The sequence below is a fragment of the Grus americana genome, chromosome 5 (assembly GCF_028858705.1).
Source record: "Grus americana isolate bGruAme1 chromosome 5, bGruAme1.mat, whole genome shotgun sequence".
In the NCBI taxonomy this organism is placed as follows: Eukaryota; Metazoa; Chordata; class Aves; order Gruiformes; family Gruidae; genus Grus; species Grus americana.
In genome coordinates, this window is record NC_072856.1 from 40,473,979 (window position 1) to 40,595,874 (window position 121,896).

At 37.4% G+C, this 121,896-nt stretch overlaps 2 protein-coding genes across 4 annotated transcripts; both read left to right on the plus strand.

The window, feature by feature from the left end:
* Nucleotides 1-27,711: 27,711 nt before the first annotated feature.
* G2E3 (G2/M-phase specific E3 ubiquitin protein ligase) lies at nucleotides 27,712-50,783 on the plus strand. Of its 2 annotated transcripts, none has more exons than XM_054827978.1 (16): nucleotides 27,712-27,809; nucleotides 30,553-30,613; nucleotides 31,629-31,726; nucleotides 33,735-33,836; nucleotides 34,406-34,530; nucleotides 36,000-36,165; nucleotides 36,872-36,978; nucleotides 38,014-38,130; nucleotides 39,459-39,583; nucleotides 39,683-39,815; nucleotides 40,495-40,629; nucleotides 41,708-42,018; nucleotides 42,681-42,862; nucleotides 43,028-43,200; nucleotides 45,486-45,685; nucleotides 46,257-50,783. In XM_054827978.1, exons 2-16 carry the CDS (start codon nucleotides 30,577-30,579, stop codon nucleotides 46,487-46,489), a joined length of 2,244 nt encoding a protein of 747 aa, XP_054683953.1. In that variant the 5' UTR covers nucleotides 27,712-27,809; nucleotides 30,553-30,576; the 3' UTR covers nucleotides 46,490-50,783. The 2 variants fall into 2 exon arrangements, with proteins under 2 accessions (XP_054683953.1, XP_054683952.1); XM_054827977.1 differs by having other exon boundaries at nucleotides 27,764-27,809; nucleotides 30,557-30,613; nucleotides 46,257-50,777.
* Nucleotides 50,784-51,544: 761 nt separating this feature from the next.
* SCFD1 (sec1 family domain containing 1) lies at nucleotides 51,545-103,472 on the plus strand. 2 transcript variants are annotated; one of them, XM_054827052.1, is made up of 25 exons: nucleotides 51,545-51,656; nucleotides 56,020-56,090; nucleotides 56,910-56,998; nucleotides 58,016-58,106; nucleotides 58,941-59,063; nucleotides 60,271-60,358; nucleotides 64,476-64,565; nucleotides 65,722-65,777; nucleotides 66,759-66,844; nucleotides 68,435-68,534; nucleotides 71,708-71,847; nucleotides 72,272-72,362; nucleotides 72,715-72,788; nucleotides 74,057-74,138; nucleotides 81,331-81,427; nucleotides 85,261-85,331; nucleotides 85,950-86,029; nucleotides 86,593-86,655; nucleotides 87,679-87,754; nucleotides 89,708-89,761; nucleotides 94,412-94,464; nucleotides 97,097-97,130; nucleotides 98,398-98,463; nucleotides 102,220-102,288; nucleotides 103,259-103,472. In XM_054827052.1, the coding sequence occupies exons 1-25, from the start codon at nucleotides 51,626-51,628 to the stop codon at nucleotides 103,280-103,282; spliced, it is 1,899 nt and encodes a 632-aa protein (XP_054683027.1). In that variant the 5' UTR covers nucleotides 51,545-51,625; the 3' UTR covers nucleotides 103,283-103,472. The 2 variants fall into 2 exon arrangements, with proteins under 2 accessions (XP_054683027.1, XP_054683028.1); XM_054827053.1 differs by lacking the exons at nucleotides 87,679-87,754; nucleotides 89,708-89,761; nucleotides 94,412-94,464; ... (2 more) ...; nucleotides 102,220-102,288; nucleotides 103,259-103,472 and adding an exon at nucleotides 87,245-87,481.
* Nucleotides 103,473-121,896: the final 18,424 nt, after the last annotated feature.

The following is a 121,896-nucleotide window of genomic DNA, read 5'->3' on the forward strand; positions in this document are numbered from 1 at the left end:
AGCACTACTGTATTAGAATTTCTTTTATTCCTTACAGAAAAGAAAGCATGATCACTGCTTCATTTGCAGTAAGACATTTTTATTTCTTTCATCATCTTGATGATTTTCAGAACTGATATTGATGGCAATTCAGCTAGAAATTAAACTCTCATTGGGAAGTCCCCCAGTGGCTTCACGAGTTAACACTCATTAGAAGTGGTGTACAGATCAAAATCAGGAGCAATACACCACCGAATAGAGCCTGTTCTGGCTGAAAAACTCATGATATTTAATAATAATGCTGAGGTTTATTTTTCTCAAATAAACACTAATCATACAGAAGTGAAATTCACTCACAATTTTGCAGAAGTTGCCCATTTACTTTCAACATCTGCTATAGTCCCCTTTAAATGATATACAACATGGCCAAACATGTGACCTATAGATAGCAAAAAGGCAACCCACTCCTTTGGCATAATTATACTGTACAAGAAATATACATTTAAGATAACTACTAGGTTTTTCTCTTTCCAGCCTATCAAACATAAGTTTAGTCATGCCAGAGAAGGTATAATGCTATAATTGCCTGTATGAATCTTGGTAGCAGTTAGACAATGTGCTGCAAAAGTGAAGGTGCACGGTACATACCCCTGCAGATCTGCTGCTGTGATTAACCTGAAAAATTTTGTGTGAGAAAGAAAGTAACTAAGAGAAATGTGTTTTCTTCAGATAATTATTAACTTCTTTTGATACTGACATCAACAGAACTGACAAGATCTCTTTGAAAGTCAAGATTACCTTTCTGGAAGTTTTGCATTCTTTGTTATTAAAAGAAAAAATACCTACATTGACATTTTAAGCTTTTCCCAAGTTTCATATTAAAAAAGCAAAGAAGTTGATGGAAGATCCTTTGAAGGCCAAAGGGAACAGATCTCATGCAAGAGCGACTATAATTTTTTCCACACAATATATCCTTTTTTTTTTTGCCAGTTAGTAACTATAACTACATATAGTTATGATAATAGCTAGTAATTTCCCTGAATTAGTTCCATGTGTGAACTATCCATATCCATTCTCCCCACCTTTTATTATGTTGTGAAAGACTTCTTCTGGACTGGTACAAGACTGGTCAGGTTTTCCACTCAGAACATAATCTGTGTGTTCAAAGCCAACATGATAATCTCCCTGAGAAGTCAGCACATGGGAACTATCATTTGAAGACCTGTATTTTGCCACCATCTGGCCAAACAACGTTGGTTAAGTCACTTGAAGTCTTAGTTCTTTGAATTTCTCATTTGTAAAGTGAAGATATTATCGACCAATATTTGCAACTTGCTTTGTTGTTCTGTTGTAGGTTTAAAGTCATTCTTGTCTTTACTGTACCTTAAAACCATGTTCTGACTTTGTTTCCTCCAAATTTACATATCTAACCCTCAACCAACCTCAAACTGCATCCCTTGTTTTGTGTGAACAGTGCAGGCATAGTACAGAAGAGAAGAGACTCCAAACAGTGGATGTGAATGCCCTTTAAAACATGCTTTTCCATTGCAGATATTTGCAAATGAAACCCTGTGATGCAGCATTTAATTCCCACGAGAAGTACTATTCTCATTATATCTTCTGTCTGTATACAAGCTTCTGCTGTGTTACTTGTATTGCCATTTTTAGCAGGGACTCAGAAGAGAGAAAGGATAGAGACTCAAACAGAATTACTAAACTGTAACACAAAGATAATGAACTCTAATGCAACAGGACAGCAAATTAAAAGACTGGGAAGTTGTTAGCCCATGTAAAAATAGAAAGAAAAAGAGCTTTATTCCATACTTTTGAAACATTCTTCAAAGCTCAGAGAGCCTACTAAACGAAGCAGTCCAGCTAATCTGCCTAGAGCTCCTCGGTTCAGCTCTCTTTACAAAAGAAATCCAACGAGACATTTTTAAGAGCAATTATTTTTTTATGAAAAGGAAATAACTAAGACCTAGAAAGGCACATTAGGGGCTAGAAGACACACCAATCAGGAAATGGTTTAAGATCCCCATTCAGCTCAATTTGTTTTAAAGTATTTCAAACCCCCTGAATACAGCAAATTCTGCAAATAGCCAAGTGGCTCGAGACATAGTGCATATTGCCAAACAGATTTAAATGCAAAACCAAGACTCTTGTTTCCCAAAGCTGTGGAGGGTGATTATAACACTGTCTAGTCTTAAGGCAAAGCTAGTCTCTGCTGGTTTTATGTATTTCCCTACCAGAGTCCTAATGTTCCCCTTCTGTGCAAATATACCTACAGAAGAACAAACCCATACAGAAATTTGATAGTTCCAGAAATGGCATGGATTTGGTAAAATCGTGCCTTGGTTCACAACATTATCAAGCACAAGCATTCAGGCATCATAAAACACTCCCTGTCCTTTGGTTTGGGACCAAAATTACAATAATTTAAAAATATGCATTTAATAATACATTTTAGAATTTTAGTTACTTTTCATTTTTAAAACATTTGTGAAAATCTAAATCATATGTTAATCTTTTCTGAGAAACATGAAGTCTAGGAATTTATATTTTTATTAAAACAAATCCACAGATTCCCCTCTATCCAAGTAATTTTAGCAGCTGAAACATACAGAAATGCACGACGTATCACAAGACCATGACAAAATTGGAAAGATGACAATGTTGGGTCCATGGGCTGCAGTTCAGTTTTATTGCTCCAGAAGTTTATGAGTACTGTCTTGTGAAAGCGTACAAACCTATTGTAATCCTGACCTTTTCAAGTAACTGGCATTCCACAAATGTTCTGACACTTCCAATTTATGGGATTGGGTGAATTTTCTTTTTTTCTGGGGGGGAAAAAAAAAAGCCATCTGCATGTCTTAGTCTGAGAATTGAAAGAAATGAAGGCAATATTTCCAGATTTCTGTGGAAAAAAAGCACTACCACTCAGGAAATCAGATATTCAGCTGTGTCTGCAGGTTATAGAAAGCTACGACATAATCTTTCAGGAGAATGAGACTTGCAAAGTCCTTTGCAAGGCTTGCAAGACAGAATAATTCAGAATATTTCTAACAAGACTATTGATTGCAAAAGCACATTTTCTTTCCACTTACCCACATTTCTGATTTTCAAGGCCTGCACAATAATGATGAACTATATGGAGCCAAAAAAACAGTAAAAGCTGCATTCAGAATCCCTGATATCTGATCAAAGACAAGCTATTTGAGAAATTTCATAGCAACCACTACTATTTGAAGGATAAATTAAAACCATCTACTGAGAGATAATATGTGAAATAATGTCTGTTAAATAAAAATTATTAAATGGGCATTAAAACAGAATATTAATATAGTGAAATGGCAAAGACCAGATTTTTTCCTAAGACACATGGAAACAATTTCAGAAATTTTCAGCAAAGCAGCACTGTGTCAGACACGCAGTGAAAGCAGTTTTCCACATTTCAGCACAAGTTGCACTGTACAATGCAAAGAAAAGCTGAAGTGTATTAATAAACATGTAACTAGAAGACAAAGCTGTTGTATGACCGTGGTCATGAAGAAAAAGATTCTTTCTTGGATCTCATAAAAATGTACAAGACAAAAGGGGGGTTTTTTTTCAGATGATGTATTTGTGATATTGGAAACAAATTAACTAAAGTTGCCAGGGGAGGGGAACCTCAATCCATCCCACTCCTACCAGTTTGGTGCCAGTGCCAGCAATAGATGCCCAGAGCTGGGAGAAGGATCACAGGTCAGCAGGAGAGCACTGAAGTGCAGCACAAAGGAATTCCAGCCACTCCAGCCAGTCAGTCAGCTTCATCGGGGCCCAACTGAAATGCCTCTACGCCAACACACGTAGCATGGGGAATAAACAAGGGGAGTTGGAGATGTGCGCACGCCTGCAAGGCTATGATCTCATTGGCATCACGGAGACGTGGTGGGATGGAAACACTATGACTGGAGTGTTGGAATGGAAGGATACAGGCTCTTTAGGAAGGACAGGCAGGGGAGATGAAGTGGGGTTGTTGCCATCTATGTCAATGACCAGCTGGACTGCATGGACCTCCGCCTGGGGATGGATGAGGAGATGACTGAGACCTTATGGGTCAGGATTAAAGGGAGGGCAGGGACAGGGGACATTATAGTGGGGGGTCTGCTACAGGCCACTTGACCAGGGAAACTAAGCAGATGAGGCCCTCTGTAGACAGATAAGAACAGCCCCACATTCACAAGTCCTCACGGGGACCTCAACCACCCCAATTTCTGTTGGAGGGACAACACACCAGGGCATAAGAAATTCAGGAGGTTCCTGGAATGTGTTGATGAACACTTCATTCTCCAAATAATAGAGGAGCCAACAAAGAGAGGTGCCATGCTGGACTTTGTTCTCACCAACGAGGAGGGGCTGATGGAGAATGTGAAGCTCAAGGGCAGCCTTGGCTGCCATGACCATGAAATGGTGGAGTTCAAGATCCTTAGGGCAACAAGGAGGGTTCACAGCAAGCTCACTACCCTGGACTTCAGGAGAGCAGACTTTGGCCTCTTCAGGGACCTGCTTGGTAGAGTACCATGGGACAAAGCCCTGAAAGGAAGAGAGCCCAAGAAAGCTGGTGAGTATTCAAGGGTCACCTCCTCCAAGCTCCAGAGCGATGCATCCCAACAAAGAGGAAGTCAGGCAAAAATGCCAGGAGGCCTGCATGGAGGAACAAGGAACTCCTGGACAAACTCAAAGGCAAAGAGGAAGACTACAGAGGGTGGAAGCAAGAGCAGGTAGCCTGGGAGGAACACAGAGAAACTGTCTGAGCAGCCAGGGATCAGGCTGGGAAAGCTAAAGCCCTGACAGAATTATATCTGGCCAGGGACATCAAGGGCAACAAGAAAAGCTTCTACAGGTACTCAGTGATAAAAGGCAGACTAGGGAAAATGTGGGCCATCTCCTGAAGGAAACAAGAGATCTGGTTACCTGAGATGTGAAGGCGGCTGAGGTACTCAATGACTTTTTGGCCTAAGTCTTCACCAGCAAGTGCTCTAGCCACACCACCCGAGTCGCAGAACGCAAAAGCAGGTATTGGGAGAGACACCACCTGGAATACTGTGTCCAGCTCTGGGATCCTCAGTACAAGATGAACAGCGACCTGTTGGAGCGAGTCCAGAGGAGGGCCACGAAGATGATCAGAGGACTGGAGCACCTCTGCTGTGAAGACAGGCTGAGAGAGTTGGGGTTGTTCAGCCTGGAGAAGAGAAGGCTCCGAGGAGACTTTTTAGAGCAGCCTTCCAGTACCCTGGAGAGGGACTGTTGACAAGGGCATGTAGTGATAGGACAAGGGGTAGTGACTTTAAACTGGAGGGTAGATTTAGGTTAGATATCAGGAATTACTGTGAGGGTGGTGAGGCACTGGAACAGGTTGCCCAGAGAAGCTGTGGATGCCCCATCCCTGGAAGTGTTCAAGGCCAGGTTGGATGGGGCTTTGAGCAACCTGATCTAGTGAAGGGTGTCCCTGCCCATGGCTGGAACTAGATGATCTTTGAGGTCCATTCCAACGCAAACAATTCTATGATATGATTCTATGATTAAAGAAGGATTAGGAATGATGGTGACCTGGTGGAAAAAAGTATGAATTATGCCTCTCTTTTGTGTAGGTGCATGTTGCAAATTCACAGTGGCATATTTCAAGAATACTACCCATCCTTCAGACTGTGAGACAAAAGTTTCCAAATGGAAAACCCGAAGGTGGGTTTTCATTATCTGAACAAAAGGTGGAAAAAAACCCCAAACCCTTAACTAACTTAATGACATCAGAAGGTTATGATATATCATAGGTATAATACTGAATACCCTGTGAAGCACCTGTATTACATATATGATCTCATAACCATTCAGACTAAGTAAAAGCTGACAATGATTGAATTCTCTGTCATGTGCCTGGAATATCAGTGTGTACCACAATAAAGCAAAACTATTTAAGAAGTGTTGTAGAATAAGAGCTTTAAGTAAGTGTACACAATTCCTCCCAACAGAAGTGCTGCTATTAAAGAGAATAAACCTTCCACTCCAATAGGTAGAACACAGTTGCAAGACACTGGTGTGAAAACAGAACTACAGCAAGAATGACAATTGCATGTAGAAGAAATGTTGTGACTTCAGCCTTTCAAAGTCACAGTTAAGTGATTCATCCCATGGTCATGATAGCTATTCTTGCAGATCAGCCTGGTCACACTCATTCCTGAGAATCAGTCCTGCAAAAAGCACCAAAGCTAAAGAAAACTAAGGCTAATGCAGTTTTCCAGTTCTTTTGGGATACTCAGAATGCTACTGCCTCTGTTTCTTCACTGACAAATTCTTACCTAATCACTAATAGTGAAAGTCATTGCACACACAGCAAACAAATGCTACAACAGAAGCCTGGCTGAATTAATTGTTTGGATGATAACGCCCTGGGATTCATTATTTAAACCCAATGAACAAATGTCCAGTGAGACACAGAACCACTTTGGCTAAAAATTTGTCTGTTTCCTGGAGTGTGCTACTAAGTGATTTTATTGGGTATTTGTTGCTATTTTTATTTGGCATTATGTTTTGTTTTCATTTGCATTAAATGGTAAGCAAAATGAAACCTCAACTTCAATGTTCAATTAGTTTTATTGAAGCATTAAAATAATTGACTGTTTCATGGAATCTAGCTTGATTTGAGCCAGATTTTGTATCCTTTTTGTCATTATCTTTTCCTATCCTTCAAAGAATGTTTCAAGAAAAATGTTTATAAAAACCTCTTTTTGTTCTGCTAACCCTGCAAACTAAACATGTTCCATTTATTTTTAAATTAAGTGAAAATTAGCCAGGTGTGATAGATAAGCTTTCTATACACAGGTCTAAATATTGACAAAAGGAGACGTGTCACTGGAAAAATCATCAGTCTAGCAATTATCACGTTAGCATGTTAAGTGGAAAAAGATGTGAAACTTCTAAATGTGTCAATACAGATTATTTCATTTCCACCAGCTATCAGCTATACTGTGAACATCAGTGCCTTAATGTATACTCAGCAGCAGGTTGGCTTTTGCAAGCAAATACCTTAACATGGCATCCAGAATTGTCAGATTTGTGCTGCAATCATGTATATCCCCTTCAGTAACGGGCTGCCAAGCAACTATTAGACATTTATAGAAGGCCAGACAGTAGAGGGATAGAGCCAGAGGACAGGGACAGGAAGAAGCCATCAGCAGGGATTGTCTTTCTCACAGACCGGGCAGTGACTTTCAGGTCCAAACTTGAGTGGACAGGGAACAGAGGAGAAGGAGCTGGTCACCACTTCCCCAGAGAGGAAGTAGCAGCAGAAAGCAAAACATGCTAAACCCCTTTTTAATAGTAGGTCCAGAAACCAGCTGTGATTTCAACAGCTGGTTCTGCCAGAGTAAATCCAACCTCCTTCAGTGTAGTCCTGATCCTTTTACCATTGCCTGCCCAAAACTCAAACAGGATTAGTAGCCTAAAAAGAAAGCCTTTTCCTCACTTTCTTCCAACCTCTGCTACTCATTTCAGTTCCCTACATATTAATAATTTCTCAGATAAGGAATGTATTTTACAGTTTCATCATCTAGTCAATGTCACAGTACTTGCAGGTCAGTTTAACCTTTTCTACTGCTGCTGTCCATCAAAGCATTGTTCAAGAAGTTAAATTAAGGTGCCTTCATTAATGAGTAGCAGACAAAGTGAAGAAGACAGAATAATGGTCCGTGTAGTTGAACAGGGTTCATTTAAAACATATCTTTTTCTTTACAATATAAATAATTTAATTCATTCCAAGAGCCCTGAGTGGACTAGTGCCTACTCCAGGTTTGAAGTTGAAACTCTTTCTGTGGTGAATAATAGCACTGGCAATTTTGCGGCAGCTTATGAGAGCCAGAATCATAGGGTAATAGCTCTCAGGATACATTGTTTTGGAGGGGGAAATTACAGAAAGTTCTCACCCCAGTGTAACTTAACAGCATGAGATTAATACCCTTGAGACCAAATAAACTTTCTTTCAAGGATCTCCTATAATCTAAGATTTTTAAATACAATTTTAAAAAAAAATTACTTCTAAAAAGTCAGTATTACATGATGTGTGCTCCAAACATGAGACATATTGATACATATCAAATTAATTCTTACCAAAAATAAGGTTAGCAGCATGGACAATGCCTTGAACAAAGCCTGGGGACATCTATAGAGAGAATCCCACCAATTTCGGTGACTTTGGATCAGACCATTACTGGATGACTGCAGGCCACATTGTGCAATTTGTATGGGCAGTTTTGTTAAGAGCTACAGTACACCTCTGATGTATTCTGGCTAAAGTATGTCCCACCTTTGCAGACTTTTCTAGCAGGCACTGTAGAAGGCATGTGGGCAAGATAGAATTTGTGATGCAGCTTGATCACAGAAATCCAGTTACTGAGGTGCTGAACTTGTTTATAAGAGCATTCGCTGTACCGTGGTCTAATAGACCTCTCTAGGTGAAGATGAACAAAATCTTCTTAATTTTATTTGCATTGATTTTTCCTTAGAAACATCTTTATTTAATATTTTAAGCCTCTTTTGCCTCAGAAGTGCATTGTGCAGGCTGCTGGTGGGATAGTGCAAACATTATGCAGAGCTTGAAACTACTTTTCCACAGAAACAAGTCTGCATATGGTATTTTTTAATAAGTACTGGTAGATTATTAAGGTGTATTACTTTCCCATCTATTTCCTTCAAGAATTTTACTATTCTTTGACTTCTCGGCAAGAACTCCCAAGCACATAAAACAGTGACAAAAAGATGACATTCAGATAAATAACACAATTTTTATGTAAAATGTCTCTATGAACAAATAGTTTTTTCTTATTTTTCATTGCAAATAGTTTGCACGATATTAAATTGAAGATATTTCTGTTATCCCATTCATCCCTTTTTCAATGTTCTCAGGACTCCGGGGCTTGCAATCTCCCGAAACAAATAAGAAGTATTTCAAGATAAAATTTCAACAGCTAACGAGAGATATTTTAAGATTTCCTTTATGTCTTTTTTTTTTACTCTCCCTTGGTGCTCAGCATCATGCAAGATTTGGCCCCAAGTCATGGAGATTTTAGGCAATAGTTTCCCCATGCTTAAATTTTAAAAGTAGTTGCCATAGCAACTGCCAGACACAGCATATGGTGTGTCTGTTACCTCCAAGATAACAGAGCAATTTCTAAAGAATTTTCTTTACAATATGTTACGAACCTTTGTACTTTTTACAATTTTTCAGAGTGCAGTATAAGGTACTGTTGTTCCCTGACATTCTCTTCAAGTTGAATGCTCATTTTGTAACTCTCTCTTTCATATTAGGCAAATATTTCCCTCTCTTCCTTGTCTTTTTATTCTCCCAATATTCGGGAAAACATGAAAGAATAAAGTGGGGAAAGGGAGACAGCTATCAAGTTTTATCTAAAGATTTTACTTAGTTTTGCTACAATGTTACCTTTCCTTCACTATGACAATCCAAAAGACAAAAATACAAAAAAAAGACAGAAATCGAATTAAAAATTCTTTAATATATAGATGCTGGGCAGGCAGACATTTTGCAGACCTATACGCAGCCTTCAACCCTTTGACTCCCATATTTGCCTGGCTTCTCATCTCCAGTGAAGAATTAATACCTGTGCAGAGTGGCCTCAAAGAAGAGGAACTCAGACACACACGTGTCACCTCTTGTTTGGTAGGTAGTACATTCTCCTTGAATAGCAAAGACTTAGGTCGCAGCTCCTTTTCCAAAATGGCTTGGCTCTATGGTGAGTAGCTGCTGAAAAGAAATCCCCTAGGACAGCTCGCGGGTGGGATGATGCTGCCTGCCTTCCTCTGCGCACCCGAGAAGATCCCACTGTCCAGCAGAGCTCCCCACATTTAAGCATTTCAACGCTTGCCTTGCTTTGTAGGATCACACGCAGATTCGGGAAATAAGGGAAATAGGCCTTTATTCCTCTTTCTGCCCCTTTGTGTTTGTATAGGCTGAGACAGGATTAAAAGAATAGTTACTAGGATACATAATAATGTTCTGCTCTGTAATTCTCTGTCCCCTGAGTCCTTCGTTCTGACAACTTTCTGCAGTTAAGGCACCTTCTGCATAAGTCTTCTAAAAAATTAAAAAATAAAACTCCACCAAAACAGGATGTATGAGTGCACATTTAATTCTCCCCCTGAGGAGAAGCCAAGAAAGAGAATGAACCACTCATTATACACTTAGCTTAATGCACAACTACAAGGTGCTGACACTACCCTGATGAAGACAGAAGATAGTGTAACAGAAAAAAATATTTTAAAGGGAACTTTGCATGTTTGGTTTGGGGGTTTTTTTGTTTGTTGTTTGTTTATTTACTCATTTACCATAGTTACTTCTCAGGGAAGCAGGAATCATTCTCTAATTGGACTTGCATGTGATTACCTTCAAGAAATACTTGGCCGAATGTTTTGCAAAGAAATGTTTATATTTAATTAACAAGTTGTGTGGTTCATTGCAGCAATTTATCCTCTTTTGCTGCCTGGGCAAGGGGAGAAAGAGACCAAAGAGCACAGCAGCACGTACTATTTCTGGGCAAGTGTAGTTTTCAGTAAAGGCTGAATGACTGTGCTGTGGGAAAAACAGGAGAAATTTTTGCTGCTAAAAGAGACTAGTGACAGCATTTTTTTTCCTAGTAATAGCAGTTGAAGTTAGCTAATAACCATAGTTACAGGAAAAGCAATGGTAATAACTTCAGGGTTTAGCTGCTAAATGACATACAACAGAAAGAGAAGGAGGGCCATGTGTGAGTTCCACCTCATCTTAGTGATGCATTATCCATTTATTAGCCTGGAGCATTTAGGAGAAGAGAATTACTTATGGTGTCCTGACTGGTTGAAGAATGGTGAGAAAATATGATAAATATGTTAATTTAAGAAAAATACATTACAATTATTGTATATAATGTAGAAGTTGTGATGAAATGAAAATTCTATAATGTAGGAAGGTATAATTGTAGTATACCATGTCTCGTTTTTATTTATGCTGTAGATAATATCATAGTACGTAGGTAGATCATGAGTTAAGGTCACTTCAGTACCCATGAATGCAATGTTTCTCTTAAATTGTAATTTCATGGGTTCTTATGGCTTAGTTTTCCTTGCCAGGTCATGGATGGCGTTATCTGTTGCATTGGACATATGCTTGACATTAGGGTCTTCACAAGTCCCTAAAGGGATCTCTCTCCTAGTTAGTCACTTCCTTGTTCTGAAACAACCTCTTTCCACTTAATCCTGAATTTTTCTGGTTCTGCTTTTAGCAATTAACCACAGTCTCCATGGGCCAGGCCACAATGACGAGGCCAGATGGTGTACAAGAAGGAGCTGAAAGAAGTGGGTTTGTTCACTCTTAGGAAGAACAAGCAAAGGGGAGATCTTACTGATCTTATTGCTGTCTTCAACTACCTACTAGGAGGGGATGGAGGAACAGAGCCAAACTCCTTTTAGGGTGCACAATGGTAGGATAAGAGGTGAGGGACACAAATTGCAACATGGGAAATTCCAATTAGATGTTAGGAAAAATATTTTCGCCGTAGTCAAACAGTGGAACAGGTTTCCCAGAGAAGTTGTGGCATCACCACCACTCCAAACTCAAACAGGCAAGGTACTGAGCAACCCGTTTAAGTAGGTCTTGCTTTGAATGGGGCCAGATGACCTCAAAAGGTCTCTTCCAGCCTAAATTATGTGGTGATTCTGTGATTCTATTCAACTCCGGTTCAGGAGAGCTCAGCAGGCAGCGTTTGTCATTGAAGAAACTACTCTAATTGAAAATCTGAGTATGCCTGAGAGAATAGGTCCCTTTTATAAGTGAAAGGGTGTGATTTATCCAAAAGTAGTTTGTGCCACAGAGGGAGATGTTGGTATTGTCCTCTTTTGGATGTATTTTTGCTATATTGGCATAGAGCATGTTGAATTTAGCAGAGTTATTCCTGATGAAAATATAAGTAGCACAGAATCAACTCCTAAACATGAATGCACCATAAATAAAATAACTGATAAGTTTCCTTTCGGTATGGCTTATTCTATTTCAGGAAACATAGAATCCAATAAGTTATATTCAAAGCTCCTCTATAATTAAGTGTAGGTGAAGTATATCGCTACAGTGTATTAGTGACTCCATGTAAACATATTTTCCTCCTGAATAGTTATAAACAGGCACACCATAACCTCATTTTTAGCTTTTTTCCACATTATAAATTCGCTTTTTTCTTTGCAAAATGTCACTTTCTTTCCAGCAGGTTAATCCCAGGAGGTCTGGTAACTACAATTACTCCATTTAAATATTCCACATATCTGTCAAGACTCAAAAGAATTCTGTAGTGTCAGTTTAAATATAAATATATATAATTCTAGTTAATAATCATCACTTCAAGTCTGTTATGAAAACTATATTACTCATTCAGAGTGTATCTGATGTTGTGTACGTATGCAGCATTTGTTGCAGCATTTTCATTGATTTATTGCTTAAAAACCCAACCACACTAACTGCAATACATCAATGATCTCATCCAGAAAACAATGCTCTTCAAAGGTGAACTTGTCTATTAAGTTTTTATTCTAATTACTGAAGGCAAAAGCACCAGAAATTTCCTACCTTTTTATACAGAGAAAGCTGCAAAATGTATACAATACTGTAAAAGCAAATGCTAGCAAAACCTATTTGTTGCTTTCTTCTCTATATTATTTCCATCTAAAGAAAAACCTTACATTTACCTGTGACCGGAACTTTATTTTTTTCTTGGTAGGGGGTAGGAAGGTTTGGGGGAGTTGACAATTTTCTTCCACCTTATAAATAGCCTGAAACTCTACACAGTTAAAAGACAAGCTTCTTAATGACTCAGAAACTAGAATTGTGATGTTGATCAAAAATAGATCACATTTTATTTTCCTTAAGTTTCCTCTGGTGCTCATCAGGTCTTTATTTACTTAGGCTGCTAGAATAGTCTTTGCAATATAGGTAAAAATGTAACTGGTTTTACAATGAAAGTTTTAAAGTAGCAGAACGAATATCCTTATGCCCAGCAAACGCAACTAATACCGATGAATAGTATTTCAAAGCTTTTAATCTCCATGACAACCCACCTCAGATTCTTCAATAAAATGCCACTTCACATGCACACAAACATACTCATTTATGCACACCTACCATGTGCTCATAAATATCACCAGTGCCGTGCATCTTAAAACCATATATAATACCATTGATGTCTTTCTCTTGGAAAACTAATCAGCTGGCACTCCAGCTAAAAACTTAAATTTGTATCCTTCTGCTTATATTAACTGTTGAATAAACAAAAGGCAAAGAGATAAATACAAAATATGGCTCAAATATGTAAGGACGTACCTCGAGTTTTGGCAAGCATCAGGAGAAATACCTGATATAAATAAATCGGAAGAATTACTTCAGACCTACACAACAGAATCACAAATTGCATAGCAGATTTATTCACAGTACTTTTTCTGTCTCAGAAAGGAAATAGTTGACTTAAATATTACAAGCAGAGCACTCACTAAGCTGTGTGAGTAAGGATCTAATTGTTGAGATGAATCACATACTGATGTAAATGTGGCTCACACCTAATACTGGAAAAATCACGACAAATGTTTAAAAAAACTGTCCCAAGACCAAAGTTCAATTTAAGCCACTCCAGGAAACGGGACATTACAGAGATCTGCCCACATAAAGGGAACAGACACCCGCTGCCATTTGTCCAGCTTGCAATACTGCATTCACAGAATTCACTAATTACGCTCCGTTATCTTGCCTGTTCCGTGTTTTTAGGACCGGTTCCCTGGACCACCCACGCTGCCACAGCTGTAACATACCTGCTGGGGGGATGCACCGCATCGGTGCAGAATGCAGTATTGTCACAAATGAAAGAAAAAACGTATGCTCAGGCCTGGCAGCGGGCCTGCCAAACTTCTTTCACATGCTTGACCTGAATGGATCATCATACCTGCAACTCATATCCTCCTCCAGCCCGTGGCTTCAAAAGGCAGCACGGCCCCCACCCCCAAGCCTCCGCTCCAGCAAATCTTGTGAGCATTTCTAAATAACCTGTTTTAACAGTCTCTCATCCCTAACACCCCTACCCAATCGCAATAGACTTTCTTAGGATTAAGTGCACGTTTCAAGTACAATTTGTAGCTGTGAAGCTGCTCTGCAAGGTAATAGCTGATGAACTGAGCAGATCTCTTTTTCCTGCCCTCTCCCAGGGCGTGTCAAAGGGTAGCCTGGCCATCAGGATCAATTTTGGGAAAGCACTTTTCTCCACACACACACACACACAAAAAGAAAAGTCAGAAGCAGCTTTAAGCTGTGGCATCCCAGGCCATCCCTCACTTTCTCACGAGTCTGCTCATCACAAGACCTTTAATCCCAATTAGTATGGTCAGTGCACAGCAGATGACATAACACTCCTGTGAATCTCACTGCCAGCCTGGAAGCACAGGTGAGAAACTCAGCAGAGAGAACTCTGAAATACCACCAGGACAGACATGAACAGAAATTCTCAGCATTCTCCTTCTTGTCCTGTTCCTTTCTACCATCCCCGCACTGTCCTGTAGTGCAGGACAAGCTATCCATGCATGTATAGAGGAACAAAGGCCACTTCAGGTATCTGTATTTGCATGGTATGTCACAGGACCTTAACGGCTTAGGAAGGGCCCGAGGGCATGTTGAAGACCTTCAGCGTGCATATGAACGGCTCGGCCCTTAGAAGAGTCTCCGAAGGCACTAGGGATGCAGGCTAGTTGGCTCGTATACTTTGCTAAAAGACACATAAGACACATAAGGGAATTGTGTTTCAGAAGAAGTGAGGGGGCGGGGGGGGGGGGCATTTTGCAGTCTTGGAGTGACCAACGCTGCACTATCTGGCTGGTCTGCAGGCATTCTCCAGCAATAATCTATCAGGTGTGTTAACGCTGCCTATTCGTTGAAGATTAGCTGTGAACTCTGTAATAAAAGTGCCAATTTCAATAGCAGCACTAACTTTTGCTGTTGCCTTAGGTGTCCAGCCAAAATAAAAAAGCTTCCTGCGGTGCAAGCACATCCCCCATAATGTATCAATGGTAATAACGCTGTCTGTGCCAAAAGTCTCCAGTGTGGCCACCCCCCCTTCCTATGACTCTATCAATAGTGAAGACATATTGTGCATTCTAAAATGGCGTTGCATTTTACTATAAAACAAAGGTAACGTGCTTAAGTTTTGTGGATAAATGCCAAATTAAGTTTATTTTCAAACTTCAGTACATAAAGTCTGCAGTCCATTTCACTGCAAGCCAACAAAATGAGTCTGTCAAGATGAATTCCTCAAAATTTCTTGCTCTGGTCTGTAACTTCTTCATATAATACTTTCCCTGCTTGAGAAACTTCAGTGTGAATTCTTACTGAGACAGAAACTCATCTGCTGTTTAATTAGACATTTATGCTCCTTCTAAATCTGGCAAGAGGACAGAAAGTCTAAAAGGCCAAAATTGAATTCTTTCCCTAAAGAAAACTTAAAATCTTTTCTCATAGTAAAAAGGTTCCAAGGTGACAGAGGCATATAGAAGAGTTTACAAGGCAAAATGAAACCTTCCTGCAAGAATTACCTCGAGATGCTTCCTCTTCTAACCTGTCTTCATCAATGGCCAGTTGCAGCACTTCTAAGTTTTCATTATCCTCCCGCCATTAAAATGACCACCTAAGTTACCAAAAGACAATGTGTAATATATATAATCTCCTTTAATGCATGTTGAATGCTACATGCAGCCTCAAATACTAATGCTTGGTTGTGCTATCTGTGTAGACCGACATCTAAATTTCGTACCTAGAGCTTCCCTGAAATGCTTTGTTTTGTAAGCTGGTGTTGATGGTGACAAAAAGAGCTCAGCTACACTATTTAGGTACTCACTGCTCAAACACAACAAAAGGTAGGATTTACCTTTTATCAGCATTTCTAAGATGCAGAGAGCCCAAGGTTTGCCTGTCCACCTCTACAGGATGAATCATGGCAGAACATAAACCTGTAGAGATTAACTTTATTGTTTTCTCACTATTTCTTTAAGGCACTGTTAAAATCAAATTAAAAAGACAGTGAGGTGGACTTTTCATGGTGCCCAGATATAGTTCAGAGTAGATTAAGAAAGTCACAAGTTCAGAGATACTAATGATTTTTTTTTGCACTATAGCTACCACATTGGTAACAATTTCATTTTAACTAAAGAACCCTGTGAGCAGGTAGCAAAAAACTTTCATTGCCACCTGTGTTTCTAATGGAAATCTAATATAGGGACGACAGGTTTTACATGGAATTAGCAGAGCTTTTGAGCTGTCAAGACCCAATGCAGGTTATTAGAAGATCTAGCCACGCAAGTCATAGTAAGAATAAGCACCTTCTTCCTACTGAATGAGTTTAAGCGTTAAACCAATGCTTCACTTTAAAAAAAAAAAATTGTTTATATGTTCATTTTACGACGACTGCAACGTGCAGTTAATTCTCAAGTCAAAAATACTGTTTGTCTAGGACCCTAATGACAATTACAGGGCCTACAATTAAATAAACAAAAGCTACTTTACCATCTCTCAGTCTCTTGTCCCTGTAAAAATTACATACTGTTCTTCTATAGAAATGTGTCTTTTCTTCTGTTTAGTTTATTACCTACAGAGGAAAAGTTTTAGGTATCTTTTTATGTCTTGTAGCTGTAGTCTCTAAACTATATGTAATTGCTTTCAATGAAAAAAGAAAACTATAATGGGAATAGCTTTATTGTCATATTTTTACTAGTGGGTGTGAGAAGTGATTTAACTTACAGGTACTGATTATTTAATTGTATTGATATAGAGCATACAGCCTACCATGACTAGTGAATCATTCAGACTGACAAGAGGAGGTGTAAAAACTCTTCTTGCTTCTATTCTGCCACATCCTTCCAGTTTTACAAAGGAAAAAGCTTTATTCATAGGTGGGGGTTAGTAAGCCATTAAAGTTCTTGATAACAGCTATGAATGCATAAAGCAAACACGTCAAATCTGTGCGGTATGATTCTGAAATTAATTGGATAGTGAAACAAACTATTCCAAGAGATGACTATATCATCAGATACACAATATAGCTGACTCTGAGCCTACATATGGTTTAAAAATAATTTTTGTAAACTTTACAAAATTAAGCTTATATATAAATTGCTTATTTTAATGTGTTCTGTTTCATTTGTTAGTGTATGACCTTTATTCAACACAATTGTTGCATAAACCCATTTACTTGTTTAGACGTGAAAAGACACCACAAACTATTAAAGCCTTAGCTACATCATTATGTATGAAAGTAATTGTACTGTGTATTTTTAAACCTATGGCCCTGCAGCAGTAGTTGATTAAAAGAACATGAATTTAGTCTGCAAAATAATTGTGCTTTGGACAATACTTGACCAAAAATAATTAGCAGAATTTAGATAAATTCTCGGTCTGGCTTTCGGCAACCTGAATAGAAAGACCTACCTATGGATAGGCTTGAATATAACTGTTTGAATTCTACGGTAATATAATACAGGAATAATAGAGCTCAGATTTTAGATATACAACAAAGCACAGGCTTTTGGCTCAAAAAAGTCTGTTTTTCTTTTCTTCCTCATCAGTTTTGTTTATGTTTTTCACTAAACACAAGGTGATGAAAACCAAGCAAGCAAGGGATTCACAGAAATCAATTTCTTTTCGGTATCACTTTTCATGAGGATAATTAAAAATAAGATGCAAGTAATCTACTTTCTTTAAATAGTTATAATTTTGTACAGTTACAGCCAACAATAGGATTTAAAGTTGTCCTTTTCTTATTGTTTTTCCCATAGTATTTAAATAATATATAACTTTCTGTTTGTGCGGGTTTTTTTTCACTATGTAGTATACATATCCAAAATGGTTATCTTTTTTTTTTTGGTATCATAAATAATTCCTTTATTAGTATAAATAAATATTCTAAGAAGCTGGGTAAAAGTAATATCCTGAAAGCATTAATTAATTTGCCTAGTAACAGAAACATTAAGTGTAAGATGAGATTTTTCTTTTTATTACTTTTTTTCTTGTTATTAACAGAAGAAACAAAATACAGTAAGAGCTGTGTTAGAAGAGATCCAACACTGGTGAAAGAGTTCTGAACTAGTGATTATATTCCCTAAATAGTGAAAGAGTTCCTTTTAAGTACTGCCACGTGCTTGTTTTGCCAGAAATGAAGTTGTTTTCTTCAACAAATTACTAAAAATCTGCCTGGTACTTGTAGTCCAAGAAGAGCAATGTTGCTGAAGGGAAATCTTTTCTCCCTTTTTTGTTTTGTACAAAAGACAACCACAATGGGTCTGCCTGCGGGGCCAAAATCTCAGAAAAAGAAGAAGTCGAGAACAGCTGTATATTCTGCACATCTCCACAAGTGACATGTTAGTAGTGGCCCATGGGAAGAAAGCTGGCACATCTCTTTGGTGAAAACAATTTCTGCTTTATGGAATGAAAATGAATGACATTTTTGGCCGGCTAGCTATCTTCAGGTAAGGAAGCTAGACTATTCTACGTAATGCATCATGAAAAGCATTATCACAGTTTCACTCGGATGACACTTGAAATGAAAATAATCCTGGTCTAAGGCGAATCTTGCAGATCCTGACAGAAGAATCGTTGTGCTGATAAATTTAGCACGGCTTACTTTAACAACTTCATGACTGCTGATGATTTCCAAGATGCTGTTCAGAACAGTGCATAACAGTATTTTTATTTAAACATTAACTAAAAACTATAAGTATGGCAATATACCCTATTTATCAATTTATAATTAATAAAAAGGATGAAACCACTAGAATTGAACTTACCCTTTGAAATGACAGGATTGAAGGGAATCATAAGAACAACTTAGAGACCTGAATAGGGAATGTGAGCATTGATACGGGATGCTGTAAGTTTGATACAGAATTCTATTAAAATATTTTTATTCGGCATCAAATTGTAAAAAAATATTTTTAGATGAGGTGAAAAATCATAGAATAGTAAAGCTTAAAGAACAGATAATGCAATTATAACAAGATACAGGTGAGCTACTTAAATTATCATATTCCACTTAACAACTCAGTGATCATAATCATTTTGCTGCTCTATTATATCCAAAGCTATGAAGAATAAATTAGAAAATCATTGACTCCATCTAGTGGTGATTTTCTGTAATTTGCACTTGCAACTCTGCTTCAGTAGGGAACTCTATTCCGAGCTTTGACTCTAATTTGGTACGCTTCAAGAAACAACAACAGATAACAACAGCAATCCACTCGATTGATATGTGAAACGCTTTTAGACTTTTTATAGTATTGAAGTAAGTCAGTTTCAAAACCTATGCTTAAGCATTTAAATTTTAATCTTAGGAAAATGAATTGGTAGTAATGCCCATATCTCTTCCAAGAATGGTGCTCAAAATGTCTTGCGAAGAAAGTCAACATCATTTTTCATATACTTGAGATGGTGGGGAATGAGACAATTTGGGCCAGTGCCGGAATGTAGAAAAGAACCCGAGCCTCCCCAGCCGCTCGGAACAGGGTTCCCCCGCAGAGCACCAGGATGAGGAAGGCAGAATCTTTCTCCTTGGATGTTTTGGCTCAGATTAACAGCAAACTGGTGGTGACTGGCACTCCATGATGGCATATGAAATGAAATGGTATTTTTTCATTTCATAACTTAGAGGAGGGAGCCATATCACTGCAGCCACCACCTTAGCTATTACAAGTAAGCACATTTGCAGCCTGCTGAGACGATAGAAAACTCATTAGACTTCAGAACTTCATCTGCTTACACAGTCCCCACTAGTGTACAACTGAATCACAGTGGCAGCATGGCACGAAGAAGTCTACACTGCCACTCCCCAACGATCTACCTTATTCTATAGGAGAAAAAAAAGCAATGTCAAGTCCCCAGGGCAATAACTGTCATTTTTCAAAAGCATTCAATCCAGGTGAAGGAATTTTGGATATTCTTGTTTATGTAACAACCAAAATGTAAGTCTGCTTGTGAAGTTTGAGAGGCTTGGAAAGCAGCATGCACCAGACTGCTGCATGTTCATTGAGGGTCAATGAAAAGAAAATTAAATCCATAGTGATCAGAATCAAAGGAACTAGAGACAAAAGTGATTTTAACATTGTGAAGGTTTGGGGCTTTGGGGGAGTGCAGACATCAAACAAGGTTAATTTATATTTCTATTTTTACAACAATACTGTTCAAGCAGTGTGGTGGACCTCAGGAAGGAGGCCCAGTATTTGTCTCCAGCGTTTCCATGACAGGGCAACAAAAATGTCCCAAATACCATTCTATTCTATGTAAAGTTAAATACATACCACTTCCCAATTAATAATTTGGAAAGCTATCAATAAATTGTGAACTGGTCCATAGCTATGACAAAAACATCGATTACTGATAGAAATAAACACCATTCCATAAGCAGGATGATTGGGGTTCAACTCTACGTCGAACCGACTGTCACTACATGTCAGTCATAGGCTGCCACAACACCCAGGACACTGAGCGAAGGATTAGCACTGTAGTGAACTGTGCTTTCAGAGCTAAAATTTGAATGTTGAAAGCACTCACTGGTGAAATTATCCAAAGATTATTTTGAGTGAGTAAACTTGACAAACAGAGTGCTCCTCCAAAAGCAGCATAAACAGAACATGTCAATAAAGAAGCTCACTTACCCTCTGCTGGTTTTAATCAGCCACAGTTGATTCACAGAATTTGTACAGCCAAGCCCTCTCCCACTTAAACCTATCTTCCTTTGACAAGAGTACTAATGAAAATTCACTGGATTGAAGGAATTCTTAGCTACTAGCACTCATTCTCCCAAGACATTACATGTGTTCAGTACGCTGCTTCCAGGACAAAGTAGTGTTATACACGCTGTCCTTGTCAACACCTGCAGATGAACAGAGCATCTTTAAATAATCCGCTAGACAACTGAGAGTGACCCAGTAGCTAAACAGTTAAAAAGTGCTGGAATTTCAGAGGATACTTGTCTCTCAGGCATGATTATCAAAATAAAAAATAGAGGAAAAGCTATTTTCCAAGTTTCAAGTGATGGAGCTAGGGGATGACTTCAGGTCTTCATATATGAGCCAACTGCAGCCTAGCAAGAGATCAGTCATTTAAGATACATTACATCCTCTACAGCATCTAACTAATAATTTGGTAGGAGTAGTTTCATATGAGTAAGAGTTCACTGCTCTTCTGACTGTTCATAAAGAAGGTGTAGATCAACACAATGAATGCAGAACTTGAAACAAATACAGCACTATATTTTTCATGGTGAGTGATGCAGCAAACGGAGTTGTAAGAAACACAGCTTTATTATTGTATTATACAGACCAATGCCAGGTACTGGCACTTTTCTATTTGCCTTTTATATTATATCCCAGAGCTAGGCCCACTGCACAGTTCTAATACTGTGGTATGATAGCTGTATACTAGAACCTTCTTCTTCTATTGCACACATACCTTAGAGAAAGAAAAAATACCTAAACAGAAGAACAGACTTTTTAATAGGAATAATTTTCCCTGCTTCTAGTTTAAAAACTACCAATTTTATAATAAAATTCTTTATTTGTAACTATTTGCATATTTGAAAAGAATAAAGGCTGTACTCCCTTGATAGTGATCCAATAAAAGAATGTATTCAAGGAACTAAATAATCTCCTGCTATTTTTAATCTTTTGTCTAGCCAATTTTCAGATCTTGGGCACTTTGCAGAATGTGAGAAGTCTGGATAATCATGGATTGTGGTAGTGAGTTTCAGCTCTAAATTTCTGCAGTGAGATAGCACTTATGAGGCAACACCTCAACCAAACTTCTTTGTGTTCTCCAAAGAAGGTCTTCCTCGGTAGAATGGGAAGATAGTAAATTAAAGACAGAATGCTTACGTAAGGGTAGCACAGCTGAATTCAGGTGCAGAATATATCATAATCATTAAAACAATCAAGATTTCAGGTTGTCTAGCCATTTCAGAGCTGAGAATTTAACCTCATCTCAGTGCTTGAGAAAAAATAATAAAGAGGTTTAAGATCAAATTTCCTTTCTCTGTAAATACAAAAGAAATCATCAGTAACAAATACAAAAATCAAGACTCATTTGTCACCAGCGAATAATGCTTCATTGGCTGGTGTTAGCTCATCTGCTATTTTCCTTATATCTATCCATGAACTTCATGAGAGCACTGCATTGACCCTTCCCTCCCAGGCTCTTTATTGCGGCAAACAAAACGTGGGTACGAAACATGGATATCGTAACCCCCTGATACCTTCCTGCTTTTTACTTAAGCGAAGTACAGTCAGCAGAGAGTTCACGGAGGCCATCACCATTTTTCTTCTGCTTTTGTCAGACTCCAGAACTAATCTTTCACGGTGAAATTCCTGTATTAGCATCTAAATCTTTTGAAAAGAGATTTAGTGTTACAAACCAACAAAATTGCAACAGGCATTCTGGATCTTGGAGCTGGGATCTTCATTCATATGTAATTCAAAGGCATTTGTGCAGCACAGGACAATTACGTACTCCCTCAGGGTGCACCACAGGTTTCACGTGGGAGTGGAGCTGTGTTTCTGTCTTGTCTGGGTCTGATGAAAACAAAGGGCTTGCAGGGTGCACTGAAGGATGATCTATTATTGTCTGAGAAGCCAAAATTAGCATCTTAATTGTCACAGTTAAACCCAAAGGTCTTTAAAAAACATGTATTTAAAAAAACAAAAACACACACACAAAAAAAAACCCCAACCAACTTACTTTTGTCAGGGCAGCTTCTTTCCTGGTGTGTGAAGCTTTGTCCCTGTATCTGTAAAAAAATTATCAGGGTCTTATCCATCTTAGTTGTGAATGATGTTCAGAGCATCAGTATCAAAGGAAAAGAAAATATGATTGACTGGATATTAGGTGAAAGGAATTTAAAGTCAAGTCTAAATGACAGTCAACCCTCAATGACAATTCAGGGATGTGTTCTCTTTGTTTCCAAAATCTGTGGCTCTTTCTGACATCCTTATTAAAGATCAGCAAAACAATAACAAGTCCTATTTTATTAAGAAAGAAACACTAGTACACATCACCTCTCCAGTACAGTTCTCCATGAGCTTTTAGCAGAAGTAACATGCTAAGGAAGGAACAGACAGAAACCTTCAAATAAAAATGCCATCACCTGATATACACTTTTGGTTGATTTTGAAATGCTTGAGAAATTTCTGTTTCTGCATCCACCGACTGCTCCCTCATCTGAGTTTTCTTGGTAACCTGTTTCACTCTGCACTGACATGGACTTGGTAGTTATTACTTGGTAAGTAAGCTGACTACAGTTTATCTGATTGTAGTACTTTGGTTCAAGAGATTTCAGTGAAGTTTGCTTACTTCTGCTTATTTAGCAAAACGTTAAGATTTCCACAGTAAACTAAACAGAAAATACAAGCCCTTAAAGGACCAACACCTGCCCACCTTTAAAATAAGTGTTTTATTTAAATGCTCAACAGAAATGTTTTATATTCTACTTAACCTTTATAGATAAGATTCTTGCCTGAGGTGGGTTAGGAATTTCACAAGCTTAAGACCTATCTCCCAAATTATGTAAAATATTTGTATGCTAAAATGAACATCTCAAGAAATCTTAAACTGTTTTAAAGATATAAGAAATACAGAAAGACTTTGACCTTCAGAGAAGAAAGTGGCAGTAGAATACCAAAACATTTTCCCTGCTCCCCATTTTCCTTAAAGCTACCTACTGTACAAAAATGATACAATTTTCTTATGGAATTGTTTGAAGTCTCTAAAGCAAAAGTATTTTTCTTCACAAAAACGAAATCAGAGTGCTGAAGAAGCCATGTAAGACCTGGCAGTGTTCTCCTGTCCTCTAGAAAACAGGATGTATCTTACCCTTTGAAGATATTGTGCCTGGTTGTTTGCATCTTAATCAAATCCTTCACAAGGTGTCATCAGCTTCACCCACAATCTGCAATTAATGACTCTACAAAATGCTTTCTGTAAGGCAAGTATTAACTGACATTTAAATCTAACTTTCAAACATAAAACAAAACGTAAACCATTCAAGCGAAACAGCACGTTTACACCTACAGGCTAGAGTTTGTTCATTTGGATTGGGAGATGATAAGTTGAAGTTTTTCTGCCTCCTATTTACAGGATGAAAAAGGAAAAACTTTCTAAGGTTTTTAATAAACCTAAAAATCTCAGTTGCAAGCAAGTAAAAACCCCCAAAACCAGATACATAAACTACAACTGGTCATCACGTGCAGAAAGGTAATTTTAAGTGCTTTCTCAGCTTCAGGAAGGGTAACAGATACAATGCATGTAATCACTTTCACCTCAATATCACGGTTGTTCCCCCAGGGTTCATCTGCCCGACGCAATTGCCGTGCCCTTGGCAGAGTGCTGATCGTGGATCACAGTGTTCAGATGCATCAAAAGAGAAGCACCATTTAAACTTTTAGCTCAGGAAGGAAAAATTATAAGCAATTTAGCTTATGTCCTGTCTGAAAGGCCAAGGAGCGGAACAGAGTGGTATTGCATTTGTATAGACACATTAAGCTCCTGACCCCGAATGAACACAGCAATGCAAGCAGCAGATGAGCCCTGCGGGGTGAAGCCACAGCGTCTCACAGCAGGAGAAATATCACCCCTAACTACTGCTGCTCACATACCTGCTTATTATCTGAGCAACCCAGTACCAGGAGACCTGAAATTTCTGAGGAAATTCCTGCTGCCAAGAGGTGGTATGTTTGAGTTCAAAAAACACCGAGAACAGTCAGAAGTGGTTTCAGGTCAAAACATTCAAACAAGGACCAGAAAAGATAATAGGGGAGAACTAGGAAAAAACCCCTTGTGTTTTGTGGTAAATAGTGAGCTAGTACTTTTCAAAGGGCTATGTGAAAACAAAGGAACCAAGAGAGCCCATGATTAAAAAAATTAAAAAAGAGATAAGTTGGCCACCTTTCTCCTAAAAACAATTAAAGAATAAGGACCTGGTTAGTTATTATTTTAATGTTGTTATTAATATATAATGCAAATTGAGTATATAATGCTGCCATCATGGGTAGGTCTTAAAAACTTGACAAGCTATGCCATGACTTAACATCTCCATATGTGATTTGGAGTCCTAGACAGCCTACCATACTACAGATGTTTAGAGGAGGATGCTATTGCTTGTCCGAGTTTTTCATAAATATAGAAAAATGTGTGAAGCTGTCTCATTAAAAAAAAAAAAAAATCCATAAAGAACACACAGATACATTCAAATGTTAATTCTTCCTTTGGAGCTTTTTGTCCCTTCTGAGTAGGACTACCTGAATGACTCACAAAGACTGAAAGAAAACAAAAATGTTTAGGCTTTTTCTAACTGATAATTAAAAAAAAAAACCAAACAACAAACCAACAACAAAACAACAAACTAATAGAACAGCTGACCCAAAATGGAATATTCTGTATTTGGAAATTATCAGCATACAGCAAAGGAAGTAATGGTATATATTACAAAAGATGGAGGTATTATAATAATAAAAATGTCCTTTATTCAGTAGACCATTACTTGGGACATTTATCCAGCATGTGGCAGACTGGGGTTTAACCCCTGACTCTCTAAAGACAACATTAAAGCTCATCATTCCCATTGGCAGTGTGACACTTCCTTTTATATATTATAGTCAGCAAGTCAGAGAGGGTACAGACAAGAATGATACTCTACAGTTCTTGAAAATGCAGATGCAAATCCACGTCAGAGGATGGACTCTATTCTGGGTTCTTCATATGGCAGGTAGGTGCTCAGTTGTTGGATAAAATGGGACATCCACCATACTGAGGCACATTTAGGAAAACCAATGTAATTTGTTAAAAATAACCTTTTTTTTTTTTACACACCAGTAATTATCTATAATTGTCTATCTCTGCCTTTTGCCCTGTTTTACATCCAGAGATGCCCTCCTTTTTCAGAAGTACACATTGTAAGGATACGTGGAAGAATCATTTTTTTCTGAGGATATCTGATTAACAGCTGTTTAACATACAAGACTTGGACCACAGACAGGAGAAGTAAATAAGTCCCAGATACGCAAACCCAGGAGCTAACAGGGACAATACCAAAGACTAGAAATCTCAGGCTACTGATGGGCCATTGAAGGAACCACTCAAAGTCTTGAAGAAATTCAGTTGGAACTTTCTAACTGATGAGGGGGAAGGAAGATTATTACAAGTTTCTCAGGAAAGAACAAATTCATTATGGGATTTTTTTAGGGCATTTGTATGATAGTGCAAAATGCATTATGAGATTTTTAGGGAAATGTCAAAGATGGGGAAAGGGTACACGGAGGATGAACAAGCACAGGAAAACAGAGAGGCAGTGGGACAACAAGGGCCAGTTGCGTGAAAACAAGCTGCTGGTCAGCACACTTACCTAGCCAAGTCCTAACCACGTTCGTGGGTAAGCTCTCTGTTCTGTCTGTGTGCTGACAGCGAACTTCAAGCCAGGGTAGCTAGTGAACAGGGTAAGAGGTGTGGGACCTACCTACTGGAGAGAGCCAGGGTCTGGGTGTCAGGCACTGCAGAGATTTGTTTGACAGTCAAATTTTGAGGGGAATATAGGTCTGGACCAGGTATTGGAGAGACCCACCTGGGCAGAGGGGGGATGAGGTGGGAGATCTACTACCGGTCATGTCTGGTGGGTGGGTGTTGTACCTGCTCAGCATTCCCACCGGCTGGACCTTGGGCAGAGGGACTGCAGTGGACAGGGAAAGAGCACGCCTAGGTACCAAAGCCCACTGGATTCAGGTTCCTTTTGACAACAGCCTGCCATTACAGCAGCATTCAGATGGCAAAACTTCAGCCTAAACATCAAATACAGAACTTTAGTTGAGAAACTGTTTTATTGCAGCAAGTATCATTGCGTCCAAGTGGGTTTCCCATCAGCTATGGGAAAAAAAAAAAACCAAACAGGTCAGCACTGCAGCTTTACAGTGGGATAGCTTAGGCACCCTGAGAACAAGCTGCAAAAGAGAGTAATTTAAAATAAAATAAAATAGATTTATCAGGGAAAAAAGCCTTATTTTTTCCTTAGGTAAGTACTCCAAAAGAGGCTTTCTGGAAGAGACTGCCTGGTTTTACCGACTTTGCAAGGGCTGAGGGTAAACTGATTCTGCAGAGACTCTGCACTTCCTCAGGACAGAGGTTACTGATGAGGACAGGCCAGGTTGCCTCACGCTACCCCCCCCCCCCCCCCCCCCCGCCCACAGCCGTTTGTAGGGTTTTGCTTCAGCGCGGCGGCGGCGCCCCTCTCCCCGGCGTCCGCAGAAGCAAGGCAGTCCCGTAAAACACCAACACCGGGAGCGCCGCCCCACCACTGCCGTGGACCCCGGCGCCGCACGGCTCCCGGGGGCCACCCCCTCACAGCTCCCGGAGCCCCCGCCCCCACAGATCCCGCCCGCAGAGCCCGGCGCCAGAGCACCGCCCAGGGGCCGGCTGCCCAGCTGCAGGCGGAGCGCCGGGAACGGCCGCGGGCGCCGGCCCTTCCAGTCAAGTACCGATCTCCATGATCGCACGTCTCCTCCCGCTGAGCCGGCGTGCCCGGCGAAGGTGGCCGAGCGCCGATGCAACGGATGGCGGGCGCGGCGGTGGGCGGAGCGGGGGGCTGGCTCCTCGCTTCCGGAAGGGCGGCGGATGTTTGGGTTTGAATTGTCTGTCAGTTAGCGCGGGCGGCTTACCGGCGGGGCGGCCGCCGGAGTGCGTTGTTGGCGGGGCTGCCTTCGGGGTGAGTAACGCCTTAAGTGGGCTGAGGCTTTGTCCTGCTGTCTCTAGCCTCGGGTTTGGCTGAGCATGTGGGTGTAGGGAGCCGAGTGCCGCCTTAGAAAGGGCGAGGAGACGCGCGTGGGGCGTTGAGTCGCCAAAGGGGCAGTTCAAGCTGCCGTGGCGGGGGAGCCCCCCGCTTCTCCGTGAGGCGAGCCGAGCGGCGGAGCAACGTGCAACAGCTTCCCAGCCCGTGCTCTGGGCAGCAAGCTCCCGCCGCTTGTCTGGAGGCAGAAGACAGCGGAATAACTAATCTAAGAGGAAATCTTCCCTCTTCTGGCAGGCAGACTAGCGGGAGGCGAGCAGCGTCCCGGGGAGACCGGCCCAGTGCGGCCGCGGGAGGGAGGCGGGTCGGGGGCGCGCCTCTTGCCACAAGCACTGCCGTGGCCGCCGTGCCTTCCCATCGGGTTTCGCGGTTGAACCCCGGTCAGACTCGGACAGTTCAGCGATGACCTGAATCTTAATAAGTTGGAGTTCCTCGAAACGTGGCGGGAGTTCTGCTCCCACCCGGGTGGTGGGTGCTGAGGGATGAGTTCGCTCAGGGCATGGCATCGTGTTATAAACTGCGAGATGAGCTGGAGACCCTGTCATACGTAAATTCAGGACACCCAGCACGAACGGACGGGATCTGGGAGGGTTCCGTGAAGCCTTTGTTCCTATGCTAGAGAATACGTGTACCTGAATCCTTGCCTCTTGAAGTCGTGGTTCTTGGGGTTTGGGGGTTTTTTCCCATCCTTTAGTTTAAAAAAAAAAAAAAAGAAACAAAAACCAAACTTCGTTTAAAACCACCTTATGTTCTGGACCAGTAAAGAGTTATAGAACTTAGTAAAACCTAAGCACCATTCTGGGAATTTTTTTATTTTTTAGCCCATTTAGGCAAAGTAGATACATTTTACTTACACTTCGGTTTTTATAAACACTGGGCGATAATGTGTTCCTGTCTTGCAAATAGACTGATAAGGAATTGCTTTGTTCCTCTGTAGAAAGCCCTGTAGCATTTATGCATGGAGCCTCAATGGTTGTTCTCGCATTTCTTTTAACTTGCAAATTTGAATTCCGGGGTTCACTTCGCTGAAAGAGTTTGAGAAAAGTGGGGGGGGGGGGAGGGGGGAAGGATAGCGACTTTTTTCCTGCTTTGCTGGAGCCAGGGAAAGGTAGGAAGGTGCTTGTTTCCAGGCGTATATATGCTTTCTCCACCTGGTAGGGCTTTTTACAACACACGGAGGTGAAAATCTGGTCTTGTGTGGTCATATATAGATTGTTTTTGTTGTATTACCCTAGTAGATTGAGGGCTGTGAAATTGTCAGTGCCCGTTCTTGGGCAATCCGGAGGAGAAGCGGAGTGTGTGAGCTGGGTGCTTGTCTGCTGCCCCCTCCCCGCACCCGTACCTGGGAGTATCTTCTGTAAGTTAGAAAGAGGGAAGTGTGTTTCTGGGAAAACTGGAACCAATTATTTCATCTGACTGTCGGTGCAGCGTGTGGTCTTCAGAGCCTCTTGACTTCATTTGGTTGTGGCATTGTTTATTTTATGCTTGTTTTCCTTTTAGATCGTTTTCTGGCAAAGGTCTTTTTGTGTACAACCACTCCGGTTCCCTTTAACAAAGTACAATGGCGTAGAGCAGTTGCCTTTTGCCCGAGACTTCTGCCTACCTTTTTTTTCTTAGTACAACTCCTTTCCTAAAACTCCAGGAAAATGGCAGCAGTACTTTAATTGCAATAGTATGAATTAGCCTAAAGTTTGTTCCTGAAGCCTGTACCTGGCAGTCATCTGTAAATACCAAAACTCCCATAGCTCGGAGTTGGTCAGGCTTCTGGTTTGGACGTTGGATTTGTTATGGCTGCCTCCTTGCTCACTTCGCGTGTGTGAAGGAAGTCGTCCGCCTACCTGTGAGGTCAAGCATGGATCTGCAGGCAATCGCCCCGTTTTGTTTTGCAAAACTTACCTAATGCTTTCTTCAGCTTCCTAAGAGAAGGCAAGTCAAAGATCTACAGATAGGTTTCTCAAAGGGCTCTGCTTTGCACTAGAGAAACAATAATCATGTTAGTGCTGCGGTGAAGAAACGTTTTGTGGGTTTTGGTGGGTTTTTTTATTTTTTTATTTTTTCCAAGGTGGCCTAGGATGCATGGCATGGCATGCAGTAAAGGCTAGCTCCCAGTAATGTTAATGTATCTTGGGGGCGTGTGATGTTTGAAGGAAATGTGGGTTAGGTCAGTGTTTCCAAATAAATTACTCTCCACTTCAGAGTGTAAAATACTTCTAAAAGGTGTAAATTCCCCCCGTATGAACGTCAATGTTTTGGATTCCTCACCATTTTTATTATTTTTTTATCTTAGGTCAGGATTTCTTTGTCTAGGCCAGGATCCTGGATTTTCTCTAAACAATGGGGAGTATCTTCATAGTTACGTCACTATCCTACCTGGTGAATTTATTTCTTTCAAGTTCCTCATGTTAATACAATCTTTACTTGAGCAGGAGTCACCACCACTTCCTTGGTTGTCCTTGGATCATTGGTCTGGGAATATTTTTTCTGAACACTTGCATCCTGCTTTCCAAACCCCTATCTCTCACAATAATAGCGGAATTATAATATCCCATTTTTAATTTTCTGAGTTTGGGTGGTTTTTTCACTTTAAAATGTCAAAGTTGTATGTAATGGTCATTGTTAATGCACTAGATGTATTTAACAACTCATTTCTTTTTCATGACAGACAGCCAGAAGAACTCTCATTAGGATGAGTAAAAACAATAACTTTGACATTCAAAGTCCATGTAAGTAAGATTTTTATTAAATAGTTATAGATATCTTTAATCTGCATATATAATACCAATTATAACTTGCTTTCTTTGGGCTGAAAGAACAGGTGGATTTTCAATAATCAAATTGTGTTGGAGCCACTTGTCTCAGGGAATGAAAAAGAAATAACTTATAAACTTGTTTGGATTTGTTTGCTGTAATTGGAATATTTAAAAATAGTCTTTTCTGCAGATGTTTTAAGAAAGTAACCTTGGGAATTCAGCTGCCAAATCACACACAGCTGTGTGAGATGTATCACTCAAGACTTTCTTAGGCTGAAGCAGTACCTCTATTCTCATCACTAGTATGACTGTTCTTGATCCATTGAGAATTGAAGGGAAGATATTAAATGTCTGTGGAAGTATGTTAGTGGGCTAGGAACTGCAGAAATGGGGAAATCCTCAAGGTTTTAGTTGACTCCAATGTTGTCTTGAATCCTTGAATGTTTTAAAACTAGCATATGTTTTAAAAGCACTGGTAGCATGTGACTTGATACAGTTGGGATACCATTTGTATGCTTTTCATAAAGGTTATCACATAGATATACAAAGAAACAGTTAAGTTGCTTCATAGATTCTAATATGGTGATGTCTTTATGTACAATACTAAAAACAATTAAATTGCATATTTCACACTTATCTGGACATTATTGGCCATTTGGTAATTATCTTTGGGTGTTTTGGGAAGAACATTTCATTTGGGAGCACCCTCGACTTGTGAATTTAGCTTGGATGATAGCCCTTTCCTGCGTCAGCAGGCAGGTGGAACTGCTGAAGTATTTTCTTTTTAGGAACTAGAGGAGGAACAAATAGTACCTTCTTCTGTATTTACTATGGAATTCAACATTGAGAGAAGGGTATCTACTGTCCTTTATCCAGTAATCTACTTCAAGATGTATGTGATTAAAAGAGATGAAAGTACTGCTCTACAGCTGATCCATAGTAATTCCAGTACATTCACTGTGATTATAAACATGATTCTGTATTTTAGTCTGTGTTCTCTGTGGACGAACCGATGACTGCCCTGAAAAGTATGGAGAAAAAAGGACCTATGTGGAATACAATCTGACTGTTCATTATTACTGTTTGGTAAGTATTTGGTATTGATCTTGGAGCTTGTCAGTTTTAACTGGGGGAAAGTAAACGCAACAAGTATTAAATAGTAACAACCTGTCCAAACAGTTGTAACAGTTTTGTTGTTGTAAAGCTTGAACTGTCCGCTTTAACTTGTAGCCTTGAAGGCTTGTACTTGTCAGGTGCAGCAGGTGAAATAGATAAATCCCAACAGGCCTTTATTCAAAGCTAAATTCTGTTCATGATTCATTTAAATGAATTAGTTAATTTTCACAACCTATATACGAAGGTACATGTTAAGAGAAAGGGAACAGATTGCACCTACATATTCACTTCTATAAGAGAAGTGCAGTTTCAAAATTCGGAATGTGAAAATTCCACCCCTTGTGGAAAAAGTAGATAAAAGTTGTCTTTTTTTCTCATTTCACATTAGTTCTTTGGTGGTGAGTTATTCCCTGACATTACATAGGACATTGTAACACTTAATTACTAATCTGAAAAGTAGGACTGTTTTTTATATAACCTAATGTTCATATATAGCCACAGTATCACTATTTAGTAAAAGCTTATAATTTGAACCAAGCTATGGATATAAACTACAGTTGAGTATCTTTTGTTATCACACTTGGCATTTTCCAAGGTTCATACTCTTAAAGGTATACTTAAAGTACCTTTCAAACTCTTAAATTTTTGCAGATCTTTAAAATAATACAACTAATTAAAAAAAAATCAAGGTTTTTTGTTTGTTAATAAATACAGTTTGAATTTTTTCCCCAAGTTTAAAAAAAAAGTCTCAAGAATATCAGGAACAATTTGGGATATGTGTGTGTGTTTTCTCAACCGGTTCTTTAAAGATTGTATTGATTGCAGATGGCTTAATAGGTTGGATATTGAATCCTTTAAAGATAAGGCATTGGAGGTTTTCTGAAGTTACATAAAGATAGAAATTTTTTTTCTTAAATTTTAAGCAGCTAGAATCAAATTTAAGTCTGTGTGTGATAATTCTGTCTCATGCATAAGGCCATATGAAATGATAGGAAAAAGTCCTTTCCTGATGGAGGAAAACAGCTAGAAAAGGGCATGCTTGCAACACTGAGCCTTATGATTTATAAGATATTTTACTGTCATGAGCTTCCTGCAGTCATCTTTTAGGTTTTGGTCTCTGCTTCTTTTCAAAAACAAACAAACAAAACCCCATGATTTTACTTAAATATAGTGAATATGATATAAGAAAAGAGTTCTTCTAAAAAGATGCCAGTTAGTGGTGCAGTTTCCTTTTTTTTTTTTTGTGAAATGTCTCATATTTGGAAAAAAGAATGTTCCTAATTGGTTTTGGTATAAAACTTCACATTTATTTGACTAAAATATTGATAAAACTGTAGTTAGAAAATAGTACTGTGTTGAAATTATAAAATGAGAACTATAAAATGAGATTGTAAAGAACATGGGACGCATCAAGTTGTGAAACTAGTTATTTGAAGTTTGTGATGTAACTGCCTTACTAAGTAACTTTAAATTATCATCAGGATCTTCTGACTTGCCTAGTTACTGGATTCTGGTTTTATTTAATTCTTCTCTAAAGTGAATTACTTTTCCTCTTAGGTTGCACTTCAGTACAGATACTTCCCACTGTGCTTCATTATCTCCACAGCACAATTGTCATTCATATTAAATAAACTAATTTTACTTCCTCTGAAGCTTTATATGCTGAAAGTAATTGTTTGACAATTATCTGAATAGTCCGTATACTTCAAAAAGGAAGGTAAAATACACCATCTTGTGCTCTACAGTATTACATAAGACTTTGATATTACGAAATATTTATTTTCATGTTACCAGTTACTATTCCCTATTGTGTCATATCAGACAAAAATATGTAGTTGTTTTGGATCAGGTTTTTAATCATTAAAATGTTTGCACACAAGCTTTGTTAGACTAAACTTCTTTCTTGACAAATGCAGTGTAGGTAACTTTAAATCTTTAGGTAGTTGAATATTGTAAAATACTTAATTTGTTTTCATAGTTGATGTCAAGTGGCATTTGGCAGAGAGGAGAAGAAGATGAAGGTGTAGATGGATTCTTAATTGCGGATATTAGAAAAGAAGTAAACAGAGCTGCAAAACTGGTAAGAATGAAGTCTCTGGTACTTACAAGGAAAAAAAGTAACTTTTAAGTGCACTTAGTATCACCTGTGGGGTTTGTATTGTTCTCTTTCTCTAATGGGCAGTGTGCTGAGCCCATTCAAGCATCTGAATTTTACATTTAACAAGTATATTAGGTTTGTGGAAGCCACAAGAGACAATAAAATTGGCAGAAGTTTGCCAATATTTTTATTTCCTTGGTATGTTGCAGATAAATGACGAAGAGCATAATACCTCATGACATTATGCTGAGTCTCAAGCTGACGTTTTATAATTTTATAGATGCAACTAAACTATAGGTACTGGTAAAATAACTTGTATTTTGGCTTATGTGTCACAAGTCAACATGCATATAGAACAATACATACTCAAAGTCTTGAAATAACTATATTTCTTTATTCTTTGAAATAGAGCTAAAACTGTCACAGTTACAATCTATTGGCCAATATTCTTTCTTACACACTTCATAATTTTTCTGTTGGTTTAATTCCTCTAATTTTACTTGGACTTTAGATGTTAATATTCTGTTATTTCTAAAACCAATTATTCCTAGAAATGTAATATCTGTAAGAAAAAGGGTGCTTCAATAGGATGTGTGGATCCCAAATGCAAACGAAGTTACCATTTTCCTTGTGGGATACAAAAGGAATGTATTTTCCAGTTCATGGAAGACTTCAGGTAAGTTCTGGGGTTTTGTTGCTTTTTCATTTTCAATTCATTATATTTATACAGCTATCTCTTGTGCCTTTGTTGAAATGGCAATGGTTTGGCTGTCTATCTTGCTCATCGGTCAAAACACACTATGCCGTTCCATTGTGTTTCAAAGCACAAGACTTCTAGATTTGCTTATTAGAGATGGACTGCAGAAGAAATTGGTTTAATATCAAATGTTTAAAAAACATTTTATTTTCTTTTACTATCATCTGTCCAGCACCTTGGCTGTAGTCAAAACACTCTTGAGTGCATTTGATAATGGCTTTATTCTGCCTGTTGTGAGCAGAGTTTGTAGGTTGAGTGGATTGAAGTCTGGCAGGCACTTTAACATCTTAAATAAATTACTCCTATTAAGTCAAGCATGTATAAAAACACTGCATTTTCAGAAAGGTTTCTTCTAGAGCTGTGTTTCTTGACAGTCTTATTTATTTGAAAATGTGCTAAATTATAAAACTTATCATGCTACCTAGACTCTGCAGAATCAATGTGCAAACTCAAAATTGCTCCTTTATTATAGTAATGTTGAAATATAGGAAGAATTTGAGGTTCTGTGGACAGGAATAGCGTTATTTGGACCTAAAGAAGTTTTGAGAGAAAGGGGGTATATGGTCTCTGTAATGTACAGATCATCGGTTGGCAACACTCTTCCTTACTGTTGTTCTATTGACTTGCTCTGTTAGATACATAATTTGTTTATGTGTGTGTCATGGTTTAACCCTGATAGGCAAAAGAGCACCACACAGCCGCTTGCTCACTACCCCCAGCGGGATGGGGAGAGAATCGGAAGGGTTAAAGTGAGAAAACTCGTGGGTTGAGATAAAGACAGTTTAATAGGCAAAGCAACAGCTACATGTGCAAGCAAAGCAAAACAAGAAATTAATTCACCACTTCCCATTAGCAGGCAGATGTTTAGCTGTGTCCAGGAAAGCAGGGCTTCATCATGCGTAAAAGTTGCTTGTGAAGACAAATGCCATCATGCCAAACTTCTCCCCTTCCCCCTTCTTTCCCCCATTTTTATTGCTGAGTTTGACATTATGGTACGGAATATCCCTTTGGTCAGGTGGGGTCAGTTGTCCTGGCTGTGTCCCCTCCCAACTCCTTGTGCACCCCCAGCCCTACTCGCTGCTGGGGCAGTGTGAGAAACAGAAAAGGCCTTGACTCTATGTAAGCACTACTCAGCAATAACAAAAACATCCTTGTATTATCAAGGCTGTTTTCAGCACAAATCCAAACCACAGCACCATACAAGCTACTATGAAGAAAATTAACTATCCCAGCCAAAACCAGTACGTGTCTGCCTTTTTAGCTTGTTGCACAGGATTTATTCATGATAAACAGATATAATAGAGGATTCATTTTGCTATCTCCAAATTTTATGGGGAAGTTTCTTAAAATGTTGTTTTGATAAAGGAACCTTAAATTATTATTTTTAGATCTTACTGTTGGGAGCATAAGCCAGTCCAAAAGTTTCCAGATAAAGAATGTAGAGGAACTTCACAGTGTACAATATGCCTGGATTTGGTTGAACAGCTTCCAATGTACACTGTATTGAAAAGTCCTTGCTGTAAAAACGCTTGGTTTCATCGAGAATGCTTGCAGGTAACACAGGTTCTCCCTTTCTTTTCTGTTTGCATCCACAGAGATCACATTTCTGTTGTGTTTAAAAATAACAGAACAGTTGCTTACAATTGTGTAAAATTGCTTAGGGTTAATATAACCAGTGCCTATGGAAATACACTGGGTTTGAAGGACAATGCTATAAAATTGTATTTTGGAGACTAGTGTCTGACAAGAAGGATTTCTTTTTTTACGCTGTTAATCTCTCCCCCTATCCCCCATGTTACTGCATGTGTGATACCTCATGCCTTTAGTTATTTTTAGGAACTGAAGTCCAGCCTAGGTAGTTGCCTTCTTGCAAGTCATTATGTGCAGAATCGAAATGCTAAAAAGTTGTTGATCCATCATCAGTTCTCTTTGCCTAAGTCCAGAGCTGGAAACAGTTATAAGGGGTGTTTTTGTAAACTCATTCTAGATCTGGACAGATTGATTGAAAAGGATTGTGCTTTTGTTTATGAACCTTATTCTGGTATGTGAGCTCTTGTCCTTTAAAGGAAGAGAAAATGCTTGCCACTTGCTTCATTGTCAAGTGACATCATGATTTATGTCAGCTTCAACATCCATGTCAGGACAGTATCCATGCATTTAATGGTTATAGATATTAAGGCATTATTTAGTGGCATCCTAAGGATGGTAGTAATTCAATAATTGGTTTGGTTTTTTCTTGTGTTTCTTTTTCTTGACACAGTATCAAGCTTTGAGTGCTGGGATATTTTTCTTTAGGTGCACAGTATGTAATAACAAGGATAAATTTCAGAAAGAAATGTTGAGAATGGGCATACACATTCCAGAAAAGTAAGTTTGTAAATAATCTTCTATTAAAACTTTGATAGTGTGTTAAAATATTTTTTATTTATTCTATAGAACTGTATTAATATGTGAAACCTCAGTTCTACCTTCAATAGTAGAATTGTTTGGTTTGATAAGGAGTAGCCTGTTTCCTTTTACTTATGCATAAAAATTGTCAAAGGCCAAATTAGTCATCTCAAACATAAAGCAGGAAGCTCTGAAAAGTAATTTTTAATGCCATGATTCAACCAGGGACCTATTTAAAAGATCAACACACTTTAAATACAATAATTTCACATCAACGTAGAGGCTGCAGAGAAGTGTATTTTCTGTACCCAAGTTTTTAAATTATCTGAATTTCCATCCAGACAGTATTGTAATTGACTGATTACTCAGCCATACAGTTTCCATCTTCTCCCAAGGGATTGATTGCTAAGGATGTTTAGTATAACTGCTTCTAAAATTCTGAGCTGTTTTTCATAAGTTTCCACCATTCGATGGGGCTTAAAATAAGACAGAAAGTTATCAGGATGATGTTACTTTGTTAGAACTATTGTTCTTTAATAACTATTAGTCTCTTCAGAGACTACCGTTAATTCCCTCCAGAGACAGAAGCTTAAGACTTTGGAGTGGAAAAAGAGTCAAAATACTTGATGAACTTTGCCATACTGGCCTGGAAAATTCTGAGTTAGTTTTTATGAGACCATTTTCAGTGGTAACTTGAGTAGACTGCCAAAACAAATATCCATGTCTGCTGTGAAAGAGAAGGCGGAATAATATGAAACAGAGCAAACATGCACTGTAATCATGCAAAAAATAACTACTTTGATTAAAGTAACTGTACACAAGAAGTCTGTGTATTTTATAGTATTTTTGATCCTAGGCTTTTTTCTTCTCCCTCTCAGTTGTTAAGCTGTTGCCTAGAACATTACATGACTGAAAAATCTTCATGTGGTTATTACATCTTTTCCAAAGCCATACTAACCCATTTAAACAATCAGAAATGCAGCTGTAATAACAGATCTTCTGCCTTGTTTATAGGGATGCATCTTGGGAACTTGAAGAGAATGCATATCAAGACCTACTGCAATGTTATCAACACTGTGACATTAAAAGATGTCTCTGCAAGAAAGGAAGAGATTATAATGAACCTGATAGGTATGATGCTTTTGCAGGAAGGTATAACCTAGGATGGAGTAGTTCTTTGGTGGTTTTTTTTATTTAAATGCTTTAACACTTTCCAGCATCAGTTTTTAATGTCAGGACAAGGCACCATGTCCAAATAAAATTGGGTTTTTACTCCTTATAATCCTAATGTTTCAATAGTATTTTTATCTAATTTAATCAGGTTAGAAAAACGAAGAAAACCAAACCAATCAATTATTAGTTATCTTGTCTTTGTTATCATTTGATACAGAGCTGAAGTAGAATTTCTACATCCATATAACATGTAGAATAGCATGTGCCTAAACTAGTGTTGTGTATCTTTCATTCAAAGCTTAATTCAACAATTTAATAATTGTTAGAGTACTTAATACTTTTACAAGAAATCAAGTACTAGACTTAGCTGAAAATTAACTAGCTGTGTAAAATCAATCTAAAATCAATCTAGCTGCAAGCTATCCATCTGCATGCAAATGGCAGCTAGAATATTGCTGATGACTGAAGAGGCTTGACTGATCATGTAAAAGGCTTTATTCTGCTCTACCACTTGCTTGATTTTTAACAAGTTCATTTTCTGCATTCTTTCTTGTTTTATTTGTGTGCTTCTGAACTGTATATCTTCTGCTGGCATGAGTATACTCAAAGCTGTCAGAGCCTCTACTTTGAAGACTTGTTTCTGTAGGACTGTGGTAGGTTACTCCCTGTAGACATTAACTTTGCTTTGTACAGATTTGACCAAACATTGCTTGGTTCATTCATGGTATGCGTGCACCTTGGAATTTACTTTGCCTTTAAGGGTTGTACCTCAGGCTTCCAATATTTGAACTAATACCAGTCACATTGTTCCATTGTTTAAGTAAAGTTGAAGAAATCTAGACAAAAACCTAACAGATACTTGAAACACTGTCATTAATGAAGAGTCTTACTCAGAATGCCTAAGGATAATCAGATATGCTCCTTCAAAAATTTACCATTTGGAAAAGCTGAATGCTGGATAACCGTAAAATACAGAGGATGTTGCTGACTAGCAACGTGAGGAAAAAATACTGGCTGCAAGCTATTGACTTCAAGGCAGGGGAGCGTACTAACTCATAGCTTCTTTCAATACGAGGTGCTGGAACATGGATGGCTTTGTCTTTTTTTTTCTTGTTGCAGCCAGGAATTGTGAGTGAAGAAAGTTCCGCTTGATTATATACAGTCCTACCAGATTGATAAAATTACGCTTTGTTAGTTTAGTGTCTGGATTACATTTACTGTTGAATATTCTCTGTTTTAACTAGCCTCATTCTTCTAATTCTAAATACAAAAGTCTTTGATTTTAGTAAATGGGAAATAAAGCGTTGTCAGTGTTGTGGTTCCCGTGGAACTCATCTGGCCTGTTCATCTATGAAGTCATGGGAGCAAAACTGGGAGTGCGTGGAATGCCAGAGTATCTTTGCAAAATCAGGTAAAGCTACAAATGTGACAATGACTACTTAAAATTATAAATTTCAATACTATTTTACAGCTAGAAAATTCACTAAATTGATATAATTTAATCATACAGGGAACTACAGCAAACAGAAAAAGCGTTCTTTGGCTACACCTGAAAAGACAGATGGGACAACTTGTTTGCTGGAAGAGCCATCTCCAAAGTGTCCTCGGCAGTCACCTGGATCTCAACGCAATTTTCTTCTCCAGTGTGTAATTTTCTGTTTTCAAGCAGAAACTGATTATAACATAAAATAGTATTTAAACATGAGGAGATGATGGCTTATTCTGTAGGAGAAACTTCTTGCACTAAATTGCAAATTGAATAAAATTGGTGTGAAATTTAGTGACTGAAGGTTTCTGAGTAAGCCATGAACTCTGTAAATTTGCTATAGTTACATTTGGTGGCACGTAAACCAGTTTTTAGTTTGATAAAATTAGATCCTTGTAAAAGGAATCTTAACAATTTAGACGTAACTTTGAATGTATAAATGGCAAAACTTAGAGCTAAGGTTGCTTATCAGTATTTTTTCTATGTTAAGTGTGCTAAAAATCTAGCTTACAGAGATGTTTATATGTATAATGGTTTCCTCTGTAATAAAAACTTTCCAAGTCTGTAGAAAGTAATATTTCTAGTTCTTACTTATTGTGTCAGTCAGAACTTCCATCTCATGTATGGGATGCAACCAAAAATGGATCCTAAAACCACCATATAATAAAATATTGAATTATTTTTAAAATTGTAGTTCAGGTACTGATGGACTTAATGGAAGTGAACATACAAATGACCTTCGGTTATGAAATAGGGGGAAATTATATTGCTACCTTCAAATAAGGGTTTATGCATTCTTCAATTGTATCTCTTAACATACGGTTTTGTCTTTATAGATCACCAAAGATGATGTGCCAGAACAGCTTGTCACCCTGCTCACACCTAGAACACCAGCTCACACCAGCATCCAACAGAGTGACGATGTCCTTATCTCCACTGATGTCAAACAGGAACTGGTCCCTGAGGAAAAAGTATTTTCTTCTATTTTTCTTACATTGAAGAATAATCTAGCACATGCCTTTATACCATATTTTCTACAGAACATGGTGGGGCTATTTGTGTGTGTGTATATATAGTCAATGAAAAAATGGAATTAGTGCACTGAAGAGCTGAAGTTGTAACTTGATAAAGGCTTCTGCTGTTTCTAAATGCTAGAGTGGGGTAAGGAGAAAAGAATTATACCTATTGAGAACTTTTAGGTTAGGTAGAGAGGGGATCAAAACCCAAACCCACATATTTGTCCTTACTGAAGCATGGCTAGCCGTTCTTTAGAAAAGGGGGCATAAAAAAAATCCTAATTACTTTCTTCAAATCAGACATGTCCTGAATTTTCAGTGTTTTTGCATTTGTACCATAAGAATAGTTTGTGCTTACGCCCAAATCAGTGGTAAAATAACATGTTTTACTATAGAATATTCTATTTAGGGATACAAAATTCTTGGTCTTGTGAGTACTTAATTTATGAATTCTATCTGTAATATGTGCTAAAAATTCTGATGAGGGAATTAGTTACTTCTAGTAGGTAGGGTATTCAAAATAGTTTTGATTGCAAGTTAAAAAACAGAGGTCCTATTTTTTAAATAACTGCAGCATTTCTCCCTACTCAACATTTTTTATTATAATGACAAAGATTAAATATTAGTGAATAGTTGAGTGTATTCTAATGTGGTCACGAAACATCTCTAACACAAACATGGTGAGCTCTTCAATTTCTCACTTGTTTCACGTTCAAATGTAGAATGATGGTGTGAGAATTGTTTGGCACTATATTGGTGTAATTAAATTAAGAAAATAACTATTAATTTTATGCCAAGGTAATTATTTCTACCTCCTTTTTTCTAGTTCTTAGAAGTACTTTAAAATTTGCCACTACAGAATTAAAATTTGAAGAATCTACACTAAATATTGTACTGATATAATTTAGACAATACCTAAATGTACCAAAGTGTTTAAAGAGGTATTTTTCTTTATAGATATTAGGATGTTTCCTGTATAACTTTTGCTAATTATGACTCATAGATTTTGTCTGAAAATACAATTTTCTTGTAGGCAATTAAGAAAGCAACAAAGAGAAGTTTCTAATATACTGAATGAGTTAAAGCTACAAGTTAATACAAAAACTACAAGGCTTAACATCAATGCAGAAAATATTTGGAATAGTGCTTTAAAAGGATTTAGACAGCGCAAATTCAGTCCTACAAACACCATTGAAATAAAGTTCACAAACTGCAAAAATAGATCAAAGACAGATACTTCTGCTGCATCAAAACACCATTTCTTCCAATTATTAATGCTTCACCTTCAGAATTCATCACTGTTTGAAGGCTCTTCTGCAAAGAACTTGTCCCTTGATTTTCAAGGTAATTAAATGCTTTGTACAAAAATATATTAAGAACTGTGTAACTTGAAAGGTTTTTATATCTTCAGCCACTGTGATTGTCCATTCACAATTATAGTCCTGATGGATGGAAATTGGTTTTGAATTTTTTTGCTTTTCAATTCTAAAGGAGGGTGGCTTGCAGATTTGTAATAACAAAAAAAATTAGTTTAGTTGGAAAAGTTGATGACAACCAAGGAAAAAAAAAACAGCATAGAGTTAGACTTGGAACTCTTTGTTCTCTAGAAGTTAATTTCTTTCTTCCTGACTCACTTTCTCTATTACTTATTTTCCTTTCCTCAAATTTCTAGAACATTATCTCTGATAGCATGCTCCTTAAAGACCCAAAGTTAGCTTCTTTGAGTTCTTATGCTTCAGAATTAAATGTACATTGGGTACAAAGTGGAAGAGAAAGTTACATCTCCTTGCAAACCTTGATGGTGGCTGAAGAGTTGGAGTAAAAGAATATGGTACTCCTATGTAAAAATACCGGTGGTATTGTTTCAAATAGCAGGAGATTGCAAACCTCATTTGTTGCATCTCCTAAAGTAAGAAGGAATTGTATTATGAGATTTTTCTATTAAAAATTGAGGATCACAAATTATTTTAATGCATATATAGTAAATATCTTTTTTTCATTTGCAGCTGTAAGAGAGAATCTTTATTTTGAAGCTGGTAAAATGATTGCAGTTTCCCTGGTTCATGGTGGTCCATCTCCTGGTTTCTTTTCCAAAACACTGTTTGATTGTCTTGTCTATGGTCCAGAGAATGTGAAGCCAGCTTTGGAAGATGTTGCTGATGTTGATGTAGCACAAACAATAAAAATGGTAAATAAAACTAAACTTACTGGCAAATTCTTGTTTAAGACTTGATTTGGAGATAAAGAAGGGCTTATTGAATATAACTTTAGTTCAAATGAAAAAGCTTATTTTTATATACATATACACACATATGCATGTAGTAAACAAATTCCTAACTTTTATCTTATACAGATAAAATACGCAAATAGTCTGTCCAGTCTACAGTCTACAATACACGACTGTTACGAATTCCTTGCTGCTGCTGGATGTTTAAGACCTATAACAGCTTTGTGTGATAAGAATATGCTGGTGAATGACATATTGACCCATCATGTAATCAAGAGAATTATTTCACCCTTAGAAAGGTTTGTTTCAAGTTTTCAAAATTTCTGAATTTTTTTCCTCACTGAAATACTAAATAATACGTTGCTAAAACTAACTTTCACATGTTCTTACTTATTCTCCATTTAAACCAATGAAATCTACTGTAATTTTCAGTGGATTAAGTAGCAACTGTTGACTAGTTAGTTAAACTGCATGACTGAAATTATTTCTCTACATATCCACGCTGTTTCACTTCTCCTTGGTCATGTTCCTTTTTCAGCCTTATGAAGAGGGCAGATTCACAGCTGTAAACTACAGCATGACAAAAGATCTTTGCACTACAAAATTTCTTATGTTCATTTTTAATTCAGAATTCCTCAGATTTAGAATCTTTAAATTTTAAAGTGTTAAACATATGTTTAGAATTTAAATGAGTTTTTTAGAGTTCTAATTAGGGAGTTTGTGTGTGCCATTAGGAGGGTGATAATGTGCACAAGTGTAAGTTGGCCTACTTGGAATGTAAGCATTGCATTGGTGTTTCCATGAGGTAGTGATGACTTCAAATAGCTGGGAAAGTTGCAGCTGTTGACTATTTTTTGATTGGTCTCTGACCTTACTTCCAATTTGCATTCTTCATCTGCTCAGTAAAAAGGCAATGGATGCTAATTTTTCCAACAAGTATAGTTGGATTTATACTTAACACATTTATGGTGTTATCTTTGACAAATTTGAATCAACTGAATCTCCAAGAGCTATGAAAACCTAATTTTGAGTGTGAGGATTTTTTTTTTTTTAACAAAGTTGAGAGTAACTAGTCTTTCAGTCAAGACCCTCTGTGGTGTATTTGACCAATCTATATCATATGTTAAAACTAGTCAGTTAAAAAGTCAAAGGTAATAAGTAACCTGTCTGTTTATGGGAAAATGTGGGTTTGTACATTTTTGGAGATGGGTTTAAAATGTGCAAAAGTGAGTAGAGCAAGAATTTGCTTGTCGATACTGAGGAGTGAGAGTAAGTAAAGAGTTAATCGCTTTGTTAATGTTCTACACCACTGACTGTACACTTTCAACATGTTCTGAAATTTACCAAGTTAGCCTATTGATATCTAGGAAATGATGAGTAAACAACTTAAATCAGAATTAAAATTTTATTTAACATGGTGGTTAAATTGTAAAGCCAGTTGCTTGAAATAGCATGTACTGTTCTTACCCAGTACACAGTAACTACTGATTTTTTTTCAACCTGCAGAGCTGATTTTTAAAATAAACAAAAAAACCCCTTAAATCACAGAATCAGATTGCTGTGTAGGTTGGAAGGGACTTCTGGAAGTCATCTTGTCCACCACCCCTGCTCACACCAGGCCACCTAGAACCAGTTGCCCAGGACAATGTCTAGACAGCTTTTGAATATCTCGATGGCCAGAGACTCTACAACCTCTGCGGGCAACCTGTGCCAGTTCTCGGTCACCCTCACAGCAAAAAAGTGTTTCCTGATGTTCAGAGGGAACCTCCTGTGTTTCATTGTCTCTGGGCACCCCTGAAAAGAGCTGGGCTCCTGCTTCTTTACACACTCCCTTCAGATACTTCTATACTATACATTGAGATTCTACCTGAGCTTTCTCTTCTCCAGGCTGAACAGTCCCAGCTCTCTCAGCCTTTCCTCATAGGGTTGTGCTCCAGTGCCTTCATCATCCTAGTGGCCCTCTGCTGGGCTCCCTCCAGTATGTCCATATCTTTCTTGTACTGGGGAGTCCAGAACTGGACACAGGACTCCAAGTGTGGCTTTACCAGTGCTGAGCAGAGGGAAAGGATCGTCTCCCTTGACTTGCTGGCACCACCATTCCTAATGCAGCCCAGGATGCTGTTATCTGCATTTGCCACAGGGAGAAACAATAGTTTGTAAACATATGCAGACTATCTTTTAAGACACCTCATGTTGCCTAAGGACAAGGAATTTAAACTGTTTTTTAAAGGGATATTTGTAAGAAAAAAATTCAGTATGTTCTCACATAAAAATTAAAAGTAAACCATGCTTGTATGGTCAAGTACCAGGAAATAAAGTTAACTTCTGTATATTACTGGTATTTCTTTCACCTGCCCAAAAAGCTCCACGAGATAGTTAAAATGAGAATTAAATGCCTTTTTCAAGATTCAAATAAAATGGGACTACTATGTACACCTTATTGACAAGACTTTGGAGACTGCAGATAGGGAAACTTTATTATGTCCAATTTTAACAGCTTTATACAATGCAACATACAGGTAGTTACCTACTGGCTTCCTGATGCTTGCTTTTTCTTTTTCTTTCTTCTTTTCCCCCCTTGTAGCTTTAGGCAAGGTTTGAAGACTCTTGGTGTGTTAGAGAAAATGCAAATGCATCCAGATGCATTCTCTAGTATCTTGTGCCACAAACCTGAAAGACTTTCAGCAGAAACTATTTGCGATCTCTTTACAATCCACTCGTCATCAGGTGTAAATAAAGTTGAAGGTGCTGATTTTTGGATAGGTTATTTGCAAGATGTGGAAAGTAAGTAATTTTTTTTGTTTCCCCTTTTCAGGGTATTTAACTGTTGGTATACATATAGAGCTTGGATTTTAGAGTTCAGTGGGGTAAATGAATGAAGGTTTTAAAGTCACCGTCAGTTCCTTCTTCCCCTTCTTTCTTACTAATTACAGTTTCTGAAATTGTAATGAGAGGCAAAAGTATCTGAAAGATTGGCACTAGGACTGTGATTTTTAAAAAACGGAACACCAAAAACAACACAAAAAAACAACCTGAGTGGTACAGAAAAATCCTTTACTTCTGTCTCTCCAGCTTTGCTGTGAACTTATTAGATGGTGTGTGTCTCAAAGATAGAAAACAGTGGTTTCTTCTTGCAGAAGAGGTTTTTTTCTATTCATTTAAGATTTTTCAGAACTAACCCAACTGGGTTTTTCTTGCTAAAATTTTTCTTATTTGGCCATATACTTACATATTCATTGAGCATATTGATCTAGGGTTTCCTGATTTCAGTGTTTCTTTCCTCTTAACACGAGGGATGACAGTTCATGGGTAATAGGCAATAAAGATACAACCTAATTCTGTTTTTTTTTTTTAGGTGGTGAGTCTGTAGTGACATTGGAGGATATTCTGCTCTTCGTAACAGGCTCTTTTTCTATACCGCCTATTGGTTTTGATCCCGAACCAACTATTAAATTTCTGCATATAAGGTATCCTGTTGCAAACAGGCTCCTTAATTGCTTAGAGCTCCCTATAACGAAGACATATGAGCAGTTTAAAAATAAAATGGAGTTCACCATCAGAAACACACTAAGAGTCGAAAGAGAATAAATATTTTTGCTACTAAAGTGGATGTCAGAAACTTCAATTTTCTACAGGAATGTCTGCTTGCAAGTCGCTACTGTATTTTTGGACACCATGCTCCTGGCCTTTTCCCACTTCTCCCCCAAAGATATGCTAAAAGTAGTAATCTTGTAAGATGGAAAACAATTTTCAAATGAAAATATACTTCATCTGTTGAATCATCGTCCTGTTTGAAGTTGGCTTTAAGAGTCAGCAGTCTCTTGCAGAAGTACTTTAAATGTCTACTTGTGCTGTAGACAGGTATGAAATGTTACCAAACTCTGTAACATTCTAGCTATTTCCCACAGGTAAGTATGTTGATTGTATTACACACGTCAGTAACTTATTTATCAAAGTCAAATCAGGTACATTTTGAAGATAACTGCTGTAGAGCTTTGTCTCAAGTAAAACTGTGATGCAGTTCTTCAGTTGTTCCATGTATGTTTTTTCAGTAATTGTTTTCATATTGATGATTCCATTTATGTTTTGATGATTCATACAAACCTATGAAAGTTAAGAAACTTGGAGTTTTAAGGTCATTGTGGTTAGTGCATTAAAATATAATTAAGGTCTGGAGAAAACCTAGGCAATAGAATAAGGCACAAGAACAAAATCTGGTCAAACTTGAGTTTCTGTTAAAATCTTTGACATTTGCACACGTTTCTGCGTTCTACTGTTATACATTAGTTTTTAGTTATACATACAGCCAAAATAGTAAAAACTAGAAGTAAATCTTGAATATGCAACAATAAGTGGTCTTTCAAAATGAAATATAAGGGTTAGACTTAATGTTGTTGAGTATGGAAGTATAAGAATCTGTTGCTCGTTAGAACACGTTCCTTTGTTTCCCATGGAAGTCAGTATTTTCCTAGGAATATGCACTAAAACTGTTTGTTAAACTAAAGGCAGTTTACCATCAAGCTTGTTAGTGTCTGGCGCTTCTCTAGCTTTTAGTCCAAGCTCTTCCTGTTCAGTTGTAGGTGCATTCTGAGCAACATCAACTGTATGAAATATATTTCAATTCTGCAGTATTTGTACAAATATCATGAAGCCATAAAAGATAAGTAGTGATATTCCTACATGGTAACACTTTAATATTACTGATACTAAAACTATGAAACTAAAAGAACATTTAAGTACATTTTTTTATAAATGTATGCAGGTCTCTCTTGAAATTACGATTTCACCCCTAATCAGTTTAACCACCTATACCATGTCCCAAACATAGGTTGTGCTATACATGTATGTAGATAGATATCTGTATATATCTATCCACATTCTTCAAAATACTGCAAAGTAATCAGACACTTTTTTTGTTAACATAGCTTGTTTTTAATTGAAAATACAAGCAGGATTCCTTTTGAATGCCTTGGCAAGAAAGAAAGTACATCCACAGTAAATTTTAAATGGATAGGTGCTTCTAAAAAAATAATAATCCAAACTAATGTGGTTTCAGGTTCTGGTTTATGGTTCATTGCACATACAATTAACAAATTGTATTACTAAATACTAATTACACAGCAGTGTATTGCAATTCAAGAACTGTGGAAGTGGCAGTCAAGACTCAATAAATTTGAGACCATGCTATAAAGGGTTGGACAAAGAGGGATGGGTATTTAAGTTATACAGTCCATTTAACAATAGGCAGGTATTTTGAAACCTTTCTTAAACTACTACAGCTTCTCTTTCTTTCTTGATCTTGGGAGGGGTGTTAATTTTTTTTATACAGACTTATTTCTATCACTGGGTAACAAGTGTGCATGCCACTTTTTTTTTTTTATTTCAAAGTCTAAGTAAATTATTGCAAAGCTAAATCAGGCATTTCTCACTACTTTCAAATAGCTAAAACAATCTAATCTCATCAAAGCAGTGGTTTTCTGGTTCTGAGCCAAAAGCATATTAAAGTCACCTTCAAAATAAATGTGTGAGCTCTTGGAGAATGTCATTTGGCTTGTTTATATGCCAAGCATTTTCTCATTCTCTTCTGGGTTTTTTTTTTTTTTCCTCCAATAATATTCCATGTTTGTTTTCTTTGCAGAATTTTTGAATGTCATACGGCCAATAACTTTATATTCTTACCCTTCAGAATGGTCTGTTACCATTATAAGGAAGGTGGTTTGTTGCAAATTAATTTGCATAATATGGATTCATGTTATAAGTTCATATTTTTAAAATATAGCAATGAGTCTCCTGCAGATAGAGTATTATACTTTGAAAATGAGTGGTGTACTCAGTGCAGTATTCCTTCTTCTTGCATAGAGAGAAATGTCGTCTGTAATATTTTATTTTTCTGTATGGGAAGTACAGAACTTATAGAAGTAGCAAGCAGAGTGTGGATAATTTTAAGGGACAATTCTTGGGCTTCTGGTATCTGCAGTGGCAAGGGAAATGGTTTAGAACTTGGAACTAAATAAACTGCATCTTAAAACCTTCAATGGAGAAAGAAGTAATAAGGTAATATGAATATAAGGCTTCAGAAAGTATTTGAGATAAAAATAGGGTTCACACCTTTTATTGCTTATTAGTTTTGAATCCAGCAGTTGATAGGTTTTATATTAAGGTAGAACTAACTTATTTAGCTGTAAGAGAAATCTCATGTTAACTTTAAAACTCTCTGCTATACAATGCTATATCAAAACATGGAATTTGTAAAATCTTCTAGTTTCTAATATTGCTCGAAAAGGTTTTTCTTACACAGAACTTGTTCCCATTTTCTAATACTGATGCGTACACATTCAGGACAAGTTGTCTTTCCTTTGTCAGTTTGATCAGCTCTATCTAGACATTCTAATCCTTGATATATTCAAGTTGTATTCCTAAATGCTACTATGGAGAGGAACTTCCTTTCTTCTGCTTATTTTCAGCATTAGACCAATCTTAAATTTACTCTAAGTGTTCATTAAAATTCCATTGAATAAGCTGACTTCCAATCCATCAAAACACAGAAAGGTCTCTTTTGTCTGGAAACCCGAAGAGCAATTTCTGTAGCTGTAATGACCATCAGGTTTTTAAATGCTATAGCGGGTCACTGAAGTGCAATATTATTGGGAAGTTTTCATTTTAAATAAACTTTAACCTGAGGCACATCTGGAAATTAGGGAAGTTGCTTACTTTCAGTATTTCTGTAACACAAGGAGAATAATTGCATATACAGTAGCTGTTGTGTATTAAATTTATTTTTATAGAAGTTACATCTTTTGTAAGATTTGTCAGGGCCACAAGAGAACTATTGCAGTCCTCTTTGACTGTGTTTGGCCAAAGACCTTCACCCTGCAGTTTCTACATCAAACCCTAAACTTCCATTGGAATTAGCAGATCAAATAAGCTATTTATTTTCTAGAGTGATAATTTTCTAGTAAACAATAATAGATTAGTATTAGTGGTTTTAGTATGGTCTCCTTAATAAAGCACATATAATTTAAAAAAAAAAAAACAAACAACCAAAAAAACCCCTCAAGTATTTTACATCTATGTTTGAAAAAACAAGAGATAAGAAATTTCTGTGACTTGCTTTCACCCAGGAGAAGGATGGTTACTAGAAAAAGCTGTTAGCATTTTTTATTGGTTTATGAGAAGAAATTGGTATCAGTTTATACTTAAGGTCTAAATCATCATGTGCTGCAGCTTTGACTTTTTTCATTAAGATGTTCAGTCTTGAGCTTGGAAGACTTGAGGACTTTGAGGTTTTTTTTATATTTAAAATGTAGAGCAGAGTTTTAGTCACTAATTCACACTCACATTCTGCATATGCATTTTGAAAATAGTATCAAAAAATTCTTATTCAAATAGAAGGAAATGCAACTCTGGAGGCTACAAAATATGCTTTTAAGGTTTATCTTGATTCTGTATTATATGGTAAAGCATTTTAAAGCTCAAGCTTTACTGTTTGGGGTTTTTTTTACTTCAGGACAGGAATTGCTAGTTGGATAAAATAAAAATTAAAATGCAAAAGCTTTTGAAATATCAAATCATATGTATACCGAAAATCATCATCAAAATGTTAATGTTTGTAAAAAAAACCCAATGCAACTGTCTGATTTTGTATCACATAAACAATGATGTTCTTAAATGTATGGTAATTAGAATAATATGCAAGAAAATATAATTTTGTAAATACTTTTAGCTCTAACTTGAACTGCAGGATCAGTGTCTGAAATGGTGCATCTTCAAGCAACATTGTACTTGACAGGTGTAGCATCAGTGTTGAAATAATCAATAATTGTGGGAAATAACTGTCATGTATATGTTTAAAGTGCAATAAAGGGTTAAATTTCTGTTGGAATACATATGTAACTTTCTCCAGCGGTGTTATTTTGGTGATTTAATGGGGTTTAGCTCTATAAGTGTTAGCACTGATTTCTGTAGTTCCATTTGTGTACCTATATGGCACCTTTATATTAATCTATAGCATGTTTACCCAGCTACCTTTGTGCCCAAGACCGAGTTAAGGTGAGCGGGGGTGTTCCCACTGCAGGATTGCTGTAGGGGCACAGCTCTGAGCACAGCGATGACCAAAGGAAGGCTGCCTGCTGGTCTATGCTACCTGAGGTAGAGACAAGCAAACTTTAAGTATTTTCCTTTTCAATAACTCGCTAAAATTTGATTATTTTATTTGTAGCCAGCTGCCTGTTCTTGAAACACCAGTCCTTTTCATGTAGTTCATCTAAGCACCTCAGAGCTGCCCTGGTTGCTATTTTCCAGGGCACATTTCAGTTATCTCCTTGAAAATTCAGAGGGAGAGTAGAGCAAAAACTTAAGGCGACTTTTTGCTCGGAAAAAAAAAATATGTGGAAAGGAGCACCACCCCCTTGTCTGAGAGGTCTCACCCTCTTATTTTGTTCTCAGCTGGGGAAAAGCACAGACGTACATTTTAGATCTTAATTGCAGCTCCCTCAGGAACGGGGGCTTGGTCTAGCGCCGCCGGGGCGCGGAGAGTGGAGAGCTGTGCCTCGGGGGCGGGGCCGGGGGCCGCCCAGCCGGCGGGAGCCCTGCACCTGGCAGCGCCCGGGGAGGGGCGGCCGGGACGCGCCTCACGTCGCCGTACGGGCCGCCACGTCGTCCGGCGGCTGCGTACGCGGCGGTGGGCGGGGCGCCGCGCCGCGGCCGGGCTGGCTGGTCAGGAAAATGGCGGCCGGTATCCGGGAGAAGCAGACAGGTGAGCGGCTTCCTGCGGGCTCCGTCGCGCGGCCCGGGGGAGGGAGCGAGCAAGATCGGCCTCGCGCTGCAGCCCAGGGCTCCTGCCTGCCTCCCTCCGCGCTTTCCCTCGGCGGGGCCCCGGGGCGGGATGTGGGCGTCTCCGCGCCGCCTCGCCTCTGCTGGCGGATTCGCGCCCTCTCACCCGGCTTGGGTCTCCCGGCAACGGGACAGAGGCCTTGTCCCTCGTCGCACCCCGGCGGCCGCTGCAGCGGCGAGCACGGTGGAGCGGGGCTCGGGGGCCTCTGGCCGCAGCTCCTGCTAAGGGGGCCCGGCCGCGCCGTGGGTGCGCCCTGCCCGGGCGGCCGTGGGACCAGGCCCAAGGGACGTGGCCGCAGGTGCCGTCGTGGTGTGGAAATCGCCCCCGGGGAGGGGCTTGCGCGGGCCCGGGACGGGACTGGTGCCTTCTTCCCGTGGCCGCGGGGAGTGGGTTGTGCTCTCCCTCCCTTTCAGCTCCCTTTCTGTCTGTGGCAAAGGTCTAATGGGAAATACCGTTTAATGGTGCAACAAATAAAGTTTCTGTTGTGATGCTCCTGTTAAGACAATGAGGCCTTGAAGTGTGTACGGATCCTCAAAAAATTGAGAATGCAAGATTAACAGCGACAATTAATTATGCAGGAGGTTTTCTGTGTGTAAAGGGTTAGTTATTCAGCCCCTTCTTACACGTTACTACAAGTTCATAATTGACTCTTTCTTCTCTGTCTTGATGCTGCTTTGTGGAGTCTTGAGCCACCCATTTGGACATACTCCTAAAGCATAGCACATGTCGACTCCATAGTCCTCTCCTTCCCTTGCTTGCCAAAGTTTTGGTCAGTAGTTTGAGCTGTAATCTTGTCACCTTCTCCTTGACAGGAGCAGTATCCTTCTGGTGGCGTAGAGGATTCTGGTTACATTTATTTAACATGAAATGTCTAAAATCATCTGACTAAAAATCTCGGTCTGAGTTTCTGTGTGGACCTTAAATATTTTACTTGTATTCTCTATCATCTTTTTGTACCAGAAGTCTACTTTCTGTAACCTCATTCCTGTGGCCATCTACCACTAATAGCGCTATTTGATGTTCCTTTGCAATCTATTACTTTTCTTTGCTGCCTTTCTGATAAAGCCCACTGTCTTTGAGCCCTTATTCCATACAGCTTTATTCTTTTCTGTTCTGCTTCACCTTGTTACTTGATTATTTCAGTCAACCCTTACCACTGAACCCACGTTGTCTTCCATTGGGAAGGTTATTTGCAAGGAAGTAGATTGAACATCTAAAAGATACTCAGAAAAAGGAAAAGTTTCGTTATCATTTAGTGTTTGTGCACCATCTGTTGTGACCTTTATCCTGGTTCATAACTACTCAAAGCATATAATTGTGCAAGCAGAGTGAAAACCTGATCCTTGCCCCAGAGAGTATTCAGCCTAACCGTAAATGAAGTGGCAGTATAAATACAAAAAAGAAACACAGAGACTTGCTGAATGTTTGTCACGATTGTCACAGCACATCACTAATCTGATTGCTATATTCCTTATTAGAGAGCTTATGCCAAGTTTTAATTTGAATGGTAAACTCTACAAAGCAGCTGCTTCAGATCCAGTTAGTACCAAAATATATAACCATGCAGCTTTATACAGAAATGCTCAGATGGCTGAAATGTATGGAAGGTGTCACTGGCAGTGAGGGAGTGAAGGCTCCAGGACCAGTATGTAATCAGCTTTCAGGATTGCTCCATGGTGTTAAAAAAGAAAAAAAAGTATTAAGCAAGTGGAAGGCTAGATTCCAGGGAGACCCAGCACTCGCTGCTAGCTTGCTTCCTCCCATGGTCAAGTTTCACCGCTGGTAATGTGGTTTGAAAGGGCCATACACAGGAGGAGGAGGAGGCAGGGACAGACTGCGAAGGAGGACTTCAGAAACATTGTCTGGGCATGGATGGATGGTGTTAGGAAAGCCAAAGTTCAACTGGAATTGGGACTTGCAGTGAATGTCAAGAGCAATGAGAAGAGCTTCTGCTGCGATGTTAGTAGTGAAAATATGAATAACAAAAAATGTTGAATCATTGCTAAATGCAGCCGGTCATTTAGTGGTGGTGGACACAGATAAGGCTGAGGTAGCCAGTGCCGCCTTTGCCTCAGTCTTCACCAATAAATTCTCCTGGGCCTTTGTGCCACTTTGGAGCCAATCATGGAGTGTATCCTCTTTGAAAATATTTCTCATTGTGTGAAAGAGAAGGCAAGCATGACTTTATGTATGGTAAATTATGCCTGACCAGCCTGATTGCCTTCAGTGATAAAATGACTGGGTTTGTAGGCAGCAGGAGGGCATTTACCTTGACTTCATCAAGGCTTTTGACATTGAGTTCTTGTATGCAAGTTAGGATGTTATGCGCTGGAGGAATGGACAACTTGCTAAGTAAAGAAATGGTTGGACGGTCAGGCTCAGAGGGTTGTGATTAATCAGACATACTGTACCTTGAGGCAGGTAACAACTGGAGCACCACATGGGTCTATCCTGTTTAAAATCTCTATCAGTGACCTGGAGGAAGTGTCAGAGTGCACACTGATGTGTGCAGGTGACAGCAAACTAGAGGAATCGGTTAATGTACTTGAGGGCAGAGCTGCCACTCAGAGCGACCTAGATGGGCAAGAGGAGTGGGCCAATGGGGACCTTATGAAATTCAACAATGACAAATGTAAATTCCTGCACCTGGAAGGGAAGAACCCCTTGCAACATACAGGTGACAGTGCAGGGGACTGGCAGACTGCAGAGCAGCTCTGCCGAAAAGGCTCGCGAGGGCTCTTTGTAGACAGCGAGCTGAACATCAGCCCAGTGTGTCCCCGTATAGCAGCATCCTGGGCCGTATTCACAGGAGAACAGCCAGCAGATCAAGAGGAGTGATTATCCCCCTGCCCCCCCCCCCCAGCCCCAGGAGACCACATATAGATACCATGTCCAGTTTGTGGCTACCAGTACAGGAAAGGTGTTCATCAGTTGAAAGTAGTTCAGCAAAGGACTACCAAGATGGTCAGGGGCTGGAGTACTTACCTGGTGAGGTGAGGCTGCAGGACTGGGGCTTGTTCAGCCTGGAGAAAAGGTGGCTTCAGGGGAGGACCTAACAGCAGCTCCCCGGTACCTATGGGGAGGGCATTGAGAAGATGGAGCTAGGCTCCTTGGGGCGGTGTATGGCAGGAGGGTGAGGAACAACAGGTGTAAATTGAAACAAGATGTTTAAACTGGAGATAAGGAAAAACTTTTTCACCACAAGGACAGTCAGTGCCACAGGTTGTGCAGGGTGGTTGTTGCATCTCTGTCCCTGGAGGTTTTCGAGACTTGACTGGGTAAATCCCTGAGCAGCCTGTCCTGGCCTCACAGCTGACCCTGCTTGAGCAGGAGATTGGGCTGGAGATTTCCTGAGGTCTTTTCCAGCCTGAGCTGTCCTGTGGTACTGGAAGCTCCAGGGGAACTGCACTGAGTATGCTCACAAGCCTTATTCAGCCAAAGAGTTAGAAGTTAACCATTTCTACTGTTCTCCATATATGAGCAAAGTGGTGTACATTACCCTGATCTCTGAAAGCTTTTCCTCTTCAAAGCTTCGTGATGATTTTGTTTATGAGTTTGAAGAGAACTAACTTATATTGATGCAAATAGTCTTTTGCTTCTGGTCAAAGATGGGAGAACAGCACATAGTGTATCATTTAATTAGATAAAGGAGGAAGGACTCCTTACTTAATAGGTTTATAAATTAGAGGTAGGTGAAGGAATCTTATTTGGTTTCTGTGTTGAATGGGAAGTTAAATGAAAGCTCATTCCTGTTTCAAAGAGTTTTCCTGATGCAAATTAGGGGTATTTTTGTACCCCTTAAAGCAGCAATTTCTTCCTATGAGTTCTCAAAACGTTTCAAAAATGTATATCAGTTTTAGTCAGGTGAAAAGGTATTTTTGACTTGTGTGTATACCATTGTTTTTGTGGGGTAGGAAAAGCAGATCAGGGGACTAAAGCAAGCTAGTTCCTACTGCACCAGAATGCACCTTCAGGAAGATACTGAAATTATTTTTAAGGCAAACTGTGACAGAATACAGCCAGTATAACTAAGGAGAGAGATTCTTTATGTTTTGGAACTTGATTCTTTTCCTTTTGCAGTGTCTTCCAGAGCCCATAAATTCTAGCTGACATGTGCCACTTGTCAGTCAAAGCTGCATAAAAATAATGAAAACGTGACTTGTTGCATTTATATTTTATGTTGGTTTTCCTTTCAAATGAGATGTGTAATAAAATTCTGGTAATGTGTTTAATCTCTGTTGCTGAAGTGTAAAGAGAGTAAAGATCATTCTGCTTTATTTTCCAGTGGCTTTGAAACGTATGCTGAATTTCAATGTTCCTCCTGTTAAAAACAGCACAGGAGAACCAGTATGGAAGGTAAGAACTATTTGAACAGGAGAATTTTGTTCAGAAAAAGTTCAGGTTTTCAAGTTTTAACTGCCTCAAGTCTCTTCTCTGTGTTCTTAACTTGTACAAAATAATTTTTCCTGTGTGTTATGAATATATAGAATTGAATATCAGAATTGCTGAGAAAAATACATATTTGAGATATTGGCTGCTTGAAGACCCAATGACTGATTCTTTAGGCAGTATTTTAATGAGCAACTGAGGAGGGTGTTTTTGAAATATACTTAGGTCTCATTGATACCTGTTGGCAGAAACTTACATGATACCTTACAGGTGAACTCAGTCAGAAAGAAGCCCATAGAAGCCTTAAATTTAGGACAAGCTGAGCTCGAGCTATAAAAAAGTATGTAATTTGTGAGAAGTTTTTGCTATTACAAAGCATATATTCTGTTCCTTCATCCATTCTGTTGTCTTTATTTTTGCTAGTTCCTTTTTTTCCTCTCTGCTTCTCCTTTTGTTTCCTCCTAAATGCAACCAGAGAAATTCTGCACTTACAATAACAGGTTTCTGACAGCAGATTCCTGTTTGACAATTTTTAGGAGATGGAAGTGATGAATTTTTTTCCCTTTATCATTATGTTTCTTTTAATTCTTTTTTTTTTTTTTTTTGTATTAGTAAGCACAAAGATAACTCCATGACAAATTAATGATGTATTATAAATCGGTAAAAGTTTAGCACTTTTCACTTAGGACAGTAGGTCCTTAAACCTGAATTCCTTTATCCCCTGCATCCTGTATTCTGCTGTATCCACTTTTTACAGCACTTTGTAAAAATATGTATCTATTTCAGGTTCTGATTTATGACAGATTTGGCCAAGATATAATCTCACCTTTGCTGTCAGTGAAAGAACTGAGAGATATGGGGATCACTTTGCATCTGTAAGTAACAAATCTCAGCTTTTTTTTTTTTTTTTTGCTAAAAAGAACTTTCTTTAATATTCCCCCAAAATCACAAACAAAACATTGAAAATCATTTGATGAATAACTACTAAAATAAAGATTATACCCTGACTTGTTTCTAAAATCAGGTAGGGAGTGGAAAGGCCATTGCAAACACTGTTCAGTAGGATTTCTTACTAAGTAGAGGAGGCCTTTGTTCAAAAATATGAATTATCCAGTAGGTGTCTTGGGGAATCTGCCTGTATAATTCCCTCTGTATTCATATATCTTATAATTATTTTGGCACAGACTGTTTCATGGGACTGTGCATATTCTCTGCTAGTCTTTTTGCACATCGATTTTAATTGTCTCTTGTCAAAGAAATGGAATCTTTTAAGTATTATTTTAAGAGATTTCCCATCTCTCTTTCTCCAGAGAACATTTATTTAGTTCATTGTCATTCCTTAGCTGTGATAGTAGTCACAGAGGATCTTTGAAAATACTTTTTTTTTTTTCCTGAAAGTTTATTAACTTTTACTAAGTGAAGGCTAGAAATGGAAACACGGTTTAACATGTTGACATACCAGCAGAAATGTGAGAGAAACGTGTAAGCACCTTGCCTGTCTTTGTTTTAGTGAGCAGGAAAGGCAAGTTTAATAGTATGAGATATTCAGGTCTTTTGTTATCACGTCAACAATTAATACTTGGTATATGAACTTTGTGGATGCAGTATTTTACCTTCCTCTGAATGGACTAATCTGTTTTTGAAGATTTGCGAAGCCTTTTCTCAAGCTTTGAATAAACTTCGGAGACCTCTAATAATATATTCAGCCAAAATTATACAAACACAAATTTGTTTTTTTTTTCATGTTTTGTTCTTGCTAAAATCTAGCTAAATATAAGGAGAAATTATAAGAAATTAAATGTGTCTATATAAATAAATAATTTATTTAACTTTTATAATTTTCACAAATCAGAGCAGGAATACATTAGACATGTATTTTTTCTTCCTTTCAGGCTTTTGCATTCAGATCGGGATGCTATTCCAGACGTTCCAGCTGTTTACTTTGTAATGCCAACGGAAGAAAATATTGACAGAATGTGCCAGGTAACTTGCATGCTTAATGTTTCAAATGAGTGGACACAACAGAGTGTGTGAAGTAATCCTGCACTCACCAGAGTGCGACCATTCTATATCTAGTTCTTGTGTGTGTCTGAACACCTTTGCTTGCATTTTTTATATATTAGTACATATTTGTCATAAAAATATTACTCAAAATTTTTACATCCAAAACTTCAATTTTCCAGCAAGTAGAAAGGTAAATATGTTTTCTGTGTCTCAGAGTGATAGTTTTGGGAGCAAAAAGACAAGAGGCAGTGGGTGCAACTCAAAATATAGATAATTCCATTTAAACGTAAGCAAAAGCTATTTTAATGAGGGCGGCTGAATGCTGGAACAGATTGCCTGCAGAGTTTGTGGAGTCTCCATCCTTGGAGATCTTCAAAACTCGGCTGGACACAATCCTGAGCTACCTGCTCTATTTGACTATGCTTTGAGCAGAGAGGGGGTGGGACTAGGCTAACCACAGTTTTTTATATTCTTTGGGAAGAACTGATGGAAGATTGACATCTTCACCAAAGGAAGGAAGAAGAGCAAAGGGTGTTTTTGGTCAGTGGTAAGGTGTGGAGTAGTAGTTGCTGTCTGGTAGCTTAAATTTAATTTCCTGGTTTTTGCAGTTCTGTGTTAGGATGGTTATATCTTGTTATGTAGTCAAAACATTGTGTACAGGGCTCTATGAACAGACAGCTAAGCACTTCCGAAAATTTAGTTTGACTGTGCATAATTGGAACATCAGATAGTAAAAGTAAGAATGTTTTTTAATTGATCAGAAATATATTAGTACTTATTCAGGAAAAAGGTTGTGGTTTTCTTTCCTTTTAGGATCTTCGAAACCAGCTTTATGAATCTTATTATTTAAACTTTATTTCTGCCATTTCGAGAAGTAAACTGGAAGATATTGCAAATGCTGCCATAGGTGCTAATGCAGTAACTCAAGTGGCTAAGGTAAGAAAGTCCCCCAGTCTCTACTGTTGACACCATTACAGGTGTTATTGCATTCTTATGTGGCCACTTCAGTGCCATACACAGCTTTTCTGACTGAATCATGAACAAAATACATGTTTAGCTAGATTCAAAGTCAGGCATAGATTTGCTGGAGGGGAAAAAAGGGAATCTACAGTCATCTCAGTAGTTCAGCTTAGTACTACAGCTTCATCAAAAGTTCAAGTGCTGCAAGACCTTTGTGCTAAACGATGAGAGGGGAAATAGAGTGTGTTCAGAGTATTCCTAACCTCATCAGCTCAATGAGTGCATCCAGTGCATATATAAAGGGCTGGGGGTTTTAGCTCCTAAATACATGAAAAGTGCAGTATGAGTGCAGTTGTCATTTTAAATAGGCAGTATACTGTAGAGGTGAATGTTTCATACATACACACTGTTATTCGTACACTCCTATACCTTTATGATTTAAAGGCAGGTGTCGGGTATGGACCCTCCTATTTTTGTTGAATGCCTGTACCAAAACCTGCAAATTATTAACTGATTATTTTCACGTATATATTTAAATATACTCACTTTTTCTCACTCCTGTTAAGGAGTACTACTGGTGTGAGAGAAAGAAATGTTGTGAAATGAAAACTACTAGTATTGTTTAAGCCTTAGGTCTTCAGCAGGAGTAAATTGGTGTAGCGCTCATTGTGAACTAACTTTCTTAAATCTGTTTTTCTGTTGTGATGTCCCATTAACAGTTTATGCTATAGAAAGGTTTAATTTTTTTCCTGAATGTACAGGTATGTTACAGAAAAATTAGAATTTGTGAGCCATAATCTCTCATTGTGTAGATACTGCCCTCTTCTGCCTTAGAGCTCAGCACTGTTTATGTTGCAGTCCTTCATATTAATAAAAAATAAACCTATAATATCATAATGTCCTCCCTATGTGTTTTTTCAGTGATTATTTACTACTAAAAATTTGTCTGCAGAAGTAGTTGAAGTTGGACTGTTTTCTTTTACCGCTTTTCAGGTGCTCTAACGTTTTTATTATCCCTCGGTCCTTACACGGGCTTTTTAATTCATGCATTATGTCTTGCATTTCTTTCTTTTAATAGGTATTTCTGTAAAAGGTTCAAAAAGAGATAGCAATAAATCACTGATAGTTGGGGTTTTTTATGCTTCACTCTGGACTGTTCTGACCATTATTCCTTGATTTCTAGGTGTTCGATCAATATCTTAATTTTATTACTTTAGAAGATGACATGTTCGTATTGTGTAACCAAAACAAAGAGCTTGTTTCGTATCGTGGTAAGTAAAAGTTGTATAAAAATTATACTGGAATGTCTAAAGTTGAAATTTACTTTTGAAGTTGTAGCTAATACCAAGCAATAATTTTATTTTGCTTTGATCTGCTTAGAATTCAGGATAATCTGTTAGAAGTGTAGTTTAAAGTCATGAAGGAAGCAGTTCTTAGATATTAATTTCAAGATCCTTACAACATGGTTATTGTAATATAGAAAATAATGATGTATTTTTAAATAACAAATTTAGTAAAGCAAAATTGCAGGATAGACATATGGATAATAGGGGATTTTATACATGGAATAATATAGGAAAAAATTTGTATTGTTTATGCATGTAGATAGACACTGTGGGTGTCTGCTGTGTTTAGGCACCACTACTTAGTCATAATCCCTTCTGCAGTTCTTAAGGAGTTTAGTATTTTGTTTCTCTGTGGTCAGTTGGAAAGTTACTCTAAGGAATACAAAGCCAGAAAGATGACTTTAACTGAGTTTCTTGTATCTTCCAGACAGTGACCAGTTGGTACCTGCTTGTCTTATTCAAGATGTTAAAACACGTGGGGGTGTGCAAGGGGAAATGGTTAGGATCAGGGGCTGGAGTAGCACAGGGAAGCATCTGGGAAAGTGCATTCTAGAAAATAAGAAATGCTGATGGCTTCTGCAAGCATGTGAGCCAAGCACGTCAGCTTCTTCATAGTCTCAGAGTTGCAAGTGAAGTCAGCCTCGTGGAACTCTTTTTTTTTTTTTTTTTTTCTTTTCTTGGGACTTCTGTCGGACCTGTTTTGGAACCTAGCAGGAAAACCAATTAGCTACCTTAGGTCAGTTACCTCTACAATTACAATGCTGTGGCAGCTCAAGTCAATATATATACTAGCTGTCATAATTGTCCACATGGTTTTCCTCCCTCTGATCTGATTTTTGTGCTCCCCTGACTCATTCAATATGCTAAATCAACAGAGAGCTATCACTCTACCTCTCCTGCCCCTCATACTCAAATGGCTAGCTATTACAGGGTGAGTTGTCTTGCTGCCCCTGCTGTAGTTTCCCTCATCTTCTCCTCCTTTTACATCAGAACCAGTAATTTTGGAGCTGCAGAGTGTTTGTTCGGTTGACTCATTCCATAGAAAATATCAGCTTATTTATGTGATCTACAAATCCAATGCAAGGGAAGCAGCAGAACTGTGTAAGTCAGAGGCAAGATAGCCCTTTTTTAGCAGCAGCTCTTCATTACTTTAGTGTAGTCACACTGTCTGCACACAGTGTCACACAGTTAATTCCTGATTTATTTGGATGCACAGAATACTCACTAGCGACCGGGTAGAGATGAGAAATCTCCGTATGCCTAACATTTAGGAGTGAGATTTTTCTCCTCTCTTGCCCGATTTTCAAAGTCAGTACCTTTCTTTAAAACTGAATCCATAATACTGAGTTCTGTCTCACACTGGGGTTTGATTCCATTTACAGAATGAAGGGCGTTTTTCTTTGAAAAGCAGACTCTTTTTTTTTTACTAAATCCTGTGGTAAGAGTTTTAGTAATAATTGTTTTGTGATGTGTTTGTGTGTATGTAAAGATACTGGACTGGCTCTTATGATTCCTGCTAGCTAACAAGGAATTTGAATTAAAATGACTGAAAATGCTTTGCACCCATCAGTTTCTATGTGGTTTGTTTTCTTCTCTTGAGCCACTGAAATTTGCCACACAACACGTGGTTTCACACTATGTTTAAACCAGTCTAGAAGTGGGCTGTTTCCAAAAGCTGATTGAACAGAAATCTAATCTCCCATCGAGAGTGATTAGTTTTCCATTAGAGCATTGAGCTGATCCATCTTGCTACGTGAGGTCTAGCTCTGACGCAGGCAGTAGGAGTGCGGGGGCGAAGTAGTAGTGGGTTGGGGTTTTTTGCCTTTGGAGAGTAACCCTAGCAGCAAACTGCCAGTTTGTGTATAGTTTCATAATCTACATAAGTCAATGTAAATCTGACAGTGATGAAAGACGGCTGCTGTTCTTGCAGCAGCACTGCCATGTATGGCCATGCATGTATCTGAATGGGTGAGCTAAGAACAATTATAACAAAAAAGGTCAATTTTCAGTTTCCTGATTTCCTGGCTGTACAACTATATTTATAGCGAGGTAATGTCATGACAAATAAGCATGATAGCATTCTTTACTTATGTGAAAGGCTCTCACAGACAGAAAGGAAATAATACATTCTCTCTGTCCACGTAGTAATGGACAAGAAGTGATGAGCTTAAATTGTAACAAAAAAATTTCTGGTCAGATATTAGGAGCACTTTCTAACATTAAAGATAGTGAAATATTAGAATAGATTACCTGTAAAATTTATGACCTTTTCATGACTGGGAAGCTCTGGGAATTGGTTTAAACCCAGAAATAACATGGGTTTAACTCATCTTTGGGCAAGAGGACTGACTAGATAATCCTTCAGGCTCCCTGTGGTTCTGTTTTTCTATGACTGTGTAGAAGGAAGAGTACTTGGGTAATATTGGTATAAAGTCAATGTTCCTGGCATCCTGTTTGATCCTATTTGAATGCTTCTTTACCAAATCTCAATCAATTTTGTAAAACAACAAGAATAAGTAGGAGACCTAAGCTTACTTTCCTGCAATAGATGCACCCCATAAGCTTGTTAGAGTGGAGAGAGAGAAATATATAGAAAACATGATAGAACATTTTACTGAAAGATTATTAATGGAATTTCTCAAAGGTTGACCTAAGGAGAGTAATATTGAGTATTTGTGTTGATTGCTATGGTACAAAAAAAAGGAATGTGCTCATAAACGTTCATGTTACACAAAAATAGAAGGCACTGACAGTATATGGATTACTGGAACATCATAAATGAGTACCGTAAACATAATAATAAGGAGGGAATTAAATTTTAAAATTGAGAAAGTCAAGGGAGTAAAAATAAGATTATTTCCCCCCTGTAAATTGGGAGACCATTAGTTGGAGATAACTACAGAATGATAGCCCCAGTTAATTTCAAAGCTTTGTCATTCCAGAAAAATACAGATATTTGGAACAGTCGGTCTTTCTTGCTGCTGATACTTCAGAAACTTGAACTCTGAATAAAAAAAATGCTGAGGGAAGCACTTCTATTGCTGCTGTCATCCTTGCAGCCTAGTAGAAAGTTTGACTTAGTAAGTATAGCTGCTGACAGAAATGGCTAAAATAATCCATCTCTCTAAAGTTCTTAGAGGGCAAAAGCTGGGGCAAAAAAAGCACCTTTAAAGGTAGGGAATTATTATGGCCATGCATAAATTTGGGATGGAAGGGTTATTAATCTTCAGAGCTCTGAAGTTTATTTTTGAAGAAAGAGTATAAGACAGGTAATTATGTGAGAAATTTTTAAAGGTAAAATAAAACAGAGGAGGATGGGATCTATGGCATGAGTCCTGAGATAGTGCTTGACTTGAGACCTGTGATAAGATTAGGTTTGATTTTCCTGTTGGCTATTATATTCTTGTCAGTGTTAATTACTTAATAGAAATGTTGCTACACATCTCTTGTTCTGACCTAAATATGTGAGGGAAATCTTTCTATTTGTAGTGTGAAATGGTTTAGAACTTGGGTATTATCCCTAACCTAGACACTGACAGTAAATTTATTTAAAAAAAAAAAAAGAAGAGGAAAAAAGGAATCTCCATTACAAGAGGTGGGATTTAGAATTTTTAAATATAGATAGCTGTGTACTGTAATTCTCTTTAAATTACACAAGTAATTCTTGAGAATTTTATATCTGAAAAATGGTTTTCAGGTTCTGTTCCATACCATGTGGTTTTCTAGGAGGTTTTTAATAATTCAATACTAACACAATCCAGAAGTTACATTCTACTTTGTCAGAGGTCATCCGAAAAGATTGTGTAGTGTTTGACCTTATACAGTGAGCAGTAATTAGGTTTTCTCAATTTTTTCCTCAAAAAAAGAAAAAAGGGGGCAGGGGGAACTAATGGATATGCTAAGCGACGCATTTCACGATTTTCTCTCTTATGCAGCAAAAGCTGTTGGCTATTAACAGCCATTAGGTAAGAAGAGGATGGCTTTCTCAGTATTGAAGTGGCATTAACTTCTTTATTCTTAACTCTTTTCCACACTGTTTTAGCCATTAACCGACCAGATATAACGGACACAGAAATGGAAACTATAATGGACACTATTGTCGATAGTCTCTTCTGTTTTTTTGTTACGCTTGGTAAGTTTTCAAATTCTAGCATATTTTCCATGTTTTCCTTTTAGAAAAGATCCATATTCAATGAGATACCTAGAAGTTTAGTGATTTCATATAACAAATTAAAGGCAAAATTAGATCTGTGACAGAAATCTTAGCAGTTCATGGGGTGGGTTAATGATATTGCTCAAATTATTGCTATGCATCACTGCAAAAGACAATAAAGGCTGTCCTGCATGGGAGTTAAGTCTTACTCTTCATATCAATGGGAGAAGAATACTGAAATGCAAAGGTTTGGATTCACTGTTTTCACAAAATCCTAGTTTGCAGTGAAGATCAATGGTGCTTTGAATTTGGATTTGTAGCTCTCAAAAAAAATCCCTCACTCAAACCCTGCAAAGATCTAACTGAAGTAACTCAAGGAATAGGAAGATATATTAAATTCACTTATTTTATTGTGAGTTTTCTTGATGCTTAGCTTATACATTTTTCATCATGATGACACTTTATCTAAGTTCTCACTGAAATCAGTCTGAGATAGCATTCCTAGAAGGGGAGCTGGGGATTGCTGTGGGACAGTCTGTTCAAGAGAGATTCCCTGGGACCTCTTGAGTTCTTTCAAGTGTTAGTGTGATACAAATTAAATCTCTTTTACTCAGTCACTTAAAGTCTGTGGTATTGGAATTTTCATATTTATATAGATAAGAAAGAAACAGTAGCTAAAGATTTTGAAACCTGAAAGCCAATGGAAAATGTGCTTTTGAAAATAACATTACCCTGCAGTGAGTTGTAACTGATATGTTGTGGTGGTGGTGTTATAGTACTTATTATTACTGTTTTCAAGGGACTTCTAACTTTTTGAAACTACCTTTTAATGCTTCTATATGAGATAGTTTGTCCCCTCCACAGTACATTAGCTATCTTTCTAGTGTACATTGTACTTCTCATAAATTCCTGTGTGAGATATTCACTTACTTTTGTAAAACTTTATTTAATATTTCCATATAGTATTTTTTGTTTCATAGATAAAGACTGTAGGAGACAAATTTAATGTAAGTTTGTATTGTCCGCTTGAAAAATTTCATCTCAGAATGTTACTAAAAATTTGTTTTATGAAAAGTACACTAACTTATAATCTGAAAATTGCAATGCAAGTAGAAGTCAATATATCTTTTATTAGGAGCTATTCCTATAATCAGATGCTCAAGAGGAACTGCAGCTGAAATGGTGGCAGTGGTAAGAAACTATTTTCTAAACAAGTATCATTGTTTTAGAACTTTCTTAACACCTTGTTTACTTTTCTCAATACTAGGCAGTGATCTAGTGTCATTGTATCCTTTTCCTTAGGAAGGAAGTGAAACTGGAAAGGAGACACACCAGTTTTTCTTTCTGATTTCAGTTCCATGGAACTCATCTGTAGAAATTGTAATATTATGGAGTCAGCTGACGGGAAATTTAAACATGAATAACGGTTCCTAATCTAGAGTTTATCAAGGTTTTCTGACAGGCATTATAATTACAACCATTAAGCTATATCTACACAGTTTAAAAAGTGTCTGTCTGGCCTTGGTTTTTCTGTGTGTCTTAGTAAGAAATTTTTATCTATCTTACTGGGAAACCCCATAAGTACAAGACATTTTTACTGTGTCAAACTAAACTGACATTGAACTTGATCATCAAGTAGGGATGAAATTACCAAACTAAATCACAATTAGAAGTCTCTACAGCACTGTCTTCATTAGGAGTCACTGTGCTTAATTTCTTCCATCTTCCTCACATCTATCTTTGTCAGTGAAGCCTTAATACTGATTAAACCTAAGCATTCAGTGTGCATGCATTCATATTGAGGGTAGTCTCCTTTTTAAGAAACACTTAGTGTGGCAGTGTCTGACTGCCCAATTTGCTGCTTCTGCTGTGGTTCCCTCTTGGTGCCTCCTACTGGTATTTTCTATTGGCATTTTTTAGGGAGAGAGTGCTAATTGCCTGGGAGGAGATTAGCGAGCCTGGAGGAAACATCTTCTGTGCAGTCCTGGATATAGATACACGTGCTGGAGGGAGAAAATAGAAGGAAGAGTTTTCTTTCTTTCCTGTGTGCAGTTGACCTAGACTTCCTGCAGCTAAGACATCTAGAAACTACAAAAACAGCACAATAAATCTTTAAATGTTGATCATTTTTGATGGTTTGTTAAAGGCTGTTTTGTTTTTTTCCCCCCTCAGAAATTAGATAAAAAGCTCAGAGAGAATCTAAGAGATGCCAGAAACAGTCTTTTTACAGGTGATACACTTGGAGCTGGCCAGTTCAGGTATGGTGTTAATAATAACTATGTATTTTTATTTTTCATGTTTCAGTTGTCTGAAATATCTCATTAGGATAAGTCACCACTGTACTGAAAACTATTTACAAGAATTTGGTCCAAATTCTATATTAAAAGAATTTATATACTTTTAAGGGAGTTTTCCAATCTCTTAGCATAACCGGTTTCAAAACTTCTATAGCTAATAAGTGTGCAGTCCTAGGACAGTGAGACAAAAATTATTTAATGACCCAGGTAATTTTTTTCACCCTGTAAACCCAGCAAGAGCCAAGCTCCTGCAATACTCAGTTTACAGGACCATGATATGCAGTTGGATGTCTGAACATAGCTGTTAGCAACCTTTAGTCCATTAAAAAGAGAAAAGACATTGTGGATGCTTGCGCACATCTGATAATGTATTCTCATTAGCCTCCCGTGTATACCGTTGCCCCCACATAGCTGAATACTCCACAGGCTGCCTTAGGAAAGTGTGTTACAGGAATTTACCCTGTACCTGAAATGGTGAGGAGATGTATTGGGAAGACTGTAGCTGAAGGAAACAGTTACGATCTTCTAACTGGATATAAAGTAGTCATCATATTTTTATATCAAATTAAGAGCAGAACTTGGATAAAAGATACAAAAAACATCAAGGATGGCAAAATGGAAAGGTATTAAGAGAGAGAATACTGTGATATACCAGTTCCCTCATTTTCACAGGAACTGAATTGTAACCACTGTTTTTCCTTCAGAGAGGTGGCTTCTTTTCCTGATAGTATAGCATCATTACCTTCAGAAAATCAAAATGCAAGGAAAGGGAAGCATGGAAGCCTTTAACCAGTTAAAGGACTTCATATCTTTAGTTTGTTTTTCAGAATCAGGTGACTAAGGCTCTTGAGATTATATATCTGTGTGAAAATACTTAACTGCAAGGAAATCCAGAGCATGGAATTAGCTGTAGGGTTAATGTACTTAAGGGAAATGGTTGCAATAATGTTCTGTAAATTCACAGCCTTCCTATCTTCACTATAAATTTTTGATGTAGCCATAACCCAAGACATCTAGGCATGTCTGCATTCTTTTTCCACAAAATTGAGTATTGATGGACCTACCACAATGCATCTCAGAAGCTGATTTTTTTTCTTTATGGACTTCATATACAAGCAAAGAGAAAAATGAAATTAAAAACCCTTTAAAGAGAGATTTTATATTTGAGGTTCATAATGGGGATTAAGGTCGGATATTACCCACTCAGACAATTGTTTGGAACTCAAATGTGTATCCGCACAAAGACCTATTAGTGAATACCTAAAAGGCTAGTTTCTGTTTAGTGTTTTGACTTCTGCTCAATATTTATGCATTGGTAATTTCACTTAGTACCAAAAAAAATACCTTTTTATCACTACAAAGACAATGATTCATGCAATTTCTGGCAGTGATCAGCCCCAGATGCTTTGGGGAATGCTGGAGGAACTCTGCAGTAGGCAGTTTGGCTTTTAACTTGAAATGTGATGTAGAAGGTGGCTGATACCACTCAGGATGTTACTGGGGTGTTCTAAACATGTTTACAGAAGTACTAATACCATGTCATCTTTTCAGCTTCCAAAGGCCTCTATTAGTCCTTGTTGACAGAAACATAGATTTAGCAACTCCTCTACATCATACTTGGACATACCAAGCTTTAGTGCATGATGTTCTGGTAAGAATAAATCTGATTTTGTTACCAAAACTATTTTTTCACTTAGTTTGTTATTAAACTTAATATCAGATTCTCTCTCAATCGAAAATCTGTTTTGTCTGTTTTATTTGGAAGTTGTTTAGCAAAAAACAACTTGGAAGATTTTCTCTAGAAGGTTTATTTAGTACTAACTTCTAAAATGGTTAAAAAGTTGGAATCTTGATATTATTAAAAGATAGGTAGTTCAGCAATCCTTGCTTTTTCTTCAGTAGTTCATGATCTTTTATGTTATGTAAACTCCAAACTCCATTAAGTGCAATTCAGTTTTGAAAAATAAATGCTTTAGTGAGTTTTTAAACTCATTGTAGTATTAGTTTGAATTTCCAAAAATTCCTATTTCTGTTTTTCTCCACAAGGTGGTGTAGGTGTTCAATATAGAGATGCCAAGTGCTGTATGACCCTACTGTGAGGAATCCGAAATAGATCTTTTTAATAATTTTTTTAGAAATTCAGATAGCCTTAAACCACTTTTATTTCCTCAAGTTTATTTTATATAACCAGTAGTAGAAATGTACTTGAATGAAAGCGAATACTATTTACCTAAGATTTATATATTTCGTAGATGGTTACGGAGTAAATAATAAAAGATGGTATGAGTAAGAATAATTACTACATGGAGGCTTTTTTATACTGTAGAGTTATTCATGCAAATCATTTCAATATCTAGCTTTGAGAAATATTTTGGTTTTATTATTGAGAGTGTTAGAGGAATCTGTAAAATATGCACACGCACGTATGTGTTTGTATGCAAAGTTGGTTGTGAACTATATAGTCATACATACAGTGTTGTCCAGAAACTTGCATTGCTACAATGAAAATATTTGAGCACTAATGGGATGTTTTAGGACACTTTTAAATTCTGTTTTATGTAAATCATTCTTTATGAAAAGTCCCTTCCTCTTAAGGGTGCTTTTTACAAATAAACAGGTTTTGGCCTGGTTTCTTTAGGAAGGGCATATATGAAAAAAACATGGTTTGCACTGTTTTCTCCAATAACTATTGAACTAGCTAGAGACTTGCAAATAGAAGTACTGAATTTCTACAAGTTTCTTTTGAAAATTAGTGAAAGAGTGAGGGATGGAAACCCAAATTAGAATTTTTACAGGTGTAAATGCTATTGCACAAGGTCTACATTTATTTCAATTTGTTACCTGTCAACCAATGATTTGAGGGTCATTGGATATTTATCTGTACTACGTCAGGCTTCAGTAGTTTCTCTGGAACAACTTGATAAATGTTGCGTGTTGCATCTAATGTTTGACTGAGTTGATAGGATTATGAATTTGTCTAGTGAAATTGTAACCAAGTGGCTTGTGACTCCATGTCAAGGGCAAAAGTTTTATTTCAAAACCAGTCAAGTTATTCACCTTAGAAGCAAGCATGCGAGGTTCTTCATGCACTGAGCATAATATTTCATGAAATAACCGCAGTAGCCTTTTAAAAGGCCATAAATTGTGACTGTGAAAGTGTTACCAAGGTGATGATTATGTAAACTGTACTTTCAAATAAATTGTTTTTTCCTTTAAGCTCTCAGTTACACTAGTCCAGGAATTCTGTGGGATGTTGAACTGAATGCTAACCCAGCCACACAAAGTTGTGTGCTGCATCCGTTGAGATTATAATGGTGGTGTTTCTACACATGAACAGGCTTGTATGAAGAGATTCCCATTTCTGAATAAAAAACCTTTCAGGAGTGGATACAGAAAAATGGGAGGCATGGATAGAAAGCCTTATAAAGACAAAATGGGGAGGTGAAAGGAGGACCACTGATCAATAAGAATCATTTTGGTAAAACTCCTTGTAAATGCCAAAACTAACTTGGAAACTCAGGTCACTGGTGAGTTAAATTGAGCCAAAACATAGTTCTCAATTAAAAATCACAGCTGAATTTGCAATCAAATGATTTTTTTTTTCTTTTAAGTTTTTATTGAACGTATGTACGTGAACAATACTCTTTTTTGCTGAAACATTAAACACTTCTTGTAAGATGAGGTTTGTGCTCATTGACTGCATGTGCTTCCTTTGAGTAGCTACTTGGTTTTGTTTCTGTTCTGGCATGAATCATTATAGTGTTTCATTTTAAGTGTGAACTCCGCCAAGGGCTAACTAGAAACATTGCAAAATTTTATTTGACAATTTAACTTACAGTGATCTAGTTCTGTATACTGTAATGAACATAATAAAGTGGAGTTTTATTTCTGGAAAAAAATATCTATTCTAAAAGATTTGTGGCAGATTCTGTATAGTTGAAGATTTGACTCTCTCATTATTTCCCAAGGAAAGAGCACCTTTGAAATTTTAAACATTCTTGAAAAAGATTAGAATAAAGTTAGTAAGTGGAGTACTTGTTAATCTTTGTTGAATGTGTATGCTGTGGAAAATAGAGAGCTGAACTTGGCAAAAGTAATGGGGGAAAGAACCAGAAGACACACAGGGAGCAGTGTGCTGACATATTATGTGAGCATAATGGTGTCATCTAGCAAAAAGATGTAGTTTCTAGGTTCATGCATCTGTGGAAGAAGAAAAGCTACGTGGAGAAATAACAGCTTTGTTGCAAACTGTTGCTTTATCATGCACTCGCTATTTCACTAGTGTTTAGAACAATAGGGAAAGAGTTGTGAAGGTGTAGCTAAATAGTCCTCACAGTGGATATTCCTATTGCTGGTGTCATGAGCTTCTTTGCAGCTTTGATACATTTGCTGTAGTTGTGTAAGTGAAATTCAGCCTTTGAAACGTTTTTCGTCCGCAACACAGAAACTTCTGTTACTTCGAAGTTTTGGTCAGTTGTTAGAGCTCTGTTATTGCTAATAATTCATTTTTCCATACAGAAAACAGTGTTAGAGTTCAGTGTCTGAAGATTGCTTGCATGTGAGACAATCACATGTCTTTGCTTAACATTTATTGCTTTGTTTGGTGTTTTTTCAATAAGTGTGACTAATTTTGGAGTTCTTATATTACTGTTGTTATTATCTAGTTAGTTAGTAAACTCTTTCCTGCTCTCTTATGAAATTCTAATAAATAGCTGGGTTAATATTTTTTTAGAAAATATTCTAGAAGATAATTCATTGAGTATAAAAAACTGATTTAATAATTAAAAACTGTCAAATACTTACAAAAGATTTCTCTTTTTTTAGGATTTCCATTTGAATAGAGTTAACTTGGAAGAATCAACAGGAATGGAAAGTTCTCCAGCAGGTGCCAGACCTAAGAAAAAAAATAAGAAGTCCTATGATTTAACTGCATCTGATAAATTCTGGCAAAAACATAAGGGCAGGTAAGTTGTATAGGTACAGAGTTTATATTCATTCAGTCCATATAAATTCTAAGTATTCTTCATATTATGATAGTTCTATTTTTAAGCTTCTGTGAAAATATTTTTGAAGGTTTTTTTTTTTAAGGAATGATCATTGTTAGTATTCATTGTCCATATTAATTGTATATTAGCTTTTTGCTGAAGAGCGCAAAATTGTTCTTACAAAAATGGTATAAAAATATTGAAAGCCATGAATATATCTTAGAAAGTTTAAGTAAACCTACAGTAAGAAGTCATTATTTTCACTGATTTTATACTGCTGCATGATTTGTGTATTGATATTTCAATGAAAACATTTTCATGACCATCTTGATCATGCGGCCTGTCTGGTTCTAGTGTCTCAATTTGTTGATTTAACTGAGCCTAATGCAGAGTATTGCATTAGTCCTTTTCCAGAGGTAGCCGAGTCTGTTCAGCAGGAACTGGAATCCTACAGAGCCCAAGAAGATGAAGTCAAAAGACTTAAAAGTATCATGGTAAGTTTTATCACCTATATGTGCTTTATGTAAAGCATAATAGGACTTGTAGAGATGCTTAGTCCACTCTGGCACCCCCCACACAAAAATTATCAGCACATGCTGAATTTTAGGCATAATACAATCTTAAAAGTAGGACTAGAAGTACCGTATTTCATGAGAATGTTCAATGTCTTGGATTTATTTGCCTTACATTGATGTAACTTCCATAATAACTGTAAAACACAATCCAGACATTAATACCATTATGAGGAAATAGGTTCTAAATGTACTGACTTTATTTGCACGTGTGATCTTCGTATGTATTATGACTGTTGTTATTCCTCTTTCCAAACCTGCCCCCAAAACCCAGGGTATAGAAGGGGAGGATGAAGGAGCAATAAGTATGCTTTCTGATAATACAGCTAAGCTAACTTCAGCTGTCAGGTAAGTAATCAATAATGCTTATTGTTTAATTATTTGAGAGCCATTTCTAATTCTTTCTTTCATTTCACTTTTAATGTCCTTTGAAATAAATAGCTTTAAAAGTTGGCTATTCAGCTAAGTAATAGAGTTTAAATGCTTTATAATTCTGGTAAAGTTTAATGCAATGTCCTAGACAAGTATTTGCACATGTGACTTCCACAGCATGTGTGTGTGAGCCCTCTCTACACATGGCTTTGGAGTGTTTCCTCAGCAAAGCTGAATAATCTCCTGTCTTTTTTTTTTTCATTTTCTGTCTTTTTTTTTTTTTTTCAATGCAGTTCTTTACAAAGGCAGTACTAATCACCTTCCAGCTATAAGGTCATTAATGGCCAATTATTGTAGGTAACATTGATTTTAAAATTGCTTGAAGGAGGAAAGGAAGTATGGTTACTTAACTTCGTGGTTCTTCAGGACATGTGGTCAATGTCATTAAGTGCCTTCCCATCCACTTACTATTAAACTAAGACACTGACTGTCCGGGGTGGTTTTCGATGTGAAAGTATATAGACTTTGAGCACTCTTTCATACGTGTGATGCTCGAGTGCCAGCAGTGAAAATCATGTAGATCACAACACCTTAACGAACAAATTTTCTACAAAGTAGACTTAACTGTTCATTTTCCCATTTCACAAAAGAAACGATTTCAGTCATGAATCCTGCAGAGAGAATTGTGTTCTATGCAGAAGCACCTGTGACAAATTCCAGGACATCCAGAGATTCTATGTTTATTTGACAGATATTATTATTATTATTATTTAATATTATTTGATAATTATTTGACATGATTTGACAGATATTATTATTTGGCAGATATTGACACTTTCATATCTATCAGACATGAACTAAATGTTGTTTATGTAAGCCGTGATTCTAGTAGATTATTTGTTTAGGTAAGCAGGACATATATCTGTTGCTGATCATAAGCTTTCAATAGGAATATTAAATTACCTACATTATGTGTATTTTTTGCTAGTCAAGGTAAAAACCTGGTTTATTACATTACTTGTGGATAACGTCCTTCTGTTATGAGAATCATTACATCTATACTTCTGTAATTTTTTAGTTCCAATCCTACTGTATTCTGTAATTTTAGATTTTAATAATCTTGAAGGGACCTTCCAACCCAAACTGTTCTGTGAGTCTATAAATTTTTTTGTACTGACTGTGTGCAATACACAATTCGACTAACTGTGCAACTCAGCAGGTTAGTTTGTATTTAATCTCTTCAGCTCTCTTCCAGAACTTCTGGAAAAGAAGAGGCTCATTGATCTTCATACAAATGTTGCAACAGCCGTTTTGGAGCATATAAAGGTATGATTGCTCTCCAGCTTTCTATCAGTAGTGCTCCTTACCTGGAGAAATATATTTCAGCAGGTGAAGTAAGATAAGCAAGTAAGTCTTCTCAATTGTGCTACCTTTTGCAGAAATCACTGTATAACATTACTTAGTGTTGAAGGGTGAGAGGGAACGAATTTTGAATGCCTTTACATGGAAAGCCAAGTAAAAATATCCGTTTTTTTCTTATCAGAATTTACCAGTACACTCTCATTTTTATGATGGCCACAACCTTTATTGTGTGTTGAAGTCTTTCTAAATTAAGTTTATGATGGAAGTGTTTTGTTTACTTTAGAGATGTGTCATGACAAGTTTTGGCTGCAGTCTAAGCAATTTTCTGCTCTGTGTTTATCAGAAGGGTACTGTTTACTGTTCACCAACAAAAATGATACCTAGAGGTGTGGCAATAATGATGCAAGTTACTAAACTGGTCTTTCCAGCAGGGTCTGGGTTAGATGTCTTGTGCATAATTTAAGCACTTCAGAAGGATGCTTGACCTCTTTTCTGTTTAACTCTGCTACTCTTGTATCAGAGAACTTGCAGATGGTTTCAGTATCAATGGTTACTAGTAGGATAACTTGGAAGATGGATCTGTTTACACAGTATGAGAGCAGAAATTATAGCTGAGCCTTTCAGAAATACTGAAATTCTGTTTTTGAAAGTGATTCAAGCACCAAGTCTCACTGAAAATCAATAGTTAGAAAATTTTACCCCATGCTATTTATAACTCATGGAAGGCGATGTGTTTTGAAGCTACCTTGAACATCTGTAAAGTGCATAAGATCTGTCCTCAGTTATTACTGGTACTGATTTTTTTTTTTTAAACTGAGTACTATAAATGATCAAAGGATTCATTCTGAATTTTAATGAATAGATTAATTTTACGTATTTATAAAATTGGAGAAGAGATATAAGCGTGTCTCTGTGTTTGACTCATTACTTTAGGGGCTAGGTTTTGTGCTTTTTCAGTATTGGACATGTCAGTTTTCATATCTGGCAATTTAAAAGCGGTACACTTAATACCATTGAAAACAAATAGAAGTTGACAGTGTCGATATTTTATTTGATGCCTTGTCTGTAAATTCACTTTTCTAAGAAAGGTACTGAGGTGGTAATGGCAGGCCTACACTAGTATTATTTACATAGCATTTGTTGGACAGAAGCCAGGTCTCAGAGCAGGATGAGGAATGGCAATAACATCAGTTTTGATCGCCGGTGTCCTCTTGCCAATGGAGTGGAGTCAGATGTGCTTGTTCTCCATTAGGTGCTAGTGACACGCTTTTCTGTTACCTGGAGGTGGAAGGAGTTACCTTCAGGTCCCTCTGCTGTAGCGCTTTACTAGCCCTTAGGCTCTCTCCTCTGACAAGGAGCCTGCTGTTAGAGTTCCTAGGAGGTGGTGATCCATTTCTCAATAAATGATTCTTAATTCTGGTATGGCAAAGTGCTCAGGCTCCTCACCTTCTCATTGTATAGCTGTCAAAGAAGATTGTGAGAAAAATGGGCTGGCAGTTTCTTCACTATATTGATGATATCTCCATCTGTATCATCTTTTCTTTTGATTTAGAAAGAATCGCTTCCTTCATCTCCAGATATTTAGGAAACCATTTAAGCTCATGCAGAAGCACATGTTTTCTCTGTTGGAATTTACCTACACTAAAGCCTTTTCACTGAATGAATGTAAAGTTTCTTTCAGCTGCTTTGTCCTGTCCATTTTCTCCCCTCTTTTCACTCTCCAGTGTTACAACTAGTATTTTTCTATCTTGAGCTGTGGAATTGTAATGTGAAGGATGATATGTTACCTAATGGATTCCTCAAAAATACTCTCAAAAAGGGCAATATTTCAGCCAGTGCTTTTTAAAGAAATTCTGATGGCACCTTGAGGCTGTGGTTAATAGGTTTTATGTAGAGTTAAATAATTAAACCAGATTAGGATTGAGAATTTTTTTGGCAAGTGCCCAGGTCATGAGGAGCTAGTGAGGCACCATGCTTTTCTTCAGGTTACTGTATTTTCATTTTTTAAATAATCTGGAAGCACATTCATACTTTTAAGATAGACTGTTTGCATTGTCCATTATGGTTTTTTACTACATTAAGTATTTGAGCATTTTTCTTCACTACATATATGAGAATCAGTGCAAAGAATGCTCCAAGACCTGCCTTAGATGTACTAAGTGAATTTAGTTTTTCTTGTGGTCATATTTTAGTGTTCAGTTTACAGCTGCTTTCCACATTCTCTTGGATCATTTTCTAAGACACAGCAAGAGGAAACCAGAAATTAATCACATACTTAGGGGTCCTGGCAGTTTTCTGGCATATCTAAGTGTTTAGTGAAATAATGGAAAGAATGCATCTTTTTTTTTTTTTTTTTTTTTTTTTTCAAAGTGAACCATCAAGTATTTATTGTCAGTGTTTAGAACAAATGCATCCTTGTTTTGCATTGGTTGTTTTTCCTCTGAAGAAGCTGGTGACTGAAGGACTGTACCCAACAGATAACAGATTTAGGACTAGAATCGTGGATATCTTTCTTGCTGCTTTAGAGTTTCAAGTAATGCTTATCTTTGCATGTCATTTTAATGTGAATAGTAGGTTTACTGAAGTATGTTAAATCATAGCATATGAAAAGGTGTATACATACACTTTTCTAAAATGATTAATTGGTGACAGGGTAGATTAGGTAACATCTTGCTAGAATTCTATACATACCAATTTAAGTGGCAGATTTTTATGTGAATTATTATCTATCTTAGATAACTTACACTTGTGAGTTACACTTGGGGGGGGGGCTTTAACTCCTACGTAATTTTCTTATGTATCTCCAATTTTGCTTGATCTCAAGAAGTGATACTTTCAATGACTCCATTATTGGGATTGCCAATAGCCTTTCAAATTATCAAATTCATATTTTGTAAAGGAATTCCACTATTTTAACTACTCTGTTTTAAACGAGGCTACATTTTTGTCTTACCATGTAAACAGAAACAATATGTGTTTGTGAAATATATATGTCACAGTGGTCCAGGCTATTTTTCTATAGTTCAGAACTGATAATTGAGTAACTTTCCAGTAAACAAACAGTTTTTTCTGAGTTCAGTTACAGTGACCTTTCCAGCATCATTCTGTGCAGTTCAGTCAAAGGGAACTGGCTGTAGCTGCCACTTTCAGCCTTCTCCCAGAGTTTCTCTTCCTCTTGATAGGAGCACACTATAATTGCCTGACCAACCTCACTCCTTCTGGGGGCTGTTATTTCTGGTTGTCTTCTGTCAGTATCTTTAGGAAATTCTCCCAGTAATTTCTTAGAAAATTTTTTTTCTGTTCTTCTACATGTTCTCTCTCCCTCTAAAAGGAAGAACCTTTGTACTGTAAAGAGGATAGGAGAGTCTTCTACAAGTCTTTACAAAAATGACGTCTGAGAGATTTCAGTGAGTCCTGCTTCCACTTCTCCACTTAAAAAAGAAGGAATTTTGTGTTCCTTTTGGAGTACAGTGCTCAGATGGAGATTCCCATGCACTTCAGTAATTTTCCCTAAAATTTAGCTTACGAATTTTGGCTTATGAACAGCCTGTTTGTAAAGATGCTAAGTTGAAAGCTTTCACAGATATATTTAAAAAAAAAAAAAAAAAAGACTAAGCAAGCTGAAGTGTTGCACTTTAACTGCAATACAGATCCTGTCCCTGAATTGGCAGCCAGAAAGGTCTTCTGAATGAGGTTGGTGTGGAACAAGATGTCGTAGTAGGAAATCAAGAGCAGGAGGCAGAAAGGGAATAACTGTAAATGTAAATGCATCTTGATTTTATTACTGTTTTTTGTTATTATCTTTCTTCGTCTTGCTTGCCAATTTGGCACCCATAAGAACCTCTTTTTTGCTGTCTTTTTTATTGAATCTACAGGATTGTTTAGCTCCTATTCCCCAGCTTTCCTTCTTGGCATGTCTGTGAGTTTGCCACTGAGTGAGCAAAATTGCACATACTTAAATTAAATGGGACATCTGCTTCTTATCAGCACTTCTTAGACAAGTTGGCTCTTCGGGAAGTAACTGTCTCATTGATGTGGCATATCTGGGAAATCTGTCAAAAGGTAACTAGTAGTGTTTAAGGCTATTCAGTAATCTGTATGAAATTTGATTAGGTGTTCGTCTAATTCCTAGCTAACCAGTATAAGAAAAATATTGCCCTAATTAGCATCTTTGCTAGTAACCTTCATTAGTTATCTAGTGAAGAAGCAGCTGAATAGACTCACCATATTGATCCACCTCTTTAGTTTGTGCTTCTGTCACATCAAAAAGAAAGTCTCCAAAATTTTATATTGCTGCTTACCTCTGATGTCCCTATTGTGGATAGAAATAAAGGACCTGAAGTTTTAGGATTTTCAGGTTGGTGGGTTTTTTACCCCAAAGACTGTTACGTTCACACTTCAAAAGTAATTGTGCAAAATTTTTGAAGAGAGTGAGTGTAGATGTACCATTAATGTTTCAGTTTAGGCTCAGAGAATAGCAGATATATGCAACCAGTGAGTTTTCTTTGCTGTGGTTAGTCTTTTGTTCGGCAGTCTTAGTCAAACAGTCATGAAGTTGCACATGGTTAAGAATAATTTTACCTAGTTTGTACTCCAAGTAAGTTAACAACTGTGAAGCTGTTCTTACAATGCAAAGTATCTCATAATTACATAATTTTATTTAAAAGTTGATTGTAAACAAATATCGTGAATTAGTGAATATTTTTTTTAATGTTGTACATTTTTACGTGCCATCTGAATAAATTTATCTTCAATAGATCACCAGCTAAGATAATATGGGCATTGCCAAATTCAACAATAATATATTTATCTTAATAAGATGAATTTTCCAGATTTCAAGACAATCCCTTGTTTGTTGGATGCCTTTTGTCTGGGAAAAATATTTTAAACTTTAAAACATTTTAATTTAGCTCTGTGTAAGGAAATAGAAATGTAGTTAAACCACAAAAAGCAAGTGAATGTAACAGAAAGACTAGAAAAATTGTAGTAGTTTCTTTGAAATTGTTGTATCTCTCTAGAGAGAGTTCAGGAAACTCTAATGCAGATGCTCTCCAAGATGCTGTACAATTGAAGTCACAGAATGTCTCTGACAAGCCGGATACCAAATTGCATCTGAAGTAAGGATTTAGAAAAAGGCTGATAGTTCAGTTCTATTTAGACTTTAAACTAGTGTAACATAACTACTGATAATCAGTTTAATTTTGGCTAAATACAGGATTAAGCCAAGGTTTTACAGTAGCATAACTACCAAAATTTGGCTGTGACTACTTTTCTAACATGAGCTCAAGCTCATGTGACCAAAATTTGGCTGTGACTACTTTTCTAACATGAGCTCAAGCTCAATAGCTTGAGAGAAGCTCTAGCTCTTTTGTCTTTTGTCACTTCATATGCCTAATATGTAGTCGTACTCACTATGACAAACAACAGAAGACACCCTTCTGCCCCTAAAAGTAGCAAGTGGTCATTTTTTGAGCACTTTTCATGGTAATTTACTTTATAAGCTGTAATTGCAAGCTTCCACAAAGGCTTTAAATTAATTTGCTGTTTCGCAAGTAACTGCTCATCTCGATTTGTTCAGTAGATGGTGAATGAGAAATAGTGTTAGATAGCTACCTGCATCATAGGCTGATTGCCGAAGGTGTTCAATATTAAAATATTCTTGTAACTTACCTCTTCTTTTATTTTGTATTCTCATCTCCAACTCTTTTTTGATGAACTTGCTATACTCAGAAGGTGAAATATCCTTGCTATACTAAGAAGGTGAAATATCCTAATATCCTTAGGCTAGAGAAGTACCTTTTTTTTTCTTCTTTTTTTTTTTTCCTTTTTTTTTGGGGGGGTGGGGTGGTGAAATAACTAGGTTTTTAAATTTCATTTCCTTATTTGTGATCTCAGGAATAATTTAGTAGTATTCAAAACCATGTGAAAACTAGACTTCTGTAGTTTTTATGTTGCTGTCATTACAACCACCACTGCACTGGCTTAGAAGGTGCCATAGCAGTTTTGCACGCCTCAGCACTGTCAGGCAAAATTTCCTGAATCTCTTGATGCAAGAGAATCCCCGGTGACTCTTGCCTCACTCTGGCAATATCATTTCAGTCTCCCTATGGGTATGATGTGAGGCTGAAACACTTCCAAGGCAACGAGATGGAGATCCACTCTGCCGGTCTCCTCTTCCAGCCAGCACATAGCTGAATGTGTCCAAACACCAGGATTTAGTTAGTTAAGGTTTTGTCAGCTGAGTTGTTGTAACATTTGTTGTGATGCTACATTTTAATGTTCAAACGCTTGTAAAGATCTGTGATGTACCTGAAGGCTTATAAATAAGTTTTGGAATGCATTTTTCTATCTTTAGATTGTAAGTTCATGATGCGATGGTCGAAAATTGCAAAGCTTGGCTGTTTGTGCAGATGTGTTGCAATGCAGTCGTTAGTTGCATGGCCACGTGATGTCTCCCATAAAGCTTTTGCCTCATGAATTTTGTGCAGTCCTTGTGCCATCCTCCCTAAAAAAGGATTTTCACAACTTGTTCTGCATGTGTCATTGTACAGTGAGAGATTTTTTTTCCAATGTTAGCAAGATAGTCTAATTAGGAAATCCTCCATCTTTGATGCGAATAAATTATTGCAAGCCTTTGATCTGAGGTTGTTATTTCAGTACCAGCCCAAGTCGGCAGTTGCCAGCTTTTCTCTGGGATGATGCCTTAGTGTATTTAGGAATTTCCCACATTTATCTGCCTTGAGTAGTTGCCTTGTTGACTGAGAGACTTGAGGTTCAGCATAATTTTGACATAATATTCACTTGAACATTATTTTTTCCTATTATAGCATAACACTACGTACGATGGCATGTAGTTTTCAGCTATGGCAAAACTATAGTTGAAAACAAAGCTCCTTTTCCAGTTTAATATTTGCATGTCAGACATCCCTTGCTTAACTTGCATTTTCACTTTTAATATGAAAATTACATAAGCGTCAGTTTAAAAAATAATAAAAACATATTATAATGCAAGCATTAGTTATTTTTACTGATAATTTACTTAAAAATCAATTTTTAAAAACAATCTTGATAACTAAAACTATGTACCTTTTTAAAGAGAAAATAAATATTCTTTCACGGTCTTAAGATGTTAACCCTAACACTTACTCTTAAACAGAGTCGAAAGCTGGATGTGTATTTTGAATATGAGGAAAAAATAATGAGCAAATCCACTCTGGATAAATCTCTTCTGGACATGATTTCTGACCCGGATGGTGAGTACTTTAAATCTGAACTTGTTATAAAATTTGTTAAGATATACAATAAATCTGTACCTGCTGGGACTTCAGGGTTGGTAAAGAGCTTATGTGCAAGCTGCGCAAGACTTGTAAAGAAAACAGCTTTTTATTGATTTTTAGTAGCAGTCTAGAGAGTTTAGTATTTCAGTTGAGTAATATCCAAAATATTGGCAACTTTGGCAGCTCCACTAAAATCCTTTCCTCAGTCCTTGTTTCTGAAGGTCAAAATATTTTAACTTCTTCAGTATTTATTAGTATAGGATGGAATAGTGTGGTCTCAACAGTACTGATGCTTTAAAATTCTACTGCATGTTTTATAACACATACATACCTCACAAACAGAACAAAAAAGGGCATTTCATAGAATTTGGTGAGGTCAGGCGTTGTAATGTAGGTAGCTCTTACTTGTGTGAGGAAAAAGATGGATGGGAGAAGGAAGCAAGACATAAATTGGCCAGTTCACTGAGAGAATCACCTGAAGTTTTGCATGCGTCGACCCAGCAGTGGCATATCTCTTTTCATCATCTGAGAGCAATGCATCCCGGCTTCTGTTTCATAAATGGTTCATACATAACGAAGCTTTACATACTGGGTGATACTCCGATTCTCTGTGAGCAGGAGTCACTAGGGGTCTTTCTGTAAAAGGCTGAGACCGGAATGGGTTCTCAGCTTTTCATAGTATCATAGCATCAACTCTCGTTTCAACCTGGAGTATGTCACAACCCTCTGACAAATTTCAATATGATCTGATACCAGTTGGCTGGAACAAAATAACCTGCAGAGCAAGATTGTAAAACTTAGGTTATGACCACTGGCCTGTCTGCATATTGGCAAGTACGTTGGCAAACCTCAAGCATTTAGAGACCCAGGGTTCCTGCTCTTTTCCCAGAATGCTCTTTAAGAAAATGTTTTGTTACTGCATGCTTGTGTGTGTAGTCATGTAGCTACATACTGCACATAATATCTGCTTGGAGTTTGTATATCGATTCATATTTATAGAAAAAGTATATACAAATCTTGCTGACTTTTTGAAATAGTCTTTTATTAGTGTCTGTACTATAGAATCAAAAGGCAGTAGAAGAAATAGTACACAGTTGGTAGGAGTCTGAGCTAAAATTTTACAGATCTCATATTGGATCAAGTCTAGAAACTAACAGACTTTCAGAAAATCTAATGTCAGGCATCAATCTGTAATTCAGTACAGACATTCATTGTTAATACAAAGCTAAGAAGAAAATATATATACTCTGTATTTTTATTAGGCATCAATGCAAACTAGTCCTTTTCCATGTTCAGAACTAACTGTTCGTGTTCATTTCAGCTTTTATGTTGCATGAACTTAGATATGAAAACAGAAATTATTATGCTTCCTAGTATTTCCTACTGGATCAATTACTTTTTCCCTGAATCCACATTTTTAGATTGCAGTATAAAGCAAATAGTTTTCCAAGCCTGATGTATATCAGCACTCCTATTAGCAAAGTTCCTGGGTTTTATGCAAGAGAAAGATTAGATTTCCAAGCTAGAGTTTTCCTGTGTAAGCTAAGTATTCAGGTGTTTGCAGTAGCACATTAGCATTTCATATGCATTGCCTAGGTTTAAGATAAGTTTATATAAGAAAAAAGGATTTAAGTTAAATCATGGCGATTATTTCCGGGCATACTGTCTTGTAAAACTGGCCAGCTTCCTATTCTGTGATTCACTGAGAAATACCGGCAGAAAACATTTTGAAGGAATAATGCGTCAAGTCTTCCACTGCTTTCAATGGTGAAGTACTTGTTTGCATTATCTGTGGGGATACTTGTCTTGTGGGCAGTGATATCTGCAGAGTTCCTCACAGAAGCACTTAGACATGACCACTTAACAGCTTCAGCCTCCCATTTCTTACTGTGCTGTACTAATGTACCGCTCAGGGCTATTAGCTGCCTCCCAGTTCAGTGGATATTGTTGTATCCTGGAGTAGTGATAAAATGGGAGTTACTGGGTTTGCTTTGCTCTAGTAGCTAATCAGTAGCCCTAAAGGCTGCCTGCTCGTTTTTGAGTGGAAAATAAAATTGTTCTGTTCTTGGTTTACCAAGTTAAAGTTTTCTTCAGGATATTTAGCCCTACCCCTCTCTATGTTGTTACAGATCATAGCCCAGAACAAAATAGTGAACATTTTACCAGCAACTGACCTGAGTCTTATACCTGTTTACCACAGCTGTGATTTACATCAGTAATATGTCAAGAGTAAAGTACTTTTGACAAACAAAGAGTTTCCTAACATTTAGTAAAGTGTACACAATACAATCACAGTTTTGGTGTTTGGTTTTTTTTTAAATCTATTATCTTTTACTAAGACAAAATATCACTTACACTCATGTGAGTGAGACCACCTACACCCCTGTGAGCACAAACCTTCCAGGAGTTTTGTGGGCATGGTAAATTGGCGCACCAGGGGAAATGCTGTCAAGTGCCAGTGGATTCCAGTTGAAACTGAAACTTAGTGATCAGCAAAGTACTGAAACAAGCTATAAAGTGGCAAGTTGGAAACCAAGTTTCCAAGTCAGTTACAGAAACCAAAGTTAGTTACGCTGTATATTTAGAATGTTTAAGTGCTTTATTTACCAAGTGAACTCCAAGTGGATGGCTAGCTTGAAAGCTGGCTTTTGGTTTAGGTAATGCAAAGTTTCTTCGGTTCGTGATCTTCTTGCTCTCTGGTGTTTTGTAAAGGTTAATAAAACTTATTTCCCAGAAAAAATTGTAGCAAGTCATAAATGTTCATTATAAGAGCGCCTACTCTTAACTTCTGCCAAACTAAATATATGCTCACATATAAACTAAGGCTGCAGATTAGATTAGATGATCCCCTGCTGACATGATCCACATTCCATAGTGGGGGAAGAAACCCCAAAACAAAAACCCAGAATTTTTTTTTTCTTACCCGCAAATACAAGAAAGTGCATTTTAATAAAATATTATACTATATTTAAAGGTATCAAGCTTTTTAAAGTAAGTATTGGATTACAAATTTGAAATATTTGTTTTGAGAAGTTGTACTTCTAAAATCTTAATTTGAAACTACAATTTTTACTAATAGTGATTCTTTTCTAGAAAAAAGTCAATGGTGTTCAAAATCTGCTGTAGTAGGTTATAGTCTAGGTAACAGAGGGATCGCCACACCATCGTTTTGATCTGGCAGAGATGAATTTTGATTGCCATTGATAATGCTTCCCAAGAATTTGTAGCAGAGTTTTTCTCCAACGAGTGGTGTGACAAAAAATGATTCAGGAGGTGAAATCCCTCCTGAAGGCAAGTTGGAAGTTCAGGATTTTTTTCCTGACCAAAAGTTCACATAAGTGCTTTTGCAGCCCTCAAGTGTTTCAGTACAGTCAACCACAGAGCTGCATATACAAACCATAGAGTTAAAAAATAACGTGCTGTGGCTTTTACTTCTATGATTTTTCTTTAGTCTCCTCTTTCATGGATCTACTCCCTGCTAATGCTTGTGATCCCCGCATAAAATAAGACATAATAGCACTACGTAACTTACTCAGTATGTTATTTGAAGAATAATACTTGCTACAAGCAAAAGGGGGAAGTGTAAGTAAACATTCAGAAACAGTGAGCCAGTCTAACCCAACTTTTAATAAAATTGCCAAATGTCTTTCTACCATTTTATACACTGAACGAGGCCATGGTTATAGGTAACAATTATTGTCATAACTAGAGTGTGAATGTAGGTGTATATATTATTACTGAAGAGCAGTTAACATAGCAGCATAGTTACAATTGTAGTTTTCTAATTTTTTATTTTTTTTCCATTGCAGCGGGAACTCCAGAAGACAAAATGCGGTTATTTCTTATCTATTACATAAGTTCAGCTCAGGCACCTTCAGAGGTGCGTATGTTCTTTACAGCTTCCAACAGAAGTACATAAAATAAAATGTTAATATGACTCTTTTCACTCTATCCTTGTATATTCAAGAAAAATTGGGTCAGTTGATTAGCAGATGGATAAAGGAGAAATGTTTCTTGTGCCAATATCTGAATAATTCAGGAAACAATTTCTTAATAATTCTTTTGAATTTATGATGCTTAATTTCAAGGAAGATCTTTATTACACTGTAGAAATATTATGTGGTGGTATTCTTGTAAATACTCCTCTTCATTTTTATTACTTGCTGTTGTGTCATTTTACAGAAACCAGTATTCTGTCAGGTTTTTTAAAGATGCTAATATATATAAAATACTGTTCCTGTATCTGAAAGTACACAGGATTTAATTCCACGGATACTTTTAAGTTCAATGAGAGCTGCTCATAGCAAATTGCATTTTAAGTTATATTTTTATACTCAGTAGGAGATGGGATTAAGACCCATGATTGCTTTTTAACTTTGGTTAATGCTATAACTTTACACTGCTTATTTAATATTTAGAGCAATGTATCTTGTCTTTCCACATAAAGAGAGTTAAGAGTAGTTTCAACTTGTTGCAATTCTCCACTTCATAATTTCAGATTGATTTGGAGCAGTATAAAAAAGCATTGATGGATGCAGGTTGTAATCTTGCTCCTTTGAGCTACATAAAACAATGGAAGTAAGTAATTTCTTTTTTCTCCTACATGAGGCTATAACTGCATAATGTTACAGAACTCAGCATTGTTATCAAAGAATTACATGTTACTTCTCATACATCATAAATTATCCTTAAACATTCATTCTGGCATAATTTTTTGTTGTCATTGTTACGGTAATACATGCAAATCTGATTTTAAAATTAAAGTCCAGTAATGCCAGAACACTATTGAACATGACACATAATAGTGTATTTAATGATCCAAGACAGAAACAACTTACTGAATTAAATGAAAAGTTGTGCTAGTTCAGACTCCAAGTTTTTTTGGTTCATACCAAAGGGCCATGCTGCCTATCAGTTATTCTAGTTTTACACGGTATCAAAATAAAGTCTTTCAACTATAAAATCTAATTCCTTTCCGTTCCTGAAGCATTGTATTTCTAGACAGGAGGGATGCATGTAATAAATAGCTACTTCCTGAAAGAGTTTGAGAAGCTTTTTCACTTTCAGATGACCAGAGTGGAACATTCTACAGCAGTGCGTGCCATGAGATAAGCATTTGATTTCTATCCCTGCTTTCACAGGGCTTTCACTAAGATGGCTTCAGCTCCAACCAGCTATGGGAACACTACGCCTAAACCTTTGGGGTATGCTTTTGATTAATTTTCTGTAAGCCTTTGGGTTCTTTTATTCTAGTAGTAATGAAAGTGTGATTGGTGCTGTACAAGGCCCAGAATAAAACATTTCCCTATTTGTAAAAAGTTTGAAGTTACAGACAATCTCCCCTTAACAGTGCATAGGACTTAGAGACAGGAAAATGAAAGGATCTGTGACTAAATCCACAAAGTAACTTAGTATAGTGATATCTGCACCTGCACATTAAATGTACAGGCTCTCATAGGAGAAGCATTCGGCACCAGGAAATGGATCTATGACAGCCATCATTTTGAGCCCTGTTTAGTCAATGGCAGAAGATAAGAACAGCCGTATGTATTCAAAACTGGTTCTCTCCAGGGCTTGGAGACTGTCAGGGATGCAAGAACACGCTGCTTTTTCATTAGGATGTCCTGGGCTGGCTGGCTGGCTGCTTGTTGGAAGGTGTAGTTATTTATTTCAAGACATGAAAAGAAAAGATAATGACTCTGCTATGGCTGCATATATCCCATACAGGATATGGGACTTGGGTCTTTCCATGCTTGAGAGGATTTGAGTCCTCATTACCAACTTTACTTTCAGGAATGCACTGTCACTGTCATAAGGAAACTGTGGTGCAGTACGGTTAGAGAGAATTCCGGTGCTGTCTCACTTGGAAAAATAACTGGTTGGTTGGTTGGAGGCACTGAGCATCTCTGTTAACTCTGGTGATTAGGACACCCACTTGAAAGGAGCACTGCAATCCTTGCACTACTGAAGCTGTAAAATAAACTGTTCAATGGATTAAAGACTAGAACTCAAGACTCCTATTGATAGGTGAGGATATAACTGCCAGATTATAGGTGTGTTCCCATACACTTGGTTACCACGGGGTTTGAAGAATGTATTTCATGACAAATTGAATGACTTGGTACTTAAGTCCCATCAACTTTAATGGGAATTGGGTGCCAGTGTAAAGCTTAGTAATGCAAGTTAAAAAGAGGTCTTAATCATCATCTTTATTTTGTTTTTTTCAGTCTTTTTTCACGTGTTATGAATACAGGATCACAGTTTGTAATGGAAGGAGTGAAGAACTTAGTGCTGAAGCAACAAGTAAGTTTAAAAACCAGTATCACGTGATCATTGTGGACATTTAAAAAAACTTTCAGTACCTCTGTCATATTAATAAAATTAGCTGTACAGTAAAAAAACCAAGTGTTGACATCTGCTGGTGGATAGATCTATCACTTAGTAGCTTCCAGATTTTAGACAAGTAATGAATAATATTCACATTTTCTTTGAATACCTCCATTTGTAAGGCATTCGATTCCAGCGTGTGTAAGACTGGTTTCAGCATTATAAAAAGAGCAGCTGCAGAATACTCAAAATAGACTAGACATTCATGAACAAAAAAACCCCTGTCTCCATGTCTTTACTTAGAACAGCATGTATTAAATGCATCTATTCCAGAGTGATTGAAAGGCTGAAAGTGTTTATTCTCTGCTCAGTTCAAGCATTTCTAGCTTTCCCACATAAGTTATGTATAGCAACCATAATCTTGAAATGTGCTTGAAAATCAAAGGGTGTTTATAATGACATGGCCACCTTCAAATATTCACTTAACTTTAGAAAATATTTCTGGGCATAACTTACATGCAAATTTCAACGTACACCCCCCAAAAGAAAACAAACAACAAAAAAAAGACACTGGTGGTATAATTTGTTGTAGCTGAAATTTTCAACTGCGGATCCCAGAAACCCTGTAGAGGATACATTATTTTCTTCAATATTCTTCAGATGGCAATAAATATTTACAGTTAAAAATCTTAATTATGTAATATTTTGACATCAGAATTTCTAAGAAAAAGATCATCATATTATAATTCTTAGTGGAAGAACCCAAATTTAATCCTGTGGGAATTTCCCTGTGACTAGATATGATAAGTGGCATTGCAGAGTTACATATCAGTGGTATCTCATGAAATATAATTGAGGAAACTGTTTTAAATATGGAGCTTGCCTGTATGTTATATTTTATAGAGAGATCCTCAGATAAACTGTTACTTGTAACAATGGATAATAATTATATTCTAAATTACATTTCCAGTTCTTGTATTAAACATTTTGTCATTTCTTTTAACATCTGTGGCTTTAAAAAGTTAGTATTATTCTTGACAAAATGGCCTGCTTTGCTTTGGGTTCTGAGTAAGAAGCCACAATGCTGATGTTTTCAGGCTATTCTTTTTCTGGCTTTTAATTCCTTCTCCAGGTGTTTTGGGGAAGCCAAATAAAATGCTCTTCTTCCTCGTTTTTAAGCTTGATGTAGGTCTGCGGTATTTCTATTGAAGTTAATTTTTTATTTCTCATTCAGTCATTCAGGGATTTACATTGTTTTTTTACAAAGTGTTTTTCAGTGTTATTTGTAGATGAATGACCTTTTTTGATATGTTCTGTCAACAAGACACATTTCCAATTCTGTTGCTATGTAAACTCTCCCTCAGTTTATTATAACTAAAAGTGGTTTGACTATTTAATACTTCAGATCTTTTGTCCGAGCTAACATTTCCCATCTTAAATAAGGAAAAGTCATACTGATCTCACCTCAGTTTATTCCTTTCCAGTTCATCCAAACATTCGTTGCCAGGATTGCTTTTTTTACCCATTTCTTTGACAACGTTAGTTCTTTTTTAGAATCACACCCTTAATTCTCATCTTCAGCTTTAAAATTCTTTTCTTAAACTGCAGTTTGGGGTTTTTTAATAAGAATTCATACATCATCACATGTCTGCATATATTGGTAATACCTACGTAGAACTCTATCCTATCTTTACACTTTTTTTGCACTTTCTGTTCATCCCCTAGCTAGATGCTTCTCAGATGTTTGCATTTTCCATACAGAAGAGTAATTTAGGTGATGATAAAAACACTCAACCTTTACAAAATATAAGAAGAAAACTGTTTAAAGTAGTATTTCAAATGCTCTGTAAACGATTCCATAAATAACAGTGTGCCTGTGAATAATTCTTAGTAAGCATTTCAGCATTCCATTAATTTCACGTTTTACAGAATCTACCAGTCACGCGTATATTGGACAACCTTATGGAGATGAAGTCAAACCCCGTGAGTATAACTGCCTTCACATGGAAAGAGGTGGAACAAAGGAAATCTTGAGGCTGATTTTTGTCATGATAATGCAGTTAAATGTAATCATGCTGTATCTCAAGAATAGAACCATTTTCATAACTATTTCGTACAATTTTATTGTGTAAAAATAGTTTCTAAACAATGACAATTTATTGTGTCTCATTGGAACTAGTGTTTTTGAGGTTTTTTTCCAATTTTTTTCCTGAGCTTCTATTACTCTTGTGCAATATACTGAGTTTCTGTTGCTCCTAAATTTCTGAAAGTTAAACTGTGGGCTTAAATTTTCTTTGTATCAAGGTGTTTTGGGTTTTTTTAAGAGCACAATTTCAGAAGTAAGGTAGTTACAGAGAGATATGTTAGAGAAAATCTTGTTTCCAACACCTTTAAAGCTTTGCTATTTAGAGGAAAATATTTTAGTACTCATGCAGTCTTTCAGTTTGCAAGCAGTGTTGGGTTTGTGTCAGAAAAGTCCTCTTTTCCCCTTGTTTCTGTGAAAATTTACTCAAACTTACGTAAGTTACAAACTTTTGAAACGCTTAAATGTTAGCGAGGTAGTCAAGACATCTGCTAGAATTCACAGTTAAAAATATAACCCTAAGTCTTTTTGTATGTAATGTATAGTCAAAGCAGGTTTTTTTTCCTGCTATATATTTCATACCTTCAGAACCATCCTGTGCACAAACCTGTTCTGAAAAAAAATCACCTGTTAAAAGTCATTTAGAAAGCTTTAATATGTTTGCCACATCGTATCAGTCTTCCTGTTTTAATGACATCAGCATCAGACAGAGATATACAATTGTAATAACTCACTCTGGTTAGATTTAAAACATTCTTAGTCCACTTTCACCTTCAGGCATTAACTATAGGTGAGGGGAGATAAATAATGGTAAAATATGAAAATTATCAACATACAAGTAATCCTTTTCTTAAACTGTACTTCATAGATAATATATGTCATGATTGCTAGCAGAAAATTTGCTCTTTCTTAACAAACAAAGACATTGACACTATTTTCAATGGCAGTGGATTGCTGTCCTTACTTGCAAGACTTGGCAAAGATGTACAGGGCTAATTTTATCTAGTCAACCAGTAGAGGTCACTCAGAACACTCAATTCAGACAGCTGAAATTAAAAACTTCATCTAACTTACAAGTAGGTGAAAAATGAAACCTTTTTTTTTTTTTTTAAATAAACACTAGCTTCCTCAGGCTAGAAGTTTAGGAATTGATTTGGAAAAGTTTAAAAGTCATATGGGGGTTTCCTGCTGACTTGATATTGTCACATTTCACTTAACAGAAAACAGCCACGATCACTTTGGTAATTTGGAGAAAACATTGATCTTCTCTCTTGCAAAAGCAGAGATTGAGCCATCTGTCAGACAGCAGCTTCACGTGTCACTGCCATGTCAGAGACTGGAATTCATGGCCCAAACCAGGGAGTCCTACTTTTCAAGTCATAGGGAGACTGGGCAAGCTCTAAAGAATGATTCTCCTAACCTGTAGGAAAATTGACAGCAACTTTTTGAGTAATTTTCAGCTGACAGAAGCAAGCCAGAGAGTCATTGTGGAGTGTGTTTAGACTTGCTGTACCATCAGCAGAAGTGAAATTGTATCTGGAAGACAGTGATGTGTAGAAATACACCACTGCGGCCTCTGTTGATCTTCTGATGTTTGAGGTCCTGTTCTGTCCCCAGGATAGAAAACCTGCACTGCAGGAAAAATACAAAAGAAGGGAAAAAAACCTTAAGATATTATTTTTTTTACAACACAAAAAAAATCTCCTTTATAGTTCATTGAATCTTACCAACCACAATGATCAGTGTATGAAACATACATACAGATGAAAGTTGTAATACAAAATGAGAACAGATTATTGAGAAGTTAAACAGTTATTACAATGAATGCAAATAATTTATTTTCTAAATATAAAATGCAACAATAAAGTAAATACATGAAATGTAGGACTTGTACCACCAACATTCGCAAATATTATTGTCAGTTAATGCGTTAAACCTATTCAGAATGATATGCTGTGCAAAACTCTGTAGGGTTGTCTGTACATCACTGTGCGTGTTACTTGTCCCTGCTGCTGCTTTTGTCTCGTAAGGAGAGCTACCAGGAAGGACAAACGAGTCTACGCCTGTGCTTTCCAAGTTTGTCAGAAGCAGGAACAGATACAACAGTTCTTATGGGCAGTAATACCGTCCTGTAATTTTTTAAATTTGCCTAGATTGTTTAACTATAGTTACACTTCTTCTTGAAATAGATAATTCAGAAACATTCATTGATAACCTTAAAGTAATCTGTTACTTGGGGAGTTTTTGAATAGTAACATTTATTTGTGGAAGCAGGTTTTTAAGTGATTGCTTTTGAGATTGTGTTTTCATAAATGAATGTTCTGTTCATAAACCTAATAACATAGTTGCTTTGTTTTGATATTGCTAAATAGAGACTGATTAAAACCTTAAATCTCCCTAACACACAAAATATTATACTGTCAAGTATACACAAATTTTAAGCGATACATAAGAAATTGACCACCACTTACTATAGAAGTATGGAGGTTCTTTTAAGTATCTTCCACAAAATGGTTTAATTCTTGAGTAAGGACAATCTTTGATAAATAAGCCTTTGATATTTTTATGACGAAGTCCCAAAGGGGTTTAGTCTCTATCAATACAGTATGTACAGTTGTATTGACTTAAGAGGTAGATAAATCTTATTTGTGATATATATGAATGGACTTGTATTTTGGTTACTATCACCCCTTTCAGTGAATATGGTATCTTTCAGGCTTAGGACATACTGTCTGATTACCTTCCATGCATTACAATGAAAAATTCTAAAAATGGGGGATTTCCTTAGTCCAAACTAGTCATGTTAGTTTCTGCAGAAAAACAAATACAGACTGAAAGTCAAGGATAGTTCCGTGGGTCTTTTTCCATTTTAATTTGAAATCTTGAAATTTAATTTCAAAAGTATGAATTTTATTCTTGAATTGCTTGGAGAAGTCACAAATTCAGTTGTGTGTAAGGAAACCGTTACACAGTTGTTTTTATTGGCAGACTAGCTATTTCTTAAATAAAATCTAGTAGGCTTTCTCTCCCTGCACCCTCAGAACTGATTTCAGCAGGAATGGTGTATTTAAACAATGAAAAAAATAAACTAGCTTATCACATTTCTATTACTTCACTATTTTTCATGTGTCTACTTACACAAGCCCACAGTGAAAAAACACAGCAGTAATACATTCAGGAGGAAATGTTTGTAATACTGGGTTTTTAACTCTCAATTTAGTTCTGGCATTAATCCGTAATTCATTCTAACAAGCAGGGAAGCTGCAGCTCTTTATCAGAGTTAAAGGTTTCTCAAATACCTCTCAGTTTTAGTCTAGCAATATCTAACCATTCCCAGCTCTCTCATTACTTCAAAGTTGCTATACCACCTTTATGTATAACATTGCCAAAATCATGAATGCTGGCAGGCTTTACAAATACAGTTGAAATTCCCAGTGGAGCATATAAAAGCATTTTACAGAAGTTCAGTGTGAAATTAGACCTAACTTAAATTTTTTTAAAAGCCAAACCTGAGGATAAGAGATGTATTTTAGGTAATTTTATTTAATTACATAAAAGTCCTTAATATCAAATAGATTTATTTTCTGTGTGTGTAACACGTATACTAAATATTTTGTAGTATTAGAGACACTTATGCTTTGTGAGCTCTAATAAATTCCCTAGATAATCTGTCTGCTACTCAAGAATTATTTCTGCTCTACAGAATCATCAAAACACAGAACTCTTGCATGTAAGCACCCAGATGAAATCAACTGTAGTCCTGCATGCAGTTTATCCACAAACTAAACTTCACAGTACCAGGATGAAAATGTAGTATAGAAACAGAAGAAAGCCAAGTAGCTGTCAGAAGGAGTTAGTAAGAAGTTTTGTTTTTCATCCGTAATAGTTGGCAAAAATCCTGCTTGTTGCCAGTAAAAATATTGGAAGTGCCTCAGTGTTTTGTGTGAAGAACATTTTTTTGGTATAGTTTAGACAGACTTTTCAAATTCTTGTGGAACTCATTTCTTCTTCAAGAGCTTAATTTTGGTTTAATAGTAGTCATAAATCATGAAATGAAAAGGGTAAGTTATGTAACGGTAGCAGATTTTGATCTATCTTGTATGTAGCATTCATTGCCATAGAAGTGTTTTGGTTTATAATATTAAATCAATAGCAGATCTCTGTAACCTGGAAAATTTTAGCATTTATAACTAACCATGTGATGTTCCTCTGAGGCTGGTAACACCTTCATTTTTCTTTCTGCATACTGCCTTTCTGTTGGGACTTATTATGCAACCAATGTATTTTTTGGAAAGTGTCTAATAGTCAATTTTAGATGAACCAGAAACAAAAAAAAAAAAAGCTCAATAGCACCCTTCATAGCTCCCTCACCGTTGTTTATTCTGTCCTGGTTGGTTCAGTTATGTACAAATACCGTAAATATTAGTGGACACCACAATTAATTTTGAATGATGTGACTGCTAAATGGGAGATAACGTTCATTTGAATGATGTTTAATATAATAGATACCAGCAGAAATTCATAAGCCAAAATTCCAATCTTTTTAATAGGAGACAGATGACTACCGGTATTTTGACCCCAAGATGCTACGAGGCAGTGACAGGTGAGTTTACTATTAGTTTTGCATCTTTCCTTTGACCCCATGAAAAGGCTAACTTAAGAAATCTGGTTTTATTTTCCTTTCTGACTGCAAGTAATTAATTTTAATCATTAATTCTAAGTCAAGATGGTTAGTGTTGAAGAAATTCACAATGGGAACTTGGATCAATCAGATAAATTTTTATAACACTGCAGAAAAAATCTTTTGTTCTTGTGACTGAACATGCACATTGGTTCAGTTACAGGAATATGTACTAATATGTAGCAATACTAAATGTTAGAATTCTTTATAGTTGTACTGGTTGGTTTCTTTGAAACATTGTGGGTTTTCACTGTTAAATTAAAAAGTTTTTGGATAGTGCAGCAAAATCTCTTTTATCACTTTTGAAATAGTTACAATTTTAATTTGAATACAGCCCTTCTTTAGTAACTTGTTAGTAACTTTGCAAAAGAATCATTAAAAATTGACTGCATTTGCTGTTGAATAGACAGGTGCACATTTTTTTTATTCATGTGCATGGGAGGGAGAGTTGGATATAGTTTATTTTGCCATAAAAGAGAGGAAGAGGAATTACATTCAAAGTTTATAAATTTCTATCTTTTGCTTTATATCTTTGAGCAATAACTGTCGCTGATAATATCACCTCTAATATCCTAGAAACAGAGAAGATACTTAATTTTAACATACCTTCTAAAAATAATTTTCATCTGAGCTGTAGGAAAACAATCCGCTCATTTCAATGCAGGGTTATTACAGGACAAATACGGATAAAGTAGGTTCAGACTTGATGTTAGTTATTTGCATTAAAATCTGTCTCCACTTCCTCTATTCTTGAAAGATGGAAAGTGTATTTCTGACATTGTAAGAAGTAATAGGAAACAAATTTCAGATAATATATATGTTTTATTGGAAAGTATTATTACAGACTTTATAATTTCAAAGATAAGCAGATTTTGAAAGCATCAACGAAAAAACTGGCAGTATTTTATGTTTCATTTTAATTGCAACTTTCATTGTTTTGTTATGCTTTTATACCATTTTTGGAGGATTTTGTGCAAAAGTGCAAAGAATTGTTTTATTAAAGCCAAAGGGGTTTTCTCATGTAAATGTGCATTTTTACCCATTCCATGTATTTCTTATGTTCCTTTAAGCACTGTAAAGATACACATTTACAGCAGTTCATAAATCTGCCATTCTGTGTAGCTATAATAATCATCATAGGGAAAAAATTTTAATTTCTGGTTTGGGGTTTGTTTGGGCTTTTTACATAAACTCAAGTTACATTCCTTAAATTAGATTTGAGCATGACAACAAAACTCTAGTATAGTCATATAGGGGTTTGTCTAATTCTCCCTTCAAATGATGATCAAGAAACACAGGTTAGCTGGCTTGACAAAATATTACTAGTTTAAAATAACAATATAAAATAGCATAATTAATGGGAGGGTATTAAAAAGTGATTATTTTTTTTTTTATAACCTACTCCTATTTTCAGAAATACTGACATTTATACCTATTATTTTTAAACAGAGTAGGAACTGCATTACTGTAATTCAGTCTTGGCAAACCAGTATCTTTATATCCTGTGTAAAGCCTATGTCAAGTATAAACAGGCCTTGCCCTTGGATGACACAGAATGTATGTGGATTTCTTATGTCATAGTCACATGACAAGAAAATTGGGCTAACAGTTCTACTTACAGGGAGGCTGTAGTATTCATGGCAGGTCAAAACAACATGTTAGAGGGAGCCATTCCCTCTTAAAACCTATTTTTCTGATACACTGGAATGTCTGTTGAGTCAATTGTTGGTCACTCAGAGAAAACTTCTTGAAATAAGGACAAAGATAAGTTGAAGGGGAAAAAGCAATGTTTTTAATCAGTGTTAGAACATAAGATGTATTTGACTACGTGGGGCTGCAGGCCAGTACAGGGCAGCGGAGGGTAGTGGTAGCATGTGAGTGAAGGGCGGGAGAGCAGACTGACCCTTCAGAGCTTTTGCTTTGCTTTTTCCCTTCCTCCTGAAGGCACGAGGTGATGCAGGAAGAAGAGGCTTCTGCCCCTCTCCCTGCTACCTCCTTGCGGCTGGGGTTCTGTACTCACACAGAGAGGAGGAGTCTGTACCACCCAAACTGGAACTTACCGCATTTTAATCCTATTGCTGTGACGCCTGACAGCAAAACACATACTGCTGCCTATAGTAGTTTTTGAGGTTTTGAAGCATCAGTAAGTTTATAGGCAGGCATGGCAAACTGACTGCCTTACCTAGTTCAGCTCCCAGGAGGCAGGATTGGTAAGGGTCATGAACTGGATGCTATAGCAGCACTATAGTTAAAGCTTTTAAGCTCTAAAAGAAGTGTTGTCGTAAAGCTTATGATTCAAACAGCAACCTTAGAACTGAAGTAAAACTCCTATTTACTCATGTACATCAGTCTGGTAAAACAAATTATTTTCCATAGTAAATCATTTAAATAAAATACTTGGAGAATGAATGCAGAAAGGCCATCATTGTTGTATTTTATATCTTTGTCTAATATTATATAGTATTGCGCAAATGTGTGTACATGATAATTTTGCATATTTATCTTAACATCTAATAAATTTTAAGTTGTAGCTTGTTTGCGTTTCTTTTTGTAGCTCAGTTCCAAGAAATAAAAATCCATTCCAGGAGGTAAGTCACGTAGAAATTATTTTTCAATGTTCATGTGTTAAAAAGAAATAAATCCTGAAGTACCAGTCATTTTTGATTATCATGATTAAGAAAATGAGAGGTCTTGTTTGCAAAAACCACTTAGACTAATTATATCTAGTATTAATTATAATTAGCTGTTATTCTGAAGAAGTCTTTTCATCTTCAAAGGACTACGTAAGCATTAACTAATACTGGAGAAAAATGTAGAAAATTATTCTGGAGGTAATTACAGGGATTTATTAATATCATAATTGGGTACTCAGCAATTTAAAACCCCTATTTTTATACCAGTCTTCAGAATGCTCTCTAGATTTAATCCTTTGTCCAGCCTTAAACAGCAGTGTCGACCACTGACTTAAGTGACAGTATTTTAAGCAGTCTCTGCAATTAAAGGAAAAAAGCCAAATAACAAATGTTGTCATTTTATACAAATGCCAGTAACTTTCAGTATTTTTCAACATAAATATTTGCAAATAGTAAAAGTCCTACTTATCTGATCTTACTACCAAGTTTCATAAGTAAAATCTTTGCTTTGGCAATATACAAATGTCTCAGATTTCTCTTCAAATGTCCTCATTATCCTCCTGAACAAAAGAAATACCATGCAGTGTCATATATATTGCTTGCAGATGGTCATAGCAAAAATGTCAGTAGTAACATAAAGTCTATATAAAATTCATATAGTGTAGTCAAACACGTTTGGGTAGTGAACATTAACAAAAACAATACAGCTATTCAAGTCTCCTTTTTCTATTCATTAACTGTTCTTTTTTAAACGTCGCCCAGAAAATACTGATGGCCATTGCCTGTAGTATTATAGATTATTACTAGTAGGAAGTGCAAGGGGGGAAAAATAATGAAAAAAGTGTATTCCTTTGTAACATAGGTATTTTATTTGTGTCCCAAATTAATTCTTAAGCATACATGGAAATATTTTAACTCTTCTTATGGTCACTGGAGACATCTCTGCATAAAAAAGTAACATGTTGAAACTGTGTATGTTTCAAATAGTTCTTAGTAGAAGATAGTGACATAGTAAAAGCTCTCAGCTTGCTATTCTGCATCCTACTAAAACTCTTCTATTATCTTTCGGGTAGGAAGCTAGTGGTTCTGTATCCGGTTCTTATCAGACTGCAGCATGATTAGGGTGATTTTTGCTGTAGGTTTAACAATTTGCTATATATTTTACTACTGAAATGTTAAGAACTTGAATGCATATTCTAATTATGTATGTGTTGCCTTTTAGGCAATAGTGTTTGTGGTTGGAGGCGGCAACTATATCGAATATCAAAATCTTATTGACTACATAAAGGTATGTGCACTTCTATTGGTTGTAGTCTGTAACTCACTGATACAAACCAATTTTAGCAGGTGTTCTCCAACACATAGTATTCAGAAGATTAAGTCTATGAAATTAGCCTTAATGTCCTTATTATATGCAGAGTCTAGGGAAAAAAGTATGTAAGAAATCAGTAGAAAATGTGGATTATTAATTCAGACCAACAAAGAATTACTGTTTCTGGTATTTTTGCTCATGTTGCACTTTTGAATTGAGTAAATAAACTGTATTCTGCTTTAGTTTGTCTTCATACACGTGAACATGGTTGAAAACTGTCAGCAGATTTAGCTAACTGAATTAACTTTGCTTCTGTACGGATACATCAAATGCTGTCAGTTTGGCTGTTCATAATTGAGAGTCCTGTCACTAGTTTTTGTTTGCTGTTGCTAAATAAAGCAGCTGTAGCATGTTGTAGCCTCGAAAGTAAGGAACTGCTCAGAATTCTCTAGTTTTCATAAATCTCACAAAAGAGGTACTACAGTGCTTTTTCGTATGCAACTTAGGAGTATGAAGTCAGTTCAAAACAAGACCTAATGGAAGCTCGTTCTTGATAGGCTGCATCATTTGATTCTGCGTAGAAATCATAAGAGGCATCATATGCACAAAGAAGAAAATACATAACCAACTATGTCATGCTGGTGTAAGAGATGTAATTTCTCTTGTTCCAGCTGGCCAGCCTAGCAGAACACATGTATACCAAAAATCCGTGCATGGAGAAAAGTAACTATGTCGTTATAGATCTTGGGGGTGCAGGGGTGGCATTCAAGCACTTTCCAGGAATAAAAAAATACAAACGGAACCTTGATAAAATTTTGAAGTAGGTAATAAATCATTTAAGAGCAGCAGCATACCATTCTTCCTTCCTGATCTTAACCTTGTTCATGGAACAATCATCCTGTCCTGCAGTGGACGGGATTGAGGCTTTTCACACAAAAGAATAAATATGGAGCATTAGTCACTGAAAAACACTTTTTCCCCAAAGCAAGCACGAGAGCTTTATGTCTAGGTAAATCTTGAAGAGAGTAAAGTCAGAACGTGTGTGCTGAGCTGTTGTCCCCCTCTAACAGGCAGCCATTTTGGAACAGATAGGGGATAGGAGAGGAAGAGGTCTGCAAGCTATAGAAATTATTAAGGCTCAGCTTAGCACTTATTCTTGATAACTAATTATAGCATTCAGTGGTGCATCTGCCTGTAGCAGAGCGCAGCGTGTATTTGTGATGTGTATTTGTTACTTCCTACTAAAATAAAACTCTGAATCCCCTGGAGGCTAATACACTTCTCTGCTATGTAGCTGCATACTGAGCTGAGGTTTGCTGTGTATGTATACATATATATGTATGTATACAGAGCATTTGTGCAATGACAAATTAAACAGTACCTCATACAAAGTGGTAGGAAGCTGAAGTTTCTGACAAATAAGAGGGTAAACAGGAGGACATTTGGTAAACAGATGGAGAGGACAGAAGGAACTGAAAACTACAGGAACAGTAATGTTAGATCTTATGGAGAGTCAGAAGTTGGACGTAGTTTTTCTTCTTCTGGAACCCGCGGACAGGGGTTTCCTCATCATCAGTTGTCACAGATGAAGGTTGCTGTATGTTTCTTCATCAGACTGTGTACTTGGTCAGTGGGAGATGACCTCCGAAGGGGGAAGGCTCCCTAACCTTTATTCCACCTCGCCGTTTGCTCTTGAAAAAAACCAAGAAAGGTTACTGCACCTCCCACCCCCTGGAGACTGGCCTCCCTCTCCCAGGTGACTCTTACAGGCTTTTCCATGTGGTACACTTCCAGCATCTGTTGTTTCACCAGATGTAGCTTATTAACTATTCTAATATTCAATCAGTCTTCCTCCAGAATAAAAAAAAAAAGAGAAAAATCGACAGCTCTGTTCTTGCAAGCAGATACCAGAAGGATTTTATTCATGGATTTGTTTTTCTAGGCACTATCTGTTTTGCCAGTTCACCTCTGAAAGCACAGAGAAAGTATTTTAAAAGTTTCTAAAACAGGAAGCAATGTTCATTCAGCTTTGACATTCTGGGGTTTTTTGTAAGAGAACTAAGAGGAACCCTCAAATCCAATTATTTGCAGTTCTGTGCTGGAATGGCCCATCTCACATTGTCAAAAAGCAAATATTTATAATGTCAGTAAGGCAGATTATGCCTTAAAATAGACATATTGGGCCAAGTTCAGTTCAGCATGCTGAAAACGTGTCATCAAAATCGAAAGCCATAGGGAGCCTCCAAGAGGAGGCTAGCATACTGTTTTGTACAAGAGAATTTAGCATGTCCTTTAATTGCCTTTAGTAGATGGTTAGAAAGGTACTGCTTGATAATCTGTTCCAATCTGTGCTAAATGATAATGTCTATCACAAGAAATTTAAATCCAGCAGAGTTTTTCAGTCATTAAAAAATACTGCACTTTGAAGAGTACTGAGGGTTTTTTCTTTTTTTTTTTATGTTAAGCAGTTTTGACTTGACTCCAATAATTATTTGGCGATATATATATATCTTTGCTTGAATGAACTGAGTAATTAAGTTTTAAAACATGTATGCTTTTATTTAAAATTACACTTTTAGAAAGAATATGTGAGACAGACTGGAAGTGTATATTAATGTATTGCAGAGTTGCCTGAAAAGCAACAGTCCCATTTCACAATGATTTGTATAGTTTAATTTTTTTTTTTTTTTTTGGTACTAGGCAGAAACAAACACTATTCAGTCATACTACTGAAAGCTGGAGTCTGTCAAAATACCAGTTTAGATCAAAACCAGACCTGTTCAGGCATCAAGATGAAAAAACTGGCCTGAAACAGGGGAAGATGTAAGCTCAAGATCCTGCTCAGCAATGAGAATAACTTATTACCACAAACCACTTAAAATTAATAGAGATGAGGACAAGGACTGTTAGAATTTGCTTCTGCTACTTTCTGCTGAAATGGCACAGTTGATAATATATATGAAACAAAATCATTTTGTCAAGGCTTATGTTCCTATTTTGCTCTTCATAAATAAGTTTTACCTAGCTAGTGTGGGGAAATGCAAAATAATTTAACAGTGAAAACAAATATCTCAAGCCTGTGCTTGAAGTTTGAGGAACCATAGGATTATTAGCCCAACACTGGAAATAAACTAATTTTCACTTCCAAAATGCTACCATAGCACTTTGGCAGCCTTCCTATCAAGCGAATACTGTTAAGCTGTTCACTGCAAACTGGGTTTATAATGCATGCGATTGAAATCAACCCTTTGTTTCAGAATCCCTTTACAAAAAAGTGCTGGTTTTAATGTCATCAACATATGGAAATGAATTACAGATTGAAGTTTTCAGGCTCTTTACACAAGAGAAACAGTAAATATGTTGTTACTATCCTTAGAGCAGTGCTCAGGTATTTTATTTTAGGGATAGGGTTTGCTCAAGTGAGATAGTTACCTTTCCAAGCCATTCATAGATACGTCAGAGAACTCAGCATTCTAATGAGTTTAAATGTGTAAAATGCCCCATTTTTTCCACTTTCTTTCTGCCTCTGGTCTCTCATTTTCCACTTCAATTTAATTACAGTTTTTTCCCCTCTGGTGGAACAGCTCTTCTTTTTCCAGCCAAAAGTGTAGGACTTCAACATCATCCAGTTTTTTGGGGTGGGTTTTTTTGGTATACAATTAGTTTAAGCCACTTCTGCTACTCTGTTAAACACTTGATTTCTTTCTGTCTTTTTTTTTTTTTTTTTTTAAGGGTAAACAAGGCAAACATGTCCTGTATGGCTGCAGTGAACTTTTTAATGCTACACAGTTTATAAAACAGGTACGTACCTTTGATAACCTCTGTAGTATTTACTACTTCTGTAACTGTGGTGACTTATTTACCTTTACATCTCTCCGTGGATTTTTAAAAAAAACACCACCACAACTAATTTGTGAAAAATTAATACATGTTCTTGTTATCTATTTCGCTTGGTCGAAATGGGAGTTTGGAGTCATTATTTTTAATTAACTTTGGAAGGCCTGTATTGTCACTGTGAGTTCACAGGTAATGCAGGTGAACAAGTTCACAGTAATTGCCTTAACATAAACCCTAATGAAAAAAATTACTCAAGTATTAATACTTTCACAAATAGCATGTCTTTCCAGGCTATTCTAGCAACTTTTACAAGTTAAAAACTGCCATGCAACTGTGATCTTTAAACCTTTCTCCTAATTTTTGCTATTTATAAATACTGGCCTAGTGGGAGCTTGATGTTGTCCATACCTAACTTAAAAATCAGTCTTTTAGTGCTGTTAAAAACGTTATCATCACCATTACTTCTCTGTGCCTCATTCCAATACCAATGCAAAATAAAAACTATTCATGGTGGTCAGCAAATAGCAGCCATTCGGTAGCTGTCAGCACCTATGCTTTTACTACCTACTAAGATGAGAATAAACTGTTACTTAAAACTACATTTTAAAGAACTAAATTAATTCTTGTTGCACATGAAGGAGACAAAGGGTACTTACCAGCTTAGAACTCTTCAGTCAGCTTAATTAACTTTTTTGTTGACTTGACTGCGTACGCTGCACCTTTACCTCGGAGATTTATTCAATCCTTTTAATATTTGAAGCTCAGATTCTCTCCTGTGAGGGTAGGCATCAAATATTCTATTACCAGCATACTTCTGGTTGTAAGAGACAACCTAAGCTTATAGGACAGAAATATTTACACTATGAACTGGATATTAGTTTGACTGACAGAATAAGACTCACAACCTAACAGTTTTCTGTCTCTTTATGTTTAGCTGTCCCAACTTGGCCAGAAATAAGACTGAAACACCATTACGTGGATGACAACGTGACACAAAGAATTGTTACAACATTCAGATTTCTTCATATCTATAATTTTGTCATTATATTAAAACTTAAACCCATGTCATTAATATGATAACTTTTAAAAAAAGATCTGTAATTAATACGGTGTATATCAACATTTCAGAAATAAACCTTAAAACCTGCTATATTTTTGGTGGGGGTCAGTTTCCCATTATTACATTCTAAATGCAGTATTAGCTATGGTACGTGACAGAGCTGGCTGGAAAGCATAGCGTTTTCAAGTTCTTACGTACAGTTTCCGTTACAGTAAACAAAGCAATAGCTTGAAGAAAAGGTCAAGCCTGTCTTTAGGAGATGTGTTCTTCTTGAAAGCCAGACTATCTTTATTTAACAAAATTGAAAAGGACAAAACTGCCTTTTAGGACCACAGACAAACAGCCTTAGTGCAAGAGAACTACTACTTCTAGTTCTTACCCTTTTATTTTACTAATGTCATTATACTTGTACTTAGATTTGTGCGGTCTTTGCTTGATTGTCCAAAGATGTACTTGAAGATACCTTCAGTGCAAGTTTCTGATACAGTAATTTAGCTTTTCTCTTAAAGCTAAGAGAAAATTGCTTGCCTACGCAGTCACAGTTTCAAACTGTAAAACTGTGAAATCTTTAAGTTTTCTTCTGCACTTTTTATTGTAACTGCTTTGACTGTTACGTTTGGGAAGAAACCAAGTCACACTCACAGAACAGCTCTTAACTCTTTTATAAGCAGACATTTAAAATACAGTTTTTAACAATTGCATTAGGTAGGGGCGGTTTAGTAGTTTAAAGAATCTCACAATATAATTAAGTTTTGCCGGTAATGATAGCTCTGGAGAGTGCGTATGGGAATTGAGAGAAGGTAACTACATTTCTTTTCGGTCTTTGCCTCTAGAAACATCCTCTCTGGAAACTGCACTGCTACTGGTGAAGCAATAATATGTCTTCAAAATAAGACCTAACATACTCAAAAAAATGAAAACACTGTGGGTTTATTAACAAACTGTGAGATCATAAAAATTACTGGCTTATTGTAAGTTTTTCAGCAGTGTTTTTTGCACTGTTCTTCAATGTTGAATGTTAATTTTGCTCTAAAGGCAATACTTTTTTCCCCAGCTAGAATTTTTTTTCAGAACATCTGTACAAGAAATGCAGTTGATCAATTCCTTAAAAGTATCACAGTAAGAATCTGCATAATCTAGACTATGTTACCAAAAAGTAATAATGTTAATTAATTATGTTGGCTGAGTCTTGTAAGCTACTCCACACTACTATTATAACCTTCTAACTTTGCCAAGCCAATAAATATATTTATTGTGTTGCTAAATACAGTTGTCGTATGTGAGCACTCTCCCATATTTCAATCAGCAAGGACTCACTGTGTCAAATGCAGTTTGTTATTCTGATTCCCTATAAATATACTATATTTGTTAGTAAAAACAAGGTCAAAGTGCATTTGGAAAAGAAAATGACATTTAAGGTGTTTATTGCTTCCTGTGGGAGTTCATTCCAGGAGCTTGAACTCATCCATCCCCAAAAAAAATCTGTGCTTCCTACGCCAAGAGTTTTTAACCTTGCAGCTGACAACCAACTTTGAAAAAAATCTGCTGACTGCTTTTTGTCTTGATCTGGTGGTAGCCTGTGATACAATGGACCCTGCTCATTTAAACCAAGAGCACTTCTAAATCACAGCGTACAGGATTTGCTGTTTCAGTAAACTATGTAAAGATACCAGAAATATACTTTGGTGTCTGTGTTCAAAAACTTGACGTGCAGTCTTTACGCTGCTGCTGGAGGCAGGTTTTGTTTGTGCCCAGCTTTACAGCTGGCTCTTCAGGTCTGTTCTGTGAGCATGCACTGGCCAATTTGGCATTTGGTTTTTTAAGAAATAAATAAATACAGTTTTAGTACTTCAAACATTCTTCTCTTTCCTTTCCAAGCTAGTTTTCTGGTTTTGTTATATTAATAGTCCTAAAGCTCTCTGTTACCATTAAAATCTCAGATTTACCGCTCATCATACTTCTTCCCTTCTGACCCAGCCTGAGCTATGGCATGCTGGTTTTTGTTACATGGCCCTTCCCCTTGAATCTCTCTTGTGCAATTAGGAATGTAGGTGGTTGTAGAAGTCTCCATGGTTAATCTAGAGGCAATGTTCAAAGAAAGCTGGCTCTTTGGCAAGCTTATTCAATTTATAGCCAGTCACTACGCCCTTCACATCCTCAAGGGTCCCTGTGCTTAAAGGAGAGGTTATGCCTGGCTCAGTGAGTCTTTTAAGTAAAATAGTACCAGCAGCATTCATGTTGCTAATAAATATTTTAGGTGGCTGCATGAAGGACCAGGGAGTTTTGGAACTTTTCTAGTCTCGTCTTCGTTAACATACCTTCAGGCACAGCCAGCTAGCAGGGCAGTGCCTGCAGCAGCTCCGGCTTCACATCTCAGGACTGGCAATTCTTCCTTGGGGTCTACCTTCCCATTTAGGTACGCAAAAGCAGCACAAGGCTGAGTTTCAAGTGCTCTACTTCTTCTCAGGAAGAAAATAAGCAGTCTGGTCTTCAGCTGTGGAAAATTGGCACATCTGTCTTTCCGGAAGTATAGAGAAGAAGTTTTACAAATGGTTGCATATACTTACCACTTAAGAATTAATTCACAGTTCAAAACAATAACCCTTCACTTTCTTGTTTTAGTTTGAAGGTTTTAGAATATTTAGATGGATAATTTGTGAATGAACAATGAATTTAGTGCCTTTGTTTTTCACAATTAGACACTTTTTTAAAAAAAGAAAAAGTAACAATAAAAAAAGGAAACAATCAGAATGAGGTAAAGAAACCTCTGGAGCCCTCCATGTGATTTAAATGCACTTACTAGTGTAAGGCTATCTGATACAGACCAATATTTATTTGCTTTGTTAGAGGAAAACGTTACTAAGATTGATGGTGTTTACATCAACCTGAATGGAAAGTAAAATAGCTGCTTTTCCCCAAAACACAGCAGTACTTAGATAACAGGAACGTTGCTAGCATTGACAGTTACAGAGCCAACACGGTTATGCAGACAAAGCTCCGTGTCTATAGGCAAAAACAGCACAGCACTTACCTTTGCACCTAAGTGACAGAGCACAAAGTGGAATTGCTTAATGGTTAGTCCAGTGTGCTGATGGGAGCAATCCTAGGAATAAAAGGTTTGTAAGTAGGTACATAGGAACTAACTTCAAAGCTATCACAACTAAGTTCTTCAAATCTGAAATAAAAAGTGTTGGGCCAAAACAACCTCCTAGCCCTTCCTTCCTGGCAATCAGTGGAGAGACCTACTCGCTCTCCACGATTGCATGGTTCCTTAGTTGTTACTCATTGCTGACAGGTGGCTCTGGCTCACAGAAAATCAAGCTTGGTCAGTGTCCTCATGTTCACAGAAAAATTAGCCACAACAGCAATGATTTCTCTGTAACTTCAGAGATCAGAGAAAATGTTAATAATTTTCTTGCAGTGAATCAGTAGATGTGTTGACCCACCTCTGTTTTGTTTGGAAATGGTTTAGTGACCCTATTCCATGTAGAAATCTCAGTCATTTTCAGCAACATTCCAATATATTCTGCTCCTTAATGTGGTCACATGTCACTGAGACATGCATGCCCTCCTTCAAAGGCATCGAAAAATCTGCATATTTAATCTACCAATGCATCATAATTTTTTTTCTAAAATTATAAACCCTTAAGTAGTTCAACTGCCACAAGAATTTGAAATTCTAATTATAAACTTTGTAGCGTTCCCTTTATCTGCCAGTGTCTTTCTCCTTCTGAAAACTAAGCAGGTCAAATTTTACATTTTTTAAAATGTTCTTTTGAACTTATCCCAGCTCCTGCTCATAATTGCATAGGTTGGCTTTCTTGGTTTGGCAACAGAGGAGCAATCTTTACCCTGTGAAACCAGACACATCCCCCAAAGCCTCAGGACTTCAGTCCCCAGTCCTACTCCCATCTTCCCAACTCATATGCGTGTTTCCTAATTTTTGGCAATCTAAGCTGTAGATCATAGGCATAATGCTTTTAAGGAAAATTGCTTTTTAGCATCTCAGCATGGACGTGCAATGTAACTTATTTACTGCTCCAAATTCTCACTTGTATTATGTATGTATCATGGAAATTAACCTGGATGAAAATGAAGTGTCAGAATTTGACAAGAATTGGTGTGGATTCTTTCCAGATTTGCTGAGAGGTTTTGTTTTGAATTCAGTAGTAATGATCTGATAAGAATACAGTTCTCCGTAGCATCTCCTGTAGCTAAAACCATTCCACCCCTCTTTCTCCCTTCCCCAAATTAATTTATAATATCTTCCCCCTACATATAGACCTTCAAAGGTTTTGAAATTATACTGAAGATTGAGTTTTAACAAATAACGGGGTTACTCCTACTTCATTTTGGGGAGTAAAATTACACAGGCCAGCTCAAATAATTTTTTGTGGTGGACTTAGCTGTTTAATGTACTCCCTGAAATGAATCATTTGTACTTTCAGCTACAATGGCAAAGCTTTCTCAGTCCTTACTGCATCTCTAACAAGGAGAATTGCAACACCTTGTATAAGGTGCCAAATTTGGCACTTTATATATGACTAATGTCAGGAGCTCTACTCTGAAATATTTATTACAATGCAAGCATAGTGTTACATTGATATAAAACTAGAACCCAAGCATTCAATCTGATATAGGCCTCTCAAAAGACTTTTTAAACCATAAATGAACACATACAGGTTTTATCTGGTTCAAATACCAATAACTGTGTGTGTACACTTTTTCTAGACCACAAATATGCACCATATGAAATAGATTGAATAAGGGCAACATTTTCTTCCATCTATAGATTCTGTATGATTGGTGTCTTCCTACTTGGTTTGTTTGCTCTTTTATGCATTTTTTACAAAGACTATCAGATCAGGTCACAAAACCGTGCAAGGGAGAGATATCAGCCAAAGATGATGGATTATGACACAAAATGTTTCACAGGCAAGCACACGAATTTTTGTGTAGAGCTTGTCTGTTAGCAAAGGTAATTGTTGTATTGCCAGGTTTGCTAGCACTGAAATAAACCCTCTCTTTTTATATGTGAATGAAGTGAAACACTGCTGGTGCAATATTTTCTTCGGATTCCTTTACTAGTATGTTCCAGTCCTCTAGGAAGTTCTCTTTTGCTTCATTTTCCTGGGATTGTTGACAGCTAAACCAGTGAGCTCCAGCTGGGATGTGAAGTCACCCTTGAACTGGAACATCAATCCATTTCCCACAGATCGTTAATCAGCCATGGGCCCTGTTCACTCCGATATAGTTTGAATTGGGAACTCACAGGGAACAATACCTACTCCTAAACATTGTAGCCTGTCCAGCTGCAGTACTGAGGATAGGTTTTTTTCTTCCCCATGACAAAAGCTTTGGCTAGCCAGCCTTCCCTCACTGTAACCACGCTCTGATGAGTTCTTTGAAAGCAAACAATGTAAAGATAAGCACTGCTACACAGGGAAGGTAGCTACATAAATCTACCACCTGTGGGGTTTATATCTCCATCAGTCTGGAAGTCACCTTTGTCATACGAGGGATATGTGGTAGTTTGAAGGACAAGAGCGAGGAAAAACCAAACAACTGAAAATCCTCTAGGAGTAAATGTCAAAGACGACAAACGCACTTTGTAGACCCTCACTGTGCTGCACGATTGTTTTGCGACTCCCATTGCAAAATTGCACAAGTCTTCGCCAGCCACATCACCAGATTTCCGATGGTTCTGCAGACCACGTTTCTCCCCAGGGGAAGCACCTGGTCCATTAACCTTGCCTTGCATAGGACAAGAAAAAGTGGTGGTGTTATTCAGCCTAGAGCTCTCGGGGAGAGGAGCATGCGCTCACATTTTTAGCCACACTCACTCCTTGCTGGAAAAGTGAAATTTCTGCAGGCTCACGGCCCAACATGAAAACAGGTGAAACAAAAAGAGGTTGTCCTTCTGCAGAGCAAGTTCACTATTTTTTTAACGATAAAAACTCTCACTTACTAAAGTTTCTGTCTTTTTTTCCTTACCTCTCCCCCTCAATTCACTGCAATACCCATGATCAAAAGTACAGTCCCTATACTTTAGGATAGGATCCAGCTCAGTCAGACAGTCAGTGAAAACCTGATGAAAACTGATGTAGTTTTATAATTGTGGCAGTCAAACCATGAACACCAAATCCATGATGTTTTCCAAATTCTTTTTCCTCCTTTAGGTGTCATTAGCAATTTGTTCCGCTATTCTCCTGGCCTGGCCTCCCGATGTGCAGTCTCTATCTGGTCAGGATCTGGGCTTCAAGCGCCAAGCTCACCAGTATCCCAGCCAGGCTTTCTACGCAGCCTGACAGTTTGTAAAGTCCGTCCATCAACACTGGCATCAGCCCTAAATTACATAAGGGCCTTAGAAACCTGTTCCAATGTCCCAGCAGAGACAAGGATTTAGCCCCCAAATGCTCATATTGATACCTCAAAGGAAACAGCTAGTTCCCTTCCCAAACCCACAGAAATATTTGTACATCTAAAGTTCCTGAAGCAAACACACATCAAATTTAGAAGAATCTTTTGGCACAAGATGACCTTGCTTTCTGTTACCTATTTCTAATAAACACTCATTTTGGGAATGAAAACAGTGCTAAGAAAACAAATGCAACTCTGGCTGACTTGGATCCAGAAAGGATGAAACCTGGACTGCATTCTTTGGAAATTTTCACAGTAAGAAATCAAGGACAAATGTCTCTATCAGTTAGTTAATATGTCACATTTTGATGCCGTTCAGATATATATAATTTTATTATTATTATTTCACAATGACAATAGAAAAGCTAAGGGACCTCAACGGGTATTCACTGAAAGGCAATCTTACTCTACTCTCCTCCCTCCTTTTACTTAAAATTGTTACATTGAAGGGATTCCATTTTGTTCAAGTGCTTTTACTGATGCCCCAAAATTTACTCCTTCTATACACGGTATTGCCATTTTTCTGCTCATGCCTAGTGCTCCTAAATATAAGATGACTTCCACTGCTGCAGCTGCATCCTAAAGAAGTCCATAAGTGAGCAGCTACTCTGTCCAAGTCCAATTTCTCAAAGAGGTTTGCTGGTTTTGGTTTATCTCCCCACCTCACAATGGAGGTAAAACTGGAGAGGGATAGCAGGACTGACTGCAATTTGCAGATGCATTTGATTACCATCTTCGTTTCCCTTGCTCATTGGACAACAATTTTGGCTGTGTCTGTGACCTTGCGACTGCCAGAGCTGCAAGCCCGAGCGCAGCACAGCCTGGATCTCAGCTCTGCAGCACACAGATTGTGATAAGGACTCCACGGCTGCTCAAACTCTAGCCCATCCGAAGACTGAGGAGCAGCATTCCACAAAGCCCGGTGCCACGGCCCAAGCCAGACAGCACAGAAAGCGTCGCTGCCCAGGTAGGGGACTTGGCTGGCATCCGTAAGGGCCAGGAGGGACTATGAAAAAGGCAGGTCCAGATGAGCCACCTTCCTTCTCCCAACTGAAGACCCAGATCAGAAGGTGTTGGGATGACACAAGCAGGAGGAAAGGTTCATGAGGCTAGCAGGGCTTGGGGCTAACTTATTTGGTTTACAGAAATGTCTGGAACAGTCAAAGATTAAATGCTCATTGTTCGGTGTGACCACAGGTAAGGATTGATAGCTGAAGGGGTTTCAGCCTGTCTTAGAAGAGGAAGATGGAGAATCAGGCCCTTCCCAAGGCATCAAGGTGCAGAGATCGCAGTTCGGAAGGGGGAGGGATCATAAAACAACTCCAGCACAAGTCCAAGAGGGAGAGTCTCCCCTAAAATGAAAGGCAAGGACAGAAATTAATGCTACCTGTCAGCAAGCCTACAGAGACATGCTACACAGGCTCCCACAGTCTTTCCACAGTAGCCAGGAGCAGAGGACCTGGCAATAACAGTGGGCCCTAACCCAGGGGTGGTTCAAGGATAGGGGCCATCTCTCTCCCTTCCTCCTCTCTCCTCCACAAGAGGACGGCCACGAGAAGAGCAGGGCGCTAAGCCATGAACCTCTAGTGACCATGTATGGTTGGTAGCATCCATCAGCAAACAGAGCCGAGAGGAAGACTCCAGCATCCAAAAATCACATCCTGCTGAGCCAGGGATGAGACTGGATACACACCGGCATTCTGCACTAGAAGAATCAGCTACCAAAGAACTACTGAATAAATTCGTGTATTTAGGCACAGTACTGAATACCAGGAAAAATGAATGTTGCCTACCCAGGGAGTATTTGCAGATCTATTGTCAAAAGAAGCTATAAGCACAAAGAAAATGCAGTTCAAGTGACTACAGGTCCCCCAAGATCTTGCACATTTGGTGCCACAGCTACAGTTCCACTGTATAAAGCTTTGCAGGTATACAAAAGATATAGTGGTTTGGCAATAAATCACTGGGGAAAAAAAAGGTTAAAAACATTGGGTTGATCCTGCTGTTCTTTTATTGGAAAGGAAACAAAATCTTAGGCAGGTCCATGTATCGGACACAAGTTGGCTATAAACTAAAATCATCTTTTGCTCCAAATACCACTACAGCAATTTTGACAGGAAGCACCAGAAAACATCAGTTTATGCCAGTGGGCTGCCTCGCAATGCGTACAACCAGGTTCCCAAGTCTTTTGGAGAGACTGGTACTCCTACAAGAATATGCAACTCTATGTGAATCAAATTCTGGAAAAATAAGAAAAGACCAACAGTCAAGGAATATCTACCTGCAGTATCTCATGCTGTTTTGTATTTTTTTCGTTCATCCACAAATTCATCAAAACTCATCAGAAACATCAGTACTCTATGTACTACAATGGCAGACATGCAATATATATTTCCACACACATAATGGCAGAAGCAAATTTCACGATTAAACACAAAACGTGGTTTTAGGAATCTTAATATTTTCCATATCACAGTTATAATTAGATGAATGTGTTGCCTTCCTTATGCAAGTACTTTTATTGTATTTGATACTTGAAAGGTCTGAGCATGTCTAAATTTAAGAAGTCAGTAGGTCAGCTGTTTTGAAATGGGAAGAGAGTTGACATGATGTGAATTAAAATAAAATTATTACTAATCAAATGACATCAAGTTATTTTACTTGCTGTTTACATTAAGCCTTGCTGGTAGGTGGGTATTAAGCCATACTTAAAATGGAATGCAACTAACTTGAAATAGGTTGGGGTTTTTTATTTTAATAAAAGTGTTTTTCATAACTCAGTGTTCCTTTTTCCTTTCCCCACTGAGATAAGAATTTAACTGTCTGAAAGTTCATCTGGCAGCAGAAATGTTATTTCCAGTTTGCCTACAGATACAGTAATTTCTCAGGGGCTGGCTCATAGCAGACGCTTTGTAGATAGTCTGTAAACTTTGCCATTTCAGAGGCAAACACTCTTGATCAAAGGATGAATAAAAAGAAAGGCCTCAGGAGATTCCTCGTCCACTGACTACCTCCAAAGGGTCTTCTCGGGTTACGAGCTCTCTGAATCTCAAAGCTACCTTTAGTTTCTATTTTTATCTTCAAAATTTCTAGACCTGTAGACCTAAAAGCAACTACAAAGCTTCCTTGTCAAATAGGCATGCTTCATCTTATTCACACGCTACTTTTAAGGAGAGGGGTAAGGGGAGTTGTGGATGGAAGCCAATGCCGTGGCATCAGCACCCAATTGATCTGGTCATCTTCTCCATAGGACAGTGGCATTGCTCCATGGACTGCAGAAGAGGGTATGTTTGTAGGAGGATTACACGGTACTTGCTTTGAGGGCTGTGGATGAAGAACAGAACCTAGAGAGTGGCAGACATTTAGAGCGATGGTACGAAGAGCAAAGGAAAAATGCACCACAGCCACGCGCATGAACATCCTTTTTCAGGGAGTGAGGCAAGAGCATCAGTGCTACTGAAGGAATGGGAAGCAAGTATGGAGCCGTATGCACGGTAGGAAAAAAATGGCTAAGAGGGGTAAACAGCCGCCATTTGAGTTAGATTAGCTCTTCATTTGAGTCTCTTAAGAGAAAAGGCACGCATGCATACAGAATTATCTTTATAGGAAGAAAGTTTTTCCTATTGCAAGAGAAAAGGGCCCTGTTCTACAGAATGAAAAACTGGCTATTTAACAAGACTTAACAAAAAAGAAAAAAGAGCAACTGAGAACAATGTATCTATTATAGCCTTGTTTTCCAGCAGATGTTTTGAGGTGACACAGAACGGCTTAGTAGCTGGGTGTTCTGTTTTAAAGACCATGCTGTGAGTCGTTCCGGAACAGAGCTATTTTGGCGATACAGGGCTTTTAAATTACCATTTTTTAAGTGTACTTAAGCTGGTAAGCTATGTGTAGCTAAAGATTTTTGTTTGAGGAAGAAGGGCAGGAGGCCAAGAAAGGTACCTCCAAAAGGAAAATGGGCTTTATTAAATCAAAGTGCGCAAACAGTACTAATCTTATCTGTTTTTCATACATCGCTCTGCAGCCTTAGTAAAATAATGTGTTTCACTTGAATTCAAAACTAACATTTCTAGCACGTAGAAAAAGAGCTTTTGCTTTGCAAAAATATTTTTGCAACAATCAGGTGTCTGAATGCACTTCCCAAAGAGCAAGCACATGAGGTGAATAATGATGCTATAAACTATGTTTGACCTTTAAACAGCTTTCATTTTTAAATGGGCCTTCACTGAAGCAATGGCACCATTCATAATGAAAAGTTAAGCAAAGTTGTTCAGCATGAACTTCATTTCCAGAAGTTTGAATAAATGAACCACTATTTAAGTAGCAAGAAACTCAAGAATTTCCCCAATCTCATTGATTCTTCCTACCTGACAAAAGGCCCGGCAGCAGCCGTGTGGCCTGTCTGCAAGTACCTCCACAGGACTTGGGCTGTAGGCGGTCAGTGGCCTCCTTGTACCCACCACTTATGCAAGTTGTAGACAGCAAAACACATTATTTTACTCATACCCCACCGTAAGCCTCTGTGCTTGACCAGCACCTTTCACATAAATACAACTGAACTATTTCCAGTGCTTGTCTCGCCCATCACTGCCTGAAAAACCCTTGCCCAAAAACCCTTGTCCTAATGCTGCTCCACCATCAATGCTTCTACAGGATAAAATTAAAATAACATAACTTCAAATCTCTCCTCAGCACTAGCAGCAGAAAAATATTCAAATACATATGCTCTAATTTAAAATGCAGATATGTGTTTATGAAGAAAATTGGTTGTGGCCAGCAACATTTGCTTTCATACTGTTATTTCTGCCCACAGTAAACACTTGGAAAAGAGCACTTTTATTCTGAGGTTGAGCACACAAAGCTGTGTCACGTTCGCAGTGCCCTTATGAAAAGACGGCCACGCAGAAGTTGTAGAGCTACCTCTGAAGATGATAAGTTTATCTGAAGTCCTGAATTAATACCTGGAGGTTTTGAATGCATCACATTTCTAGTAAAAAGTCCAAACATTTGAGAATAATCAGCTGAGCTAAATCTATGTAAAATCCCACAAATTGCAACCACAATGCAAGTAACAGGAGAAAGATAGCGTTCTATAGCTCCTGTCTGTAGGGTGAAGCAGTCCCAACACAAATGGGATATTGCCCAGTTGCGGATCCCCTTGCGGTGCCCGTTGCTCCTGAGGAGACTCCACTTCCATCAGCCTCTTTGGTAAGCACCCATGCATGCACTGCAGCAAGTTAACACGCAGGAAGCCACCATGTTCCGACATTTAGTTGACCAGAAACTACACAAGTGCGTAAATTACTACAGCTATTAAAACCTTTGATGGTCAGTTTAATTATTTCCATCAACAATTAAGAAATCACAGACACCACCACTGCCCAAAAAAAACCCCCAAAACTACTGGTATCTTTACAAATAGCTCACCAAGAAAAGTTTAACAACTTTAAATGTTTAATAATAATATAGGGCACTTAAAACTGTTTTCAACCAGGTCTGCTACATGTTTGCATTCATTGTCACCAGGTACCATGTGCTCCAAAGGCTTGTAAGTTGAGGACAAAGTTAGACATTTGTAAACAACTTTGGTTTTATTAAACATGTACATGCTTCATATAAAAATAGATAGATTTTTTTGCAAGCACTTATTAATAATTCTGCTGCAACTGAAGTGAGCAAGACACAGGAAACAGCAGCAGCCAGTCATATTAGCACCAGGCAATCCATTCAGCCTGGCACCTCCAGCATGGTCAGTACCAGCAGCTTCATAGATAAAATATTTCTGCAGCCCAGAACTTGGTTCTAATGCAGATTTTCATCCACTGTTGACTGGTGGCAGCAAATTAGTCCAAGCTATCGATATTTAATAAGACATTATGAAAAACCTTGTCATTGCAATTACTGCACTTGTGCATTTGATCTCATTGACACTGCAGACATGACATCTGTGCCCTAGCTTGCTTTATTTTTTTTTTTAGTCACAAGTTTAATGTTAACAGCCCAACTTGAGCCCTTCTTGAAAATTCCAAATATACACACATTAACACACAAACATTTTCTCCAAGTAAAACCACAGTGCCAACTGCAAGTTCAGAGTTATGGATTTGCAAACACCAAGGGCAGTACAATATATATCTCTGCCCATGAGACAAGGTAGTGGGAGATCCACACAACAAAATCCCGATCACCTCTCTTGCCTTCCTCACAGTTGAATAAAAGAGCAAAAATAATGAGTCTTCTAAAAGTCAAATGCTTCAACAGCTGTGGGAAACCAACCCAAAATTTAAAAGGATGGCTGCCACTGCTAATGGGTCCTTGAGGTATTTTTTACCACCATGACAGACAGAAAAGATATGCAAGTAAATATTTAGTATCTTTTTATTTTCTTGAAAATGTAAACTGCGTATGCTTGTTAATCTTAACTGTGGCTTTTATAATTTCAGCATTAATATGCTACTTCTAGGAAACTAAGGAGACATACTAAAATTATTTCACTCTTAATGCTAATGGTATCACCTGTTGCTGACTTGCTAACTTTCCCCAAATGACTCTGCAAAGTTCTCTTTTACGCTCAAATTTCTTTTCTCTACTCTCTCCCCAGACATTTTTCACACGCAGATTTTCTTTCTCACTTACAAATCTCCACTTGGCATTCACTAAAATACTACAGGACACAGTTAAAAAGACAGGATTAAAATCCATTTAAACCAACTTGATAGAAAAGCAAGAACCTGGAGGGGTGAGGGAAGACACTGAACTGTTCTCTACTGACCTAATGGCAAGTGTCTCCCCCTGAGAAGTCCTGCAGACTTCAGGTAGAAAATCTATCCCCTTCCCCCCGCCCCCAAATCAGCCTCTGCGTATGGGCATATTTTTATTTAAATCTCTACTAGCATCTTAAACAATTCAGTCACACGAAATAGGAACCATTAGACATTACAATCTTAAAACACACCCTCTGGCTCCAAATACATCTCTCAAGCAAGCAGAGGTAATAATGCATTTTTCTGGACCTATTCTTTGCACAACCATTGAAAGAGATACCCCATCTGCTGTCAGACAAAGGGACTAGTCTACACCACACTAAAAGAACTTGTTTCAATGTATTTTTCATCAAGGTTAAAGCACGACTGGTTTGAGACCACTTAAGTTTGAAGAGTGTTAAGTGCCAGGAGGGCAAGGATTTTTGCACTTTCTGAAGTCTGAAAGTCAGTAATGTAATAAGCCTTAAAGGGGGACAGGAGAAGGGAATACTTGAATTTTTTTTTTTTTTTCCTTCCTCAAACCACTTAAATACTGAAAAGGCCAAGTGATTCACTTTAAACTTACACTTTAAAACCTTAAATGTAAGAAAGCAGGCTAAGGTAAAATTCTAGTGGAGAAAACTGTTTCGTTTCTTGCTGACCCTCAAGTAATCCTGCTCCTCGCACTTGGTCAATAATGCCCTCTGGGCTTTACAAGCTGCGTCCCTGGCACTCCATGGCTGTGATGTTGTCACAAAATTCATCTTCATCCAAGACGTCAGTTGCCCTGCCTGTTTGTTTTCTTTGTGCACAAAAGCTTACAGCACATCTGAAAAATTCAAAGTAAGGGTAATATTCATAAATTCAAAATTGGAAGATACAAGGTTCACAGTCTAGACTGAAAACTAATAATTAAAAAACAAACTGATACAAAATTATTTAACATTTCTGCAGAATTTCTACATAGTGCCACAAAACAGAGTCAGATTACTGTTAGTACCCATGGCTTTGTTCATCAGCTTTTCAGAGCCTTTTACGTATGTGGAAACTGTTCTAACAACAAAGTAATTTCAACCACAACTGCTTAACCATTATCAGCAAGAAGAGAGTCTACTCAACACTACTAGTAGTTGCCAAAGCTAACAGATCAAGTCAATGTACTCATCTGGAAGTTCTATACTGAGCTATTTTGGAGATACAATGAGCCAAGAGAGTTCGGAAAGTGTTCAGGCGGTGAGTTAATCTTATTTTTCTGAAACAGGAAAATTTCCCAAATGCCTTTTCTAATTTGTCTCAATTTTCCTAAAATAAAACAAAATGGAACCCTAGAGAAAGATTACAGATGTATCAGATTAATTATTTTGGTCATGGCAAGGTCAGTGAACATGAAAAGTGAAAAGCCAATTTTAAACATAGAGGTAAGTTCAGTCCCTGCAAAATGAATGTGGAAGAAAAACAAAAGCAAAATTATTTAGAAGCCTAAAATACTGTTCTACAGAAATTTTTCATTGTTACTACCCCAAACCACAGGAGAGAGAAAAAAAGATTAATTTCCTAGCAGGTAAGCTAGTCAAAATATTACAAGAATCAGGTACTCTCTCCATCTCGCCTGCCAAAAGATTGAATTTACAGGAAATTCAGGCTGGGAAAAGGGAAGAAATGAAAGGACTGCAAGTTTCTGGGGAAGAAAATCCATGTCCTCCATGACTGCAGGTTTCTGGGGAAGGAAATCCATGTCCTCCTCTTGCAGAGGCATACAGCCTCTGACTTTTTTGGCCAGCCCTGTAACAAGGAAGATTAAGCCCACAGAAAGTATAGAACAAATAATCCCGGATCTAACAAAAAAAGGAAAGGTAAAACTCAGTGAGCAGAACAAATCTGAGAAGAAATTTACATGGAGAACAAAAGGGCACTAAGGAGCAAAATTAATTGTTTAGTTAATCAGGAAAGATACCTTCCATCACACCTGACAAACAGGTCTTAAACTTGAATCATGCTTAAAATAAAGCAAAAGTGGTTTGGGGACTAAGACTAGGAATAAAATTATTACTAGATATAGAGCAAACTAAATAGCATTCCTAAATTTCATTTGAAAATACTGAGTAGATATTTATCACAATAAAGGAAAGAATTTTGCTCAGCTCTTGCTGGAGGACCAGTTATTATTGAGACTGTCAGGTGAGAAGTATTCACAAATAGTTTGAATAGGATAGAGTTTATTAGTAATTTAATAACAATAATAATCTTGGACCAATGTAATTTAAAAATTCAAACAAACTGCCACTGAGAAATGAGACAAAAATCAAATAAATAAACCACACAATGAAATAAGGATGGAGGGCCACCTACATTTTTCCTGAAACATGATGTTTTTTCAATGTCCAATTTTTTTCTGGCTGCTCATGAATTTGGCATTATCCACATCCTAAAAATGCTCTGTTTTCTATTAAATCTTAGTGAGCATAATAACAACAGTAAGTTTTAATAACATGCACACTGAACATTGCAGCCACGAACAGTCAGTGAAGTTACTTGCCATTATGAGAGAGACTAAAGCCAGAATATAAAAAATAACTTTATTTGCACAAACTGACTTTCTTTAATCCCACCTGACTTTTTTTCATGAGCTAGTTATGACGTTGATGAACATATTGGAGGAGATACAAGAAGAAAAGAGGATTTACATGACAACATTTCCACTGTTGTCAGAGAAAAATATTGGTAATAGTATATGGTAAAATCTAGTGTTTTCACATTGCTTCTGTTTCTAAATAAACCCTGTTGCTGCTGTTCTTCAACACACCATGCAAAGTGCTCTCCTTTTTCCCTCTAGTTCGTTTATCATTTCTCTCCTGTCTGATTTAACATTAAAACCATCAAAAGCACTTGTACTTCCAGATACTGTGAAAGATTTGCCCTTTGCTGCCTTCTACATTGATTCTCTATTCTCCCACTGCTATAGCTGACAGCTACTCAGAAGATGGCTGGTGTCAACCAGGACTTAGATCCTACAAAGAAAATTTTCTGGAAAAAGAAAGCCAGAGCTGAGCTGAACTATGCAGGGCAAGGACATCTGCCTTCACTGTCTAGGGTTAAGGAGACACCAGTGATCCTGCACTCCAGGCCATCAATCACTCAGAGCCCTTTACTCTTCAGGATGTCAGCAGCTCTGAGGGATGGTCTGTCATGCAATTCACACCACAGTAATCAGCTGCAATGACAGCAGGATGCAGCAAATGCAAAGAAGAGTCCGGAAAACTGTGAGGCTTAATGTCTTATGCCACACTGCTGTGGTCACAGGGCACAAAAAAGGCAGGAAAGCAAATGCTAAACAAGGCTTTGTTGTTAGGACACGGAGTTATGGGATCACTTGTGCACCGCAGAGTGCTTCAATCAGCACTAGAAGACTTTCCAAGAAGGCTATAAGCTAATCCAAAGCACTTACCTCAGAAACTGGAGCATTCTTCAGAGCACGTACCAAAACCCAACAGACTTCAGCGCTACCTCTACATTAACTAGAGCAGATTTGGTGGCACAGTACTCTAGAGAGCCCTCCAGAAGACAACTCTCAGAGCCAAAGATCTGAAAGGACTTTGGCTTAGATTTAGCTCCTGGAACTCTGAAAATTGTAATTTTCATTTTTTTCTGTCCCTCAGTTCCACTGGTCTTAGATTTATATTATGTTCTTATCTTTTTTACTCAAAGAGTAAAATTATATCTATTAAATATGTTGAATAGTTTGACTGAAGGATGTAATTGCAGTAAAATGCAAAATATAACTAACAATGTAACAGCATAACCCAGACCAACCTCATGAAAAAAAAATCAAACAAACAGGCCTTTGGTTGAATTGCACAAAAAAAAAACCCAAAACCACACCACCCATTAAAATATGGTCTTTGTAATGGTTTTATTTTTATTTCATCACTTTCAAATAGGAAAGCCCCTTTGGAAGTGTGTGGTTCAATAGCATTTTGACTGACAGCATGAAATCTGGTGACAAAGAAGCTGAAGATGATCCTAATTGAAAAGCAGCTCGTAGATCACAGGTAAAGCTGCTTTGTTTCTGCTGGATCAGGTATTTGTCATGTGATGCAGATCTAATCTTTCCAATTAGTGAAGGTTTACACGTTCCTCTCCTCCGACCCATTTAAGCAAACTCCGGCATGCCAGCTCTGCTGATACCTGTCTAGCTCCAGCAGAACTCTCATTCAGACTTTTTATTAGCAGAGATGGTTATATTTACCAGATTTATGTCAGGGTACAGTACAGTCGGTGGTGCGATCATCCCCAGAGATATCAGAAAAGTGGTTTGCATGGGTTGATAGCAAGACTTTTACAAGGAGCTGAAGTGATGGACCCGTTCTAACACTAGAAGGTATAGCACGTGTTGTTCATGTCATCTCATTCATGTAATTGTGGAAAGATGGGATATGTCTCCTTAAGATGATGCAGAGCTGAACAGCTTCAGAGGGAAACATAGGGAAGTCTGTTTTCTACAAGAAAGGTAATTACCTTCAAGATGACCCTCTTTCTTACCCTCCCTGTACAAGACAGGGCATGCTTCTTTCAGTGAAGGGTGAGGGAGAAAGCATCTCCAGTGCTTCTTCAAGCACAGTAACGATGCACCTAGGCCACACAGAAAATGCAAGATACTCCTTTCCCTTTACCAAGACACTCCTCTCCAGAGTATACAACTGGTTAAAAGAGACCCCCCCTGACACACTACTGCTTATTTTTCACTAGCATGTCCCTCACACTTGTAAGCCTGCTGTTGAAATTCTTCATTTACTTGATCAGCCTGGGAAACATAATAAAAAGAGTTGAAAATTGTGTGCTAGGTAAATTTTCCAAATTCTAATAAAATCCTTTTAATACTTTAATCTTCAAAATAACCCAAGAATGTGTCTTGGATCCCTCTCCAGCTTCTCTACACAAATGAAAAAGCTCCAATTACACCCTATCCTTATTTACAAGGACCCATTTCTCCACAATGTTATTTATTCCTGTCTTCCCAAGTATTACAGCCTAAGACTATTTCTTCACCTAGAAGACTGTAGTCAATAATTCTAGCTACTACTTAGCTGAAGTGCTAAATCATCACTAGAAACAAAGCTTTTATATAAGAGAACATTTCACAGAAAACTACATTAGCACTTTGATAACTGAAATCAGGAAAACAAGTGACTGAAATAGTGCTAAGCTTTGATCTCATAACTTTTCACACTGCTCTTCCAGTACTCCCCCTTATTCTGCCTCCCTTGCATGTTACTCCTTCTCAGCTCTTTTTCTAAGATACTTAAATGTACTTTTTCCAAACATATGATTTCTAGCCTCCATGGACTGAAG

What these genes read in the sequence shown, in the direction of transcription:
- G2E3 (XM_054827978.1), top strand. Translation starts at nt 30,577, where the DNA reads ATGAGTAAAAACAATAACTTTGACATTCAAAGTCCAT. An exon ending in TAAACAGAGCTGCAAAACTG is followed by an intron (nt 33,837 to 34,405) that starts GTAAGAATGAAG and finishes AATTATTCCTAG; the next exon opens with AAATGTAATATCTGTAAGAA. An exon ending in CAACGCAATTTTCTTCTCCA is followed by an intron (nt 39,816 to 40,494) that starts GTGTGTAATTTT and finishes TTGTCTTTATAG; the next exon opens with ATCACCAAAGATGATGTGCC.
- SCFD1 (XM_054827052.1), top strand. Translation starts at nt 51,626, where the DNA reads ATGGCGGCCGGTATCCGGGAGAAGCAGACAG. An exon ending in ATGGGGATCACTTTGCATCT is followed by an intron (nt 56,999 to 58,015) that starts GTAAGTAACAAA and finishes TCTTCCTTTCAG; the next exon opens with GCTTTTGCATTCAGATCGGG. An exon ending in TGGCAAAAACATAAGGGCAG is followed by an intron (nt 71,848 to 72,271) that starts GTAAGTTGTATA and finishes GTATTGCATTAG; the next exon opens with TCCTTTTCCAGAGGTAGCCG.